The 144179-nt window shown below is 43.8% G+C and overlaps 2 protein-coding genes across 2 annotated transcripts; both read right to left on the reverse strand.

Moving 5' to 3' along the window:
• Positions 1–6253: 6253 nt before the first annotated feature.
• Positions 6254–8413, reverse strand: CER1 (cerberus 1, DAN family BMP antagonist). The gene is made up of 2 exons (XM_081177307.1): positions 7916–8413; positions 6254–6672 (listed from the first exon to the last, which is right to left on the reverse strand). Exons 1-2 carry the CDS (start codon positions 8408–8410, stop codon positions 6379–6381), a joined length of 789 nt encoding a protein of 262 aa, XP_081033433.1. The 5' UTR covers positions 8411–8413; the 3' UTR covers positions 6254–6378.
• Positions 8414–22998: 14585 nt separating this feature from the next.
• FREM1 (FRAS1 related extracellular matrix 1) lies at positions 22999–107473 on the reverse strand. The gene is made up of 37 exons (XM_081176001.1): positions 107288–107473; positions 101156–101625; positions 95596–95690; positions 93163–93464; positions 91956–92152; positions 91130–91453; positions 88225–88333; positions 87012–87143; positions 85013–85357; positions 83615–83757; positions 81650–81846; positions 79881–79971; positions 78838–79005; positions 77699–77907; positions 75347–75440; positions 72775–73027; positions 70765–70959; positions 69211–69396; positions 67256–67452; positions 64708–64933; positions 62253–62397; positions 61196–61337; positions 59545–59740; positions 58412–58676; positions 52784–53198; positions 50706–50907; positions 48183–48327; positions 41252–41381; positions 39155–39227; positions 36817–36966; positions 33726–33955; positions 32287–32334; positions 31233–31388; positions 30383–30511; positions 28857–28972; positions 27615–27700; positions 22999–26055 (listed from the first exon to the last, which is right to left on the reverse strand). The coding sequence occupies exons 2-37, from the start codon at positions 101384–101386 to the stop codon at positions 25856–25858; spliced, it is 6522 nt and encodes a 2173-aa protein (XP_081032127.1). The 5' UTR covers positions 101387–101625; positions 107288–107473; the 3' UTR covers positions 22999–25855.
• Between the last annotated feature and the right edge of the window lie 36706 nt (positions 107474–144179).

Genomic DNA, 144179 nt, shown 5'->3' on the forward strand with positions numbered 1-144179 from the left:
TGCATTCCAAAATTTTATTAATTTCAATTACACTCCAGTCTAAATAGCAATTCCTTATACAACAATTGCAATATTAACGACCTCCATTTGTATTGACGCATTAAATGCTTTATAAACCTACAGGTAAAACAGAATAATAATAATAATAATAATAATAATAATAATAATAATAATAATAATAATAATAATAATAATAATAATTAATAATAATAATAATAGGTGTACCCTGCCCAACTGATTGGGTGTTACTCCACTTATGGTGCAACTCTTCTATGCCCATAGAGAATAGTGCGTATGTTATGTTTGTCACATGCTGCTGCTGAAAACAACCTCTCTGTGGCTCCCTACCTGTGCACTGTCTCACCAGAGTCGTGCATGCCCTGGTTATCTCCCACTTGGACTACTGTAATGCTCAACGTGGGGTTACCTTTGAAGGTGACTCGGAAACTACAACTAATCCAGAATGTCACAGCTAGACTGGCCCTTTCTCATGTACACAGCTCTTAAAAGGTAAAGGGACCCCTGACCATTAAGTTCAGTCGTGACCGACTCTGGGGTTGCGGCGGTCATCTTGCTTTACTGGCCGAGGGAGCTGGTGTACAGCTTCCGGGTCATGTGGCCAGCATGACTAAGCCGCTTCTGGCAAACCAGAGCAGCACACGGAAATGCCATTTACTTTCGCGCCGGAGCGGTACCTATTTATCTACTTGCACTTTTGATGTGCTTTCGAACTCCTAGGTTGGCAGGAGCAGGGACTGAGCAACGGGAGCTCACACTGTCACGGGGATTTGAACCACCGACCTTCTGATCGGCAAGTCCTAGGCTCTGTGGTTTAACCCACAGCACCACCCACGTCCCCCCGCCAGTAGGGTAACAGTGGTTAATTGGAGACTTCCATGTTTAATCACTGCATGCTATGAAAAGGAGGAGAGAAGAGGTTGCAAGAGCAGGCAAAAGGCTTGTTCATATCTTACTGAGTCAATTTATGATCATCTAAACCCCTCAGCCCTCGCGGGGATTTGAACCACCGACCTTCTGATCAGCAAGTCGTAGGCTCTGTGGTTTAACCCACAGCACCATCCGCTTCCCTACACAGCTCTTACGACATGTTAAAATTTGTCCGTTGACAGTTTGCTTCAAGCTTTGAACTGGTTTGAACATGGCATCAAAATCACACTAAGTACTGTACACTTTCAGTCCAACGACTTCTGCCTAATGGAATAACTTTTCAGATATTTACACTTCATATAAAATTAGCATGTAAGAAAAACATTTCTTCACCAAATTCAAGTGAAAGAAGCACACTTCATCAGATCTCTGTTGATTTAGGACACTGGAAAATTTCACTTTTCTTTCTTTCTGGAAAAGCTACAACTTCAGAATGAGTTATGTATTTCAATGGCTGTGGAGAAAAAAAGTTTGTCTCACAAAATGGGAAATATGAAGCTGGCTTTTAAAAATAGTGGAATAGTGCTTTTAAAGGATATGGCAGTCTTCGCTGTTCAAAGCAATAATAATAATAATAATAATAATAATAATAATAATAATAATAATAGTAGTAGTAGTAGTAGTAGTAGTAGTAGTAGTAGTAATAATAATGAGATGCTTCATGCCGAGGCTGTTTGCAGTCTTGTTGAGTCTGGTGGTCTTCAGTACAAAGTAGGAACCAGAAAGGTTAGACAGACTATGAGCATCTCTTTGTGAATGAGAGGATTTAATCTTGTTTTCCACACACTTCCTTGGCACTAGTTACATGAAGTGACAACTTTGTCCTCTCTAATAACCATGCTGCTTGGGGGATGGCAGTGGGGGGGGGTGATGTGGTGTTAATTGTAGGTGCCATGCACCCCAGCATCATAAATGGGGCCTCCAAAGGGGGGGGGGAGCTGAAATACAACAGAATAAAACGTTTATTCTGCTGATTTTAAAAAGGGCTTGAGAAGGGAAAGGACTTGTGACATTGACCCTTGCTGGAGCAAGACTCAGTCCCAGCTGGGTTTACCAGTTGGAGCGCTGAGAAATTCTGCTTCTCCTGGAAGGGAATTAACTTGTCTGGAAGGTTTAATAGGTCTTCCAACCACAGGGCTGGATTTAGGTTTGATGAGGCCCTAAGCTACTGAAGGTAATGCGGCCCTTTATATGTGATACTTTAGGGAGCAAGCTAGCAGGCGGGGCACATTGCTTAAATTACACAACACAAAGCACTGTTGCTGAATCTAAGTTTTATTTTATTTGTTTTTTATCTTATATTTCGGAAATGTACACCCAGTTTTTTTCCTTTAATTTTTTTGGGGGGCCCAAGAGAGTGGGGCCCTAAGCTACAGCTTGTTTAGCTTATACGTAAATCCGGCAATGTCCAACCACAATGAAATTGCAGGCTTATCAGGTCCACAGAAACAGGCCTGTGAAAATCTGGTACAGTATAGGAAGAATACAGACTCTGTATTCTGTAAGTCAACAGACAGGTTGTTTCTTAAAACACATCTGCTGTTTCAGCCCTCCAGAGAAAGCATCCAACTATTATGACTTTTGAGTGCTACAAAGTTAAGTTTGAACTGTGCAGTTCAGCTGCAGAAAGTCTTTCAGCAATGCATTCTGCAATGACCCTTAAAAACCCGCAAAGCAAAGGAGAAAAAAACAAAAACAAAAAACCCTTTCCGTGTTTGGAGAAACAACCTTGTGTCTGATATTCCTAAATATTGTACAGCCATGCAGAACCTTCCTCAGGAGTTCCCTGATGTCTGTGTTATGTTGTTGTTTATAAATTACCACAGGAACCACCAGCTGTCGTCATAAAAATTTTATTGGCACTCTGTAAATATTAAATCAGCATGCTAAAATCATGCCATGTGTAGCGGCAGCTGATGCTCTCTTATGGAGGCAGCCTGCAAAAGAAGGGATGGCACTTTGTTCTATAAACCTCCTACACCAGAAGGATATTTTGCAATGCTAATGCGGGTCTTGGTCCTCCCAATGCATTTAAGGCATGATCTGTAAACCAGAATCTCCACCTTTTTTCCTGCCATGCTTTAATATGCATACCTCCACATGAGCTTTTCACTCCAAACATACGCATTTAGCAAACTTTTCTGATGCTGATGGGGCAGAGACATTTTTCCACTTTTAAATTATATGCATGAAGCAGAAATAACATGGCGTTGGTTTTCCACATCTAGGCAGAGTTGTGCACACCCATCATCTATCCCCCCCAAAAAATTACACTGGACACATGCTTTGGGTTACAATCCTAATCATGTGTATTTGGAACACAGTAGTGGTACCTCAGGTTAAGTACTTAATTCGTTCTGGAGGTCTGTATTTAACCTACAGATAGGTAGCCGTGTTGGTCTGCCATAGTCAAAATAAAAAAATTCCTTCCTGTAGCACCTTAAAGACCAACTAAGTTAGTTCTTGGTATAAGCTTTCGTGTGCATGCACACTTCTGAAGAAGTGTGCATGCACACGAAAGCTTATACCAAGAACTAACTTAGTTGGTCTTTAAGGTGCTACAGGAAGGAATTTTTGTATTTAACCTGAAACTGTTCTTAACCTGAAGCACCACTTTAGCTAATGCGGCCTCCTGCTGCTGCTGCGCCGCCGGAGCAAGATTTCTGTTCTCATCCTGAAGCAAAGTTCTTAACCTGAGGTAATATTTCTGGGTTAGCGGAGTCTGTAACCTGAAATGTATGTAACCTGAAGCGTATGTAACCCGAGGTACCACTGTATAGCAGCAATGAAATAAGTAAGATTTATTTAGGCAGTTGAATAAGAACATTCTGTGGGTAACTCTTATGTTGGGATAAATTTATACATTGAGAGGATGGTTAAATTTTAGTTTGTTTTGTTACCTATATATTCGTGACAAAATACTGGGTTTTGTTCAGAAAATGCACTAATATTACTACTGACATAGTTCATACAATGTTTGCTTTAAAATCTTTATCTTCACAACAATCCTGTAAGGTGGAAATGATGGCAAGGGACACTGGCTTTTCAAAGAATATCATGGAAAGCAAGCTCAAACAACTATGTTCTTCCTTGAATATCTGTAACAACAACTAGAAGGACCTCATGCTAACTTAACCAGTATTTTTCAGTTAAGGTGTTCCACATATTGAGGAACCCTTGTACGCAGAAAATTAGATGTTAAGGATAAGGGTTGAAGTTTGTCTTTTCCCGTGACATACTACCGGTACTTTTCTTGTGCATGGCAGGGTATTCAGTCATATGTGAGACTCACCTGTAACCTAAAATGGTTCGGATGAGACTCAAGTTTGCCATTTTACAGGTGGCGCTGTGGGTTAAACCACAGAGCCTAGGACTTGCTGATCAGAAGGTTGGCGGTTCGAATCCCCATGACGGGGTGAGCTCCCATTGATCGGTCCCTGCTCCTGCCAACCTAGGAGTTCAAAAGCATGTCAAAGTGCAAGTAGATCAATAGGTACCACTCCAGCGGGAAGGTAAATGACGTTTCTGCATGCTGCTCTGGTTCGCCAGAAGCAGCTTAGTCATGCTGGCCCCATGACCCGGAAGCTGTACGCTGGCTCCCTCGGCCAATAAAGTGAGATGAGCGCCGCAACCCCAGAGTCGGTCACGACTGGACCTAATGGTCAGGGGTCCCTTTACTTTTAGAACTATCAAGTGATGAGACATGCAGTGATACATCTGTACATGTGAATATGTCCTAAGGTTTATTAGAGGTTTATTAGAACACTATCCATGGCGCCAACGAGCCACTCATGTTACTAGAGTACACATGAATTTAGATGAATAGTTCCTAGGACTGCAGCCGAAATTATTAACATATATGCATGAAAAGAAGCAATACCATATAGTTACCAACTTCTTCACAAAGCAAGATTGTATATGCTTTGAAGCTATTAACAGGTAAATCTAATAATGGACAAAATGGTCAGTTTTAATATGTTGCTGGTAACAAAAAAGGCCTGAATAATTATATTATTAGTATTCTACTTTTATTAACTTGCAAGCAGTGGATCTTTCAGTGTCAATGGCTAAAATAAAAGTTAAATGACATTGAAAGGGTTTTGTGCTCCTGGGAAGGGCTTCAGAGTTTCAAGGTGTTACAGTTTTCTCCAACTGAACCTCTTCTATCAGCAACCAAAAATAAAGAAAACCCATGCAACACAGTGTTGATTAAACTTTACTGGCATTTTGAAACTGTGCAGGTATTTGTGGTGATTAATCTGATATTCTAAAGCAGAGAAAAAGTGTACTCTAGGGGCTGACAATTAACTTCATTTAAAAAGTCTTAAAGTTAACAGTCTCTGTATAAGATGCACCATTGCAGTAATTGGAAACTGTCCTCCCCCCCCCCCCCCCGCAATTAGGAATAGCTCTGAAAATCCTGTAAAATAAAATAGAACACTATGACAAATTAAAAGCAAAGGGAACTTTGCAGAAACAGTTACCCTGTCTATGTTTCAAATGTGACTACAGTTAACAGTCCCTGGGGTGTGTACAAGACCACTGTCCTCTGGCTCGAATTTGTTTTTTCTTCCTTCCTTTTTTTTTTGGAGCAATATTCCGTTAGCACCTGGGCTCAACTTGCTCTGAATATGGAAGTTGACTCTGAAAATCAGATCCAATTAACACATCCTTGATATAACAGAATACAGTGTTAATTACATGCAGCTGATCATTGCTGGGTTAATTAAACACTCACCCCCAAAAGCTAAGGCACTAATCTAATTAACAATTACTACAGCTGCTGTTTTCCTCTTTATACCTCCTTTCTAAATGGTGCATATTCACAGTTAGGGCCCAATCCGTCAAGTTCTCCATATTGAGAATTCCCTTTGATCCGGATGGGATTTTTTTGGTAATGAAAGGTTAGAAAAACTGAGTTCTGGTTGCTTTATTCAGAGAACTAAGGACATAGGGATAAATGGCTTGACAAGGTATTATTGTCCATGAGTGCTCAGAAAGATTTGCATAGAAAGAATCCCCTTTTTTCAGTTTGATAATTAATTAGGTGGCTCCATCAGTTAAGAGGCAATCCTGAACACATTTCTGCATTGTTGTGCCCAGAGTGCAGCTGAACTAACTGGGTATATGTGCACCTAATAAATAAACAGGGACATAATTTTGGTCAGAAATCACAATTACAGACATGAAAAACTGTGGTGTGCACCTAAAAACAGGTAAAGGGCACCTGTAGTAGTAGCTGATAATAGATCAGCTCAGCTCTTTAATCTCATGTGTGGAGAATCTCTCACTCACTCATTCACTCACACTCTTACACTTGCACAAACTGAATCAGAGGCTTCTTCAAGATGTTGTGTTGGCATTAAACTGAAGTCCTGGCTATTCTCGCCAGTGATAAAAACCTACTAAGAAAAGCTCGTTTTGAAAGGCTCAGTTTTGTTCATACACATTGGCATGCAGATCTGAGTGCAGAAATCCCATTTTGGGATCTGTTCTTTTCTGAACCTCACACTTGCATTCTTCGACAATCATGACGACCTTGATTACAGGAGCAGCGATTGTGCAATTCATCTCCAGACGTTCCGTGGAAAACTTGGTGGGCAAGCAGTGCGAGCAAAAGGTGTAAAGGCGATCTTCAAGACCAGGAACGTGAAAAGAGCTGCACCTGCCAAAGCACAAGTTGTTTTGCACCACCAGATCCTCACAGTTCTCATGTGCAATGCTCTGAAAAAAAGCACACCGCTGTTAAAGCAAGTTCTATGGCACTTCATTAGATAGCATATAAATACAAGAAATAGAATCATATGGAATACTTTTGATATATGAAACCATTATTCAAAACGTATCTCAGTAATCTTTAGATCAACACTCTGCAGTAGGCCAGTAATATTATCTCCATATTACAAATAGGGGAGTGAGAAATAGTGGCTATCCATCTGACTACCAGTGAGTTCACAGCTAAACAGAGATTTGAGTCAGGGCTTGTAAGCACATATCTCAGGCACTCAACTAGTGTGCTACATCAGCTCTATATAAAACCATTATCTTGTATACAGAATTACATTTGTTTTAAAAAATTGTCACTTTTTATATTTGCTGCTACAGTTACTGGGGGGTGGATGGGAATAGGCCCTTTTTCTATTTCAACTGGCATTTTAGGAGAGTTTCTGGTATATATATATATATATATATATATATATATATATATATATAATTTTATCCACTGTACGGTTTTTTATCAGTTTTGTGTACACCGCTTAGAAATGTCAAGATTAAGTGGTATAGAAATAGCTCAGATACATAAAATGAACATAAATTCAAGGCAGATACATTCCTGTGCTCTAAAATCTAGCACTGTATATTGTTTTCTGAAACTTCCATCGTATAAAATGGGAATCATGCACCTGAAGCATTGACATGCTTCCAAATGTTTGTAAATTTTTATAAAAACAAATCTGAAGAAGCGTGCATGCACACGAAAGCTCATACCAATTACAAACTTAGTTGGTCTCTAAGCTGCTACTGGAAGGATATTTTTTATTTTGTTTCGACTACGGCAGACCAACACAGCTACCTACCTGTAACTAGAACAAACAAACAAACTGGCTATTACAACGAAACTTTTTAGCAGCCCAAAGCTATAGGCTGTCTCTGGCACAGACACTTGTAATGTTTTTTGCTTCTATAAGCAAATTTTGCACTGATAAGACCATGGGAAAATCAGCCCTCGCACTTCTGTAAATCTGGGAAACAATGGCCCGCCTCACAGGGTTACTATGGGTGTGTGTGTGTGGGTGTGTGTGTGTGTGTGTCTGAGAGAGAGAGAGAGAGAGAGAGAGAGAGAGAGAGAGAGAGAGAGAACCATTTTGCAGATTAAAATTGCAATGCAAATAATAGCTTCACTGGATGATCCTAAGTATATAGAAGGAGCGTTGGGTTAAGTGCTGATTTTAAGATTTAACTTTACCTGAGAGAATGGGATGGTGCTGCAGGTATCCTGATACATTTCATTTGTCTTGATTGGAAGGACAATCACATCAGACCGTGACTTGGTTTTCAACATGAAAAGGTCCCAGAACTTCTTGGCATCTTTCCTGAAGGGCAGTTCTGCTTCCCTTTTCCTGTGAGGGTGGCAAGAAGCATTTTGTGTTCTCTCTGGAGATGCACTTGCAGAAGAAGTTCTGTTTCCCAAATCTTGAGAGGCATGGCTATCTTTATAGGCCAAAAGAAACCTAGGGACCTCTGGGCCATTTTGCCTCTCGCCCTCCATTTCTGCCAAGAGGGGTGTCCCAAACAAACCAGTATCTGCCAGAGTTCCTTCTTGGCGTCTTAGATATTTCACTAGCATATCTCTGTCTTGAGGCAGGAGGTGTAGAAATCTCCTTTTCTTCTGCAGTACAGCCATTTGCTCTGTTGTTCCAAGCCATGAAAGCAACATCATCTGGAGCAACAACAAAAACATGACCTTTTTAGAAAAATTCTGGCTTGCTTTTCCCTTCCTCACTTTCTTGCAGTTTCAAAAAAGGCTGAAGGCAGACTGCTATATTTATACACAGGGCCTGAAGTTTTAGATTCCAGCTGCTCCAAATTTGGGGGGGGGGACATGAGGAAGAGATAAAAAAAACGGGGACCAAAAAGGTGACACCCATTAACACTCATTAACCCCAGACTCCAGGCCAAGGGCATCTTATCCTTCCTTTTTACTCTTGGAGGATGTGTATTCAAAGTTTGGATCTACCATAAAATGTGTTTTCCCTGCCAGCGAGTGATTTTAAATGTTTGGACTGATTGTTTAGCTGCTGTCTAGGAACTGTGGAAAAGTTCCCACTTGTGTATTAGCTTTTTTCTGCCCTGCTGAATATCTCAGGAGGGCACAAAGGAATGTAGACGCTCAAGACAACAAAAGGAAGGCTGCCACATTCGTAGGTGTAGGTTAAAGCAAGGTTAAATCATCTCTCTGAGCACCATGTGCCTATATTTGTAAAATTCCAATGGCATTTATGGCCAAGCAGACAGCTTTTCTCCCCTTTTTACATCAGGTGCACACACTGTGGTAAATACTGAGGGGAATGCGAGACATTAAATGTGGCATTTAATGCGGCTACGCAGAGAGTGATTTCTATGACTTTATGAAGTGGCTATCATGTTAAAGAGAACTAATAACATTGTAAAAACATATACTGTATGGAGCAGTCCAGTCACTACTGCTAACAAAAAAAAAACCCCACAACAACGAAAAACAAACAAACATGGCCAAAATTATTCCATCCCTGCTTTTTGTTGTAAGTAGAGATAACACCCCCTTTCCCACCTCAGCGCAGTCCCACCTTCAGAATTAGCTATCATGCTTCTGGGCTAGATGATATTCCCACAGCTGGGTATTATATGCAACCCATGTCTGCAAACATTTTGCTATGGGCAGATCCATTAACACATCTAAAACAGTTTCAAACTATTCTGTGTAGACACACATGCATATTGAGATCAGACCCACACCCCAGATAAAAATCCCGATTGTTGTTGCAACTTCCTGGGAGTTAGGATCAAATCTGTCCTCTGGAGTGGAGTGCTCCCCCCCAAAAAAAAATGTTTAGGGGTACTCTTATTTTGATTCAAGAAAATCACCATTTTATAGTTCAAATCGGGGAAAATAAATACAGTAAATGGATAAAAGTACAAAGATTCACAAAATGTTTAGGAGTATGCGTCCCCCCAGAAAAACAACAACACTGGTCTTTAGATATAAACTTTCTAGGTAGCTGTCAGGGAACTGCCATCAGAGCATCAGGTGGTGGAGGGACTCAGGCAGGATGAAAGAGACTCAACTGCTGAAGCAGGGACCAGCAGGGGGAGGAGTGATTCTCTGAGGGAATGTGAGCAGGAGGGAGGGCTCAGGGACGCTTCCAGCGAAAACAGTGGGGAGGTATCTGAGTCTCACATAGGGAGACCCATACCTCGCAGGAAACTGTCACGCCGTGAGTCCAGGAGACGCGTTTCCGTTAAGGAACTTCTTTGCTGGAAACGCTTCCGCAGGCAGCCACTGTCGGACTCTACTAGTGACTAGAGCAGACATGTCTGAGGAGCTCCGTCACACACGGAGGTTTGTGGGGGCGCACAAACTCTGAGGGAGCACGTTTTCACGCACAAGCAGCTAATCAAACCCTTACAGCAGTCCGACAGTCTTTGTACGCTGCCTGTGCAAGAGAAGGCATCATGAGCGAACCAACCGGAACCGGAGGAGCAGGGGCTGGAGCTGGTCCAAGCTTGGAAGATAGATACCGAGCGTTGGAGGTTCAACTGGCCCTGCAGACGGCGAGGCTGGAGGAGAGAAGGGCTCAGGATGCAGACAAGAAGGGGAGAGCCACTCAATTCCCCAGAAAGGTACCAGGATTGGTGCAGAAATTTGGGGGGGACCCCAAGGACTACCATGCTTTTAGGACAGAGATGCAATATGCCCTTAATGTGCAGTTCGATGAGTTCCCTGATGAGGAATCGCGAGTTGCTTTTGTAATTGGGCATCTTGAGAAAGGGGCTAGAGACTGGGTTCGACCCCTAATGGCAACGCACAATGACATACTAAAGGACACAATGAAGTTCTTTCGTGCAATGGATATCATGTTTTCCAGCGATATTGAGGAAGGGGTGGTGCGCAGACAGCTAATGGCTTGTAAGCAGGGGAGTCGATCTGTCCGTGAATATTGGACTGAGTTTACCATGCTGATTCACAGACTGAGTTGGGATTTATCGGCGGCACCCGTTCAAATGCTATTTGAAGAAGGTCTTTCTTCGGGGGTGAAAGACGAGCTGGCACGGAGCCCCAGGGCGGAGTCTATGGATCAGCTGACCAAATCTGCGCTGACCATAGGAGCGCGGCAGGAGGCAAGAGCCTTGGAGAGGCGGGAAGGGAGAGGGGAACGTTGGAAGGAGTTCCGCATTCCAGACATTCCTGAGCCAGCTTTCCCGCCGGCAGAGCCGATGGAAATCGGAACAGCGCGCGCGCGCGCATTTTCAAAAACCAGCGAGGGAGCTAAGAAGGAGGGAAAGGGCCCCCGGAAATGCGATCTCTGCCAACAGCCAGGCCACTTTGCCAGAGTCTGCCCCCAGAGGAAGGAATGGCAAGGGATGGTGGGAGCTGTTGAGGGGGGAGAAGAAGGGGGAGAGGAGCAGGTAAAAGCCAACGCCTGGTTGCCACAATTGGGGCACTGCAGCCAGGCCAAAGAGCAGTGAAAGTGCCCGTGCCAGAAGCTCCTCGACCTGCTCTAGTGATTGAAGTGTCGCTAGAGCTGCAGAATGGGCACCCCCTAAAAATAAAGGCGCTATTGGACTCAGGCAGCTCCTGCAATTTTATGAGCAAGGAGTTTGCTGCTGAACACCAGATACAGACCATCCCTTTAAGCAACCCCCTGCAGGTGACCACGATTGATGGCAGGGAGTTGTTGGGAGGAGGAGTCCGCTTGCAGACTGTCCCAATGATAATGAGGGTGGCAAGGCACACAGAACTGATAGCGTTTAATGTGGCCACCCTGGGAGGCGCTCCCATTATTTTGGGAATGAGCTGGCTAGCTCTACATGATCCGCTGGTTGGCTGGCATCAAAGAGTGGTGTCCTTTGGTTCAGCACATTGCCTAGAACACTGCAAAGGGGAGAAGGGTTCAGTAGGGGCCCAAGCCACCCTAGCAGGGACTGAAGTAATGGGGAAGGTGAAGGTACCACCACAGTATGCAGATCTCAGCGACGTGTTCAGTGAGAAGGAAGCTGACCAACTACCACCTCATAGACCCTTTGATTGTCAGATCAATTTACTCCCTGGAGCACAGCTTCCCGTGGGCAAGTTGTATGCCATGTCAGACAGGGAAATGCAGGAGTTGCGAGGGTTCATTGACAAGAACCTGAAGAGAGGCTTCATCAGAGAGTCCAAAGCAGCAGGGGGGAGCCCAGTGTTCTTTGTGGACAAAAAAAATGCGGACAAGCCGAGACTTGTATGTGATTTTAGGCGGCTGAATGCAGTGACTGAACCGGTGGCGTTCCCTATGCCCAGAATTGATGATATTTTGACCATGGTGAGGAAGGGAAAGATTTTCACAAAGCTGGATCTAAGGGGGGCGTACAACCTGATACGCATAAGGAAAGGGGATGAATGGAAAACCACCATGTTTACCCCTTTGGGGGCGTTTGAATACCTCGTTATGCCATTTGGATTACAAGCAGGCTCCGCGTGTTTTCAATCTTTTATGAACCACGTGCTGGGCCCTTTGCTCTACAAGAATTGCGTTGCCTTTCTAGATGATGTGTTGGTGTATTCTGAGAATGAGGAGCAACATGTGAGAGACGTCAGAGAAGTGTTGAGCAGACTGCAAGCCAACAGGCTGTGGGTCAAACTGGAGAAGTGTCGGTTCCATACCAAGGAGGTGGAATTCCTGGGGTACCGCCTGTCAGACAAGGGATTGGCCATGGATCCCGGCAAGGTACAGGCAGTGCTGGAATGGAAAACACCCAAAACCAAGAAGGATGTGCAGAGGTTCCTAGGGTTTGGAAACTTTTATCGTAAGTTCATCCGCAACTTCGCCCATCTGACGGCGCCCATCACTGACTGTCTCAGCAGTAAGAAGAAGTTTGTATGGACGGCGGAGGCGGAGCGAGCGTTTGAGGAACTGAAAAGGGCCTTCGCCTCTGAAGAACAACTTCTGCATGTGGATTTACGAAAGAAGCTAAGGGTGGAAACAGACGCATCTGACAGAGCCATAGGGGCGGTGCTTCTTCTGCAGCCGGGGAAGGAGGAGTCGGAGTGGCGTCCGTGTGCCTTCTTCTCGCGGAAGCTGAACAAATCCGAGAGGAACTACACGGTGTACGACCGAGAACTGCTTGCTATTCATGAGGCGTTCCGGAGATGGAGGCATCTGCTAGTTGGTGCACAACATAAAGTGCAAGTGTGCACGGACCATAAGAATCTAGAGTACTGGAGAACGGCGCGAGTGCTCAACCAAAGGCAGTTGAGATGGGCCCAAGAGTTCTCCAAATTTAACTTTGAGATTTGTTATGTGCCAGGCCCAGAGAATGTTAGGGCGGACGCTCTCTCACGCAAACCTGAATATTTGGAGGGGGAGGGAGCACCCGAAGAAACCCATATCATTCCAGAGGACCGCTGGGTGTGTGGGGCGACTTTGGTGGGGCAAAGGGAATTGGTAGAGGGTACGGTGCAGGATGCATACGCCCAGGGGAAACTCAGGGATCTCAGAGGGGAGGAAGACAAACCCGGTGGTTTTGAGGAGAGAAATGGGGCATTGTATTATAAGGGAGCGTTATATATACCTGAAGGGGAATTGAGGGAGAAAGTACTCAAGCAGCTGCACGATAGCCCCACAGCAGGGCACTTTGGGCAACACAAAACCATGTGGCTGGTTACCAGGGAATTTTGGTGGCCCAAGGTCAGGGAAGATGTGCGGGAGTATGTGAGAGGGTGTGAACAATGCCAAAGAGCCAAGGGGGAGAGGCAGGCGCCGGCTGGTTTATTAGAACCACTGCCCACACCTGAGAGACCGTGGGAAGCAGTGGCAATAGATTTCATGACTGATCTGCCAAGGTCTAGAGGGAAAACAGCCATCATGGTTGTAGTAGACCTGTTAACTAAAATGGCCCACTTCATAGCCTGCTCACATGCGGTTACAGCAGAAGAAACCGCCAAATTGTTTGTAGAGAATGTGTTTAGGTTGCATGGCGCCCCCTTGAGGGTGGTTTCAGACCGAGGGAAACAATTTACTTCCAGGTTCTGGAGGAAGCTCATGAGCTTACTGCATGTAGAGGTTAATTTCTCGACGGCCCGTCATCCTGAAACCAACGGGCAGGCGGAAAGAGCAAATGGGGTTCTCCAACAATATTTGAGGTGTTATGTTAATGACAGAGAGAATGATTGGGTGGAGAAGCTGGCGTTGGCAGAATTTGCCTACAACAATGCAGAGAACGTGTCCACGGGGATGAGCCCCTTTTTGGCTAATCACGGGTGCCATCCCAGAGCCTTCCCAGGGGGGGAGGGGGAGAACTGGAGCGTTCCAGCTGCAGAACAGTTCGTGGAAGAAATGGAAGCGATCCATCGCCAGCTCCAACTCAACTTAAACAGGGCTAAGGAGGAATATAAGAGGCAAGCAGACAAAAACAGAAGGGAAGGTGAAAGCATCAGGGTGGGGGACCAGGTGTGGCTGTCTACCCAAGGGTTGCCATTCAAAGGAGGTTGTAAGAAATTAAGACCCAAAAGGCTGGGTCCGTTTGAAGTCATACAGCAGGTCAATCCAGTGGCTTTCAGGCTCCGGTTACCGAACCACATGAAGCTGCACCCAGTTTTTCACAGGTCGTTGCTGTCACCGTATAGAGGAGACAGTGAGGGGAGGGTCACTAGGGGACCAGCAATGGAGGAGAAGGAACACAGCTACCATGTAGCGGAGATCCTCGATTCCAGGTGGAAGGGAGATCAAGTAGAGTATTTGGTAATGTGGGAAGGGGAACCGGAGTCGGAAAACACCTGGGTTAGGGCAGAGGATGTCAATGACGAGGTTTTAATAGAGACTTTTCATCAGAGGTTCCCACGTAAACCTCAGCCTGTAGCGAGGTTCCGAAGGGAATACTTTGCCACCACCGACGAGGAAGAGGAGTTGGAGGGGTTCCCAGATTCTGAAGAGGAGGAGGATTCAGCTGGCCAGGACGACGATCGATGGAGAGAATTGTTCGAGACGTCAGAAGATGAGGAAGATTCGTTTCGGGGTTTTAGCCCTTCACCTCCCAGGGGGGAGGAATTGGGAGGGGGTGAGGGGGGCCCTGGAGGGGAAGTGGATGTCAGGGAACTGCCATCAGAGCATCAGGTGGTGGAGGGACTCAGGCAGGATGAAAGAGACTCAACTGCTGAAGCAGGGACCAGCAGGGGGAGGAGTGATTCTCTGAGGGAATGTGAGCAGGAGGGAGGGCTCAGGGACGCTTCCAGCGAAAACAGTGGGGAGGTATCTGAGTCTCACATAGGGAGACCCATACCTCGCAGGAAACTGTCACGCCGTGAGTCCAGGAGACGCGTTTCCGTTAAGGAACTTCTTTGCTGGAAACGCTTCCGCAGGCAGCCACTGTCGGACTCTACTAGTGACTAGAGCAGACATGTCTGAGGAGCTCCGTCACACACGGAGGTTTGTGGGGGCGCACAAACTCTGAGGGAGCACGTTTTCACGCACAAGCAGCTAATCAAACCCTCACAGTAGCCTTAAATCTTCCCGGCAGGAAAGCACAGAAATCTCCCCCCAACCCCCCCCTTTATTGTTAAATTTATACAGTGGAATTTTACTTGGGAGGGTAGTGAATGTGTCTGAAAATAATGGTGTATGCTTTTTGAGAGAGGGAGAGAGCTGTTCGATGACGCTAAGCAAATCACCCTCTGTACTGAGTGGGGATTATACCAGCCTGATTTTCAGATCTATTGTCAGGATTGCTGAGACCATGCGCCTAAGGAACCTTGAAATATAATGTAATAAATAGGTACACATGACAGCACAATATAGCAAACCCATTTACTGTAAAACTGACCTTAGGAGTCAAATGCAATGCTGCTGCCATGTGGTATCTGGCCCAGCTCACAGGTATATTTGATTTATTTATTTGATTAAGTGGTATGTTTTATTATCTATCTATCTATCATCTATCCACTCATCTATTGCATTTCTACCCCATTTTTCCTTCAAGGAGCTCAAGATGGCGCACCTAGTTCTCCTTTTCCTTATTTTACCCTCACCACAACCCTGCAAGGTAGGATAGGCAAAGAGAGAGAGAGACTGCCTCAAGGTTGCCCAGTGAGCTCCACTGCTGAGTGGCAATTTGAACCCTGGTCTCCCAGGCCATAGTCCAACACTCTAAAAGCTACACCACACTGGTAATTTCCGCCCTCCCTTCTCCACAGGTGGGTGGGGTTTGAGGGATCACCTGGGCGGCTGCCTCCCACCAGCTTGGGCTGGCCTTTGACCCACCCTCGGTCAGGGAGGACATTGGCGGCTGGCTGGGGGTGGGGCAAAGGCCAAAGAAAAGAGACTGACCCCTTTCTTCAAGCCTCTTTTGGTTTTCTTCCTTCCAGGATCACCCAGCCACCCACCTTCCCTCAAATTAATAATTTCTTGCCTCCAAATAATTTCATCCTAGGTCAGCCGTCACCAAGTTAATGATACTTTTCCCTACAGACTAATATTTTGCGTTCCAGGTCAGCGGGTGCTGCTGTGGTCGTAAGATGGTTGCTGTATTCAGAACCGGGAAGGAATTTCCTGTGCATTGGCAGGTTTTGCCTTTGCTGTAGCATTTCGTCACAACTTCGGTGGTTTTAGGCCTTGGCAAGGTATCCTTTAGTCTGACATCAAGTTGTGTGTGTGTGTGTGTGTGTGTGTGTGTGTGTGTGTGCGTTCATGCTCCCTCCCATGCAGCGGTGTTTGCAGGGCACGTTAAAGGACAAAAGCCGGGAGTCCCTGGCCCTAGAGCGGCGGCATGTAGGTCAAACTCCCGGGACGAGGTCAGTGGAAGGGCATACTGTGTAAGTTTGTGCTTTACAGTCCTCTCTCACTGGATCTCATCTGCCTGCATATCCTCAGCCAGACGGGCTGAGAGGGTTACCTGCCAAGGCCTATGCCAAGTTTCCCACTTCTGAAGCTCAATAAAGTTGTGGCCAATTTGAACCCATACTCTGGTCTCTTGTCTCATTCTTTGGGGAAAAGGGTAGGCACCACAGACAGGGTTTAGTGCCTGTGCCCGCAAATACAAGTTATGCATGTTGTGAGGAGGGTGCAGGCTCGTTCTTGTGCCTCAGCTATTGTAGATTCTATTTATTACTAAAGAAATCACTTCCATGTAAAGGCGTCCTTAATTCGTGTTGTAGCTTTTGCCGTATAAGTGAGGACTTGCCCGAAAACTACTTTCCTATGCTATTTTAGTTTTCTAGGGTGCAAGATTTAACAAATATTACTAGAGAACTAGCCATATGCTAGTAGTGCCTTTCAAGCATACACTAGAGATTATAAATTGCAGGATTGTGCACATCACCATATACAGTGGTACCTCAGGTTAAGAACTTAATTCGTTCCGGAGGTCCGTTCTTAACCTGAAACTGTTCTTAACCTGAAGCACCACTTTAGCTAATGGAGCCTCCTGCTGCCGCCGTGCAATTTCTGTTCTCATCCTGAAGCAAAGTTCTTAACCTGAGGTACTATTTCTGGATTAGCAGAGTCTGTAACCTGAAGCGTCTGTAACCCGAGGTACCACTGTATTACGTATATTATGCCAAGGTCCTTTACACTCCTCATCGCTTCCTTTTTAATTCCAAAAATAAAAATAAAAACTGAAAGTGTTGTGTCAATCAGCAAAAAAATCACCATGGGCTAAGTTCCAACTAAGTTCGGTTCAGAATAGACCCACTGAAATTAATAGACCTAAATTAGTCATGTCCCTTAATTTCAACAGATCTCATCTAACTATTCACAGATTCATAGAATCTTAGAGTTAGAAGGGAACTTGAGGGTCATCTATCCCAACCCAACATGCAGCTGTCATCCATATGAGGATCAAATATGCGTCACGCCATAAGCAACTGATATCAGGCAATAACTTGTACCTCCTATCTTTTTTTATTTAGAATGGCAATCCCCGGGAGTTTAGGTCTTGATACCTTCCCATATTAATGCAATACATATCATGGGTGTAGACAGGATTTCTTTCGGAGGGGGGGCTTTTGGGGGCGATCACCCAAAAAGTTGTTGAGCTTTTTTGTGAGATCACCATTATAAATCCCCCCCCCAAAAAGAGGACATTATGAGGGGCAGACTTTTGTTGGGGAGGGCAGTCTTATGCTGGGCAGAACCTCAGTTAATTGAGTATTTTTAATGCTTTTCAATATTTTTTGAGGTTTGGGGGGGGGCAGGTGCCCTTCTGTTCCGCCTTGGCTACGCCCATGACACTTATTTAACTCCATATATTTTCAGCTTGATTTACAATGCCATTGGGAGTTGCACTGGGCAAGAACCTCCCAGCTGCTATACACGTAAGACCTGGGATCATAACTGAAGTCTTTATAAATATATACACTACTACAGGGGGCAGATGGCAGAGTGAGCTACTCTTTTGCTTCCTGACTTCGGAAGCTGAGACAACAAAAATGCAAAGAGCAATTAAAGTAACTGATTCTGACATAGTTATTCCCCATCGTTCTAATGGAAACAACAGAGTCCTGTGTCACCATTTTATTATTTAAGTTTTTATTGACTAAAACTCACTTTGACAGATAACTGTAGTGGTGTTGTTCTTGTTAACATTTATATCTCGACTTTTCCAACACTTTGAGGAGCTCAAAGTGTACATATACAGTGGTACCTCAGGTTAAGTACTTAATTCATTCTGGAGGTCCGTTCTTAACCTGAAACTGTTCTTAATCTGAAGCGCCACTTTAGCTAGTGGGGCTTCCTGCTGCTGCCGCGCCGCCGGAGCACGATTTCTGTTCTCATCCTGAAGCAGAGTTCTTAACCTGAAGCACTATTTCAGGGTTAGTGGAGTCTGTAACCTGAAGCGTATGCAACCTGAAGCTTATGTAACTCGAGGTACCACTGTATCCTGCTTTACAGACAGACATGTGGCTGGCACACATTCTCTCTCTCTCTCTCTCTCTCTCTCTCTCTCTCTCTCTCTCTCTGCCTGGCACAGAGAGAGAAAGTTTGTGATGGTTTGCAGAGTTTCTCCCAGCCGCCCCTGACAGACTGTAGCCTGGTTTCCATATCCTGCCTTATTTTGGGTTTGCTTGTCTGAAAGCACTCTCTCCGTGGAATCGGATTGTGGATTGGCAAGAGTGAGCAGGATTGTGGATCGCCTTAGCAGGAAAGCAAAATGAAAGCAAGCCGGGTGCTTCGGAAAACCAAATGGCATCAGGAATACACAGACAGCTGTTTACACAGGGATTACAACTTCAGCGACTGGAAGGAAATGAGTTCGGAGGGTGAATGGGGGGGAAATCAGCTGGATTCAAAAGCATGCTTAGTGTTTGGTTTGGTTTGGTTTGGTTTGGTTTGCAGTGTTATGAGTAACGATAATACATTTTAGTTTGGATTTAAAGTATATTTTAGCCTAGCAGAGTGCCTTGAACTTTTCTTCCATTTTCTTAAAAATGTAAAGGAAATGAACAACTATCTGACTTTTAGAAGACATCTGAAGGTAGCCCTGTTTTTAATGTTTGATGTATTAATATGTTTTATATGTACTGTTGGCCACCCAGAGTCGCTAGGGAAATCCAGCCAGATGGGCAGGGAATAATAATAATAATAATAATAATAATAATAATAATAATAATAATAATAATAATAATAATAATAAATGTGCACTCTTTTAAGTTTATTGCTCAAAACACTGTTGGATGTGAAATAAACAAATATAAAAACTGTTGCCCATAGGCAGCTTCATATATGTAACATAAAGGGGGGGATGTGACTATAGCTTGTATTTTCAAGAAAGACACCAGTTATCAATCTTAAACACATCTAATGTTTGTGTAAGCAGAAGGCAGCTTGTGGAACCAGAGGTGGCAAGTGATCATCTGAAAAAGGAGAATATGTGCTCTACATCCGAGCTTTTTGGGTGGTCTGGAGATACCTTAACCATTTGAGGGCACACCTTACACTCTCATTTTGAAGAACTTACAAATGTCTCTCTGACTCTTTTGAACAGTAGTGCATGTTGGGACTGTCTGCATGTGTGCTCCAAATCTCAATCCTCAAGGAGCATTGGAAAACCCTGACTTGGGGTAACTGTTTGAGTCCTCCAATCTGAAGGGAAAATAAAAGTCTCTCCTTTTCAGATTCTTCTCTTTCTTAACGGACATCGTTTGGGTTACGAGAGCACCAGATTACAAGGTTCTGGCTGCTTTAGAAGCAGTGTCTCTCATCTATAGAAGTGCATGCGTATCATTTTAGGTGCAATCCTGTGTACTTCTCGGAGCCTCACTACACTCAAAAGGAAGTACTTCATAAACTGTGAAATTTGCTCTCACAAGTGGTATTGATGCCCACCCACTGAAGAGCAGGTTTAGAAGCATAAAGATAACAATAGCTACTAGCTACAATGGTTATGTTCAACCTCCCCTGTCAGAGGCACTATCCCTTCAAATACCAGTTGCTGGGGAATCACAGGTGGGCAGCTGTCTACCAGCTCCATCTGGTACGCAGGCTGAGACCCTAGCTACCTGTGGACTGTCTCACCAGAGTGGTGCATGCTCTGGTTATGTCCCACTTGGACTACTGCAATGTGCTCTATGTGGGGCAACCTTTGAAGGTGACCTGGAAACTACAACTAATCCAGAAAGTGGCAGCTAGACTGGTGACTAGGAGCAGCCGCCAAGACCACATAAGACTGGTCCTGAAAGACCTACATTGGCTCCCAGTACGTTTCCGAGCACAATTCAAAGTGTTGGTGCGGACCTTTAAAGCCCCAAACAGCCTCGGCCCAGTATACCTGAAGGAGCATCTCCACCCCCATTGTTCAGCCCAGACACTGAGGTCCAGTTCTGAGGGCCTTCTGGCAGTTCCCTCACTGCAAGAAGCGAGGTTACAGGGAACCAGGCAGAGGGCCTTCTCGGTAGTGGCACCTGCCCTGTGGATGCCCTCCTATCTGATGTCAAGGACTTTTAGAACAGTGTTTCCCAACCTTTTTTGGGCAAAGGCACACTTGTTTCATGAAAAAAATCTCAAGGCACACCACCATTAGAAAATGTTTAAAAAATTAACTCTGTGCCTATATTGACTACCCTATTTTTCGCCCTATAGGACGCACCGGCCCATAGGACGTACCTAGATTTTGGGGGGGAAATAAAGGGGAAAAAATTATTCCCCCCCCCAGACGCAGGGCTGGGGCGGGAGAAGCCCGAGCTTCCCCCGACCCCAGCCCCCAGAATGGGAGCCAGAGTGGCTCCCGGAGCTTGCGGGACTGGGGGTGGGGGAAGCCCGAGCTTCCCCCACCCCCAGCCCCCAGAAAGGGTCCGAGAGCGATGGCAAAGGTGAGCGCACCTTTGCCATTGCTCCCGGAGCTTGCAGGAGCTGGGGGCGGGGGAAGCCGGAGCTTCCCCCGCCCCCAGCCCCCAGAAAGGGTCCGAGAGCGATGGCGAAGGTGAGCGCACCTTTGCCATTGCTCCCGGAGCTTGCAGGAGCTGGGGGCGGGGGAAGCCGGAGCTTCTCCCATCCCCAGCCCGCAGAGCAGGTCGGAGAGCGATGGCGAAGGTGTGCGCACCTTCGCCATCGCTCTCGGGGCTTGGGAGGCTGCGGGCGGGGGAAGCCGGAGCTTCTCCCGTCCCCAGCCCGCAGAGCAGGTCAGAGAGCGATGGCGAAGGTGTGCGCACCTTCGCCATCGCTCTGGGACCTTGCGCGGGCTGGGGGCGGGGGAAGCCGGAGCTTCCCCCCTCCCCAGCCCCCCGAACAGGTCAGAGAGCGATGGCGATGGTGTGCGCACGTTCGCCATCGCTCTTGGGGCTTGGGAGGCTGCGGGCGGGGGAAGCTGGAGCTTCCCCCGACCCCAGCCCCCCGAACGGGTTGGAGAGCGATGGCAAAGGTGCGCGCAGCTTTGGCATCGCTCTGGGAGCTTGCGCGGCTGGGGGGATAGCTTCCTTAAGCCTGGAGAGCAAGAGGGGTCAGTGCGCACCGACCCCTCTCGCTCTCCAGGCTTCAGCGAAAGCCTGCATTCGCGGCGATGGGATGTGGGAGCTCGCTCGCTCGCCGCCCGGCGTGTGCTCGCCGCCGGCGCCCCGCCTCTCGCCGCCCGACTCGCCCGCCTCCCTCCCACGGCACACTAGGCAACGTCTCACGGCACACTAGTGTGCCGCGGAACACCGGTTGGGAAACACTGTTTTAGAAGACATCTGAAGGCAGTGTTTAGGAAAGTTTTTAATGTTTGATGTTTTATTGTTAATATTAATATTCTGTTGGGAGCCACCCAGAGTGGCTGGGGAAACCCAGCCAGATGGGCAGGGAAATAATAATAATAGTAATAATAATAATAGGGTGAGTGCTGGTGTGCTCAGGTTTTGCATGTGAGCTTACCATTAAGGCATCTACTTGGCCACTGTTAAGAACAGAAGGCAAGACTAGATGAACTCTGCCTATGTTCTTCACACAGTGGGAGTCATTTCTGAATAAACCCACAGAGGATTGCATTGTTAAGGGTTGTAGTCCAAAACTTGTATTCCTGCATTCCAGGGGTTGGACTGGATGACCCTTGCGGTCCCTTCCAACTCTAGAATTCTACAATTCTATGAATATGAGAACATGCTCTGGAGAGGAGTAGGAAACAGAGGGCTGAGAACACACCGCTTGCTTCTTCTACACTGCAATGTAGCAGGGGCTTTGCGATGGAAAAGAGAGTGTTAAGGTTCTTCGCATTTGAATTATGGTGCTGGAGGAGACTCTTGAGAGTCCAATGGACTGCAAGAAGATCAAACCTATCCATTCTTAAGGAAATCAGCCCTAAGTGCTCACTGGAAGGACAGATCCTGAAGCTGAGGCTCCACCTCATGAGAAGAGAAGAATCCCTTGAAAAGACCCTGATGTTGGGAAAGATGGAGGGCACAAGGAGAAGGGGACAACAGAGGATGAGATGGTTGGACAGTGTTCTCGAAGCTACCAGCATGGGTTTGACCAAACTGTGGGAGGCAGTGGAAGACAGGAGTGCCTGGCATGCTCTGGTCCATGGGGTCATGAAGAGTCTGACACGACTAAACAACAACAAGGTTCTTAGCACTTTTTCTGCCCTCCTTTTCCCCCTACAACCTCCCCCCCCACTTCCATGCAGCAGCTTTGTCCATTTGACAAGGGGATAATGCATCTGGAAAATCCAGCTGGGGGGTTATGACTGGTAGAGGAAGGATTAAGCACCTTCCCCCATTGCAAATTGTCCACCCCTCTCTCCAGCAGCACATTTGCCAGTGATTGTGTCACCACATAGGTTTAGTGGACTCTGTATCAAAACCGCATTTATAGTACTCTGGAATGTTGAAAGATTATAACTCTATAGCCGACATCCATTTATAAGAGCATTTTTTTTATTAACACTCTAAGTATTACAGTAAATTATGGTACATATTGCATGCTGTGTGTAGGGGTATAAAAGTTGATTAGCACCTTTTATTAAATAAAACCAAACCACAATGTTGATAAACAACATTTTCTTGAGCATTCAGGAAAGAATGTGCACATCTAATAATAACAATTTTTCTTTTCAACGGTCTTAAGAGGAGAAACAATTGTGCACAGAATTTATGATTACATGTAATTTTATGACTCTTATTACATGTTTATTTATGTCAAAATTTAACATGGCATTTTTCGCTTCCATCTGGGAAATTATTCTTGTTTGAGATGTTGTATATTAAAGGCTTGCTTGTATGTTGATGAACTGTGGGTTTGTAGCTTAAAAAAGGAGCCCTGCCCTTCTCTTTTCCCCTGTTCCAGTTCATCAGGCCATTTCTGCATTGCCAGGGTTCCAAAATGGTTCCCTAACACATCACCATTTTATTTCACATCATACAACACGTGGTCGGCTGATGCATGGTAAAATGTCCTTACTACTAAACAAGACGATGTCATCTTTAGGGGTTTGACACATGTCATACCTCTCTTGGGGAGGTGGTGTTTTCTCTGGTTTTGTCCTCCAAATTCAATTAGTGTTTCTTACAGGGGCAATTCCCTTCTCTGCTGCAGTCCACATTACTAACATGGCTCAGAAAGAGGAAAAATAAAGCGTTCGAAGAAACGGGTTTCCCTGGCCCACACTTGAAAACTAAGACTACAGTGGTACCTTGGTTCTTGAACTTAATCCATTCCAGGAGTCTGTTCGGCTCCCCAAACCAAAAACCAAGGTGTGGCTTCTGGTTGGCTGCAGGAGCTTCCTGCATCAGACATTTGGCTTCTGAAAAACGTCGGCAAACCAGAACACTTACTTCCGGGTTTGCGCCGTTCGGGAGCTGATTTGCTCATCAACAAAGCCGTTCAAGAACCAAGGTACCATTGTATGTCCATGCTGGGGCCCGGCAGAGGCAAGAAGAGAAACCACAAGTGAAGGACAGAAAGCAAACGAAGCTTTGGGTTTGCCATTTCACCCAATGCACAGTGAAACTGTGGAAGTTACTCAAGGGAGAGGTAGTGATGATGGTCAGGAACTTGGGATAGCTTTAAAAGAGGATTATGCAGATTTATGGAGGGTAAAGCTATTGATGGCTGCCTTTACTACCACAGAGGGAGGGAGAGCACTTTTGGGAATTACAGATGGGGAGAATGCTGTGCTAACAGGATGTTGGACTAGGTGAGCTATTGCCCTGATCTACCGCAGCTTTTTTATGTTCTTTCTTAGGGCAGCATATCACTGATTATTTTTAAAAAAATACAATTTCTCTAGGAATTCTTTAATGCTGCAATCATCTTGGCTGACAGGTCACACTTATAATGATAGGTAAAAGGTAAAGGACCCCTGGATGGTTAAGTCCAGGCAAAGGCAACTATGGGGTTGGAGCCAGCGTTTGTCCACAGACAGCTTTCCGGGTCATGTGGCCAGCATGACTAAACCACTTCTGGCACAACAGAACACTGTGATGGAAACGAGAAAGCATGGAAACACCGTTTACCTTCCTGCCACAGCAGTACAGTGGTACTTCAGGTTAAGTACTTAATTCGTTCCGGAGGTCCATACTTAACCTGAAACTATTCTTAACCTGAAGCACCACTTTAGCTAATGGGGCCTCCTGCTGTTGCTGCACCGCCGAAGCACGATTTCTGTTCTCATCCTGAAGCAAAGTTCTTCACCTGAAGCACTATTTCTGAGTTAGCGGAGTCTATAACCTGAAGCGTATGTAACCTGAAGCGTATGTAACCCGAGGTACCACTGTACCTATTTATCTACTTGCACTGGTGTGCTTTTGAACTGCTAGGTTGGGCAGGAGCTGGGTCAGAGCAACAGGAGCTCACCCCATTGTGGGGATTCAAACTGCCGACCTTCTGACTGGCAAGCCCAAGAGGCTCAGTGGTTTAGACCACAGCACCACCTGTGTCCCTACTTATAATGATATTGCTGGCTTACCACTGGAGTTCTCTCCATGTGCCACTTTAGTTTCGGTTACTATCATAATGTAAACTTTTAAAATCTCACAGAAGTATTACAGCTTTGGGCGTATTACCATAACATAGCAACACGAAATCGTCATTCGAAAGAGTTCACCATGTTCCCACTTCCATATTCCCTCTCTGTGTGTGAAGGGGAAGTGAAGTAATTTGTGTGAAGAGGAAGGGAAGTAATTTTGATTTCTTTTTTTTTCTTAAAGCTCCAAAATTTCTGCAGCCATTATCATGTATCTTTTATAAACTTTGACCAACAGAATGCTGGCTGTTTCCCTGGGTGTAGCCAAGCGGGGTGGGGGTGGGGAATCAATCAAAATCAATACAAATCTGAGGTCCTGTCTCCCTCCCCAAAATCCTGGCTATGCCCATGGCTGTTTCCCTTTCAAAACCAAACAATTGCAGTGTTGTAAGGGGTAGAGTACCCAGTTCAGGAAAGACAAGGCAAGTAACATATGGCTTAATATAAAAAACCTCAACCTCCACCAACTTCTCTAGCTGTTTCATATTTTATATGTCTTGGAAGAGACTTGGTAGAAAATAACTCTGGGGCAAACAAGGCTTGTTCTTCACTCATACTCGATATACCACAAACCCTGGAAAGAGATCAGTCACAGTGTAACATTTCCCCCTATCAATTTTTAAACCCTTCCTATAAAAACCTATTACAAATAGGTCACCTGACTCCCTACCTTCATGCCCTTTCAGCACCCCTGGCTATAAATAAATATATCTATTTTTATACATGATGAGGTTTGCATCAGCTGTCTTTACAGTTTCCTAGAGCATATATAATTGTGTCCTTTGCCCTTCTTGCAGTTCTTTCTTTGCCATTTCCCCCGCTGCTGTACTAAAACACAGTTCTTTCCTTTCTTTGAAAGATGTGAGGGCTCTTTCCCCCAGTTTGTGAAAGCGGCACGGTCTCCATTATTCCATCTGAATTGGCCTGGATTTCTTCTGTCGTTGAAGCCTGTAACAAATTCAGATGTGCAAGTTGACCATCATATAATTCACAAAGTGTTCAGAACAACTTGACTGGTCTCTCACAAATATTCTTAGGCCGCATACATACCCAGACCCTCCAAGTGTCCCTGTTTTCCAGGGACAGTTCCAGATTTACAAAAACTGTCCTTGTTTCTGAATTGAACCTGGAATGTCTTGCTTTTCCTTAGGTAAAGGTAAAGGGACCCCTGACCATTAGGTCCAGTCGTGACCAACTCTGGGGTTGCTGCGCTCATCTCGCTTTCTTGGCCGAGGGAGCCGGCGTACAGCTTCCGGGTCATGTGGCCAGCATGACTAAGCCGCTTCTGGCGAACCAGAGCAGCGCACGGAAACGCCGTTTACCTTCCCGCCGGAGCGGTACCTATTTATCTACTTGCACTTTGATGTGCTTTCGAACTGCTAGGTTGGCAGGAGCAGGGACCGAGCAACGGGAGCTCACCCCGTCACGGGGATTCGAACCGCCGACCTTCCGATCGGCAAGTCCTAGGCTCTGTGGTTTAACCCACAGTGCCACGCGCTTTTCCTTAGGATGCTGCTATTTTCACTGGAGAAATGTTGGAGGGTAGGCAGTTCTGAGACCTCCCCAAGCTAAGCAAATAAGGACCTATACAACCTTTAGAAGACATCTGAAGGTAGCCCTTTATAAAAACAAGTTAAAAAAAGTATTTAACACTTTATTATGGTTTATATATGTTGGAAGTCACCCAGAGTAGCTGGGGCAACCCAGCAGATGGGTGGGGTATTATTATTATTATTATTATTATTATTATTATTATTATTATTATTATTAAATAGGATGTCCCTATTTTCATCAGAGAAATGTAGAATGGTATGCATACCATACATTTAAAGCACATCCACAGAATCCTGGGAACGGACATTTGTTAAAGGTGATGGGAATTGTAGCTTTGTGGGGGGGATGAATGACAGTTCCCAGGATTCTTGGTGGATGGGTAATCTGAATGTGTTTCAAACGTATGGTGTGCTTGCAAATCCAAAGAATGGGTTATACATTGGGGAAGCTCTAATTTAAAACGTAAAACTAGCAGGGGAAATAGGATAGGAAAAGTTGCTTTAAGTGTAGATTTAGTACCTGTAATAGGGAACTACAACAACTGGCTCCAGCTACTGACCCTTGGCCAGGGCTGTGAAGCCATCTGGTTAAGGCCTGCTCCCCGTTAGATCCTGAGCCATATGAAGCTTTGCCATGAGCTCTTAGGGCAGGAGGGAAAAGCTCCAGAAGAATGAAGCTGGCTGGGAGAAAGGCCAAACCACTGAAGAGCTCCAAGGATGGAGCTAGCGAGCTTGGAAGTTCAGTGCCAGAAACCTGGAAGGCCAGAAATTCACCTTCTACAGAACAGCATCAAAGATAATTTAAGCAGGGAAATGTTTTGAAAGAATGGTATTTGGAAATTACCATCCTAAAGACCAGGAGAGGGGAAAAATGTCAACTTTGTTGCTATATATTTTGAGGGAAATATGGGCCAGAGGCCTAAGAGTAGACAGTCTGTTGTACTGTATACCTACCTATCCAGAAGGGTCTTCTTCCACTGAAGTCCCACAGCCACTGCATGTGTGTTTTAGAAGCCACACTTACTAAACTGCCATGGTACCTAAGCTCAGCAAAGGAGAGAGGGATTTTTAGACTCAGAATCATAGACTTGTAGAGTAGGAAGGGACCCTAAGGATCATCTAATCCAATCCACTGCAATGCAGGAATATTCAGCTGCGCCATATGGGGATCGAACCTGCAACCCTGGCATTATCAGCACCTCGCTATAACCAACTGAGCTATCCAGAAGAAACATCCATTCTGCCGATAAAGGGGTGATGTACGGTTACTATATCTCAATGAGCATATGGATAATGAACGTCAAAACTGAGAGTCACTAAAACCCTTTTTTTTGGAGGGGGGGGGAATATTGGGAAAGCATGCTGAGAAAAGATACATAAAGTGGTACCTCGGTTTTCAGACATCTCAGAAGTCGAACGTTTTGGCTTTCAAATGCCGAAAACCTGGAAGTAACTGCTTCAGTTTTCGAATGCTTTTCAGAAGCCGAATGTGCCATGCGGCTTCCGTGTTGAGTTTTCTGGATGTAAATGCTTCCGGAAATGCCTACTTTGGTTTTCGAACGTTTTGGAAGTCGAACGGTCTTCCGGAATGGATTAGGTTTGAAAACCAAGCTTCCACTGTATTGTGAGACAAGCTGTGATGTACACGTTACAGTGGTACCTTGGGTTAAGAACTTAATTCGTTCTGGAGGTCCAATCTTAACCTGAAACTGTTCTTAACCTGAGGTACCACTTTAGCTAATGGGGCCTCCTGCTGCCACCGCACAATTTCTGTTCTCATCCTGAAGCAAAGTTCTTAACCCGAGGTACTATTTCTGGGTTAGTGGAGTCTATAACCTGAAGCGTCTGTAACCTGAAGTGTCTGTAACCTGAAGCGTCTGTAACCTGAGGTACCACTGTATAAGGTTCTATTTACAATCCAGAGGTACCGTTATCTACATTTTGTTAAACAAAGGGTGTGTGTGTGAAACTATGCTTAAGCTGTAATGGCTTTGATCAAACAAACTGCAAATAGAACTTTGGAATAGGGGTTTAACCACCTACCCTCTACACTGAAATCCCTCGCATCCTCCCTAAAGCTTTGGAAAAACAGATCTAACTTTGGTATTAACTTTTACTGGCAAGAGTATCATTTCTACAGTAACACACTGGATGGGACATTAAACATCAGGGAACACATATATAAGAGCTCCTTACTGTTCCCTGCAATCCCGGGCAGCTACGGTCCACGTGACTTTTGGATCGGTGATCAGGATGTAGCAGCTTCCATCATGATGGGTCCAACCGGGAGGGCAGGTAATCACATTAATACCCTAGAATTAGATGGTCTCATTTCAGTATTATTTCCTTCCGTGTTCCCACCTTTTGAAAGAAGTGTCCTTTGGAAGCTGAGCTAGCTCAGAGAATTCAGAAAATCTGGGCCCTGGCTGCTCCCTCAATGGCATTTGGATATCAGCTGGAGGGTTCAACCTCCTCCAGCTTTTGTCATGACCCCTTCTGTCCTGAACCACTGCTTGCTTTCCCAAGTAACAACAACAGAATCATAGAGTTGAAAGGGACACCAAGGGTCATCTAGTCCAACCCTCTGAAATATATTCTTGAATGCTGCAGCAGTGACCCTAGAGATTAATAATAATAATAATAATAATAATAATAATAATTTATTTTATTTATATCCTGCCCTCCCCAGCCGAAGCTGGGCTCAGAATGGCTAACAACAATAAAAGTAACACAGCATTCTAAAATCAACTCATTCTAAAATCAATTCAAAATCAAATTAATGTCAACCATTGGGCTAGAGTTCTGTGAGGATTACTGAAGGAGGGGGTCAGACTGTGCCTTGGCCAAAGGCCTGGTGGAACAGCTCTGTCTTGCAGGCCCTGCAGAAAGATGTCAAGTCCTGCAGGGCCCTAGTCTCTTGTGACAGAGCGTTCCACCAGATCGGGGGCCACAGCCAAAAAAGCCCTGGCTTTGGTTGAGGCCAGCCTAACCTCCCTGTGGCCCAGGACCTCCAAGAGGTTTTTGTTTGAGGACCGTAAGGTCCTCCGTGGGACATACCAGGAGAGGCGGTCCCATAGGTACGAGGGTCCTAGGCCGTATAGGGCTTTAAAGGTTAAAACCAGCACCTTAAACTTGATCCTGTGCAGCTGGTATATCACCAGGTGAATGTGATCCCATGGCGAGGACCTCGTAAGGAGTCTCACCGCAGCATTCTGCACCCGCTGGAGTTTCTGGGTCAGTCTCAAGGGCAGCCACACGTAGAGTGAGTTACAGTAATTAAGTCTGGAGGTGACCGTTGCATGGGGTAGAGCCATGAAGTTGCCCTCCTTACACTGCTGTCAGGATGGGACTTGGGTGAGGTAGGTGACAGCAAGACTGAGGCTGGGCAAGCATTTATTCACCCAAAGAATCTTGGGAACTGTAGTTTACCCACCACAGACCTACAATTCCCAGGACTATCAACAAACTACAGTTGTCAGGGGTCTTTATGTGGGGTTTGTGTGCTTTGAATGTATGGTGCACCTGCAGCCCTAGTACAACAGAGGGACAAAGGAATCATGACCAAACAGATCCATTAAATCAGTTTATATATATCTGTCTGCTTCTACAATCCTGCTTTGATTTACTGAAAACTGGCTACTTTGAGACAAATTTAAAGTTTGTGTTTTATTTATTTTATTTTCCTTTTTTTGAAAATAAACATTCATCTAGCATATTTCTACCTGGTCTGCATTACTCCACAGAGTCCAGGAATGACCATCACACTGAAACATCTTCTGAGTGATTCCTTCAAAATGCAAGAGACCCTTCAAATCTGGCGTGCATCTGTTTGGAAAGGAAAGGCTCTGGACCTGAAAAAGAAATGGATTTTTGGCAAAAAAGGACAAAACAATCAATTTTTATTTTTATTTTAGTCTCCGTCTCCAGCACTGCAAGGCAGTCTCTTGCATTTCTAATGCTAATGTTCTGCATAGCTTTTTAAAAGCATTGTGCTGGACAGATTTTTGCTAACAGATGTTTGTACAATCTCAAATATGATATCCCTGAATAAATCAATGAAGATTTGTGATTCAGGTCTTTCAGGAACGTCCTTGGAATATTCTCCACAACTTCACTGCATTTACTGTTTTCTTAAGCTGAACAATTTGTTTTCAGAAGATATATACACACCCACCCACCCACCCATATACACACACCATATATATATATATATATATATATATATATATATATATATATATATATATGCAGGTTTTGGTGTCTTCGGGTGTCTTCCCGTGTAAGAGTTGGGGTGTCTAGGCGACGTTTCGACGAGGTCTCACTCGTCATCTTCAGGCTGGTGCTTTCGGCTTCTTGTTACTGGAACAGAGCAGGATCTCAGTGTTTGAGTTCCTATAAATACTGTTGAGGGGGTGTGGTGTATAGCCTCCAACGTTCGTATATATATGTGTGTGTGTGTGTGTGTGTGTGTGTGTGTGTGTGTGTGTGTTTAATGTCATTTTAAATATTCATCTTTTGGGTTTTTAACTTTTTCAGAATACAGTGCATAAACAAACAGGTAATAGAAGATACCGGAATGCTAGAGTCTGCTTGCGGAACTTCCATTTTCTTGAGGGGAGCCATATTTTTCCTCGGCTCTCTTTGGTTAATTACTGACGTGGCTGCCATCTTGTTTTTGTTAGGCAATGGGTTGTCATCCTCCACTCTGAGCACTGCCATTCCATGGTACTTGAGAAAGAATGACCAAACAAACAAACAAACAACAAAAGCAGATGGAGAGAAAGGATAATTCCTCACTAGTCAGCTCCAAAGTTGTATTGGTCACAGAACTAAAAAGAGAGTTTTTAAATACAAGCTGTCTTTAAGGCTCAAATTACACATGACAACAGTTCAATCACATCTTTAAGCTGGGTTTGCCCCAAATCATGTATAAAATGGAGTGAAGGCCCAATTTTAAGAAGAGCATGCAAATGGAGTTGCTAAACTCCTCACCCTGGTGGTCTACCATGACGTCATTTTTCTGTCAACTATATTCACTTCTCACTGGAAGAAAAATCATCTGAAGGAAGGGTTGTTTGGGTATAGGAGCTGGGGAGGGAGAACATACCTGCCCTTCTAATATACAGTGGTACCTCGGGTTACATAGGCTTCAGGTTGCATACGCTTCAGGTTACAGACTCCGCTAACCCAGAAATATTACCTCGGGTTAAGAACTTTGCTTCAGGATGAGAACAGAAATCGGGCTCCGGCGGCGCGGCGGCAGCAGGAGGCCCCATTAGCTAAAGTGGTGCTTCAGGTTAAGAACAGTTTCAGGTTAAGAACGGACCTCTGGGACGAATTAAGTACTTAACCCGAGGTATCACTGTACCATGTTTGCTCTTAAAAGAGCTAAAACTGGGCCTGCACTTCTCACCTCCATCTTGTCTCAGACATGATTAGTGGCAGAGCCTCTTTAAAAACACTACCATCATGTGTCTAGAAGGAAAAAGGGTAAAATGGAATATGACTTTAAAATGGAATATAACTTTAAAAACTCAGTCACTATTGCTAATCAGGTTGTATATACAGGTAAGATATAAAAAAAGAAGGATTAAAGGCGTATGTTGCTGCAAAATCATGTTCTTACTTTAAAAAAGACGCCAGTGTCATTTCTAAAAGTGAAAGAAGGACGAACCTGAAAGAAAAGAAGATCGAATTTTGACAGCATTTCTTAGTAACAAAAGCAAAATATGATTTTTGTACTTTAGTGAAATGGCGGGAGTGGAGGTGACAACCTGAGTGTCATACACACACACACACACACACACACACACACGGGGCTGACTAATAATTCATCTACCAGGTTTAGAACGGCGCACGGGAGCCGATTGAGCAGGCGGTGGGGGTCCATGGGCCGGTTAAACAACCTCCATGGGCCACTTGTGGCCCATGGGCCTTAGGTTGCCAACCTAAACTTTTTTCAAAGAGGACCAGTTTTTATGAAGTGAACGTGCATGAGGGCCGAACAAAGTTGTTGACCTTTTTTTTAGGATTGGAGTTGTTGAGTTGTTGAGATAAACTGACGTGCCAGAGTAGCCCCTGGGCCAAACTTTGGACATGCCTGCTCTAGAGAAATACCTATAGAACAAACGCATCCAGGTTAAGTAAAAGGTTAAGTAAGACATTTGGGTATTAACCAATCTGACCTAGGGAACATTCTAAACTCCAAAAGCAGGGATGGTGATGATGGTGATGATGGTGATTCTTACAATTCCATAACACTTAAACATCTTGTCTCTAATTTGGTTAGTTTTATCTTCTGTTATCACTTGGAGCAATTTCTAATTGCAAAGGCGGGCTTTTAATAATCCCCAAATCTACTATATACTGTAGTTTGGAAAGTGGTTTGTCTGTCTGTCTGGCCCCCATAGGTTTGGATGCCCCTCAATATATAGTTGCCAAACTCAACTTGAGGTTGCCACTTTGAATTAAGGTGACAGACTGAACCTTTCAAAATTCTGCACTGATTTTCACCTCTGATTTCAAAATTTCTTAGAATTCCCATGCAATGCCAGGCAGCTAGTTAAATATGGCAGGGGGGAAATGTGGACCCCAGGTGGCCATTATGTAGACCCCCAAACCCCAGGAAACATCTGCATAGAAAATTTGAAGAGAGCCTTATCTAGAATGGATTTTGCTCACTATCTTCTTTCTTCCCACCACAAGACTTTAAATTTCCTAAAGACATGAAGGTGACACGGCAGGAGCATCATGTCATATGATGTGCATGTCAATTGCACTGACATCTTTGGTTTTTCAGACTTTGCCTTTTTTTAAAAAAAACCCCTACTTCAGCAACATCTGTTTGACCCATAGCAAGACAAAATAAATGGGTACACCAAGGCCAAGAATGTCCCAGTCACAAAACCTTTACTGCTCTTGACTGTCATCTCTGACTGTTGCCAAAAATGAATCATTAAATCACGTCAGATTTTCATGCAGAAGTACACACACACACACACACACACACACACACACAACTTTGGAATAATTGTATCCTCCCACTGTTTGAGAAGCAATCCTTACTATTTTGCCGTTTCCAAGGGCTCTTAGCCGGCTCCTTGCAAGATTCACCAAGTTGAATTCTGGTAATTTGTCCCTTCTCTGCACTACCATCTCTTTGGAAGCGGGCAATGGGATCCCTTCCAAATGAACAGTGCCATGCCTGGAAGATGAAGAGGGGCCTGGAAGCAATGTTCCTTTCATCCATAAGTTGTGAATGTTTTGGCTTGAGGAGTGGAATGAGCTGCACTGACCTGAAAGCAAACAAGATGGCAGATGGTCAGTTCTTTTTATATAAAACAGATAGCTGGTCACATTGATGTGGGCGATGAAACAGCTTGTCATTAGGAGTAAGATGATTTTTCATCTGATGTTGATTTGTTGTTTTTCTTTTCTTAACAAGTCCTTGTTTCTGAACTTTATCTGCCAACTTAAAAGGAATTTTAGAAGTTCTAAGGAAGTTATTTTTAAGCAACAACAACAACAACATCCTTTGTTTCTTAAATTGCATATGCACATAGACCAGAATCAGGTTTCCATGGTGGAGCAAAGGCCACTTATTCTTCTCCCTCTGAGTGTACTTGACGTTGTTGGAGCCAGGCATCTGCAAGGCCACTGTGCACACCAATTGCTCAGGAGTTGCCCTCCCCATTTTATCCTTATAAAACCCTATGAGGTAAGTCAGGCTCAGAGTGTCTGATGTATCCAAGGTCATCCAGTGAGCTCCATGGTCTCAGCAGGAAGTTGAACCAAGATCTCCCAGTACACTGGCTCCCAGTATGTTTTTGAGCACAATTCAATGTCTTGGTGCTGACCTTTAAAGCCCTTTGAAACGGACTTGGCCCTGTATACCTGAAGGAGCGTCTCCACCCCCATTGTTCAGCCCAGACACTGAGGTCCAGCTCTGAGGGCCTTCTGGCGGATCCCTCATTGTGAGGAAGTGAGGCTACAGGAAACCAGGCAGAGGGCCTTCTCAGTAGTGGCACCTACTCTATGGAATGCCCTCCCACCAGATGTCAAAGAGATCAATAATTATATGACATTCCATAGACATCTGAAAGCAGCCCTGTAGAGGGAAGTTTGATGTTTGATGTTTTATTATGCTTTTATATTTGTTAGAAGCCACCCAGAGTGGCAAAGGCAACCCAGTCAGATGGGTGGGGTACAAATAGTAAACAACTTCTTCTTCTTCTTCTTCTTCTTCTTCTTCTTCTTCTTCTTCTTCTTCTTCTTCATCTGCCTTGTCCTGGTGATTTTGGCTCATGGACCAGATCTTCCCCAGCCCTTTCTTAGTCAAAGTACCTTTAAACATGACACCACACTCTCTCTTCAGACTGAACCTGCAATACCTGGGTTTACATATAGTCAAGGCTGCTTTTTAGGGCATAGCATTCACAAGGTGGTATACACAACAAGATAAAAATGCATTAAGACATATTTAAAATAGCTTATCAATAAAGGTATCCACAGAAACTGTTCAGGGTCTCAAAGCTAGCTTTACTGTTAGGAAAGGTGACCTGGAATAACTAGGTTTCTGTGCCTCTCTGTCTGGAGCCTGGCACTTCCTCCCGGCCATAGCCCCTCACCAGCCCTGCCCCATGGTTTTGTCTAGCTGGAATGTGACCTTGAATTCCAGCAATGCCTCCTCCTTGTCAGGGAAGCAGTAGTGTGTGTGTGTGTGTGTGTGTGTGTTGGGGGGGGGGGAACTAGCCTGCTGTACAAAGTTAAAATTTACATTTGTTGTTTCAACTATTTTTGCCCCAACCCTGCTCACCATTGGCATGTGACTCTCAAAATGTTGCTCCAAAGGCAATGTGAAAAGGTTCCTCACCGCTAGCCTACATTCCAGGTACCATTCACAAATATAGTGGTACCTCGGGTTACAGACACTTCAGGTTACAGACACTTCAGGTTACAGACTCCGCTAACCCAGAAATAATACCTTGAGTTAAGAACTTTGCTTCAGGATAAGAACAGAAATCGTGGCACGGCGGCAGCGGGAGGCCCCATTAGCTAAAGTGGTGCTTCAGGTTAAGAACAGTTTCAGGTTAAGAACGTACATCAAGAATGAATAAAGTTCTTAACCCAAGGTACCACAGTAGTTTGGAAGGGGTTTCTACATCTCGGGGAAGAGTATGGCAGATTCCCTCTGCTGTAGACAAATGGTCTTCAGTCAGGCGAGGAGATGGAATGGGCCCGTTATATAGTCTTGTGCACAAAACAATGCCCATGCTTCAGAGTTGTTGAGCTTCAACTAATGTGCCCCTAATCCTGCTAGAGTTGTGGGTACATAACTACAGGTCTGAGTCAGTGGATAGGAATTTGCATTCCCACCCCGCTTAAAATACAGATGGCTCAACACAACCCTGTCCCCACTCTGAAGTGCAAATGGGAACCACAGTGCACATCTTGCATTCAAATGCTTCACATGATGTAGATGCACAATTAGATGCAATACGGGATCACGATTACCAGCCACGCAAAAGAAACTGTTTACAGACACTTGTTTCTGCACATTGGATCTCCCTTGCTCAACCGGAGTGCAAATATTTAAGGATCTTTTTTTAAAAAACAACAACACCATGATGAGTCCCAGCAATTCTTCTTTTAAAAATCAGCCAGTACATTAAGCAAATGTGTTTTTTGATATTAACAATATGGCCTTTTAGAAAGATATGATAGTAATTAGGGACTTCCCCTGAGTACACTGCCTGTCCAAGAAGTGAAAAAGTTCTATAGTTAATAGAAAAGTGTGTGTGTTTGGAGGGGAAGCTTCACTAGTTCCTCAAGAGGGGCTTCTCATGAAAGCAATGCTGCAAGCCAAAAATCAAACTCATCCATTAGGAAAAGCTCTTTTTGAGGGGAGGGGGGAGTGCTGTTTTCCCCTCTTGCTCTCATTGATTCCTTCAAGCTGTGCTTCCTAAGCAGAAGAAGAATAGACATTGCCAAAGGAGGAAAGGTTTGAAACTGTCAAGGCTATTTTCTTTTTTAAATAAAAACACAAAGCATTTTGATCTGAAGGTAAGTGCTAGCAACAACATTTATGTGTTGAAAAATAAGTCGCTTATCAGCCAAGATTGGTCCAGATTTTATTAAGAAGATCAAAACAGAATACCTCCTTTTGAGTCCAAAATTTTCACTGCAGCTTTTGTCCTACTGCCAAGAACAGCATTCACAGGAGAGATGAGAACCACTTCAAAGACCTCATCGTCTTCCTCTAATCCGTCATAGGTAATTGCTATATTCCACATCTTGGTTGACATCCCTACCAGAAGTAAACATTTTAATTACACTTTAATTGCTTTTTCAATCAACCTAGGTGTCGAAGAAATATATTAATTAACATGTCTACAGCTACAACAGACTAGCTTGTATGTACCATTGTGCTCCTGCCCACTGATTGGACTCCTGTGGTTTTTCCAAATAACACTAACTAGAGACCAAATTTGTTCCTGAGCAATGATGATTCCATTCACACAGTAACAAAGATCTGTTTTCTATAGAGTGGGAAATAATAGCAGGCAGTTCAGGGGGAAGGGCCGGATCGTCATGTAAATTTCAAAAAGAAATAAAAAGTGCTCCTCATCTTGAAATCTTAATTACAGAGAATCCACTATTGTTTTGAAATATTGTCATTATCAATCATCCACGACTAGTTCTGTTTTCAGCGTCAAGAACTTTGTTGCAAAGCTGGAGTCTTCATTGCAAATACCACATAATTTGTTGGCATCACACTGTCTATGAACTAAGGTAACTAGTGTGGCATATAGCCGCATCGGAAAATCACACAGGAGGAAGATTGAGATGGGAATCAGAGTTGCCACTAATACTGAGGCAAAACTGGAGGTTTCTGTTAGGTAAAAGGTCCAAGGAGTTTTGATGGAAGCAAACATCTGTCGGAGGATATAACACCATGATCGCCACTGAATTTCGCATCGTGCAAAATTGCAAAGCCAATTCTGAGGTTCTCGCCTGGGCAAAAGATCAGAGAAATTTCAAAGGAAGCAAAAAAAAGTGGGGGGAGGGGAAGAGCCTTGGCGAAAGCGGCAAAACTTCTCACACAACCTTGAAGGAGAAGCTGGCAGACTATAGCTCTAGAAGTTAAAAGCAAAGGACAATGCTTACCACCCTCCTAGACCATTAAACCCTGACTGGGCTCTGCAAAGGTGCCATAGTTTATTGTGAGTGTCTCAGAGCATGGACTGACCACAGGGAAAGACCAAATTCCAGTGCCCATGCTCCAGAAAGGTGCTAAGCTGGCACAGATGTTCTATGTCATGGAGCAGGTTCGTGTGGTGTATCACATATATGTGTTACATCAGCCGTTCAGACAACAATCTTCCCACAAGACTGTTGGCTCCCTTTGTGGGCAGTCACAGAAATGAAAGGAACATACAGGGATCCTGTCTCCTTAAGACAATTTGTACATGCAATGATTTCAGTCTGTGTATAGGGCTGCATCCACACCATGTATTTAAAAGGACATTACTTCCCCCCCCCAAAAAAAATCCTGGGAACTGTAGTTTAAATGTGTGAGTGTGCACAGCCTTGGATGGAACACTTTATATATAAGCTAAGCTGTAATTTTAATTATATTGCCTGCTATCCAACTCTGAATGCTTCCCAGAGTGGCAAGTGGTTAAAAGCAGTCCATTAAAACAACCAATGGTAAAACGTTAAAATGGCAGAACTCTTAACAAGAGAGTTACATGTTAAAACCACGTAAAATCAGCCAGCAAAGAACACACAGACACATATCAATAATGACTTAAACATATGGACAAATGAGAAGATATTGAAAAGTTAAGAAACTCAACGGCAAGAAACATTTTCTTTTTTTGTAAGCAATTTTTATTGAAAAATGTCAGCATAGGTAAAGGTAAAGGGACCGCTGACCATTAGGTCCAGTCGTGGAAGACTTTGCGGTTGCGGCACTCATCTCGATTTATTGGCCGAGGGAGCCAGCGTACAGCTTCCAAGTCATGTGGCCAGCATGACTAAGCCACTTCTGGCGAACCAGAGCAGCGCACGGAAACGCTGTTTACCTTCCCGTTTACCTACTTGCACTTTGATGTGCTTTTGAACAGCTAGGCTGGCAGGAGCAGGGACGAAGCAACAGGAGCTCACCCTGTCACGGGGATTCGAACCGCCAACCTTCTGATTGGAACGCCCTAGACTCTGTGGTTTAACCCACAGCACCTCCGGTGTTCATTTTTTATTGAAAAATGTCAATATAGAATACAATAAAAAGCCAGGAGGCTGGCTCTAATGGCTTGAGGACCCACTTCTTATGGGGCATTGCATCCTCATTAAGACAGGGTGAAACCCACCTCTCACCACAGTACCTCTGATTTGTCTGCACTGAACGTCAGTTTATATCACACTACCTGTTCACCACCACTTTTAATAAATTAATTAATTTTCAAGTTACTGCCCTCTGAGGCAGAGCTTACCTGGATCAAACTGAATAAGTTTAGAAGGAGCCGCAGTAAAATCCTTTCCTGATGAAGCAGTTACTTCATTGATCTAAGGTAGAAAATGGACAGAAAATGCACAGTATGAGGGGCTGAAACAAAGACTTGGCTGGATCCCTAGAACCAAAGCACACACCTAAACGCACTCTCTGGCCAGAGAGAGCCCCTGGCAGAGTTAAAAAAGTCACAAAAACAAGCATCAGTGTAGTGTGGGGATTTAGGCTCTTACACTTTTAATGTCCCATTTATTTTGCTACTGGAGCTTCCGTTTCTACCCTTGAACAAACTACACAGCTTAGTAAGTTTAACAATGCTTTACTTACACAGTTCCAAAATTCAAGTTCATGCATTTATTCATGCAGCAGCAAGTAAACACAGGCAGAAATCTTGGGCTACAAGATGAAATAGCTCTAAGCATGCAGTTGGAGATTGTAGCAAGCAACCTCAGGCATGTCCAATCTCAGTGAGTTCCTTCCAGGTGAGAGGTGTGACCTAGCTGATTCTAGCAATACAGATCTATGGTATTAATTACTTCATGCATTGACTAGCATTACACATGCTATAGTTACAGTATATGAGGCTGCAATATCCCAAAGATTTGTCCAGTTTCTAACTAAGACCAGACCTTATCTCAGAAAGGGGAAACACTTTTCCGAGGAAGGTAAGTATGCCATTATGCTTAATGCCATGGTCTAGCAGAGAAGTCTTTATCAACAAAGCCTCCAGACAAATTCTTAAGTCAATGCAATTTGTCTACAGTGTTTCATTACAGCAAGTTAAAGGTCAGTTCAAACCCACAAAAAATCCTCCCTCTGTGCACCCGAAGAGTAGATGGAGTTTAGAGATTCTAAAAGAGGTTTCAAAACCATGGGCATTTTTCCATTGAGTCATCAAGATGCAAGAAGTGACACATAAAATGCCACATGGAATGGAGAATGGGGCGGGGGCTAGAAGTGGTAAGCAGTTAACACGAGTTGAAATTTCCCCCCTCGTTTTTCATGCATGTTTGTATGTACATTTAATATGCTGCCAGATGAAGCAATCCAAAATGTTGTGACATCCTCTTGCATACAGTAGTATTCAATCAATGACTGTTGTGGGCAATGTATCTCGTCTGTGATACCAATGTGTCAGACCCTCCAAGGGTACCTATTTTCCAGGGACGTCCCTGATTTAGAGAAGCTATCCCAGTTTCTAATTTGATCCCACTTTTCCTTAGGATGTCCCTATTTTCATCGGAGAAATGTTGGAGGGGATGGAGTTATCCAACCCTAGAGTGTCTGCAGGCAATCCTGTATAGGGAAGGTTTTTAAAAAAACGTTTAATATTTTGCTATGTTTTTATATACAGTGGTACCTCTGGTTAAGTACTTAATTCGTTCCAGAGGTCCGTACTTAACTTGAAACTGTTCTTAACCTGAAGCACCACTTTAGCTAATGGGGCCTCCTGCTGCTACCGCACTGCCGGAGCACGATTTCTGTTCTCATCCTGAAGCAAAGTTCTTAACCTGAAGCACTATTTCTGGGTTAGCGGAGTCTGTAACCTGAAGCGTATGTAACCCGAGGTACCACTGTATATTGGAAACTGCCCAGAGTGGCTAGGGCAACCAAATGAAATGTGTGGGGTTTATGGAATGAGACGTCCCTATTTTCATCCTAGAAATGATGGAGGGCATGGAGGTGTGTGTGTGTGTGTGTGTGTGTGCGCATGTGCGCATTACTATTCCCTTAAAACCAGTGGTGTAACTCTCCCATGCTACACAAAAGGTGATTTTTCTTGTGTGTATTTATAAATGCTACCAATCTTTTGAGAGGAGCGTACTAATTCGTTTTGCTTTAATGGCAGGGACCAACATTGAAGTAGGTAGCAGCCAAAAAAACAACCCACCATTAGGCTTAGGGGATAAAACTGCACCCCCAAAGCCTGAGCAGGGTAGTTCTTTCGACACAAGGTAGGTCAGTTGGACTTATTCTGAGAAGACTTGTGTAGGACTGCACTTTGCAAACTAGCACTTTGCAAATCCTTCAACATCCTTAAACTATGCTCTATTTTCAGTTCCTTTTATGACAACGTTACCTTCACTGCAACAAAGGCAGAATCTGTGATGTACCCTGATCGGGTGATCCTCAAAGGCAGCACCTCCACATTTTCGCAAACTTCATATACATCCTGTTCCATTTCAATTTTTGACCATTTCAGTTCCAGTCTATTGGGGGGAAGGGAGAGAAAAAGAAAACACTGTATGCAGGAGAGGGGGAATTTGCAGAGAAAATCCAAAAGAAGTCCCTGATAGTTCAGGATCCAAGGCAGCTGACATTTCTTTCTTGCTGTCTGTGCAAACACACTTTTTCTACCAATGTATGAAGAAGAAGAAGAGTTTGGATTTGATATCCCGCCTTTCACTCCCTTTAAGGAGTCTCAAAGCGGCTAACATTCTCCTTTCCCTTCCTCCCCCACAACAAACACTCTGTGAGGTGAGTGGGGCTGAGAGACTTCAAAGAAGTGTGACTGGCCCAAGGTCACCCAGCAGCTGCATGTGGAGGAGCATGTGTTCAGGAGGAAACTGGTCCTAAGAGAGAAGCAAACAGGACTTAATTTGATAAAAGGCTTACCGGAGCTAAACCTTGGTTGTGCTTTCATGTTAAGGCTCCGTCTTCAAATTGCAATGTGTATTCATGGGAACAGAAATGCCTCCGAGCATGCACAGAACACGCATTCCCCTCACCGTGGAGTAGTGACAGCTGGTTCCCATGTTTTTAGAAGGCATTTAGGGCAAACACACAAACTCGCTGAGCTCTTTGGGCCCCCTGGATAATAATTTGGCTGAGGAATAACCCCCCCCCCAATGTTCAGGGGGCAGAGGAGGCTGAGTGTGGAGCCACAGCTTCCATGGCTGGCTTCTCCTCCTATTGCTGGAGAAAGAGACCCTTGTGCCTCCTGACTTTTAGAAGACATCTGAAAGCAGCCCTGTTTAGTGAAGTTTTTAATGTTTGGTGTTCTATTGTGCTTTTAATATTCTGTTGGGAGCCGCCCAGAGTGGCTGGGGAAACCCAGCCAGATGGACGAGGTATAATAATAATAATAATAATAATAACAACAACAACAACAACAACAACAACAACAACAACAACAACCTCCACTCTGCTGAGACAGGCAAGAGAGCAGCATTGTAAAAGTAGGCAGCAATGTGCCATAGTGAGACTCAAAGGCCTTCCTACTCTCATATGAGAGTGCCACATGCTACCTTTATCTGAAATCCTGAAGGGATACTGCCATCCAGTGTAGACAATACTGACAATACTGACGGACGAGTGGTCTGAATCCAGTTTCCAATCTTTCTACTCCCTGTGCACCAGTAGGCTGCTCAGAATCTATGGCTTCCCATTGATTAAAAAGCTTCTGGGCAGGAACTTCTGTTGGATGAAACCTGAGGCATAAATATAACCTGCACCCTACATATGGAACTGCCTGTAAGATCTCAACAGTTTGGAGCAAAGTCACTATTCCTCGTTTATAGGTTAGCAATATTTTTTTAAAGACTGAATGCAGAGTCATCTAGTGGCCAATTATGGAACGGAAGCGAATTCTTTACACAACACCATTTCCATGTGCCCCCAAAACAAATGCTTGAGTGCTGTTTTTCTAGGAAAAAAGTTACTGGAACTCACCGTGAACACCCCCTGCCTTGTTTTCTTAAAATGGCAATGGTACCCACCTGAGAGGTGCCGGAACTAAGTTCCGGCTGGGAAAAATGCCCTGGTTATATCCACCAAGGTTTCTCCTCCAGAAAGCTTGGTTCAGTTACACTACGAGGCTCTCGGCAGGAAATTGAAGCAACTAAATGCACAAATTGTCATCTCGTCTGTCCTCCCAGTTGAACGACGTGGCCCAGGGAGAGAGGGGAAAATAGTGGAAGTGAACAGCTGGCTTCGCAAATGGTGTAAACAGGAACGGTTTGGATTCTTAGATCACGGACTGCAGTTTCTTGAAGATGGACTTCTGGCAAGTGATGGGCTGCACCTCACAACGGTTGGGAGGAATGTTTTTGCCAAAAATCTCAGAAACCTCATCAGGAGGGCTTTAAACTGACTAATGTGGGGGAGGGAGACAGTGCTCCTGAAGGTAGGAGTCTATCAATTAATGAAGATGATCATCCAAATGTCATAGACCAAATGGAGCAAACAGCACGCGGACCTAGTGGTGGGAGGAAAAAATCCTTAAATAAGAGACACGGGGGAATGATTAATGGACTTCAATGTCTGTACACTAATGCGCAAAGCATGGGAAATAAACAAGATGAGCTTGAGCTCTTGGTACAGCAAACTAAATAGACATAATAGGCATCACTGAAACCTGGTGGGATAAGTCCCACGATTGGAATGTAATAATGGGGGGATACAATCTATTTCAGAGAAACAGACCAGACAAGAAAGGAGGAGGAGTGGCGTTATATGTCAGGGATGTGTATACCTGTGAAGAGATCCAAGATTTAGAACCTCAAAGCCAATGTGAGAGCATTTGGGTCAAAATTAAGGGAGAGAAGAATAACAGAGACCTCATTGTGGGAGTTTACTAGAGATCCCCAAGCCAAACGGAGGACATAGATGATGCCTTCCTGGAACAGATGGCCAAGCATGCAAAAGGAAGGGAGATAGTAGTAATGGGGGACTTCAATTACCCGGATATTTGTTGGACGTCAAACTCAGCCAAGAGCATAAGGTCAAACAGATTCCTCACTGGCCTTGCAGACAACTTCATTGTCCAGAAAGTGGGAGAAGCAACAAGAGGAACAGCCATTTTAGATCTGGTCCTAACCAATGTTGATGACCTGGTTAGTGGGGTAGAAGTGGAAGGATCATTAGGCGCGAGTGATCATGCTCTTCTGAAGTTTACTATACAGCGGAAAGGAGCAGCCAAGCATACTAGGACTCAATTTCTTGACTTTAAGAAAGCCGACTTCCTAAAACTTAGGGAAGTGCTGGGTGAGATCCCATGGACAGCAATACTAAAAGGAAAGGGAGTTCATGATGGCTGGGAGTTTATTAAGAGGGAGATAGTAAAAGCACAACGTCAGGCAATACCAATGAGACGGAAACATGGAAGGTGCCTAAAGAAGCCAGGGTGGCTATCTAAAGAACTTTTAACTGAATTAAGATTAAAAAAGGATGTGTACAAAAAATGGAAAAGGGGGGAAACCACCAAAGAGGAATTCAAACAAATAGCCAGCACGTGTAGACACAAAGTCAGAAAAGCTAAAGCACAGAATGAACTCAGGCTTGCTAGAGAGGTTAAAAGCAACAAAAAAGGCTTTTATGGGTATGTTCGTAGCAAAAGGAAGAACAAAGAAACAGTGGGGTCACTCAGAGGAGAAGATAGTGAAATGCAAACAGGGGACACAGAAAGGGCTGAACTCCTCAATGCCTTCTTTGCCTCAGTCTTCTCCGATAAAGAAAACAATGCCCGACCTGAAGAATTTGGAGCAAATGATTCAGCAAAGGAAACACAGCCCAGAATAACTAAGGAGACAGTACAAGAATATTTGGCTAGTTTAGATGTATTCAAGTCTCCAGGGCCAGATGAACTGCATCCAAGAGTATTAAAAGAACTGGCAGATGTGATCTCAGAACCACTGGCAGTCATCTTCGAGAAATCCTGGAGAACAGGCGAAGTCCCGGCAGACTGGAGGAGGGCAAATGTTGTCCCTATTTTCAAAAAGGGGAAAAGAGAGGACCCAAATAATTACCGCCCAGTCAGTCTGACATCAATAGCAGGGAAGATTCTGGAGCAGATCATTAAGCAAACAGTCTGTGAGCACCTAGAAAGGAATGCTGTGATCACCAATAGTCAGCATGGATTTCTGAAAAATAAGTCATGTCAGACTAACCTGATCTCATTTTTTGACAGAATTACAAGCCTGGTAGATGAAGGGAACTCAGTGGATATAGCCTACCTTGATTTCAGTAAGGCATTTGACAAGGTGCCCCATGATATTCTTGTAAATAAGCTGGTAAAATGCGGTCTTGACTCTGCTACCACTCAGTGGATTTGTAACTGGCTGACTGACCGAACCCAAAGGGTGCTCATCAATGGTTCCTCTTCATCCTGGAGAAGAGTGACTAGTGGGGTGCCACAGGGTTCTGTCTTGGGCCCGGTCTTATTTAACATCTTTATCAACGACTTGGATGATGGACTCAAGGGCATCCTGATCAAATTTGCAGATGACACCAAACTGGGAGGGGTGGCTAACACCCCAGAGGACAGGATCACACTTCAAAACGACCTTGACAGATTAGAGAACTGGGCAAAAACAAACAAAATGAATTTTAACAGGGAGAAATGTAAAGTATTGCACTTGGGCAAAAAAAATGAGAGGCACAAATACAAGATGGGTGACACCTGGCTTGAGAGCAGTACATGTGAAAAGGATCTAGGAGTCTTGGTTGACCACAAACTTGACATGAGCCAACAGTGTGACGCGGCAGCTAAAAAAGCCAATGCAATTCTGGGCTGCATCAATAGGAGTATAGCATCTAGATCAAGGGAAGTAATAGTGCCACTGTATTCTGCTCTGGTCAGACCACACCTGGAGTACTGTGTCCAGTTCTGGGCACCACAATTCAAGAAGGACACTGACAAACTGGAACGTGTCCAGAGGAGGGCAACCAAAATGGTCAAAGGCCTGGAAACGATGCCTTATGAGGAACGGCTAAGGGAGCTGGGCATGTTTAGCCTGGAGAAGAGGAGGTTAAGGGGTGATATGATAGCCATGTTCAAATATATAAAAGGATGTCACATAGAGGAGGGAGAAAGGTTGTTTTCTGCTGCTCCAGAGAAGCGGACACGGAGCAATGGATCCAAACTACAAGAAAGAAGATTCCACCTAAACATTAGGAAGAACTTCCTGACAGTAAGAGCTGTTCGACAGTGGAATTTGCTGCCAAGGAGTGTGGTGGAGTCTCCTACTTTGGAGGTCTTTAAGCAGAGGCTTGACAACCATATGTCAGGAGTGCTCTGATGGTGTTTCCTGCTTGGCAGGGGGTTGGACTCGATGGCCCTGGTGGTCTCTTCCAACTCTATGATTCTATGATTCTATGATTCTATGATTCTATGATCTAAATTTAGTATCTAAAAGATATGATCTGATTTAAAACCCTTCCAAGTAAAAGAAAAAGAAAAAAAGAACAGCAAACAGAAAAAAAGAAAAAAAGTTGTGCACACAAAACAGAACTGATTGTCCAATTTTTGTTTGCTTGAGTGGAAGTATATCAGATTTTAAAAATAGGAAGAAGGAGGCTCCCCACCATCTGAGTCTAATACTTACCATAGTATCGGTGCAGCGTAAACCAATGAGAGTAAACAGTATTTATAGAAATGCACCCAAGCAGCCCAAGAGGTTGTAAAGTTGTCTCTACTTAAAATAAAGCACAAGAACAAAGAGATGTGCAGCATGCTTAACTCTGAGCCAGTATGGATGTTGCATTGATCTTCTTGGAAGAATGAAAATTGGGGACATTTAAACAAGCAAGCGTCCCCCAGATGTGGCGCTAATGCAACTCAAAATGTCCTAGGACCCGCAGGATTCTTTCTTAGATTCATGCTGTCTTACGCACCCACTCAAATTACTTGTGCTGCAATTGGATTTGTACGGCTACCTTCTATATTTGCCACCACTGTCATAAACAGAGCATTTGCAGGCAGCTGTTAGTTAAACATTATTAGAGGGAAGAAAGAATTTGGAGGGATATTTATACCCTTTTGTTATGTGAAGTTTTTAAAAAACTCACTGAAAATTATTCCATATATTTGGGACATGTTACCAACCCAGATCTAGAGTGACCTCTAGCTGCAGAAAGCTGCATCTAGATGCAATTTTCGCATGCACAACTTAGCAACAGAATGTGCTTAATTTGCAGTCAAACTTCCCATCTTACAAGCACATATATAACTAATAATTGCCATCATTAGTATTATTTCTGTCATATTTCACAGCAGGCAAATAGCTTGCCAGCCTTTCTCTGCTACCGTGAGGACTGTGTGTCTTGTCAACAAGTACTGCCTTAGTAAGAAAAGAGGATAAACCTTCCTAAATCTGAATGCTTGCATATACACTGTGAAAATGAGAAAAAAAGAAAGAAAACATGATGGATTGGTGTTATGCCACAATCCATTGCATATTTGTGCAAACTGAAAATATCACTGTATACTTAAGTACAGGCTCTTTTCACAAATGTGAAATGTTAAGGCTAAAGACTGCTTTCCAGAAGTGAAATTGTCTGATTCTGAAATCCTTCTCTTTAATCTCAGAAGTTTGGATGATTCAGGAAAGATGGTTTGCGACTGGCCAATGATATTCTTCTCATCATCCCTTCAAAGTTTCAGGATCAATCTCCAGTAATGAAAACAGATTCCAAGATTGAAGGTGTAAGGCCATGTTAGATAATGCCAAATACTTTTCTAATTTTGAGAAAAACTAAATACATAAAGCTGACAGATTTTCTTGAACAAGTATGTAAACTCTGATAACAAGAGTTCAAAAGTATTTCAAAAGTCTTCATCCTACTTCAACAGTAAAATGTCACATTTACCTATTTTCTGCCATTTATAGTCACATAAATGTTTTCTCTGACAACTTTTACCGCAACACGCCAACTACTCCTAGCCTGGCATCCTCACAAAGCTGTTTGTAAGGATAAGAGGTTAATGTATGTGGAACACTTTGAATGTCGTAAAAGTCCTAAGTATAATGTACATAATCACTAAGAGCCAACATAGCACCAACTCCACAGACAATTCTCTTTCTCTATTTTTTTAAAGGCCTACAATTATTTTTTCTAACTCCTTCCTTCTAGATCCTGTAAATAATCCTGCTGCTCAAACCTGTGACCCAGCAAAAGGTTTCTGCTTCAAAACCTTCAGCAACTGACCTGACTTAAGGGAGGAAACAAACAACCAACCAACAAATGCTATGAGCAATGCAAGTGTTTGGAGAATGAAAGCTCTAACTTACATCTGAGGCATTGCAGAGTTTCCTTCAGGATCGGTAACTTGAAACTCCAGGTCTTCTGAATTCCCCTCCCAGTAACGGTCAATGACATAAAGTATGGTTTTGCTCTTTAAATCCTTCTGACTGAATTCATGCTGAATAAATCCACCTGAGAAAATGAATGAAGAAATGTGACGTCAATCCACTATACCCAACAAACCAATACAGTGGTACCTCAGGTTACGTACGCTTCAGGTTACATACGCTTCATGTTACAGACTCCGCTAACCCAGAAATATTACCTTGGGTTAAGAACTTTGCTTCAGGATGAGAACAGAAATTGTGCTCCGGCAGCACGGCGGCAGCAGGAGGCCCCATTAGCTAAAGTGGTGTTTCAGGTTAAGAACAGTTTCAGGTTAAGAATGGACCTCTGGAATGAATTAAGTACTTAACCCAAGGTACCACTGTATAACTTGCCATATTAAGGGGCCCTGAGGAACTGGAGGTGACTCTCACTGTATCAAGTACTGAGGCATATCTTCAGCTAATCTTCAGTTGAGCTGGGTCTGGGTGCTTTACTATTATTCCCTTTGCCCAAGGATGGCCCCAGCCATCTTGGTGCCTGAGATACCCTGAGCAAACAGTGCTCCTGCCACTCCCAAGTCAAGGGGCATGGTACTTAAAGACGTTCAAATTATTTTGGCTGTTGTAATATGAGTGCTCAGCAGTTGCGAACTAGCAGCTCATTGTTTACATCATGTGATTCTTGTGATGTGACTGAGCGTGAGACAGGATGTTCTTCGTTCTTCTCAAGGTTGTGTTCTCAGTGTAACTTGAGACCTTCCTGTTGTTGTTGCAAAGGGGGAGTCAGTGAGATGCTCAGAGGTTTCTGAGAGAGCAGACATGCTTTGTGCAAGCTTGTGTACAGTGTACAGTCCAGGAATAAAAGTAGAATGATTTAGACTACTTTCAGACTGTTTTACTTTCTTCTGCTGACATGCAAGGGGAAAGGGAGTGTGCATCTCTCAAGAGTGAGGTGTCGCTTGTCACTTAACTCAGATCTCCCTGGTCTGACCGAAGACCAGCCAGGGGCAGATCACCGGCAACAGGCCCCAGTGCCTGGGAAGAGGAGTCTGCCTTTCCCGAGGGGGCCGGTTTCCAACTTTGGCACCTGAGGCAGAACCACACCATCTGCTCCCTGGCAACAACCCCGCTACAACAACAATAAATTTAATAATTGACCATTTCCTGCTCCTTCATTATATCCCAGTCTTAGGCAAACACCTCACTCTGTCTAATGGTAGGCCTGGCCCTGTCACAGCACCTAAAGTCGTCAGATGCATCTAACACATACAATTCCATAAGCCTACAACAACAATAAATTTAATAATTGACCATTTCCTGCTCCTTCATTATATCCCAGTCTTAGGCAAACATCTCACTCTGTCTAATGGTAGGCCTGGCCCTGTCACAGCACCTAAAGTCGTCAGATGCATCTAACACATACAATTCCATAAGCCTTCATAGTATTTTCCCCCTAACACTTGCACCTTATGGTCAAGGGTGACATTGGGGGAGGGGCGAGGGCCCCTCAAAATTTTCAAGGAGGGGTTTAGGCCCTTCAATATTCTGCGGTGATGTGCACACACTGGGCATGCATGGTGTGCGATGTGCTGACGTCACTTGTGCATGCTGCATGGCATGCTCACATCACACGTGCAAGCCATGTGGCTTGCAAGCAACACGGCACCATAGAATCATAGAATCATAGAGTTGGAAGAGACCACATGTTGCATGGCAAGCCAGTGCTCTTCAGGTGTTATGAAAATTGGTGAGTTACCACATGATGTGTGTGTGTGTGTGTGTGTGTGTGTGTGTGTGTGTGTGTGTGTGAATGTGCTAGCTCTGCTCCTGTTTTTGTCGCCTTCCATGAGTTGGAAGACAACCGTCTTGCCACAGAGAGTGTCAGGGCTCCATGCGCAATTGAGAGCCCTGATTTTTACAGGGTCCCACAACATGCAGGGAGCCTCCACAAATACAAGAGGCTCCTTGCTGCTGGTAGTTGCACTACAACTTGCGAAAGGCAACAAAAATGTCGAGAGGCTGTGTGTGAAGCTAACACACTTGCCACGGCGGCCTTTTCGTCATGTAGTAACTTTTTTGTAACATCTAAAGAGGTATTTTGGTTTTTTTTTAAGTTCCACACTACTTTGATTAAAAAGCCAACATACACTGCAAGTGTGGTTTCTGCTTTTAAGAAGGAATCGTATTAATTTCTGAGTCCCGCTCTGAGTTCATAGAATACAACTGGGTCATACAGCAAAATGAAATAACTAGGTTATGAAAAGAATCAATGACTCCCACAAACTTGGGTCTTACACACTTTTCTGCAGCGGTCTATTTCAGTCTGCTTTTCTGACACTTTCTCCTGAAATAACGTTTCCAGGAAAATTCTTCTGTAACAAGTCTACTTAGAAGGATCAATTGCAGTACTACCCAACACAATGTATCTTGTGAACTACATGGAAAGGGGAAATGACACTATACCTGTTGTTACATTTTGCAAGTAGCCGTACCGAGGTCCTCGCAAAATCTTGAAAATTATTTGTTCATCATCTCCATCACAATCTGATGCCTTCAGGGCCCGGGAAGTAATGTAAATACCAAAGTTGCCATTTTTCAGAAGTTCTACATCTGAAGCAGCACGAAGGTGGACAATTTCTGGTGCTGCTTTGGCTGGGCTGTCCACCTAAAGCAAAAATTAATGCTCACTATTACTGATCAAAGGTTAGATATGGAAGGAAGGAAGGAAGGAAGGAAGGAAGGAAGGAAGGAGCAACACACTCCCTTACCCTTGCCCTATTATAGCCAAGGCTCTACTTTTTGACGCCATACATGTCATCAAAACAGGGGTCTTAAACCCAAATCAGTTTGATGAATTAGCCTATATAAGTCCTAGAACACTGAAACTTGAGATACATGCAAATTACTACAACTTTGTGTATGTATGTGTCAGGGAACTGACATCAGAGCGAGAGGCGAAGGGAGGGCTCCCAGATTCTGCAGGCGAAGGACCCAGCACCAGGGGGAGAAGCAGCTCGGTACAGGGGGAAGGAAATCAGCGCAACACCCGGGATATGGGGGAGGCGGAGGGAGAGCTCCGGGATTCTTCTCTGGACATCAGTGAGGAGAGCACAGGTCCTCCACTACCCACGCCCTCCCTGCGCAGAAGACTCCCGCGCAGTCAGAGAAGGAGGCGTTTGGGAGTCAGACAGCTTCTATGCTGGAAGAGGTTTAAGAAACGCCCACAGACAGATTCTGCTAGCGACTGAGACAGCCGCGCGGAGATGGGCTGTGCAGTCAGAACGGTTTAACCAAGGCAATTAAGCCTAGAGAGGTGGCAGTTTACGCACGAGTAACTCATACCCATTACAGCATGTTTATGATGAAAAGCCCCCTTCATGCAAGAATCATGTGAAGGGGCATAGAAAGAGCCTATGTCTCTAGCCCCATGCCCCAATTCATGTGGCTTCTCAGTTCCTCCCCCAACATCCATATGTTACCATGGGGAAAAGCGATGTGCCATTTCTTCACACATTCTCGAAGCCTGTATGACTATGAGCTTGGATGCCTCAAGTTTACACACACAGGCTTTTCATGTTAAACATCCATGCCTAATGTGTGGGCATTGGGAAATGATCAGAGACAGAAGCACAGTCCCTCAACCACTATCTACAGTTGATGCCCTTTTATGCAATTCACACATGAAGGGGGCTAAAGAAGACAGGAAAAATCAAGGCAACATAAAACATTTCATTTGGCATACAAGCAGTTCAAGACATCCTCATTGATAAAGAAGTAGGAATGTTCCCAATACAAAATAGTAAAAATACAAAGGGAAAACAAGAGAAAGAGAGAAGAGAGAAAGAGAACAAACAGGCCAAAGTTAAAAGGATGAAAGAAGGAGGAAAAACAGAGAAGGGAAAAACAGAGATGTACTTGCACATCTCTATCTGCCAATTGTATGTATATGGGTGGGGGAAAGAAGTCATTTGCCTTGGACTGAGGACACAAACAGGAAGGGGACAGTTGGAGGAGGGGAGTCCCTACATGAAAGGCAGGGTAGAAAGGGTCTCCCAGGGTGAGACTGGGAGATGATGTAGGCTCCCAGGTAGGAGATGGGAGAATCTACCTCTCTGTATGTGGATAAATGACAGGATATATATGATGTAATATGGTAAAGGGCCTTACAGGTATTTTCTTCCCTCTTCCTCTTTCTTTCTTTCTTTCTTTCTTTCTTTCTCGCTCTCTTTTTAAAAAAATATTCTCGTTCTGTAGACTAGTTTGATTCTTATTGTATTTTATCTCAAAAATTGTCAATACCAATATTTTAACAAATTAATAAAGAAGTATGGAAATGGAATAGCTAACCGTCAAAACTTGGGACATTAAGCTTACTTCTTTATTCTACAGAACGTATCTATCACCATTCCGTAGTGCTTCTGGGGTGGTTTTTTTTAAAAAAATAACAGAATAAAATACAGCACGATAGAATCCTAAAACCTGCATCAAAATGAAGCTAAAGACAATAGTGTGTGTGCATGTGTGTGTGTGCAGGAACTTGCCTGGATGCTGAACGCCAAGGGCTCTAGTTGCACCTTGTTATTTACTATGAAGCCTTCATTCACTCCATCTGTTGCCACAAATGTAAATCTGTCAATCCGAGAATCCCCTCCTCCATGTCTATAAGCAATGTTCAGATTGTCCACATCTTGTTGGCTGAAGCTTTGCTGCCATAGGCCAGACATTCTGTTGAAGAGCTGGCCGTACTGTGGGAGCTGTGCTAGGAGAAAGGAGAGGTTTTGCGGATCTGTGTCTGGGTCCGAGAGCTGAAGAATGTCTGGAGAAAGGAACGCAATGCCACCTTCGAGTAAGGTCAAGCCTTTGTTCTTGGCCACTGTGGGTAAGGCTTGGTCCACTGTCTCCAGGATGATCTCAAACTCTCCGTGTTTTGTCCTTAGTCCATTGCTGATGATGAATCTGGCAAAAAGAGGCAAGTGTTCCTGTTTCACCATCTACTGAAATGAAATATAACAGACACCTTTACTAAAGGGTTTGCCTCTCGGTTACTCTGAGAACATATCAAGACCCCCAGTCTCTGAAAGAATGACACTCATGAGTGGCAGACACAAAGTCTGTGAACTTAAGAGACAGCATTCAAATGATTTATGATCAAACCAACTGCATAAATGGACTGTAAGTTGTGGGAATGGTTATGAGGATGCAGATACGTCATTGCACCCATGTTTCAGTATTCTGTTATGTTTCTTTTCAGTGACCCCAAATTGCCGTGGAAGTGTTTGTTTACTTTAAGGATCGGCATGCCACTTTTATGGTGTTCAACTCTTGTTTCAAAATGTTAAAGCATTACTGATAAACGAACACAGCTATGAGCTGCCCAAGGGAGGAGGCCAGCAGCAATGGCCATGGAAAGAATATGGAGAGGCAGCCGCTGCTGCCACCGCTGCCAATCGGGAAAAGCGGCGGCTCATCCTCCACCCCAAGCTCAGCAGAGATGGCACTGGAGGGGGAAATAGGGACATTCCGGGATCAAAGCGGAAGCCAATATGGCTTTTGTAATTCTGGGACTGTCCCTGGAAAATGGAGACACTTGGAGGGTATGCAATTGCACATGATCTACTAGAAATATAATTCAGGTAGGTAGCCATGTTGGTCTGATGCAGTCGAGATATATATATATATACACACACACACACACACACACACAGTAGCACCTTGGAGACCAACAAAGTTTGTTCTTGGTATAAGCTTTTGTGTGCATGCACACTTCTTGGTGTATCTGAAGAAGTGTGCATTCACACAAAAGCTTATACCAGGGGTCAGCAAACTTTTTCAGCAGGGGGCCGGTCCACTGTCCCTCAGACCTTGTGGAGGGCCGGACTATATTTTGAAAAAAATATTGAACAAATTCCTATGCCCCACAAATAACCCAGAGATGCATTTTAAATAAAAGCCCACATTCTACTCATGTAAAAACATGCTGATTCCTGGACCATCTGTGAGCCAGATTTAGAAGGCAATTGGGCCAGATCCGGCCCCTGGGCCTTAGTTTGCCTACCCATGGCTTAAACTAAGAACAAACTTAGTTGGTTTCTAAGGTGCTATTGGACATTTTTTTATATATATTTAGAAATAGAATGTTGATTTAAAGTCTGCTACCGTTGTCAGCCAAGTTTCCTCTCTCCAATGAACTATTATTTTGTATAAAAATGAAAGCTGCCTGGCAGCAGGCCTTCAAGGTCACAGCAGGCAGGGGTCTTCCTCAGCTCTTCTATGTGAGTGCCTTTGAGACAGGAACAACTCTTAATTGGGGTGTGCATTGAGCCACAGGCATTTTGTTCATATATACAAACCAATGAATATTTGAAACACTTATTTCACCTTAGCCCTAGGTCAAAGGTCAGAGCTAGAACTCTTGAGGTCCGAAAAGCCTTGATACCATTGGGGTTGTGTGGCTGATTCTTGATGTAGAGTTTGTGACCTCTTGGCCCAAGAAACTGCTGATATTCAAGTTACTACCCTGAAAACTTCCACTGATGATTCAGAGGTGACAAATGTGTGCAGGCATTATGCCATCAAACGGATGGGGAAAAGAGCAGGCAGGCTCGATGCTTTATAAGAGTAAGAAATATATTTACTGAAGGTAAATATGTTCCCACCTGAGAAAAACTGCAGCAGCTGTCTGAACTGACCTAATGTTTGTTCCAGCAGTAAAACGGATGTCCTGTCATCAGTTTAGTTATATCACAGCTTCAGCTGGAATGAAAGCAATGATGTGGATGTAGTCATACCTTGGTTCGCAAATGGCTTAGTTGTTGAACAAATCGGCTCCCGAATGCCAAAAATCCAGAAGTAAGTGTTCCGGCTTTCAAACGTTTTTCAGAAGCTGAACATCCGACTCAGCTTCCACTTGCGTGCAGGAAGTTCCTGCAGCCAATTGGAAGCCACACCTTGGTTTTTGAATGCTTTAGGAGTCGAACAAATTAAGTTCGAGAACCAATGTACCACTATAAGGGCATTTTGTACCACTATAAGGGCATTTTGTGAATTCTGAGGGTGAAGAGGGAAGATGATACTCAAGCAGCGGACCAAATTGTTAAGCAACTTTCCTACCATCAACAAAAATTACTTCCACCCACTGTTCTTGTAAGCAGAGGGATGAACCGTGCTTTCTCCTGAAAGGTTTTCCTGACTGAAGATGCACTTTCCTATTCTCTACAAACAAATGGAAGTTTGTCCACTCAATTGAATGGAATGAATAAAAAAGGAGCTGACACCAGGATAAAATACTTCAGAACATGTTGCCCTAAAGGACTGCGGTGGCAATTTGCCACAGAATACACCCCTAAGCAGTCTGGAGACCTTGGAGTTCTGCTGCCCCAAAGAATTGCCATATGGCCTATATAGTGCTAGTGCATGATGCAAAAATATTAATACTAAAGATTTATTAGGTTCTTGCTTTAGAAAGGCCCACAGATTTATTCATCCCAAACCCGAGTAAGGTAAAGGACTTAGCAAGCAGTTCAGCACATGAGGATAGATTATCTGTGGTCCAACTTTCAAAGGCAGGCTAGTAATTGCCATGCAAATGGCGTGCATTCCTAGGTCCCCCCAGACAATGAGGTTGTTTGTTTCAAGGAAACACCATGCCCCTTTCTTCCAGCGTGTTGTTTATTCCATGTTTAGTTCTGTTCCATGTTTCCCTCAGGAATGGGAAGCAGCCAACATTCTCATCACTCTGATGAATTTTTTTTTGGGGGGGATAACTCTCGAGCTTAGTTAGGAGGCTGAGTCACGTGACTTGATTTCACCATTACCAAGGTTTTCAGGCTTTCTCTAGTTCATGGCAATAGAGCTGGCTGCAGGACTTACCATCTGTCATGGCATTTAAAATATAAAAATGGAATCAGGAGATAGTGCCAGCTTATTACAAAACTGATCCACCGTGTCAAAATGGAGGACATTAGCATGTTCTTTTAGCATCCTGCTGCCAGCGTCTGATGTCAGATTGCTAATCACTTGAAGTCATCTGTCCAAAACAAGCACTGCCAAATCCTTCTTCCAGGCCAGCAGCATCAAACAATGCTGTGAGGTTTACGATGAAATAAAGTGCCTTAACGGACGGTAAAAATCTGATCATTTAAACCCTCATTTAATTAAATGTCACCAGCCCTTGGTGTTTTATTTTTTAATAATCTGCCACAGTATTTATATCTCAATACATAACCAACTGCTTGGCCAAATTTGAACAGCCAGGAACATCATTTTACAGTGATTGAAACAGACACGTATATCTTCATTTCATTAAAATACCTCGTCAAAGTGTGTCTGGTCTGGGCATAACACTCTGGGCATGTCTAGAAGCAATGTCACACAAATTTCACTATAGGTATGTATAAACACACACACATAGTTTGAATGGTAGCTACATCTATGCATCTATGCATATGAACATGAATATGTACCATCTTAGTTAAACTGGAACAAAAACAGTGGTGTGAATCCAGAATCTGGCTTTTCCCCAGTTTACTAATTAATTAAAAAAAGCAAAATCCCAGATGAGGACAGCAAACCGACACAGAACTGCCAATAGATACAAATTTCTTTCATTAATCAATGTCTCTGCTTTTTAACAGCCTAATCAATGAGTTTAAGTAAAGAATTTCAAATTGTTAAAATACCTCATTGCACTATAATAAATTAAAATATCTCTCCAAACCACACAAAAAATAATCTTAAATGTGCTGCCTGAATCAAGATACGGGAATAAGTAGTTTGCAAGGCAGTGGGTGACATTCAACTAAGTTTTACTCGGAGCAGATACATAAAAACAAACGGGTCTAACTTACTCATGTCTTTAATTTAATTGGTCTACTATCAATAAAACCTAGTTGAATACCACCCAGAATGTTGCCCTGAGCATGCACACTAACTTTATTTGCAAAGTCTTGATGTTCAAGGAGATCCAGCCTTATGTTACATTCTGAATTTTTCTTTCTTTCTTTTTTAAAATAATTTTTATTAAATTTTCCATTTTAACAATCCAATCAAATCACATTAAATATTCCAAATTATACAAATACATATCATATAGTTCAAATTTTCTGCCAAATTATAAATTTTTATTGGGACTTCCCATGCTTCAAGTTCAGGGGGGCTCTGATCATCTTATATCTCTACTGCCTACATTCTGAATTTTTCTTCCAGCTTTAAAACTGAGTGCAGAAACTGAGTGGTGCAGCTAGGTAAAACTTCATTTACTTACAGGCAATAATGCTGATGCCCTAGAAAGCGTTCATGGGAGACCTATGAGAATAATAAACAACCTAGAAAGCAGGTTCCAAATGAGCTCGCTTATACCATATTTTTAATGTGTGCTTTTAGGAGACAACTAAAATGTTAGCACACAACCCGTTTATGTATATACCACGTTCCCATTAGGGACAACTCCTTAGACCACAAAGACATTGGTAACTATTTCCCATGCGGTGCAGGGAACTGTTCAAGTGCTATTCTTATTTTACATGAGGAGTGGGAAACTGGTGGCCCTTCAGACTACAGCTCCCCTCATCCCTGACCCCTGGCCACATTGGTTGAGACTGATGGGAATTGGTGTCAAAAAACATATTGTCAGAGTCATGGCCGGCAAAGAGGAATCTGCAGAGGGGGAGGAAGAGGCAGAGGAAAACAGGAACTCGATTCTTTCACACAACGAAAGTGAGATAAGCCCCCCTCCAGAGGAGGAGGAATTGGCTGCAGCTGAATCTCCAAGAAGTAGGAGGCGGAGCAAGTGATTAGAACAAAGGAAGACCAGCAGGAAGCGGGGCGGGCCTGGCGTATATCTGGCCTTGGGAAGGGCTGGAAGCCAGTCGAGTCAACTGACGCCGACAGTGAGCAATGAGTTGTGGGAAGCTTGGATTGCTGTAAGCCTGTTATTGCTATTAAACCTCAACTTGTAAAACTGCCAGCGTTTCGTGTCTTGTGTGAGAGAAGTGCTAACATGGCACATATGGAAGGCCAGAAGTTCTTCAACCCAACATGGATCTCTTTGCATGAAGATGTCATGCCCAAAAGGAGAATGCTGTACCAGCTCCTGCCATGCATTGACTGTTCCTACTTCCAATCTTGATGCTACTTTTATTAAGAAAAGCAATAGATTTTTCACTGCTTACCTGAAGGTATCCCTTGGAGAAGCTGCCTTGCTATGGTGGACATAGCAGACAGCCTGGCCTGCCACATCCATTTGGCTGAAACTTGTAATGGCAACTCCAGGATAGGTGACATACTCAAGTTGTCCATACTGAGGTGGGGAGGTTATCACATAGAGGATCTCCTCCGGCTTCTCAGTGCCATCGACTGCAAGGAGGACATCAGTCATCAAGTAGCCTCTGTCACCCTTCATCACAGTGAGGGGCTTTGTGAAAACTGCAATGTTTCCTATAGGACACATGGAACATAAATATTAATGATATCTTTTGGTTTGGATTCCTACTAGGCTTCTGCTGGTGGGAGTGCTCCTTGAATGAAATTCCATTCACAAGATGTTCCCATGAGCAGAAAAGGAAGAATGTGACTTATATTGATTAATCTTCCCTGTTGAAATGTATTCTGAAGGGTTGGGCCCCCCCTTGAATTCCGATGGAAATAGAAACAGGAGCATAAATTGCGGGTGTTCATTTATTTGCCCCATGACCAGAATGGAAATCAATCCACTGAATATGAAAGTTATTTGCTGATATCAATATATAATTGATAACTCCCCACCCCAAAATGCAGTGTGTTTCCTGTGCATTGAAATGAATGGTGTAAACTAATAATTAATTACAGTATGTAAAATTCTGCTACCGTAGACAATGAGATGAATAATGTAGTTTTTGTTAGAAGCTGAACTGCAGCAGAACAGAAACAGTACTGTTCATGAAGAACACGGGTTGGAAGGGAAATTGATTTCTTCTTACAACCTTGTTTGTAATAAGTGTAAAGTTTGTACAAACTCCTTGTGATGAGCTCTACAGGATTAGATCACTGTGAATGTGTGAAGCTACCAAGGACCTGCTTGGAGCTAAATTCATACATACCCAGTGCCATTTTTCTGGAAAAAGAGGTGCTGGAATTCAGCGTGAACGCCACTCTTGTTCTCTTATAATAGCAATGGCACTTATCTGAGATCTGCCGGAATTGAGTTATGGCTGAAAAAAAGCCCTGCACATACCCACATAGAAGATCAAGTATGAGCTGCTCCTTAGAAAAAAAAAAATACTAGGAGGAATCTTGCCTTACATGCGAAGATTAGATATAGATTTACCTTTTTCCAAGTCCTTGATGGTAATAGGGAAAAACACCTCTGGTGATCTATTGTCTCCATCCCACAGATGAAACACAAAACTGTCCTGCTCCTTTGAGCCAATTGTTCCGGTGTGTATGTATCTCACAGAGTTCATGTCTATGTCATTCTGGGTGCACTTCATCCCATTTTGGAGTGTTTCCCAGTCATGGCCTACCTAAACAAAACAAAACAAAAAACCCTATCACTAAACAAAAGAAATACCATTTTAGTGATCAACTGTGTGTAATGCTAGTGACGAGACCTTATAAGCCAGGGGTCAGGGACCAACAACACCTTGGCCTAATTTCATGCAAATGACAAGGAAGAAAAACAAAGGCGAAGGGGTGGGTGTCCTGTCCACATTTGACTGTGGCCCTGCTCACTTTTGGCTCTAACCCTGCCTAGCATTGATTCCAGCCCCACCCAGTGCCACATTGCCCTTGAGAGGAAGCAGGATAAAAGACTTTCTGCCCCAGTTTATAAGGCATAGCTCAGGAGTAGCCAACTTGGTTGGCTAGACTACAATTCCCATCAGCCAGCACGGCCAGTGTTCAAGGATGATGGAAGTTGCAGTCCACAATATCTGGAGTGCCCCTTACTGGCTATCCCTACTGCAGAAAGGTAAAAAAAGGTAAATGACCCCTGGACAGTTAAGTCCAGTCAAAGGCAACTATGGGGTTGCGGCGCTCATCTCGCTTTCAGGCCAAGGTAGCCTGCGTTTGTCCACAGACAGCTTTCCAGTCATGTGGCCAGCATGACTAAACTGCTTCTGTTGCAGCGGGACACTGTGGCAGAAACCAGAGCACACGGAAACGCCGTTTACCTTCCCGCCACAGCGGTACCTATTTATCTACTTGCACTGGCGTGCTTTCGAACTGCTAGGTAGGCAGGAGCTGGGACAGAGCAAAGGGAGCTCACCCCATTGCAGGGATTCGAAATGTCAACCTTCTGATCAGCAAGCCCAAGAGGTTCAGTAGTTTAGACCATAGCGCCACCCACCACATAGCCACTGTAGCCTATGGCAATTATATAGTTCAAAAAGCAGGGGTACATATTCGGCTCCTGCCAACCTAGCAGTTCAAAAGCACATCAAAGTGCAAGTAGATAAATAGGTACCGCTCCGGAGGGAAGGTAAACAGCATTTCCGTGCACTGCTCTGGTTCGCCAGAAATAGCTTAGTCATGCTGGCCACATGACCCGGAAGCTGTCTGCGGACAAATGCTGGCTCCCTCGGCCTGTAAAGGGAGATGAGCGCCACAACCCCAGAGTCGTCCACGACTGGACTTAACGGTCAGGGGTCCCTTTACCTTTACATATTTGGCACACACAGAATTAAAAAGAACAAGAGCCCCGGTGCACGTTCTTCACACTTCCTATGATCAACATCCTTTGAAACAACTCTGCTGGCAGAAGTTCCACTGATGTGAACAGAACATCCACTACTGGATTGTTCCAAGGATCAGAGTGGAAATTATCTTAGGCACTGCAATGTGTTTCAAGCCATGAGAGACTATTAAGAAACAGGAGGATTACACTGATTCCTATTCTAACCCAATAAGTCTGGGTTCTTCCTTTCCCCTCTCCCCCAAGCAATACTTTGTTTGGTTTTTGTAGAAATACAAAAACTGACCTTGAGCTGAAGATGTCCATTTTCTGGGACACTCTCAAATAAATAATAAATTTCTTCCCTTGGGGTGTCTTTATCTTCAGCTGACAGAACAGCACTAGAAATAATTTGGGCTTCACCCATAGTCACCTCTATCTTACCCTTCCTGCAACAAACAAACAAAGGATCCATCATGTTATTTGTTGAAAAGGCGGATAATTACAGAAATAATGAGAGGAAGAATCACTCAGAGAACACACACACCCCACACAGATTTCAAGCAAGCAAGGCATCCTTCTGTTAATACAGATGAAGAATTAGGTCTTCAAATACAGTACTGAGATCCTAAATTATGGCTCAGTTCATACAATGGCATGAGGAGTTAGGGATAGAGGAGAAATCCAATTGCATTTGAAGGTGAACCTACATAATTTGCCCTTGACAGAGCAATACACAAACTGAAACACAGTCACCTTTCTAAATTTACACTTCCCTGGTCACGTGATGTGTAAAAATAATAATGCATACACAGTGGCAAAGTATGCTTGAAATGCATATATTGAGGTTGCTTTGCAAAAAGTTATATATTAGGCAAAAATGCCTATATTGGGAGATGTTTGCACTAAAATGGAAAATACACAAATTTGCCTGGAAATGTGGAGAACTCAATTTTAAATGAGAAACTGATTTAAACTGAAATGGTCAGAGTAACCCAGGTAGAAAACTACAGCGGAGAAAAGGTCTGAGCCAAAGTTTGGAATGACCACCAGAGGGTGCAAACATTGTAAACTCGTTGCCTTTGATTTGTATACAATATATGTATATGTGTGCGTTATTTTGTGCATACAAGCTGTGTATCTCTGTTTGTAGGTACCTCGGATTCAGATTTGGCTACATTGCTCTCTCTGATCATAACCGAATGTCCTTCACCAAGGATTGTTTTTGTGGAGCGCTGTTGGCATTAGTCTGTGGTTATTTACAAGAGATGAGCTCTATTAATCACTAATTTGCTGTTGTGATCACTGCTGAATCACTTTGTCAGAACACATGCACCAAATTGGAACATGAACATGTGGCTTACTTGCTCAGCACTGGTTTCTCATCATTAACTGGAATGACCTCTACCGAAATGGTTTTTGACACTTTATGTTTCCCATCTGATAGCTGGATTGAAAAGCCATCCGCTAGGCTGTCGGAGTCATCATGCATATACATCAGCCTCATTCCTGGAAGGTGGGATGAAGGGGACAGTAACAAGAGAGAGGGAGAGGGGAGAAGGAGAGGGGGGAGAAAAATTAATCGGTTTCCCTCAAAATCTCTTTCACATCATTTCCCACTGTTTCCATCCTGCTCCCCGCCCCCCACAAGTCTGCTGGTCACAGCCAGCTTGCTTCAACTAGCATGGGACAAGCCTTGAATACAGCAGCTGTTCATTAATCCATCAGCACACCATTGACTCAAAAACACATATCATGGCCTGCTTGACTAATAATGCTCCTTTGAAAACAATCTGCTTTTTTAGAGAGAGAGAGAGAGAGAGAAGAATGTGTCTGTTTTGTCATTCATCCATCCCTGTGAAATTTAAAAAAGGTTCACCTTCCCTTTTGAGCACAATTAGAAACCATATTTCAACTACTCCAGTGTGATTTGATAAAAATGTTGGGAGGTGCCCCACTGTGGCTCTTCCCAGTTAGCCAATGCAGTATGGGAAGAAACCAAAGGGGTTCCCACACACCCAAAGGACTGTGGTGTAAACCACTGAGCCTTTTGGGCTTCCCGATCCAAAGTTCAAATCTGCATAACAGGGTGAGCACCCATTGCTCTGTCCCAGCTCCTGCCAACCTAGCAGTTCGACAGCACACCAGTGCAAGTAGATAAATAGGTATTGCTGTGGCAGGAAGGTAAATGGCGTTTCCATGCGCTCTGGCTTCTGTCACAGTGTCCCATTGCTCCAGAAGCGGTTAAGTCATGCTGGCCACATGACCCAGAAAAGCTGTCTGTGGACAAACGCCAGCTCCCTTGGCCTGAAAGCGAGATGAGCGCTGCAACCCCATAGTTGCCTTTGACTGGAATTTACCATCCAGGGGCCCTTTACCTTTTTTTTCCCTTTAACCTTAATTTGGAGGAAGCTTCATTGAACTCAGTGGACCTGACTTTAGAACACAAGTTGTGAAGCTCTGGCACACAAACCTTTCTGAAGATGCAATGACTTGGGCTGGAGATTGGGGAGGGGGGCTGACATTGTGCGTGATGCATGGACGACAGATGTGATGCCATCGTGTGACAGCTTGGCCTCCGTGGCTGGTGGCTCGTCTGCCTTCTGCTCCTCCTGCCACCATCATGGGCTGGGGGCTGCTTCCCCTCTGTGTTAAAAGGAGGAGGAAGAGGATCCATCGTGTCCCTGGCATCACACACAACGGTGTTGCATCTGGGCATCACGTCCGACTTCGTGATGTCACATCCAACGCCCAGATGAACATTGCGACAGCTCAGCTAACAAATGTTGGGGGGCTCAAAGGGGTCCAGCCTCTAGAGGTCTGTGCCCTGCCTCCCTTTCTGGCTCTTGTGACTCCCCAGCATAGTCTCTGCCCGCTTTCACCATGCCAAGCATTATTTTATAAATCAGGCTCTGCTTTATAAAGAAATGTTGAAGCTTTGTTGATTGATGGTTTCGTTGAGCAGTCTTGGTCTTTTGACAACTCCTCTTCTCACAACCAAAAGCAGAGGGCCTTCCTCTGCACAGCCAACTCAGGCTGCATCTAGCAATTCTTTCATATTATTACAATGCCTTCAGCCACCTATTTTCCAAACTAACTCCCAGTATCTGTAGCCTTGCAAGAAAAGTCCTCCAGCTCCCTTGATGCGTTTGGTTGCAGAAAGACCTGAATGCCATTCACAGTGTAGTTTTATGCATGTCTGCTGAAATGTGAGACTCACTGAGTTTGAGGGCCATATTCCCACCGAATTTACTGTATTTTACTCTGAGTAAACATACGATTGAATTGTTTTATCTTAAACAGATTTGTAGCCTGATCCTATCAAGCATCCTTTATTCAGTCAAAGAAAAGAAAAAAACCCTAGCAAATTATGGTTAGGGGTCCCTTTACCTTTATTCCCATGCAAATATGCATAGTACTGTAGTTTAAATATGATTTTCTCAGAGAGAGGCTGTGTACACATCGCCAACTTAAAATACAGCTTTTCCTCAATCCGGTTCAAAGCTGGTTTGGAGACAAATGTATCAAAACACAGCATTTCAAAAAATAAAATATTTTTTAAAAAACAAAACACAACATTTCATAAGAAATGACAGTATAAATAGGAAATGTATTAACTATATGTACAGGAAAAGTACAGGGCTAACATGTGTACATCACTTCCCAAACAGTGGGAGTACACTGGGTGCAGGGTAGATGTGTACACAACCATAGATATATAAAAGACAACCTTTGAATCAGGTGCAGAAATAAAACATGAATATTTTTTATGATCCCACCATCTGGCTGTAAGGACAAACAGGCTGGGAGAGCATTTACCATTTTTCAAAAGCTCCATGGAAAACCCATGCACAGGAAGTTCGTGGTGCTGGTGACCGTCGGTCACATGTTTATAGCGGATGATGTCATTGCCATGATTCCCATTAACAAGGAGGCCATGCTGGGGTTGGCGGAGGACAGTAAAGATCAGGGGATCTTGAGGTATGTCCAGATCAACAGCACTGATTACAGATGGATCCAGTTCCTTCATCTGGCCCTCCTGCACCTGAATGGTCAAAGGAAGGCAAGTCAGAAATCTTTTGCAGAACGAGGGAATAATAAGACACAGAATTTGTAAGCCTGCTGATGCTCATCTAGTCTGTTCCAATAAGCCATCATTAAATCTTGCTGGTCCACTTGATCTTAGGTTAAGGTGTATCTCAAAGCATGCATCTCAAAGGTCCCAGGCTCAATCCCTATCTTCTCCATGTAAGGCTGGGAGAGACCTCTGTCTGAAACTATGGAGAGTGGCTACCATTCATTGCAGACAATTATTGGATGAATTGTTGGAGGAAATGTGGAGTGATGGGAACGTACCGTCATATGTGGTGGGATTGTCCGTTCGTTAATGAATTCTGGAAACAGACTGGTATAGAAATATCAGGAATTGTGGGTAGGAAGGTGGAAATATCTAAATTAATGGTTCTTATTAGCCTGAGTAGCACCGAGTTAGAAACAAAAGAGGAATGTAAATGGGTAAAATTGATGGTAATTGCAGCCAGACAGGTTATAGCGAGTAATTGGAAAAACGCAGAAGAGCTAGGGGTGAACCAATGGAGGAAAAGACTGAAAAATATTATAATCTTAGAATATCTGTGAAGATACATAAAATGAAAGGGTTTAAGGTCAGTGAGAAGGAGGAGGATTGGTTTGAGAAGATATTGAATTATTTGGGTAGGTTTGAATACTTTGGGGCAATTAAAATGTTAAAAGTTAAATAAACCTTGTGGAGGGAGGAGTGTTAATGTATATAGAATTGTACATATGGTTGATTTGAATATGTTATTATTGATTATGTATACCCAATGTATCAGCCCCCTGGGGGGTTTCACTGTTTGTGTTTTGGTTGTTGGTAATATATATATATATATATATATATATATATATATATATATATATATATATATATATATATACCATTCATTGTAGACAATAGTGAAATAGTCTGCCTGGACATATGTTCCTTAACTCTACTGCCCAGCTCCAACCACCATTCCTCTAAAAATGCTGTGCAAACAAATGCAAATAAATGGTGGAACTATAAGGCAGTAAAAGGATTTTGGGAAATGAAATATAATGAGTTGAAAAGAATGTTTAAAATAACCTTTGTTAAAAAGCCTGAAGCCTTCCTTTCAGGAATTCTAGGTGCTGAAATCCCAAAGGAGCAGAAAAGGCTATTTATGTATGCGACCATGGCTGTGTGGATGTTATTGGCCCAGAGATAGAAAGAAGATAAAGTTTCTACCAGAGCAGAATGGCAGATGAAGTTAATGGACTATGCTGAAATGGCTAAAAAGACTGGAAGAGTCAGAAGGAAGACCAATATTTTAATAAGGAATGGGGAAAATGTATAACTTATCTTAAAGACCATTGTAAACAGTTAAAAATCATTAGTAGGATTGGAATAACACTTGTAGTTTAAGGGTGAATTCTGGACATAATGGAAGAGGTAAAGTGTTTGGATTATTATAAAAGATGTGGGAGGAATTGATTAATAATAGGACTCACAAAGGGGAGGATGAAAGTCCAAGAGATTCCTTGAAAACTTGTTTTTATTATTTATGTTTGTTATATTTCTCTAAAATTGTAAGTTGAAAAACCAAATAAATAAATTTATTTTTTTAAAAAAACAAATGCAAATAAAAAACATGTGAGCCAAGGGATAGGAGATTGGGCAGCAAAAGAAAATGGGGCAAAGAGGTAGAAAGAGCATCCAGGTGATGTTTAGGGACCAGGACAGGTAGCAAGGAGCAGAAGAGCTAAGTGATGGATAGCGACTATGAAGAATAGGGAAGCTGAGTCTTGAACCAGAATAAATCCAGAGCAAGCTTGGAGAAAACTGTGACCCTCCAGGTGTTGTTGGGCTACAACTTCCATTAGCGATGCTATCTGGGGCTGAGGGAAGTTGGAGGCTTCCCATGCCTGGCGTAGAGGATAGAGAGGCAGATGTGGGTTGATGAGGGCTGCAAGGAAACCAGAAACTCAAAGTGAAACATCTTGAATCATGCATAGTGCACTGGTTTACTTGGGGTTGACTGGATACCCAGGCATAAAAGATGGTGTTCCCAGAGGATGGTCTGAAGGCACATGAGGCCGCCACCTTGCCAAAGCTAAGCAGCTCTTGATCTGATCAGTGCCCAAAACAGCTGATCTCCTGGGAATCACATGATGGGCTTCATGATGGATAAAAGGCAGGATATAAATGCAAGGAAATAAATAAATGGAATATGCTGAAAGAGTTGTGAGGGGAGGAAGCGAAAGTAAAGACCAGCTATGTTCTCTTTGAGAAAGGAACAACCAGAGGAACACACTATATTTCAATCCTTACTGTAATATTCCTTGCTTCAAATTCTGGCACTTCATCATTCATTGGGTTGATCAATACATAAAACGGTGTCTCCATTGAACGATGCTTTCCATCAGTGACATAAACCATAAACTGGTCTGCAGTTGGTTCTATTCTCCTGTGCCTGCTCTGGACATAGTTTATGTGCAGACCCTTTATGTTTTTCAGCTGAAATGAGGCTAGATGAAATAAATGCAAGTTAATATTGGATATGCATCTTCTCCTGTCCTCTTTGAAATAACCTTGCCATTCCCTAACATGTACACTTGTTCGGGTTACAGGTGTTTGTAGAAAAGAGGAGAGATATGCTCTAAAATGCTTCTGTGGATGATATTTACACAAAATGTGTTCCGAGACCTAAGGTGGAGCAAACCCCTCAAAACTTTGGGACAGTTTTAACATCCAGTGGCTGTGGGAAACCAACTAGAAGGGGCTCTCAATTCAGAGGTCCCCAGATTTTGTTTTTGTTTTACCCCACTATTCAGCAGTACTGTAGTCCCAAACTCGCCAACAAAGCCTCACAAAGCAGTTTACATGAAAACAACAACCATAAATTAAAACTGCATAATAGGAAAGCAAAGGCAACTTATAATGAAAAAAAGCATTTGAAAAGGCAAGTTGAAACTTGCTTCAACATTGAGGATGGGGTGGAATCCACCAACATACTTTAAGGCAGCGGATGGATTAAGAGACCCAGGAGATGCTGTGTGGCCAGAGAGTAATGTTGGTGGCTGCCTCACTGAGACTCATTCAAATTCAAAAACTCCCCAGCAAGAGTTTTTTTCACTATTCCAGGCAAGGTTGGTTCCAAGTTTAATAGACGATGCTCAATATAAAGCCTTCTGATGCTCCCCCATCGCACCATGCAGGGCCGCATATAGGTTTGATGAGGCCCTAAGCTACTGAAGGTAATGGGGCCCTTTATATGTCCAGCTGTCCTTTGCCAACAATAAATTGTCCCTGATTTTTGTGTTGAATATATGCTATATGACAATTTATGGACCTAATAGGTATCTAAAGCCATTTGTGCGTGTTGCCATTCAACCAGTCCATGCAGAAGGTAGGCACCCTATATATAGAAATGAGCAAACCAGTGATATTTTAGGGAGCAGGCTAGCAGACGGGGCCCATGACTTACATCATAGGAGTCTACACAACACAAAACACTGTTGCTGTATGTAGGTTTTATTTTATTTGCTTTTTATCTTATATTTTGGAAATGTACATCCAGGTTTTTTTTTCCTTTATTTTTTTGCCCCCCCCCCCCCAAGAGAGTGGGGCCCTAAGCTGTAGCTTGTTTAGCTTATACCTATATCCGGCACTGGCACCATATATTTCTGGCAAGTACAGAAATGAGGGACAGACGTACCGATGAAGGCAGACAATGGCAAAGGAGGGTTAACTTGTAATACTCTGTAATTACCCACATTGTCCTGAAGAGACTTAGCATCACTCTCTTCATCACAATGGCATCCACCTGGCATTCATTGGAAAACCAGAAGAGGTGGGGGCTTAAGGCAGCAGCATTGCAGTGGTGGAGTGGCTCAGCTGGTAGAACATAAGACCCGTAATCTTAGAGCTGTGGGTTCGAGCCCCACTTTGGGCAAAAGATTCCTGCATTGCAGGGGTGTGGACTAGATCAGTGTTCCCCAAACTCGAGTGTCTGTTTTTTGGGACTACAATTCCCATCATCCCTACGTAGCAGGGCCAGTGGTCAGGAATGATGGAAACTGTAGTCCAAAAACAGCTGGAGACCCAAGATTGGGAAACACTGGACTAGATTATCCTAGTGGTCCCTTCCAACTCTACAATTCTTTTGATTCTTCACTGGTAATGGCCCCTGCGTACACTTGACCACAGGAAGGCAAAATGGACTGAAGGTGTTGGCAATGTGGCTAGATTTAAATACAAGTTGCCTTTCCCTGTAGCACACATACCTATGCTTATTCCCACATTGCTTTTCTCAAAGCCAGGGGAAGGCAATATATTCTCTATGTACCCAAATTGGGGAGGAGAAGCTAAAACAAGCTGCAAGTCATCTGCTTTCGTGTCAGGATCAGCGGCAGACAAGTGGTTAATTGTAATGGCGGCCGAGGTGCCCTCGTCCACAACAAACATGGCACCTGCAAACAAATGATACAGTGATAAGTACTAGTCACAGGTAGGTAGCTGTGTAGGTCTGCTGTAGCCGAAACAAAATAAATAAATTCCTTCCAGTAGCACCTTTGAGACCAACTAAGTTTGTTATTGGTATGAGCTTTCGTGTGCATGCACACTTCTTCAGTGATAAGCACGTTGTTACTTAAGGAGCCGGAATTGCAAAGCTAAAGAAATGTCTCAGATAACTGGTGGTGAAAGCCATCGTTCATCTGCTTGATAGCAATGTTTTCCAGTCGTGCCGTACCAATGACTCTTCATCCTCACCAATTGAATGAGGAGGGAGAAAGGGAGGGGGAACCACACTTGCAAAACAATTCTGCTGATAAGCTATTCAGTATGGTTTATGCAGTGCTCAAGATCGGTTGTTACCTCTGTTTGTCACAGCATTAATTGCCTGAGAGCTGTTATGAATTGCTCATAATGAACCATTTTTCATGCATCAGTGCTTAATTTCCCTGCTGGGACAATCCTTCATTTCCAGAACATTGCTTAGGTGATAGACTGCAAATCACAAAGTTACTCATACATACCTCATTGAAAAGTAGTGGACATGCACACATTACTGGCAAAAGAGCTGCCTTTCGTATAACGCCACTCAGTTATTAAAAAATAAACAACTATTGAAATTGTCACAGAGAATTGATGCAGTGTCTGGTCTAGGCATGTAGGACTCATTTAGGTTATGTGATTTTTCCCCCATGGAAATCCCTTACTTCAACATTTTTAAGCTAAGCATGCACGGAACAACTGTCTCAAACCGTCTTAAAAGAAAGAAAGAGATGGAAAGACGATTCTGTACCAACCAAGGAGGAGTGGCAGATTAAATTAATGGACTATGCTGAAATGGTAAAACTTACTGGAGCAATAAGAAACCAAGAAGAAAAAAACTTTATTAAAGAATGGGGGAAATTTGTGGAATATTTGAAAAGTAATTGTATACATTTAAGTTCATTGGCAGGATTAATTTAAAACCAAGCAGTTAAAATTAATGTTAAAGGAAAAGTAGGGAATAATTAATAATTGGAATAATGAGGAAAATGCATTGTGAAGAATTAAAAAATATAAGAAATCACAAAGTGGTGGGGTAAATATACATATGTCTATTGGGAAAATATTGGATTTGTATGTTTGTAAAAAAGTTTTAAAAACTGAAAAACAATTTTTTTATATAAAAAAAATCTTTGTACAGTGGCTTGAAAACCTTAAGTGCTTTGTAAATAAATTAGCATAGACAGTTCAGCATTGTTCTAACATGTCCTGAATTATAATCTTAAATTCTCAACAAGCCAGCTGGGCATACAAAAAATAAAATAAATGTAAAGATGTTTTACCAGTAACAATGGACGGTGGTTGGTTGTCTATAGGAAATATTGTGATGTTAATATCATATACTGGAAAAGATTTATGAAGCGGAACAGGAGGAAAAGGAGATTCATCATAACAACACTCATTTGTTGGTCCAATTTCATCATCCGAGACAACAAAGGTAAGGATATCTAATAAAGGGGTCAAGCCAATCTCTCCACCTGGGGAAAACAAAGAAAGAAACAACAAGAGATAAAACAGGATATTTTTGCAATGCAAGAAACATTTGTTTAAAATGCCGAGGTGCAAAATATTTTCAGCAATAGTCATGAAGAAGAAACGAGAAGAATGGGAGGAATTTCTAAAATTACTCAATTATGGTAACTTATTCCTTCCAACGATGATGGCTAAACTGTGGTGCTCCAGATTTTGTTGGACTCCACCTCCCATCCACCATGATCAACACAGCCAACGGTCAGGAAGATGGAAGTTGTAGACCAGAAAGCCACTTCCGAGCTGGAGAGGAGGTGGGGTTGCGGGCCCCACGCCCTCCCCACGTGCGCGGGGGCTGACTCACAGCCCCCGCGAGACTAGGGGAATCCTCAGACGCATCATCTCCCTGGCCAGCCAATCGGCTGGCTAGGGAAGCGTGGCCCGGGCTATTTAGGGCCAGCGCAGCTGAGGATTTCCCTCTCTTCTTCGCTCCAGCTGCTCACATTGGTAAGGGTATTGTTATGCAGATGAGAAGGGGGGAAGGAAGCGCCATCACCTTCCCCCAAATCGAAGGGTAGTCCGGTAAAGGATTTCGGGGGGCGTTGCCCTGTCCGAAGCCTGTGGAGGTGTGGGCCTAAGGCACGCCCCCGAGCGGTGACCCCGGGGAGCTCCTAGTTGATGTACATCAGCAGGACTCCCCATACTGGCGGTTAACCCTGATTCAAGCAATCAGGCTGAAGCTGGTTAGTCGATAGGACCAATACCTAAGCCAATACCACTCAATTCCTGCAATCAATAAAGTTGTGGCCTTTTTTCACCCATTAACCTTAAACACTGTGTCTTGTGTCTTATTTTCCAAGGAGGGAGGCGGGTACTCGCCATACTAACAACTGGAAAGCCACAGGTTCCCCATCCTTGTCTTGTAAGGAACAATAACAAAGACATCCACATGGTTGTATAGACATCTTTTCTGTATCATACAAATAAGATTAAAAGACTACCCCCAGGAAAAAATGTTAATCTAATGATCTAGAAATCAATACATATGTCTATCACTTAAGAGATAAGCCATATATAGGAATTATTAATGTTAAAGCAATTCTATGTTCATGTTTCTGTATTTTCCCCAATAACCATTTGGGAAACAATTGGCAAGGATTATGAAGTCCCATTGCTTAAAATTGGTATGTTCCAATCTCTTTTGCAGAAATAAATGAAACTGATAAGTGCTTCCAGTTGGCTTGGCTATGGCCAGTATGTTTTTATTTCCAAGATATGAACCAAAAGATTTTAATTTCCAAGGAACATCCATTATTATTCAATAAGGGTTGGATCCAGAGATCAACATGAAGAAGTGGGCAGGTGGAAGCTGATTTCTCTCTCTCCCTGCAAACTGCCCCCAGTAGCTCCCTGAAAAGTCTCTGCAAAATTACATACCATAATAACAAACAAAAACAATACCCCCCCACACAATGGAGCCCCCTTCATCCCCAAGATAGGGTTGCAACCACTTATAATGGAATTTCATGTAACAGGAACAAAGACTTGGCCTGGATAAAGGTTACGATACATCCAGAATTTTCCAGATAGAGCCGGTATTTGGCCTTCGTAAACAGCGTATGGGTGGAAATTGGTAAAAAATGTCTGGGAAAATCTGGACGTTTGTGCAGCCCATGTCGGAAGTATAGATTTTGGTGAATTTCATTTAAAAATAGCTCAAAAACTTTTTTTGAGATTTTGCAAAGAAAGCTCAACTACATTGGCCAAACTTTTTGAAATATGGCAACCCTATGATATATGATCAGAGCATTGCTCACACTTACTTGTATGTTCGTATTCCACTGCTCCAGAAACAACATCTACTTGTGGAAAGCGATCCACCACAATCCCATCTTTCTTCACAACCCCATATTTAGGATTTCGAGCAAGCATGAACATCAGCTGCATGTCTTCACTATCTTCATCAGTAGCATAAAGGTTCTCCGAGGTGATGGCCACTGCCTGTCCCTCTGGGCATTCGATGGAGGGAATGAGGTCAGCATTCATGACAGGAGGTTCATCATTTACTGGATTCACCTGGAAAAAATATGCTTGAGAGCAAAACTGTGCTGGCCATTCATTTCTGTGTGTAAGCATGGTTGCAAAGACGGGAAGCTATGACAGGATGAAGGGAATGTTTTATTTACAACAAAGAGTAAATGCTGGTAGATTTGGGTTCAGTTAAGCAGAACACCTGCTACTGACACTGCTGTTGAAAATAGGGATGTCCTATTCCATTATTATTATTATTATTATTATTATTATTATTATTATTATTAATGCCTAGCCTATCTGGCTGAGTTTCTCCAGCCACTCTGAGCGGCTCACAATACATATAAATACATTGTAAAATGTCAAACATTAAAAACTTTCCAATACTAAGGAATAGAAATTTAGGAAAAAAGGACAGATTAACAAAAAGCAGGTAAAGAAAACATTACAGTTATAGGCAACTGTTGTGCCTACAAATTGTGAAAGCCCATGTATTCACTTACAGATAGGCTATCCTAAGGCAGATCTTCGCATTTCATGGTAGGAAATTTGGATTTGTCAATGTTTCTAAATATAGGTGTCTCATCTCCACGTGTGCAAACATGAAAGGGAGCACTGACATAATATATTAAGAAAAGAAAAGTAGCTTTGGAATGACAGATATTGAACAGTGGGGGAAGGAGATGTTTAACCTTTTCCCAGCCCATATATTAACTCAAAATCCCACCTCCTAACCAAAGGGTTATGGGGGGAGGGGAGAGAGAGAGAGAATTCTGGAAAGTACAATTTTGAGCAAGGAAATGATGGGCCAGGAAAGGGTTAAGCACCCCTCCTTCTACTACTTGTCTTGAAAATGAATTACTTCCCAAGCTTATTTTTATGGCATCCATATTCCATCGCATGCATTTGGATAAAGGTAAAGGGACCCCTGACCATTAGGTCCAGTCGTGACCGACTCTGGGGTTGCGGTGCTCATCTCGCTTTATTGGCCGAGGGCGTACAGCTTCTGGGTCATGTGGCCAGCATGACTAAGCTGCTTCTGGTGAACCAGAGTAGCGCACGGAACAGCCATTTACCTTCCTGCCGGAGCGGTACCTATTTATCTACTTACACTTTTGATGTACTTTTGAACTGCTAGGTTGGCAGGAGCAGGGACCAAGCAACGGGAGCTCACCCAGTGGCAGGGATTCGAACCGCCGACCTTCTGATTGGCAAGTCCTAGGCTCTCTGGTTTAACCCACAGCGCCACCCATGTCCTATGCGTTTGGATCTAACCCCATAAATGTACACTTAAAAAAAATATAAATTTTGATGCAGCTATTAAAAAAATGGTGCAGGTTTTTTTTTTTTTTTTGCTGTCTAATGCAGAGAAGAACATATCTTTCATAATATCTGAATTTCTTGCTGAGGCTCTACAGATCCATGCTACATTTTAAAGGAGGTATGGGAAATGATGTATCCTTTAAAGGTTAAGGACTATAAATGCAGATCACTACTATTATTATATTATTATTATTTCTTATGTGTATATTGGCTATTTGCTAAAACGCAATAAACTGATTGACTGACTTGATGCAGCACCTGTTTGTCTCACTGAGGGTCCAGAACTGTAGAAACATAACCCTCTGCGAACACCCCTAGTGTACTGATATCTTCCTAATTTTTAAAATAATGGGCTTTATACAACTCCACGTAAACCTACTGAAATGGATGGACCCAGTGCTTTTTTTCTAGAAAAATAGGTGCCGGTATTCACCATGAAGTTGTTACAGTAAGTGTCACATTTTAAAAAATAAATTAAAAAAAGAAGTGCCGGTACTACGTACCCTTCAGTAACCCCCCCCAAACAACAACAAAAACAAAACAACAAGAACAATGCACCGAATGGACCTAAGTTAATCACACCCATTAATCTCCATCTGGCTACTCAGAGTATGAGCAACACTGACTAAAACATCCCAATGTCTCCAACCTGATTTTTGACTTTTAATAAACTAGGGAGTTTTAGCGAACGATGGTAGGGCCAAATATATACAAAACACGGCACAGCATTTATTTGCAAGTGGTTTCAAGTCCTTTAAGGATGAAACATTCATACGTAAAAATAAAGCATCTCTCTTTTGCTGATGCACTGCATTTTTCAGCATTTAATTCTGAGTGGATTCATCCCTGACAGTACAGGAAAAACTGAAAGGTGCAGGTATCTCTTACAATAATACCCATCAAACACATATAACATAATCCTCAAAAGTGCAGAAGAATCCTTATCTCGTCCAAGACGTCCCAGTTTCTAAAATAACCACAAAGCCCCCTGAAAATTGTCATCTTCCAGAGAACTAATATTCTGATGAATCTCACACTGACCTGAACTTGCAGAATGAACTCAAAGGAATTGATACCGTCTGTAGCTGCAAGCGGGATACGGTCCAGCAGAACCTCAGAACCGTCGTGAAGATACCTGCAGGGATAAGATTCTGAACTCATTTCAAATGTTTGCATTGTTACGACTGCTGCCATCAGCACCACACACCTATTACAATGTGCAATATATAGGAATTCACAGTCCTTGCCCAGAGATCTAACAATCTACGTTAGTAGTTAAAGATAGAGGTGAAAGGCAAAGAAAGGGGATGGGGCATCAAAACTTAGGAAGGAACATAGGAAAATGCATTATACTGAGGCAGAACATTGGTTCACCTAGTTCAGCACTGTTTACATTGAGTGGCAGCAGTTCTTCGGGGTTTCGGACACCCCTAGCCCCAACTGGAGAGGCCAAAGATGGAACCTGAGACCTTCTGCATGCAAACCACTGAACTATGGCCTCCCTTGAGTTCAGGTGGACTTCCGAGCGCCTGAAGCCACTGCCTGTAGGAGAAGCTGGGATACCAAGCAGTTGTTTTGTCTGCCAACCCTTGCCAGGCCAGAACCTGAGGCAAGCTTGCCTTTTGCCCAGTGGCTGAAAAACATCGCTGCTCCTTTCGGCAAGGAGTCTTTTGATTCACAATAAAACCTAGTGCCGATTGACTGGAATAGATGGGATTGGCATTTGTGTGCTTGATCATCCAATTTCTTACTACTTTATCGTTCTGCAAAATAAATTAGGGTATTCATTTATTTCAATTTCTATACCGCTTTATATTTTTAATAAAAATCTCAAAACGGTGTACAGCATATTAAATCAATATAAGAATAAAACAATAGCCGGGTGATGTTCCTCCGGCCTTCAGTAAGGCTGGTGAGTCTGGCCAGGTGGAAAGGGCCTTGTGGGGAGCAGCCTTCGCACTCACAGCTGGGTGATGTGTTTATTTGCATATTTATAACCTGCCCTTTCATTTAAAAAAAGCAATAAAAAAAATCAAGTGCAATATACAACGTATAAAAATAAAATCAGCAAAAAGCATCCACAAAACCATAAATAATATTATTTCCAGTACTCTCTTCAGGGTATCAGACAGGGCCCTTTCCCTGTCATACCTGAAGAAGCCAGAGGTTGACGTTATGGTCCTCCTTTCTCTTCCTCCTTCACTGGAGTAGATAGTAGTGGTACTGATACCACCACAGGGATTAATTTAACGCTACACTGGGCATGCTTCACTTACTTACTTACAAGGCTTACTTACTGCCCGTTGTGTAACAACAGCAGTAACTATAAAGCTTCCCTCCCTCATTAAATTAGGTGGCTGAAAAAAGAATCCAGGAATGGGTATGAAATAATTTTTGAGTTTGGTTTTGGTACTGCTGACAGATTTAACAGCTGAGTGTTCTCAGAGAATGTCACCCCACTAGGCCAGTATTTTTTGTGAGTGGTGGCAGACCTTAGGTTTGTAATAATGAAGTACAGTGGTACCTCGGGTTACAGACGCTTCAGGTTACAGGCACTTCAGGTTACAGACGCTGCTAACCCAAAAATAGTACCTCGGGTTACGAACTTTGCTTCAGGATGAGAACAGAAATCATGCTTCGGCGGTGCGGTGGCAGCGGGAGGCCCCATTAGCTAAAGTGGTACCTCAGGTTAAGAACAGTTTGAGGTTAAGAACGGACCTCCAGAACGAATTAAGTTCTTAACCAGCAGTACCACTGTACTTCTTCATGTAGCACATAGCTAAACTCACTCTTATCAGAGGCAGTGATGCCCACCAACTTGGATCGCGTTGAAAAAAGGATTAGACCTATTCATGAAGGAAGAGGCTACTGGCCACAAGGTCCGAGTTCCACTTGCATTGTCAGAAGCAGCATGCTTCTGAACATCAGTTGCTGGGAATAAGTTGTTGGGGAAGATCTTTTTATGTAAACAAAACAAAACAAAATAGGTCCCACAAGCCTGAAGTCTGCCCTCTCCTGCTTTTCAGTGGAGCGGAAAAGGCCCTGTCTCAAAAAACAAACACAACCAACCAACCAACCAAAACAAGCATATCAGAGACGATGCTCTGTACCAGCCTTCACTGGCATTCTAGCTTTGTAGCTGCAGGGGTGTGTGTGTGTGTGTGTGTGTGTGTGTGTGTGTGTGTATGTGTGTGTGTGTGTGAGAGAGAGAGAGAGAGAGAGAGAGAGATTCCAACCTTTGATCCTCAATCTACAGGTCAATTGCTGGAGTTCATCTAAACATACATTACAGTCATTTGTTTCGGCTCTCAGTACTGTTTTGATTCATGGGCTGAATTAGCAGAATCTACATCAAGAACAGAGGAGGCATATATATATTCAGCGCCTTCTAACCTGACTTTGGACAGGTGCAGGTCTTCACAGGTGAGCCAGTCCCCCTGATTCATAGGAATCCCAGCCAGCTCAACAGCTCCGTGAAGAGGTGGCCTTAGCAGATGGATGCGGATGTTCTCCTGTTTGGTGTCCACATCTGAAATCAAAATGTGGCCCTCTGTAATGGTACATGACCCCCCTTCTTCTACTTTCAAGTTGTTTGTGAACACCTGAACAGAAGGAAAGAGAGAAAAGTTCCAGTCTTCCTCTCAGAAGATGCTTTTGTTGATCCTTTTACCTTGAGGTAATCTTTTTTTACCACATCATTTTGCACAGCTGAAAAAGGGGAGATGATCTACCTACAGTATTTGCAGGACGGTCACAGTGCAAGCTTTATACAATTGTAATTAAGCCAGGAATACGATTTTAGAAAAAGAAAGAAACTAGGGTAACCAACGACACACACAAACACACATATATTGGTTGTGTTTTGTGAAATTTGCCCCTGTTTGGCTACATTTAGAGTTAGTGAGATCCCAGAAATTTAAAGAAATATTATACAGTAGTATGATGAACTTGTGAGCAGAATTTGAGCTATGGGCAATAGAAGTAATTCGAGTATATTATTGTGGTTATGATTTGATAGATAGAAGATCAGGTGTGGCAGAAGGAGAGAAACAACAACTCCATGGAAAAAGAGGTGGGAAGTTGGAAAAATAAGAGAAAAGACAAAACTGTGTTTTGACTGCATATGTTAAAAATGTTGAAACAATAAAATATATATATTTTTATAAAGGAGGGAGTAAGCACTCCCATTACAGCCCACCAGTATTTCCATGCAAATGATACAATCTGCCCTGTATTCACATTAATGAAAAGCCACAAGCTTGGGAAACACATGTTTGTCCAAATAATGTGTGGTTTCTATTCTGAGACAGCAGGATGGAAAGCAAAACTTATCCTTCTTAAATGTGTTTAGGGAAGACATGATCTAATGCTAAAAATATTATACTTTGATTTCATCATTCAAGAGCTGAAACAACAAAAAGGAAAAAAATTCACAAGCCCAAACAACAGCTTCTTCTTTTTTAGCTAAGTTCAACCCTGAACAATGTCGAATATCTAATTTTCTCTTGTTCCTGTTAGCATTACAGTCATACCTCTGGAGCTTGATTGTCTACTGGGACAATGGTAATGTTAAAACAGATCCCCTGCAAAGTGTTGCCATGTCGATTGCTGACTGAAAATGTGAAATGGATATACTGAGGCTCAGGGCCGATATCTTGCAACGGCGGCATGTAAGCAACTTTCATGTGGTTTATAGCATGCTAGGAGCAAAAAAACAAACAAAATGTAAGGGATATATTCACCCCCCAATTCCCAAATCTAAACTTGCATTACTATTCACGGCATAGTATACCTTGCATTCAATACAGTAGGGTTGGAGAACCTACAACTTCCATCAGCCCCAGCCACTTGGCCAAAGGATGATGGGAATTGTAGTTTAACAACATCTACAGGGCCACAGTGTGCTACTCCTGGTAAACATAAAGGGTATAGTAATAAACTTCACTGGTTTTCTAATCATCATATACTTGCAGGTATATGGCGGTACAGTGGTACCTCGGGTTACATACCCTTCAGGTTACATATGCTTCAGGTTACATACGCTTCAGGTTCCAGACTCCTCTAACCCAGAAATAATGCTTCAGGTTAAGAACTTTGCTTCAGGATGAGAACAGAATTGTGCTCCAGTGGCGCAGTGGCAGCAGGAGGCCCCATTAGCTAAAGTGGTGCTTCAGGTTAAGCACAGTTTCAGGTTAAGTACGGACCTCCAGAACGAATTAAGTACTTAACCCGAGGTACCACTGTATACAAACTTAATAAATAATAATAATAATAATAATAATAATAATAATAATTACAGTAAGATCCCATATACAGTCGTACCTTGGAAGTCAAACGGAATCCAAATCATCAGAAAACCAAACTGCAGCTTCTGATTGGCTATAGGAAGCTCCTGCAGCCAATCAGAAGCTGCAGATGTTCGGGTTCCAAAAGAAGGTTCATAAACTGGAACAATTACTTCTGATTTTGTGGCGTTTGGAAGCCAAAACGTCCAAGTTCCAGGGGTTTCGACAACCAAGGTACAACTGTATGAAGTGAGGCTACTGGGTGACAGGTTTTAACCTTGATAACTAACCTGTGTGAATGATATCAGTGACGGAGTAGCAGGATCCTTAATCAGTTTAGGAATGCTGTCAACCATAAACAGTTTCCCAGCGTCCATGTGGCTGCACAGAAAGGTATTGTCATAATAGAGAACACATATGCAGAATCATATAACTTTTTAAATAGCAAAAGAAGATACAAATGTACATCCCAAAACTAATTTCCCTCACCAGAAATAGTCGCCCTCTCCCCATTAGGATTATATATTTTTACTCCGACCCACCCCACCCCCCCAATTATTTCCTGTATCATAAAGGGATGGACTTTTGCTTAGAAACACTGAAAAGGGGACTAATTCTTCTCAGTTGTGAAAAGGTCACCCTGAAATGCAAAGTTGGAATCACGGTATTACTACTCATAAATATTAGCACTTAAAAAACACAGAAAAACTTTATGGAACTCTTTTGAACTTTTACAGCTGTCTGAAACTTCCTAAAACTGTTTTGAACTTTCTAGAAGAATCCAAATATTGGTCTATATGGAAAGCTTTGTGGGCAAACAACTAAACTTAACTTTTAATATTTGTTTCAGTGGCAATATACAATGTCACACAAGAACCTCCGTTTATTCTAAGCAATAAGAAGTTATGCACAGTGTTTGAAATATTGTACAAGCATTAGAAAATTTGCAAGCTCTAATTTTCCTGTATTATAATACATGCTATGCATGTTATATAATACATTATAGAGTTGAATATACAAAAATTGATTTATTGATTTCGGGGTGACCTTTTTTCAAAGATTTGAAAATGACAATTCATTCCTTTTTTTAGGCAAAAATTCATCTAACTAAGCTACAGGAACATGAAAGAAGTTATAACCCTACTCCCCATCTCTACTGTTTCAGATAATTTTACAATGGATTGGGAAATCAAAGCAAGCAAAATATGAAATGCAATTAGGATGTGTATGCATGTAGCTTATTGCCTTTTAACCTTAATTTCCTGTCATTTCATCCATCTATCAGTGCTATGTGAAGCCACACGGTCAAAACCTTGAATGGTGAACTGATTGTAGGGTTCATGCTTTGCGGTCTATATCCAGTTGTTTGGACTGTGCTTGCAGCTTCAAAAAAGATCTGAGCAGTCGAATAGGAGACATCAATTCTCAGAACCTAGGGCTGCCATACGTTTGGGATTTCCCTGATTTCCTTGGATTCGTACGTCAGAAATAGCATCTGAAAATTGGTACAAATGTCCAGGAAAACCCAGGCTTATGCAAATCCATGTCAGAAGGCGTAAAAAATATTGGGGGGGGGGGGTTGCAGAAAAAGCTCAACAACTTTAGCCCAAAAAACAACTCAACAACTTTTGTGTCCAAATTTTTTTAAAAAATTGCAACCCTACAGAACTGCACTTTCACATCTTCTCTCAAAGCAGATTTGAAATTTGGGAGGCAGTGTTTTGCTTTCTGCTGGCTCATTATCTTCTGACCGCTGCTGTGCTTCACCATATAAGTTTGTGTGCATTAACAGTTTTACATCTGTTCATAAATTAAGGATGGAAAATGACAGTGGTAGCTAGCAAGGCCGAGACTGGCACCATGTGGGCAATGAAGAAGAAGGGGAAATAGGCTTTGGTCAGACTCCTTTGAAAACATTCTTAACTCCCCTATCCGAGGAACACAAATACAAATGCTAATTACTAATCAGAATTTTGCTAGGTCATCCCCAGCTCTGCCATGCAACATTTTGAAAATGTACCCTTTTCTTATGAGAAGTAACCATTCACACAAGCCTTACTGATGTACAGAAGAGAAGAATGGGGGAGAAGTTATAATATAGATGATCTCCCTTTCCTGTGCTTCTCTGTCGATATAACTGAGATGTTTCTTTGTTAGATGGGCGATCTCAGTTTCCTTGACAGTTAGATGGCGGCTCGTCCCTGAAATTTCTTTGGGAAGTTGATCATCTGAAGGAATTATGTGCACTCTGACTTCCTAGTGTAAGGATTAAGAAAACCATTATATAGTGGTGGTGGTCAGGACACCCAGGTCATTGGAAATATTGCAGCAAAAAGGCCATGGTGTTTAGATAGCGTTAGACAATAAGCATTTAGCATCTGCTGGAAGAACTGACAAGACAGGAAAAGATGCTAAAATATTCTTCAAGTGTCCTGTGATTCAATAGATTTCTGTTAAAATCACTATTTGAAAACTTTACAATGTATTTTTTCATGAGATCTTAAACTTGGGTTCTTGAACTGCCCATGACTGTTGTTTTTAAAGATGTGTACATACAAGTTCAATTTGTTGAAACCCAGACAGACAGAACAGACAGAAAGACAGATATTACAAATAAATCCCAGCATTTTCTGTTATCCAGATTGTGTCTAATTATTCAACATTGTCACGGGCTGCCTCTGGTCTCAGCTCACAAAAGACCAACGCCAAGCTCTTCTTATATACAAGGATGTTTATTGCAGTTCATTATTGGTTCCACAACCGAGGCGTGCAGCCCCGAGTGTCTAACGTCAGACATTTGAAGTCCCCTCTGACTCGGTCCCGCCCCTGCACCAACTTATGAGGCTTGTGCTAGACCACCGCTTCCTGTCTTTCCTTTTCCGCAGGGTCTTTCTGCCCCCCTGGGTTCCTTCCCTCCTGCTCTCTCCCAAAGCGGATTCCTGAGATGCCTGTTCCCCCCTCCTTCGTGCTTTGGGGCTGGGCTCCTCCTCCGGGCTTTCTCCATTTCCGCGCGCCTCCACATTTGAACTTGGCGCGCGCTCGCTACCCCTGACCTTCCTTTTGACACTGACACTACTCCCTGTACTACTCTCCCCCTCTTCCGGCAGGACGTTCTCCCCAGATCTCCTTCCCCTGTCTCTTTCCTGCTCCGCTCCGTGTGTCACACTGGGAACCCCCCTCTCTTCCCTTCGTTCCTGCTGGGAAGCCGGCCCCGATCTCCCACTCCCGCTCGGGGTTTCCCTGCTGCTTCCCTGCTCCTGGCAGGTCCCCCCTGTGACCCCCCTTGTCCTGACTAGGGGCGCCCCCTCCTGAGAATCCTCCGATTCACTTGAGAGACTCATGGAAGATCTCAAGTCATTGTCATCCTCTTCCTCACTGTCCTGGGATTCTTCCTCGTCGCTCTCCGTCTCCTCCCTCACCTGTGCCTCTGTCTCTGAACCCCTGACAAACATATTAAGGAAATTTCAGGTTTTCTGTTTGCCTGCTATGCAATCCCTTCCCTGAACATTGATACATAGCCTTGAAATTTGTGAAGCACTTTAGTAATATAATGGGCTGAATCCTTCTGGTTTAAGGAAAAGTAGACTATTACATTTTACAGTATACTCCTATGTATGTTTAAAAGGTAAAGGGACCCCTGACCATTAGGTCCAGTCGTGGACGACTCTGGGGTTGCGGCGCTCATCTCGCTTTATTGGCCAAGGGAGCCGGCGTACAGTTTCCAGGTCATGTGGCGAACCAGAGCAGCGCACGGAAACGCCATTTACCTTCCCGCCGGAGCGGTAATTATTAATCTACTTGCACTTTGGCGTGCTTTCGAACTGCTAGGTGGGCAGGACCTATGTATGTTTACTTGGGAGTAAATCCCACAGTGAGCATGTTTAGCAGTGGAGTCCACAAAAAAACTATGCTGCCAACATTAAGTGAAAAGCATAAAAAGTCAACAATAAAATGACATTTATAAAACACAGGTGTCATTGTGTTCTCCCTCGTGGCCTTGCAATATATCCCCCAAATGACATACCTGAGTTTCTGAAAGATTGGGAGGATCATTACAGTCACACAGAACAAATTCAATAGAATCTTCAAATATTTCTCCTCCTAAGTGATGGTAGTAAATGATCCCATTGAATAGATCTTTCTGAAGAAATTTAGTGACAGGATAACCTGGTGAATCACAAAAGAAAATACATTTTAGACCTATAAGAATTAGGGCCTTGTATTTAACGCCATAATGGTGCTCCTGTGAAGGCTTTGTGGTTTTTCTAAAATAAAAAACCCAAGTATTTTACTGATACCTCCACTATGGAGGAGAATATGACCCTTTATAATAAAAATAATAATGGTGAAACTCTCTGCCACAGGCCTCAGTTATCTTCCATTTAGCATGTCTGACATTATCTTCTCCCTTAAAGCTGCCAGGGATCTTTGGACCATGAAAATATCCTTGGCTGCCCAAGTCCTTTTTAATGAAAAGCAAATAAAGAAATTTCTCCCGAGAAATAAACATTTATGAGGAAATGTTTTACCAACCAAACTCAAAGCAACCCATTAGCAGTCTATCAACTTTCTTGGGCATGACCGAGGTGTACACATTGGTTTTCTTCATTGGCTAGGGATTATTAGACAAAGGACTATAGTGTCTAGCTTGCCTAAATGCAAAATAGAGGGGAATTGTGAGAAACTAGCCTATTGTAAAAAGGTAACAGTTACATTTGCTGCACTGCCTCCCACTGGCATGAATGCTGCCCGGAACGGAATGAGTTTCTTAAGCCTGAAAAGGCTCTCAACCCCTGGACTCACAGCTGTATTTAGCATATGCGCCGTCGGAGCGCAAAGATCTGCCCAGCGCCCCCAAATTAACTTTTATTGAGCTTTTATGGGGAGGAGGGAAGCCCAAAGTTGAGTTGTTGACCGTTTTTAGGGGGGGCAACTCAAAGTTGTTGAGCTTTTTTTTTTGGGGGGGGTAACAGACCGATGGAGGAGGGGGCTTTTGATTTTCACTGCCACCAATTGAGAGGGACTGGTTGGCACCCCCCAGAATTTGGTGCCCAGGTGCCCCACGCCCCTTGCACCCCTGGGTAAAGACGATCCTACCTGGACTAGAGTCTCATCTTAAACAAATTCATTATGCTGGGTGCCCCCAAATTTATGGGCATTGCCATTAAATGGTGTGTGCGCACCACATCTTGGGATTGATTATGCAGGGTGGGGCTTACCTTGCATAATCAAACCAAAGCCGAAACTCACAGCCTGTTTACTAAGGCCTGGAAAACAGTTGAAATCTCAAGTGTTAAAGAGGGATATGGGAATATATCTGAAAGCAAGACATAGACATGGACATAACACACACACACACACACACACACAAATAAGCAGAAAGAAAGATGTTCTCCCCCCTTCAGCTTGTCTAACATTTTACCAATTAGGTCTGGTCCAGGTTTCTTCATGATTTCTCCTGCCTGTGATGCTTTGGTTATATTGAAGAGTATGTAGTCATCGCTAGAGTCCATGTCGGAGGCTTGAAGCATTGAGCCTTGGATCAGAATTGTCTGTCCTTCATGCACTTCTATTTCAACATTACTGATGAGAAATGGAGGGCTGTCATCTTTAGGCAGAATGTTGATTGGAAATTTGTGGCGACTGCTGTGTCGGTTATCAAAGATCCTGAAGACAATATAGTCCTTTGTGGAATCACTGTCATCGTGATGGTAACGGACAAGACCATCCTTAAGGTCTGAGACTGTGAACATGAATCCCTTTCCTCCTGTCAGACAACAGCAGGAACATGATTCATAATGGGTGTATGCTTTTAAAAAAGGTAATACTACTTTAGAAGGTGTGAAGCTTATGAACAGAAATGATTAAGTTTATAAGAGGTAGAAATTGGAGGGCCAAGACCAGGAAATCATAAAAGATTTCAGCCCCGTACAAATTCACTCACTGGGTCACCATTGGTGATCACCCCTCCTCATGAATTGCAGAAAACAATCTTGTTACATAGAAGAGAAGCTTCCAGACTAGCCAGGCCAAAGAATAACCACCATTAAATGAATATGATTCCTTCACTACAAACATCAGAACTGGCTTACTGGATCAATGCTGGTTCACTGAGTGACAGACACAACATCGTTTTTCTCTGGAATGTTAGTGAAGCAAACAAGAACATATTGCAACAGAATCCAAACTACCGTATGTTGTGAATGCAACAACATATAGGCTTCCATGTCACTAGAGCACATTATCTGGAAGACTTAATGAGTTACCCACAGTTAAAATTGCAGAATAATAATTTTGCAACATGTGGCAATTAAAATGCACCAAACAATTTTCCAAATTTTTTTATACAAATAACATGGGGTGCAATTTGACATTCTATCCCTTTTTTTGGTGTGCTTTTAAAAAATGTACATGAAAAATGTGCATTTAAATTAGATGTTTGTTCCCTAAAATACATGGTTTGTTTTTGGGTTTTGTTTTACACTTTTCAATGCATTCCCCACCACCTGAAATGGAGGGATGATCACCAATGGTGACCCAGTGAGTGAATTTTTAGTTTTTGTTTTATGTTGTTGTTGTTCTTGTTGTTTTTAAAAAACTGCATTGGAAAATTCATAAACACACATAATCAGAATGACAGCTGCATTCCAATCTGCATATAAATATGGGACCTGCAAATTAGGTTTCTTTGCTTTGAAATGCAGACCAAACACATTTCTCCTCTATACCTAGTATCAAGCAGAGGGTTGTGACCAATGTTAGTCATACTCAGAGTGCACCCATTGATTTGCACAATTAACTTAGGACTGTTAATTTCAATGGGTCTATTCTGAGTAGTACTTAGTTGGATACAACTCAGTCTTTTCCATCACTGGCTAGCTAATTTTTTAAAACTGAGATACCAGGGACTGCGCTTGGAACCTTCTGCATGCAAAAATATGTTCTCTACCACCAAGCTATAGTTCTCTTGCTAACCTTTAGGGTCCAAAGGTTTAAGAAATACACAGATGTGTCTTTAGTAACTTCATGTGGAGCCAGTACTAGACTTACGGCTGTGCAGAAGTCATACAAAGGCATTTCTCAGAAACCATGCCTCACCAGGGTGCTGTATAGTTCTCACAAATGCTGTCTTGTCTAGGGTTGCGATACACCTGGAATTTCCTGGACATATCCAGAATAGTGCAGTCGGCAGAAATTGGTGTCTGGACAGAAATCGGTCAAATGTCCAGAAGAAGCTCAACAACTTTTCAGTCTGAATTTTCACTGTTTGAAAAATATGGCAACCCTAGTCTTGTCATGAGCCCACTAGTGGCTTCCTCCTCAAATCCTCATTGTCATGGCAGCTGAAAAGGTGAATTGTTGCATGAACTGCACTGACCAATAATAACATCTGTATACAGACATCAGGGAGGACACAATACCTCTTAGAGTGAGCTGTCCATGCTGTAGACCATCAACAGTAACTATGCGAACACCATTGATGTCATCATTGTCTACAATCTGAAACTGCTCCCAAGTTATAGGGCGAGACTGTCCTTCCAGGAGATCAAGACCTAGAACAGAAACCCTGAAGCTGTAATTTATTCAGAACAGTAAAATAAGTGCAACCTAGCACTAATGGTGAATTCCTTTCTATAACAGATGCCAACCAATTGCATGGGGCCTTTGAGTAAACCATATTCAAACAACCATATGGTTTACTCAAAGATCCCATGCAAGTAGTTGGCATCTGTTATAGAAAGGAATTAATTTCATCTGTATAGAGCTCTGGAGGTTAACTCTTTGAAGCCTCATTTAGCACTGATCCCTTCAAGAAACTTCACTGGGGACAATGGCAGACCCTCCAATAGTCCCTATTTTCCAGGGAAAGCCCCAGATTTACAGAAGCCATCCTGGTTTCTGATTTGATCCCGAAATGTCCCACTTTTCCACAGGACGTCCCTATTCTCACCAGAGAAATGTTGGACAGTTTGGAGTTATCTGAACCCCGAGCCATCTGAAGGCAGCCCTGTATAGGGAAGCTTTTTAATGTTTAATGTTTTATTGTGTTTTTATGTATGTTGGAAGCTGCCTAGAGTGGCTGGAGCAACCCAGTTAGATGGATGAGATGATAATAATGATAATAATAATAATAATAATAATAATAATAATAATAATAATGGTGTGCAATGGCTTTCAGATCACATGCTCATTTTGATTCAACAAGGGACACATGATGCAGATATGAGTTGACATCATGAACCTCCCCTAGGTCTTCCTAGGAGGCAGCACAAAACTAGTGTCACACTGAGCCTGGTTAGCTCAGTTGATTAGAGTGTGGTGCTAATAACCCCAAGGTTGCAGGTTTGATCCCCGTAGCTGCATGTTCCTGCATTGCGGGGGTTTGGACTAGATTATCCTCAGGGTCCCTTCCAACTCTACAATTCTACAAGTCAACGAGTCTATGACATAAACAAACTCAGGGACATAAACAAACTGCAGCTACCTTTCCCCACAAAATAGCATATTCCTATGCAGCTTCTCATTTAAGAAGGCTAAAGAACCTACGGAAAGAATATTGGTTTGTTGCATTTGACCTGTGCAGCCACATCCTGTCTTTTAAAGAAAACTATGAAGCATAATATGAATTCTCACCAGTATTCCATGACACCCGAGGTGCATTTGTGTGTGCCGTTCTAACAGAGATATGGATAGTAATTGGTGAACTTCTTTCAAAGTACAAATCATGAACTTCAAACTCCACCTGTTACACAAAAATGGAAACAGCATTTTCTAAAGATTACCTGGGAAGATGAAACAGCAGCTGACAGGTAAGAGACTATTGCAGAGTGGAGAATCTGTGGCCCTACAAATGTTTCTGGGCTGTTGCTACTGCCATCCCTGACCATTGGAGATGCTGTCTGGGTTAATGGGATTTGGTGTCTAACAACATCTGGAGGGCCAATTGTTTACCAACCTCTGAACTAGAGAAATCTTGAAAGATTTTGAGCTCAAAATAACATAGGAAAACAACCACAGAGAGGTGTAGAGTGCTAAATGGAACCAGAATGTTTAAAAGACCATATGTTTCCCTCCATAATCTCCCATATCCCCCCCTTTTTAAAAAAATGCTGTTCCCTGTAGTCAGTTTGTACACTTTAATTCTTAAAAAAATGTTTTACACATGAGACATTCATTTTAACTTCCACAAGAGGGAGCACTAATTATACTTCCATGGTATTTTTGCAACTGAAAATGAAAAGGGATTCTTTAAAAGAATAGAAATCACCCCCCTTTTAACCATTTTTTTGAAAGAAAAAAAACCAAACCAGAAATAATTAAGGTAATAGATAAAAATAGGCTAAATAGCAGCTTATGGAACACATTTTCACTAAGGAAAGGGCACTGATGTCTCTGTTCCAACCAAACTCACTGCCATTGCTATCTGCTAAAATTTAAAGAGATGACAAGATCCAGTCATAGGTGACATTTATCTTTTCTGTTTAAGCTCTCATAAGCATTTATGTATCTCAAATACTTGTAATTCTTTTCTAATGTTATTAAAATGTATAAGTTCTCCCATCTTATCGCCTCTCAGCATCAACCATTCCTCACACAGCATGCACAACAGAACATGGCAGATTCCCTGAAAGGATTAAAGGACGGAATTGGATGAAAAACATTGGTAATAATAATCATAATTATCATAAAGCAACTATATAACTTTCAAATGCTGTGATCCAAATTTTTAGTAACTTGGGAATTTATAAGGAAAGTGGGTTTCATGTTTATTAAGGGGCAAATAGCCCTCATGATTCTGACAAATTAATCTAGGCAGTTGAACAAACTTTAATGACACACAGAGATGGTTCACATGTGCATGCAGGTCACCAGATTCCTCATGATTTTATAACTTAACATTTAATGACCTGTAATACAATGTGTGAAATCACTCTTTTGAAAAGTGCTGTGATGTAACCAGAGAATGGGTCAAAAGTCCAGAGTCCCACTGAACAGGAGCCCCTGTTCTGAAATGAAGTAACACACATTGCAGTCTATAGAGAGGGGATTTAACAAGGCTATTAATTCCAGAGTCCAAAATTACCTAACTGCCACCACCATGACTGGAAGTCACTGATCTGTTTCTGGGCAATGATACTCAGCATGGTACTCCTCCTGCTGCAAGGTAGGTTAGGCTAAGACAGCCTTTCTCAGCCTTGGATCCCTAGATAATGTTGGACAAAAACTCCCATGATTCCTAGCCAGCATATAACGAATGATCAGGGATGATGGGAGTTGTAGTTCAAGAACATCTGGGAAATCCTGGGTTAAGAAAGGCTGGGCTAAGAGATGGCAACTGGCTGAAGGTCACCCAGTGACCCACGCAGCTGAGAGGGGATTCGAACCCCATTCTCCCAAGTCATAGTCCAACACTCCAGTCATTGTGACACATGAAGGGGGGGGGAGCTCCCCTTGCTCTGTCCCAGCTCCTGCCAACCTAGCAGTCTGAAAGCACGCCAGTGCAAGTAGATAAATAGGTACCACTGTGGCAGGAAGGTGAACTGCGTTTCTGTGCACTCTGGTTTCCGCCACAGTGTCCCATTGCACCAGAAGCAGTTTAATTATGCTGGCCATATGACCTGGAAAGCTGTCTATGGACAAACGCCAGCTCCCTTGGCCTGAAAGCGAGATGAGTGCTGCAACCCCATAGTCACCTTTGACTGGACTTAAGTGTCCAGGGGTCCTTTACTTTTATCTTTACCTACACAGCAATGAAATTCCCAAGTACCCTATTCGACAACAGAAGTGGAAAGAGAAAGGATTGCCAACGAAGGAGGAACGGCTTGTGAAAATGATGGAACGTAATGACATAAAGAGGACATGATGACAAAGTTTTTAAGGAGTAATGGAGACCACTGATAATCACCAATGTATGAAGTTGCAGGCAGGATTTGATATACAGTCAAACCTTGGTTGTCAAACACATCTGTTCCGGAAGCCCTTTCAGCTTCCAAAAAGTTCGACAACCAAGGCACAGCTTCCGATTGGCTGCAAGAGCTTCCTGCACTTAAGCGGAAGCCGCGTCAGATGTTTGCCTTCCGAAAACATTAAAAAACCAGAGCATTTACTTTCAGGTTTTCGGCATTCGGGAGCCGAAACATTCCAAAGCAGAGGTGTTTGGAAACTGAGGTTTGACTGTTTAAGCCAGGCATAGGTGAACTCAGCCCTCCAGATGTTTTGGGACTACAACTCCCATCATTCCTAGCTAACAAAACCAGTGGTCCGGGATGATGGGAATTGTAGTCTCAAAACATCTGGAGGGCCAAGTTTGCCTATGCCTGGTATAAGCAATGGATTACTGAAATATTTGATGGTAGCGGGATTTAGATAATAAAAGTATGTGTATTATAAAACAGCTAATAAAAAGGAATAAACAAACAAACATCAGGACAGTAGGAGTGGAAAGCCATCAAGAAACCGTATATTTTTTTAAAAAAAGTCTTTCTTGATAAATGCTTTGAAATCTTGTGAGAGACTTCATTAAAATCGCTTTGGTTACCTCATAATTTCTCCTCTCTGTGTGGCTGCTGTTTGGTGGCTGATAAGCAATAAGCATATCATTGAGGCTGTTCCACGTGAAGGATGAGATGGGCCTCGTGTGGTCTTGCAGATGAGTGATGTAGCCTTCCCGGGGTGGTTTGGTGATGTTGAAGATGAGCAGGGATTTGGCTGTTTCACTGTCTTCAGCATCCAGTATGGTTGTTGACAACAGGCTCAGAATGAACTGGTCTGCTTCTAGGATTTGCATAGCCATGAAGGCAGCTTGGGGTGGCTGGTTAGGAAACGCACCTCCAATGTGAACGGGAAGCCAAGCATGCTCAGACTGCGGAAGAAGAAGCAGGTGACAAAGTAAGCATCTAATTATGGCTGAATGTTCTTCTGGCAGCCTAACCCAGTGGTGCCATCCAGGTGTTTTGGACTGCAATTCCCATAAGTCCCAGCCGGCATGTCTGAGGCTGGTGGGACTTGTAGTCCAAAACATCTGGAGGACACCAGGTTGGCAAAGGCTGGCTTCACCTAAGCCTGCATCTGTCTATGCCAAAGTTCCTTCCTATAAGGCCAGGGGTCAGCAACCTTTTTCAGCCATGGGCCAGTCCACCGTCCCTCAGACCATGTGGTGGGCCGGACTATATTTTGAAAAAAATATATGAAGAAATTCCTATGCCCCACAAATAACCCAGAGATGCATTTTAAATAAAAGGACATATTCTACTCATGTAAGAACACGCTGATTCCCAGACTGTCTGTGGGCCGGATTGAGAAGGCGATTGGGCCACATCTGGCCCCTGGGCCTTAGGTTGCCTACCCCTGTATAAGGCCTTTACCTTGTAGATGGTCTTGCTTCTGCTGTCTGTGAGATCCAGCCTGATGGGAATGTAATCAATGTTGGGCGAAGGAGGGTCCAAATGCTGGTACCTTAGGCCCATCAGGAGAAAATCTTCACAGCTCACTTTAACATTCTGTATGGTCTTCAGGCCCGAAACACAGCTCCCAGATGGACACTTTTCACCTCTCCTATGTCCTAATGGCCCAAAGGAAATCACAGTGGGTTTTTTTCTCTCTCAACAGAAACATGGACAGAAGATGCAAATCAGACACCAGAAGCTAGGAACAGTTCACCACTGAAACACCTATGGGAAGGAATGAGGGGGCTATGAAATGTTCTGTGAATAATTTTAATAGCCAGCTCCAGTTCTATGTTCTCTGTGAATCAGGTGGAGTATCTCTCTGTTCATAGAATTCACTCCCAGAGAAGCCCACCAAGGACACTTGCCTGACGTCCACTCTTATTATTTTTAGGCACCATGTTAAGGCATATCATTCTATTGGCCATGGTACAACAATAAGTAACCAAACAAACCCCTGTGTTGCAAAGAAAACGTCAGCAATGTCTACGCAACATGATGACCATGTACATATGCAATAGACAATCTTTTAGAGAATTCCTTCAAACCATAACAAGTCCAAAATGAAATCTTTAGTCTCAAAGTCCCTGAAAATCTTTAAATGAAGCGAGGTACCAGACTTTGTACGATAGAAGACAAGCTGTGAAGCTTTGTGTATTCAGCAAATATGATGTCCAACACTGAACAGTGATTCCGGATATTGACTACTGTTTCGTAGAATTCTTCATCAGTGTGGTGGGAGGATATAGAATTGTTTCATAAACCCATCTTATTTCGAATGAATGTATGTAAATGAAAATATAAAATGCTGTGGAGCTGTGCTCATGTAACAATGTACATGGTCATTGTGTTGCATAGACATTGCTGACATCATTTATTGGGCAGAGGCAGCAGCTTACAAGGGCGATTGGGGGAACTAATGTTGTATGCATGACGTCAGGACGTCGGTTGGAAGGAGCTGGGGCAGAGCCAAACACAGTGGCCATTCAGCTTTAATGGCTGGTGGCTCCTCCTCCCATGATGTTCCATGATATGTGGAGGCAAGTTGGCGCCCCTGTACAACCTCATCACTGAATGAAGATATTTGTGATGATATAACAGGTGCAGAGAAACAAAGTGTACATACCGGTTGTGGGAGGGAAACTATGAGGCTGATCTCCACGAGGTGGTTCTTCTTCTTCTGATCCTCTGACAAGTTGCCCATGGGCTGGTAGGAAAGTTTCTACAGAAATCAGGCTTATGGTACAATCCAAGTTTATTTTCCTGTTGTAGTCTAAAGTAATTACGTTCTTGTTAATTACATTGGACAGGCCATGAAAGCCAGCAACCTGTAGGGCACTTGAGCTCATCTTGATAATATTACAATCTGGTTCAAGTAACTTTACAAGGAAGGGAACCATTTCGGTAAATGTCTCAGTTTCTGTAAATCTGCAAAGGGCAAGCAAAAAGTCAATCAAATTTTAGCAAGCAAAAGAGTTGGGCACATTTTGGAATCTACAACATTTGGTATATTTTAATTGGAACCTGTTTGTGGGTTTCCCAAAGGCTTGTCTACTGTGATAATACAATGCTGGGCTATATGGGCCTTTGGCCTGATCCAGCAGCTTCCTCTCATGTGCTTACAAAATTCAGAAAACCTATTTATGCATTGAGGGGGCTGAACTCTCATGAAGTTCTGTCTCAAACTTCAAGAGTTATCCCTCTAGTTATGCCAGCTTATTAATTCATCAGGTAAAACGGTAAAGGTAAAGGACCCCTGTACGGCTAAGCCCAGTCAAAGGCGACTATGAGGTTGCAGCCCTCATCTCGCTCTCAGGCCGAGGGAGCCAGCGTTTGTCCACAGACAGCTTTCCGGGTCATGTGGCCAGCAGGACTAAACCGCTTCTGGCGCAATGGAACACCATGACGGAAACCAGAGAGCACGGAAACGCCATTTACCTTCCCGCTGCAGCGGTACCTATTTATCTACTTGCACTGGTATGCTTTTGAATTGCTAGGTTGGCAGGAGCTGGGACAGAGCAACGGGAGCTCACCCCGTTGTGGGGATTCGAACTGCCGACCTTCTGATCAGGAAGCCCAAGAGGTTCAGTGGTTTAGACTATAGCGCCCCCCACGTCCCTAAGTGCATGGTTCCAATTGTATGGTTAGGCAAACCTATTATTTCATTTACTCAACAACATCCTACAACAGAAATGCAACCTTGAAACCTGGAAAGTATAAGCAATACCATATGAGCCAGTTAGCTCTTCTTCTTCTTCAGTGAGCCAGTACTTTTCTCCTCACTGGCTTAATCATTTATTTAGATATTTATATGCCACAGAATCGTGGCAACAAAATGGCACTCACAGAGGTGGACAAACACCACAATGCCCAGCCCTTCTGCTGCTGGAGAGGTTTTAAAGAGAGGCTCTTTTTGTTTTTGAGTAGGAAGGCCTTCAACAACCCTGAAATCCTGATTTAGCTCTGTTTGTGTTGTGAATCTAACCCTCTGGGGCGGGTTCATGACCTACTATCTTGAGATATCCCATTACTGGAGCCATAATTCTTCCCTGCTGACAGTAGCAACAGGCACAATCAGTGTTAAGTAAATTATCCATAATTTTATTTATGGGCCAAGGAATAGGATGAACGTACATAATTTGTTTAATGCATTTGGTTTTGCAACCAATGGACACCTTGGATTTTTTATTTTCTTCTTTTTTGCACTTACTTTATTTATTATTAATGTTGCAATACATTTATGAAATCTTTACATATTTATACATATACATTATATCCATAAATTCACATTTTCACATTTCATTATGTACCAACATTTATCCATTTCTTATTTCTTGCCCTGTGTCTTCCCTCCACCCGTGCGTGACTTCCTTGTTATTATTATGTAACTTTATTATTGAGATTGTAATTTTGTATCTTAATAATTAAACATTCAATCTTCTATATCTGCTTAGCTTAGCTTAGCTTAATTTAACTTAACTGTGAAATCAGTATATACATATCAATAAATTCTTGTTGGAGCAACTTTTGGTTATGTATTCTTCTACACATTTCCATTCCTGTTTGAGATTTTGATTAGATTGCATTCTAATTGTTGCTGTCATTTTTGCTAATTCAATTATTTCAAAAAAATTATTTTCCCAATCTTTCAATGCTGGTACTTCTTCTGATTTCTTTCTCTTTTTTTGCAATCAATAACCTTGTGGCAGCTGTTGCATATAAAAAGATTATCTTTATGTCTTTTGGGATGTCATTTGTTATAATTCCTAAAAGGAATGTTTCCGGTTTCTTACCAATTGTTGTTTTAAACATTTTTTTCAGTTCCTCATGTATATTTTCCCCAAATTTCTTAATTTTATTACATCCCCACCATACATGATATAAGGTATCAGAGGGATCCTAAATCATGGATTTTTTATTTTCTTTGTGATGCGATATAAAAGAAAACTCAGAAGAGATAATTCACTTAGCATTACCTTTTAATATTAGGTGAATGGTAGAAACATGCTTGTTCTTTCCTAAGAAACACCCCCTGAGACATCACCCCAGTGCTGCTTACCTGTATAACCTCAGCATGACTAAGTCTTCATTGAGAATTGGGCATCCGTTGTGAGTGTACTTGACTTCATTGGGAAGAAAATGGCAATTGAACACCTGTTGAAAAATGGGCTTTGTTTAAAGAGGAGGCAGCATATTTCAGACGTTTTCCCTTTGGCTCATTTTGGTTTGTCTCGAAAAAACGTTTTGCAATGCAAAAGTGATTTACATAATTACCCTGTGGTGTGTGTGTGTGTGTGTGTGTGTGTGTGAGTAACAAGAAGCCGAAAGCACCAGCCTGAAGATGACGAGTGAGACCTCGTCGAAACGTCGCCTAGACACCCCAACTCTTACACGGGAAGACACCCGAAGACACCAAAACCTACATATATATATATATATATATATATATATATATATATATATATATATATATAATGGGTAGATAGCTTAACAATGTTTCTGGGACTGTGGGGAATTAATACAGTTATAAGCCGCCACAATCTTTGAGCAATCAGAGACTCCTGGGGTTCCAAGAGCTTTACCCAGGGCTCAGTTTTCTTGGAATGAAGGACAATAGAGACTGTGGTGTCTTTAGCATATCTGGTTTTATTTACACATATATACAACCACTTGAGAATTTGGTATAGTGGTTATAGAGTCAGACTAGGACCTGGGAGACCAGGGTTCAAATCCCTACTTGCTTACTGAGTAAACTGGGGCCGGTCACTGACTCTCAGCCTAACTTAAGTCACAGGATTGTTGTGAGAATTAAATGAGGAGGGGGAGAACCAAGCATACCACCTTGTGCCCCTGGGAGAAAAAGGTGGGATATAAATGCAGCAATCAAACAAACATATCTTCAGAAGATATGCTTGTCTCCCTTATATTTTATGTAAAGCGGCCTTCAGTGCTTTGTGATCATATCATGATCCTGTACACTGCAGCATTCTTAAGATAGACTTCCGAGTCTTCCTAATACACAGACGTATAATATGTATAAATAGAGTATAATAAGGAAGGACAGATCCTGAAGCTGAGGCTCCAGTACTCCAATACATGAGAAGACAAGACTCCCTAGAAAAGACCCCGATGTTGGGAAAGATTGAGGGCACAAGGAGAAGGGGACAACAGAGGACGAGGTGGTTGGATAGTGTTCTCGAAGCTACTAACATTAGTTTGACCAAACTGCAGGAGGCAGTGGAAGACAGGAGTGCCTGGCATGCTCTGGTCCATGGGGTCATGAAGTGTAGGACACGACTAAACGACTAAACAACAATAACATCATCATCATCATAAACAGTGACATGGATCCAGTTATTTGCATTTAGTTCCCATTTAACTCAATGGGATTTAAGTTGAAGTTGGCAAGAACTAAAATTCAACCAACTTAGTCTGGAGGATCAAGCCAACTGGGACTATGGAGCCCCAAATTGTATATCGGATATCCAGCCACACATTGCTGCTGCTGTCTGACTCTCAGAGCATTTTTATGCAAGTTCCCACTCACTGCAAATGATTTGGACTACAGACAGACTCTACTTTTTAAGATGCTGTCAAGGTTTGTCATTGCTTTTCTCCCAAGAAGCAGGCGTCTTTTAATTTCGTGGCTGCTGTCACCATCTGCAGTGATCATGGAGCCCAAGAAAGTAAAATCTCTCGGTGCCTCCATTTCTTCACCTTGACAGCATCTTAAAAAGTAAAGACATCACCTTGCCAACAAAGGTCCGTATAGTAAAACCTATGGTTTTCCCAGTAGTGATGTATGGAAGTGAAAGCTGGACCATAAAGAAGGCTGATCGCCAAAGAATTGATGCTTTTGAATTATGGTGCTGGAGGAGACTCTTGAGAGTCCCATGGACTGCAAGAAGATCAAACCTATCCATTCTTAAGGAATTCAGCCCTGAGTGCTCACTGGAAGGACAGATTGTGAAGCTGAGGCTCCAATACTTTGGCCACCTCATGAGAAGAGAAGACTCCCTAGAAAAGGCCCTGATGTTGGGAAAGATAGAGGGCACAAGGAGAAGGGGACGACAGAGGACGAGATGGTTGGATAGTGTTCTCAAAGCTACCAGCATGAATTTGACCAAACTGCGGGAGGCAGTGGAAGATAAAAGTGCCTGGCGTGCTCTGGTCCATAGGGTCACGAAGAGTTGGACACGACTAAACAACTAAACAACAACATAGACAGACTGCTTTGGCCAGAATGCTCATTCACATTACGCTTGCCTTGCTTTCACTATATTTCCCCCTGTATCCAAAAATTGTCCAACACATTTTATGTAACTGAGTTAAATAATAATAATAACCCGCCACACATACACACAGGGTGGCAAAGACATAATAAGCTAAACAATTTGTCACCATTAAATTATTCCCCCATATCTGTCACCTGGCAGGGCCAGCATCACCTAGCCTAATGGTAAAGGCAGCCTCGCCTGCATTGACATTGGGCAGTACATTCCCACCGACCCCACACAGGACACAAGGAAACACATCTGAGCCCCTCTCACCAATTTCGTCTCACAAATGCAGCCAACCCAGGAGAGAAACCAGATGCTCCTCTTAGTCAATGCAGGTTTACATTTCTTCGAAGAGTTGATTTAAAACAAAGCCAATTTAAGCCCCACATGTGGAAATGACATCAGGTGCTCACTGAAAGAGCGCTAGGAAGTCAGAGAAGCAAATTAAGGCTCACGTCTCCAAATGCTCTTAGCCCTGAGAATTCAGCTTCCTTCTAATGGAAGACGAGAGCTGCAACATGGTACAGGCAGTGCTATCCATCAGAGAACTATGGCCATAATAGTCATAAATTGTGTTTTTCCAGAAGACATCATTAGTTCCTCCACTTAATTGATAACGAGGGAGATAAATAATGAAAGCTTTTTTCCTCAACATGACTCTTGCCGTAGACAGACAATGATTATAAAATAGACACAATCTGCTTTGTTAAAAGGAAACAGCTGTTTTATGCTTCCTAATATGTTTTTCTTTCATATGAACAGGCAGCCATAATTGTCTATAAATTTAACAAGTAAAACAAAGGAGAGCTAAATCTTTTCCTAATTACTGTCTGGCTTTGCTTTTATTTCCACTTCAACTACTTTTCAATTACAATTTGTAATTAAATTGTCACACATTCCTAGCACATTACTCACTTTAACGACAGCAAAGGAAATAATAGGACAGGTTCTTGCATAATGCAGTGTTTGCTGGTCAAAAGCACAATCTCTTTAGCAAAACAAGGGCAAGTTCTGCCATGGGGGGGGGGGCGCTGGCAGTTAAGAGTTGCCAACTGACCAGAGCATGTTCTGCTTCTATGCTATTAGCATCAGCTCAAAATGAACCAAAGGCATGGCGATCAGCATTATTACCTGATGATAACTGCATACTGCTATTAGGCATAGGTAAAGGTAAAGGGACCCCTGACCGTTAAGTCCAGCCACGGACGACTCTGGGGTTGTGGCACTCATCTCACTTTACTGGCCAAGGAAGCCAGCGTTTGTCCGCAGACAGCTTCCCGGTCATGTGGCCAGCTTGACTAAGCTGCTTCTGGCGAACCAGAGCAGCGCACGGAAACACTGTTCACCTTCCAGCCAGAGTGGTACCTAATTATCTACTTGTACTTTGACATGCTTTTGAACTGCTAGGTTGGCAGGAGAAGGGACCAAGCAACAGGAGCTCACCCCGTTGTGGGGATTTGAACCGCTGACCTCCTGATCGGCAAGCCCAAGAGGCTCTGTGGTTTAGACCACAGCGCCACCCATGTCCCGCTATTAGTCATAGGGATATGCAAAAAACAAACAAACAAACCCCACAACCCTATGTCTAGAAGGATAGCAGACGTTACAGATATACTATGTGTCATTGTTCCAAAATCCCTTGCTAATTTCCAGTGTCATATTTGTTTCTTCATCATGGCAGCTTTATTCACAGTAAAGCATCTCCACACAATGCTTCATCTTAACAAATGAAGAATACAAGTCCTACTGGAGCAAAAAAGAAAAAAGAGTTCTACTTAGACCAGCTTCCTCTTCTCCACAATGGGACAAACAAAGTTTACACCTAGTTTGCTGTTTGGTTGCAAACTTCTTAGGGTTAGTTTGCAGAAATTAATTTCTTTTAAATGTATGTGGGTAGCCATGCCCACTTTGGGCCACACCCACCACTGGCATACACTCCTAGGCTTGCCATATGTCTGGAAAATTCTGGACATGTACTGAAATTGGATAAAAAAGTGTGCAACTGGTTGGTGCACGAGCAGTATTCATTGAAGCAAAGTGACCAGAACAATGTTGATTGATAATTGGTCACATTTTTATGGGCTGCTTACTACATAAGAGTGAAACTTCATAATGCTATAGCCAGAAGAATATAAAAAGAGCCCAGAGGAGTCAGAACAAAGGTCCATCTAGCTCTGGATCAGGTTCCCACAGTAGCCCCCAGGAAGCTCATGAGCAAGGCATTCAGGCAGCAGCACCCACCTTGAACAAGGCATTCAGGCAGCAGACCCCCCCCCCCCAGCCACTGATATTCCAAAGCCAAACTAGGCATATGGGATTTGCATGACTGCATAGGTTGCATACACACCATATGTTTAAACTACATGCCTTTCCCCAAAGAATCTTGGGAACTGTAGTTTGTTGAAAGTGCTGAACCTTGGGTTTTCTTTGTGTGTGAACTACAGTTCTTAGGATTCTTTGGGGGGGGGAGCTATTTACTTTAACTGTTTGGTGTTCACATAGTCCTCAAATCAAACATTTCCTCACCCAGCAGCAGGAGGAGCCGAGTATAATTTTGTGCACCTGACACGTTTTTGTTTCCAATACCAGGGTGGCGGAAGAAAACACACATGATCACTGCTCTCAGTGCCAGCCACACTGCTCTCAAAGCATCCCATTCTATTTTGTATTAGTAACCAGATCGAGAAAACGTTGCTTTCTCCACACAGGTTCCCATAAGTAAACCCAGATGGGACAAAAGTAGAAGAAAGGTGATATGGGAAATATGTCTGATGTGGAAAGAAGGCATAAAAAACCCTTTGTATGTTTACCATCTGTTGATGGTAATTCTTGGGAACTGAACAAGTCCCATGGTATGCTGTGCATTCACATTTTAGTCACACCATTACTACATGGGGAGCAATTAAAAGGAACCCTTGCTTGTGGTTAAGAGCTGTACAGCGCTGGGCTTTGCCCTGGGGGTCTTATCTAAAATGTACATGAACAGCTGACTTACCTCCTGGTGGCTTTTAATAATAGTTTTTTTAAAAACCAAAGCAAGCACAAATTAGAAGCGTTTGAGGGCAAAGTGCTGTTTCATTCAGCAGCAGTGGAGAAAAATTAGAGGTAAGTCTGCTTTGCCCATCGATATATAGGTGGGGCTGTATGCAGTTGCTTCAGTTTGGGAAAAGATGTCTCAAAAGCTTTTAACTAACAAACAAGCTTCACTCACAATGGAAGCCAATGCTATGTTTGAGAATGGCCATTCCGCCGTTCCAAAGTCCAGTTACTTCCAATAAGTCGTCCCTTTTCCTCCTCTTCCCAGCTCCCCAAATTGCCATGCCATGATATTTCACATACCTGTGGGGTTAGTTTCCCAACCCTCTGCGTCATCGGCTCGTTCATCACAACTTCCACTTTGCAAGCATCCTTCTCTCGGGGAATGGAAAACTGCAGGTTCTCTTGCAACAGGAAGATGGACTGGCCCTTCATCACTTTTGCCCCACGGTTGACGTTGACAAAGGAGGAGTGGATGCTTCTCAGATTAAGTGCAAAGACCAAAAGGAGCCAGCTGTTCCCCAAAGCCTTCATAGTGTAGTTAGCAAAGGAGAAAACTCTTTAGGGAAAGGGGGTTGTTTTCTTAGTCCTTCCTGGGAAGCTTCACCAGCTGATCATGGGCATCAGGCTACAGTGTCCTCCATGTGCTTTATCAAGAATATTTCCTGCATAATGGAATCTGGACACGGAACCCTTTCAAAGAATCCTCAGGTAAATAAATTCATGGATCAATCCCAACATTTAGAACAACGGACATGGTTTTTCCCCAAAATCTAGGGGATAGGGGGAAGAGAGAGAGAGAGACAGACAGACAGACAGACAGAGAATGACAGTAATGAAAAGGAAGGTGCTATGCATTGCATCTGTTGCTACAAGTGAACATCATCCCTTGACATCCCACATAATCATATTTCATTTCAGACAACAAATGAGCTATGTTGATGGGAGACAGGCAGCTGAAGAGTTTTATCCAGGCTGCTACAACTCCCCATCTACACCCCCATGCTCAGACCAAGGTTACCAGGCTGCAGCAATTCAGGTATCTTGTGTAAAGGGGGGGGGAGGTGCCGTACTCACCATGAAGTTGTTACACACTTTTAACATTTGAAAAAAAAGGTGCTGGTACTTTAGTACCCCCAGAAAAAAAGCATTGGTCTTGTGCATGTTACACAAAGCTGGGAAGGCCTGAGATATTTTGGGCAATTTTCAACCAAAATGTCCCCAAAGTACAATGATTGCTGCTTGCAGTTTGGGACTTGAACCCTCTCCTGCCACCAAATCTGCTCCAGAGGGTTGGGGGAAACCCAAGAACAGATTGAGGGGATGGCTTTTTTGTGGTGGTGGTAATGTTCTATTGCACTGATGTTGGTGCCTGAGGTAGAAAAATCCAAATCACAGGGTATAATATAATTAACAAACAAAACAAAACAAAACCAAAAACCAGGCATTTGGGTGCCATTTAATGTTACCCTGATATTTTCTGCTTGAGGCAGAATAGAATGCCTATGAATAGAGCCAGACCTGATTATGGATCGGAGATCAATAGTCATAATCATAATCAACAACTCAGACTTCCTCATTATACAGTTCTGTCACCAGCTTCCACTGGGAGATATGGAAGCTTTTTCCAAATCTGGATCTCATGCATTTATCAGATAGTCCTGGGGAAAGCTTTTCCACCCATATCAGTGTTCACCCATGAAGTTCTACAGACCCTCCAAGTGTCCCTATTTTCCAGGGACAGCCCCTGATTTACAGAAGCCATCCCACTATCTGATTTGATCTTAGAATGTCCTGCTTTTGCTTAGGACGTCACTAATTTCATCAGAGAATGTTGGAGGGTAGGCAGTTAAGCAACCCCCTAACCAAGGAGATGAGTAACTATACAACCTTTAGAAGACATCTGACGGCAGTCTTGAATAGGGCAGGTTTTTTTATATTTCATGTTTTATTAGGTTTTTATACCGTATATGTTGGAAGCTACCCAGAGTGGCTGGGGCAGCCCAGTCAGATGGGTGGGATGTAAACAATAATGTTGTTGTTGTTGTTGTTGTTGTTGTTGTTGTTGTTGTTGTTGTTGTTGTTGTTGTTATATAGGACATCCTTATTTTCATTGGAGAAGTGTTGGAGGGTATGAGCACATAGGGAAATTCACAATGGTATACCATAAATTAAGTTGTACGTTGGGTTGCCATATGTCCTCTTTTTCCAGGACACGCCCTCTTTTCAATGGGTAGAGTTCTCATAGCAATCAAAAGCAGCAGTCAGCAAATGTGTCCCCTTTTTTTGCTCTTCAAATTATGGCAATCCTAAGAGGGGAATGAGGAATTCAACTGACTGTCGCTTAACGGTTGACCCATGCTCCTCTTTATAACACACAGTTCTGTGCAGATCAGCAGAGAACTTAAGAATAGCTCTACTGAAGCTGATGGGAGCTGTAGCCCCAAACAGCTAAAGGACACAAGATTGGTGAAGTCTGGTTTAGTCTATGGCAGTGCCCTGCAGACACTTTCCCATGAATTCCATCATACCACCCACTCAGCAGACAGATGAAGCAGATCCTTTTTGAAAGGCATGGAGTGTCTTTAATTATACAATAATAGTAATCAAGCAAATGTGCTTTGATCCCACACTCTAAGTTTTATATGCAGTTAAAACAAATACCACCCCCCCATCAAGACTATAGTCCACAGAGCATCTTATTTAATCATAGGCTGGCAGCTAAGCCCTGCATAAGTTTTGTTTCATTTCTTAAGTGAGGTAAAGGTAAAGGATCCCTGGATGGTTAAGTCCAGTCAAAGGCAACTATGGGGTTGCAGTGCTCATCTCGCTTTCAGGCTGAGGGAACCAGCGTTTGTCCACAGACAGCCTTCCAGGTCATGTGGCCAGCAGAACTAAACCGCTTTTGGTGCAACGGGGCACTATGACAGAAGCCAGAGTGCGCAGAAACGCCGTTTACCTTTCTGCCACAGTGGTACCTATTTATCTACTTGCACTGGTGTGTTTTCAAACTGCTAGGTAGGCAGGAGCTGGGACAGAGCAACGGGAGCTCATCTTGTTGTGTGGATTCGAACCACCAATCTTCTGATCGGCCAGCCTAAGAGGCTCAGTGGTTTTGACCACAGCGCTACCTGTATCCCTTTCTTAAGTTGTCATATACAAATCCTGCCTGTAGTAATTAAAAGTGAGCAGATTTACTTATTAATTAAGGGGGAGATTGTGTTTTCTTATTCCCCCAATAAAAAGAAACCAAGAACCTGCACGCTCTGCTTCTTTCGATAAGTTCACAGTGGGGGGTTGAGTGGCTTAGAGGAAATGCATGCTGTGCCCATAACTGGTCTTCACAATTCTGGAGGACTGTGAGTAAGGCAGAAGGCTGCACCCAAAGCCACGCCACAGGTGTTCCACTCATGCAATGGTTTTCCCCCTCCTCTCCTCTCACTGTGCCCTCCCCAAATCTGCTCCAGAAGGTCCCTCAACCCTTTAGGGCAGGTTTTGAGGATAGGGGGCTACAGGGGAGAGGAGATGAGCAGGGAAGTTGTGCAAGCGCAAGTGGGACATTTAATACAATCAAGAGTCTCAGTATTCTGGCCAGAGCCATCCTAAACTGGCGAGGAATGGCGCTTCCCATCCCCAGTTCAATCTTTAAGAAAAAAACCCTTCCATTTCCCCTTCTGTTGACACCAACGTGACTTACATACTTTTTCACTCTTTGGGGCTGTGTTTGTGTGTGTGCCAGGGAAATAAAGGAGATCTAAGATGTCCCCCATCACCCCCTGAGACACACATACCTGACCCACCCTGTTTCTGGGTCCACAACCCTTAGAGCATAACCATTCATAAAGCAGTAGAATTTTCCACAGCCATAGCCTCTGCCTATGGCTCTCCGTCTCTGCCAACAAAGAAAGTGATCTATCATATCCTCTATGCCCTCAGCCACGGTCCCAGGAAGTCTCTTTACTCTATTGTCTTCCCTGTGTCTCACTGTATATTGCAATATCCGTGGGGCAGGAACCTGACCCCTTTCCTCTGTAAAAGACCATGTGCATTGATGGCGCTATATAAAATACCAGTACTGGTAGTATAATGAAATGGGAGATTAGACTGTATGTGAATGATGCTGACCTGCTGCTAAAAAACTTTCCTCTATTTATTTATTTTTTACCATGTCCCTAACTATAGGACTCTCTCTCTCTGAAGATTATTCGTAAACTCTTTAGCAGGCCATGTTGTGCCTGCTTTCTATACACTCAACAATTCTGAAAGAGCACTGATAGCCTTAACTTGCCTGCGGTGACTTCATGTACTCAGGCAGTTAAAGTTTATCTGAAAATCAAAGGAAACAAAGCATCCGTTTACCTTCACAGCCAGCTTTTATGGAACACTTTGAAAGGCGGCCACAAGCATTACAACAAGAGCAGGCTAACTAAGATTCTTTGTTAGGAAGTGTTTTTTTAAATCCTCTTAAATGTTGCCTATTCAGGCTTTTTACTTAGCTGAACAATGGGCTGCTAGATCCTTTGCGAAGGCTTATGTTGCCATTTGTGAACAAGGTACTGTACTTCTACCATCAGGTTGGGCTTAGAAGAGTTAACTACAGTAAGCACTAGAGGCAGTGGCATAGCATGGTTTGCTGGCACCGGGGAGGCCGGGCACGGAGGGTGAACAGAGCCCGCACTGCCAGCTCAGCCCTCACTGCTGATGCTGTTGGAGCGACCCCAGCCCCAAGTCACTTTGAGATGCCAGCGTCACAAAGCGACTCAGGTCTGGCAAGGGGGCATGAGAAGGACACAACAGTCATGCGCCCTTCAGAGGGCAAAGCTGGGATTGAAGGGCACATGGCTGTTGCATCGTTCTCATGCTGCCAGGTGATCATTCAGAGCAGTTCCCAGACTTGCAAAGTGGTGTGGGGCTGGCAGGGTGACGTGAGCAGCCCCCCCCCCCGAAAAATGTGCCCATGACCATTGCCCCAACAGCACCCCCACACACACACACTATGCCCGACTGGCAGCAGGGAGCTAGATGGGGAGGGGAGGAGGACACAGAATTGTCATTGTGAAGGTTGCACTAAAAATCAAGGAAGGTAGTGGTAAAGAATGCCCAAGAATGTTTTGTTCATTTATTCATTAATGCAGGGCATTCATAATTTCCAACCCTGCCCCCCCATCTAAAATAAAGGCACATGATGAGCACATTTTGCTGAAGCTAAGCAGATCAACAGTGCCTGGATGGATCACTATACAGAGCTACCTTCAGATGTCTTCTAAAGGTTGTATAGTTACTTATCTCCTTCGCTCAGGGGTCAGATAACTCCATACCCTCCAACATTTCTCTGATGAAAACAGGGATGTCCTAAGGAAAAGTGGGACATTCCAAGATCAAATCAGAAACCGGGATGGCTTTTGTAAATCTGGAATGGTCCCTGGAAAGTAGAGACAATTGGAGGGTCTGCTGTCCTAAGTGGGTTTACTCAACAGTTAATCAACAGAGCTTACTCCTTAATTATTGAGTTTAGGATTGTAGTCTAAATCCTGTTTAAAACTCTATGAGACATTAAGCAGCCTGTTATGCTGGACTGTAGCTCATACTTTGCTTTAATAATGAAGGACAAGCTCCTTCATTAGATATTTCATAGAATTATAGATTTGCAGAGTTGGAAGGGACCCCATGGGTCATCTAGCTCAGCCCCTGAAATGCTAAGGCAAGTTGGCAGCTTAGAATACATTTCATGTCATCTTATGTAAATTTAACACAGCCCCTTTGAAAAGTCCTTTTGCAGCGCAAAAATCTTCTGACGCTGAGGAGGGAGGAAAGGGAGTGTTTTTCACTAGGTTTTATCATTAGGTACACATAACCCCGTCCCCTTGGGGCATGCTAAACTGTTCAGGAAGTTAAACTGTTGCCAGTAAATATGTTGTGGTACCCATATATATATATATATTTGAAATTCTGCTAAAGGGAAACACAGTGTTGTCTGATACAGTGCTGCTTGAGAGGGTTGGATATGGGTTCCACTGCATTTCTCAGTCTCACCCACCCGTTTATGGAATGCCTGAGAGAAAGAAGCAAGGGTATTTCTTCTTCCAGGTTTCTGGGGATTCTATATAGAAACCATTTGGAACGTAGGCAGCAGAAGATCTGACTACGCGCCTCGTTGTGAAGAGAGAGTGGGTGCAAGTGATAAATTTGATTTCTCGGTGATCTTGTTAGAACTTAAAATGCTCACCCGTGAGAATGGTACCTCATCCTAAACAAGTATTATATTCTTCAACTATTTCACTTAGGAAAGCCTCTTTGGCAAACACAGCACTGCGAGCCTCGCAATATTCACAAGAACACACCATGCATTATCTTGCAAACATGAAATCCGTACCGATTCATTTATATGTGCAGCTATCAGATAGGAAAGAGGGAGGAAGAGGCAATAGTACTTACAGGTAGCAGTAGTCCTTGAAGAACTCCAGCTCAAGAAGACAGCACAGCCTGGGAAGGATAAGGAGTCACTGACCCAATAATCTCTGGTTTAGAGGACTTGCAGAATGAGAGAGAGGGAAAGGAAGAGGGAGAGGGAGAAATCCAAGGAGGTGGGGTGGAGGAGCTGAAATTCCAGTCTTTCTGGTCAGCTTGCTTGTATCCTCCCCCCCCCCCGCCCTGTACTAAACATCCACATTAAAAAGGACTTTCAGCGATAGCTGGCTGCAAGACAGCTGCTGGCTTGAAACCTTCCAGAATACAAAAGCTCCAGTGCTCTCTACGATAAGGACATTCTAAAGATGCCTTCAAGTGTTTACACTGAGCTATTATTTTTTTGGCAGAGAGCCCTAGAACTTCCCATTTTCTTCCTTGCTAGTTGACTGCACTGAAACTGCCTCTCTCCACACAAACACACGCCAAAGACACACACACACCCACACCCACACCCACACAAAGAGGCTATGCTGTTCACTCACAACCACCACCTCCCTGCTACTTTTGTACCCCTTGCATCAGTCTGTCACCCATCTTTCTGAGGCCATCGTGAGATTCGCCAGCAAATTTCAAAGTACTGAGGAGAATGTCCTGGTTGCCACTTGGCAACTCAGCCATGCTGAGTGATCCCTAAAAGGCTGGCCGCAAAGTACCCACAACGTTTCTTATAAAAACCTTGTGATTAATATCATGGTTGCAGATGGCTTGAACTTTCAGATGTGAATCTGAAAGGACATCAGGCCAAGATACTTTTTTTTACAGGAAAGGCCTCAGAATCAAACTCTAAATGGAATAGCAGCGTGAAAAAGTTGAGAGGACAGTCTCTTATAATCCCACTGCAAGTGTAAACAGAGAATATATCGCATTCTGAAGACAGACATCTTACCTCTGGGCTTTGTTAAGGAGGCACTGACTGGACTTGAGATGCCTGGCTTTCCATATTGCCTCACACACAAAACCAAAAGAAACGCTTTAAAGAAAACGGCTCATTAGAGCAAAGCAGATGTTCTTATTTTTCATTAGGAAAGGTATAGGAATACAGGAGGTTGCCTTATATGGAGGTCAGTCCATTGGTTCATTTAGCTCAGTATTGCACATGGGCAGCAAGGATTCAGCTAGTCATACCTCGGGTTACAGACGCTTCAGGTTGTGTGCTTTCGGGTTGCGCACCACGCCGAACCCAGAAGTACCGGAATGGGTTACTTCCAGGTTTCGGTGTTCACGCATGCGCAGAAGTGCTAAATCACGCTTTGCACATGCTCAGAAGCGCCGAATTGCAACCCACACGTGCGCAGACACAGCGCTGCGGGTTGCGAATACTGCGGGTTGCGAACGTGCCTCCCACATGGATCACGTTCGCAACCCAAGCGTCCACTGTACAGCTGCAAATATAACGTTTTAATCGCATTATACAAATGTGACACTAGATGGTAATGGTGAGCTAATGGCAAATTCAATGTTATTTTTAAAACTTTTTTAAAAGTGTTTTCACAGCGTTTTTAAAAATATTTGCAGATACATGCCTTCCTCATAACTATGTAATGCACGCCCTGCAGCATTCCTCATAGGGACATTTCTCACACCCTAAAACTGGCCCTTCTTGACCCATCATTTTTTGTCCCCCACCCTCTATCACCCTGAGAAGACTCCTTAATCCCTATTATACAGTGGAAAAACGGATGTCAGACGCCTCTGCTGTCGTATGTTTTGGTTCCTGGATGCCGAAAACCCGGAAGTAACTGCTTCGGTTTTTGAACGATTTTTGGAAGCTGAACATGCTACGTTGCTTCTGTTTTGAGTTTCCCCGTTGCATTGAGGCTTCCACTTTCAGTTTTCGAACATTTTGGAAGTCGAACGGTCTTGCAGAACAGATTACGTTCGGAAACCAAGGTTCCGCTGTATTTTGTTTTCTTTAGCAGATTTACAAAAAGAAAAACACACACCAACAAATAAATTTTAGAGAGGGGCAAGATTAGACGCGGACACACGAAACATTTAATTCCTTAAAAGCACCAAGACTCATTGAGCTCCATTGAGCTCCCCATTTCTTCATGCCCAGGGAGGTCCTGCCCTCTGCCAGCCCCTCACAGCTGGCACATCACACTGGGCTGGGCCCTCAGGGCTGCAGTCTCTCTTCCTCCTGGCCTGCTCTCCAGCAGCTACTACAAGCTGCCCAAGGCAGGAGGCTGGCAGCAACGGCCATGGAGAGGCAACGGGATGCTCCCTCAGTCCTGCAGCTACCACCATTGCTTGGGACAAGTGCTGGCTCCTCCTCCTTGCCGATTTCAGTGGCGGCAAACTGGCAGGGAAAATTGGGACATTCTGGATCAAATCAGAAGCCAGGACAGCATTTATAGTTCTGAGACTGTCCCTGGAAAATTGGGGTGCTCGGAAGGCCTGTGTATACAACCTGAAGCTTGCCCCCACAACCAAATATCATTCATGTGAGAGGTATGGAAGCTGATACCAAATGGACTGTAAAAGTGGCAGAACTGGAAACAAAAGGGGACCTCTGGTGGAAATATTGTACTAAAATTCATTTGTAGATGCAATGCACTTGGTCCTTGAGTTGCCTTTATGGACACTGGCTATTGTTAGAGCAGTGTTCTGAGTGCAGGCATATAACTTATCCTAAGCAAGCTGAAAGAAAAGAAGCAACTGACAGCACAATCCTACCTGCGTTTACTCAGAGGTAAGTCCCTCTGTATACAAGACCTACTCCCTAGTAAACATGTTTAGATGGTATCCCGAAGAAGGGACCATGTAAATGAGACTTTCAGCAAATGTACAAGTTCAGCCAAATCACATGGCAGAATTCTTCTTGGATCATATACCACTTCAGATTGCATATTTTGAATGCTCCTATATGGGGGAGGGAAACCTTACATGTAGAAAAAAAGCTCTTTAAATGTACCAGAGTACTGCTAATAAATCTCCAAAGTTTAAGTCTGTGTTAATGTGTACATACCTGCTTGTCAAGGCAGGGATAACATCTCAGATTTTAGAAATAGACCTGATATTTATTGTCAGGGGTTCAGGAGCAGAGGCAAGGGCAAGGGAGGAAACAGAGAGCGAGGGGGAGGAGGCAGAAGAAAAGATGAGTGATGACGACGACCCGAGATCTCCGAGTCTTTCCAGTGAATCAGAAGATTCACAGAAAGGAGCACCAGTGGCCAGGGCAAGGGGGGAGCCTAGGGGCACACCCCAGGAAGATAGAGCCAGAGGGGACTCAGAGGAGAGCAGTTGGAAATCGGGACCAGCGTCACAGCCAGAGAGCAGGGAAGAGGAAGAGCGCCAGAGATCAAGCGCTGGCAGCTCGCAACAGGGGGGAGGGCACGAGTCAGGAGTGGCCACACCTCCATCAGGGAGCGAAGAAACGGTCAGACGGAAAGTGGAAGGTTGGGCGCGCGCGCCAAGTTCAAATGCACAGGAAAGTGACGCAGTAGGCAGCCAGGAAAGGGAGCCAGGTCCTAAAGCCCGGCGCAAGGAGACAGGGAGTTCCGGGGGGTCGGCGTCAGAAGAATCCCGGAAGGAAGAGACCCCGGGGGGCAGAGGGACCCAGAGGAGAACAGTCAGGCGGAAAAGGTGGAGCAGGGCTAGGATATTAAGTTGGTGCACAAGGGGCGGAGACTCAGACGGAGCTTCGCCGATCTAGCCATTAGACGTAGAGTTGCACGCAGCAGCTTGAGAATGGAAACTGTAACTCAATAAAGACTTTTACTTAATGACCGCTGGCTAGCGTGATCCTCTGTGAGCTAGGATCTAAGCAGCTCTGACAGTAAGCTCCGTCTCCAAATTGTGGGCATCTACAGCCTCGAGGAGAGGAGAGAAGCAGGTGCCTACTAGCTAGCTCACAAACGGCAGACAACATGATGGCTGAGCAGCAGATAGAGGAACTCAGAAAAGCAGTGTCACAACTGAATGCCGAGGCTCTCGCATCCAGGAAGAGAGAGGAGGTGGCAGCTGCCGCCTGCAGGGATCTCCAGGTCAGGTTGGACATGCTTACGAAGCAAGGGCAACTGACACCCAAACAGGAGGGAATTGGGTTGGCAAGACGAACAGGCGGTCTGGTCTCTCACTTCGATGGGAACCTGCAGCAGTACCCCAACTTTAGAGCAGATGTAATGTGCGCACTGGAACTGCTGAAAAAAGACTTTAGAGATGAGCAAGAGAAAGTGGGGTTCATCATGTCCCATTTGCATGGGGAAGCTAAAGCATGGCTGCGCAATTTGTGGAGGGATAAGGATCCGGCGCTCCAAAATGCGGATGCCTTTATTAAAGCGATGGATGGGTATTTTTTATCAAGCATTGACGTGGATCTTGCTCGGCAGCAGATACACGGACTGAAACAAGGGAGGGCCAGCGTAAGGCAGTATCATGCCCGCTTTTTCGCTTTGGTCAGTGCTCTGGAATGGGACAGGGAGTCGGTTCCTGTAAGAGACCTGTTTTGGGAGGGATTGCACGGCTCTGTTAAAGATGAAATTGCGAGGGGGGAGAGACCCCGGACCACGCAGGAGATCGTTCAGAGGGCACTAGCCGTGGGGGTGCGGCTGGAAGAACGTCCGTGGAGCAGGGACGAAGGGCGTGGAGGGCGCGAACCAGCCAGGGGCTCCTCCTTCCTTCCCAGAGAAGCAGCGCGTGCGCAATCCACGCCTCCGCCAGGAGGAGGGGTGGAACCTATGGAGGTTGGAAGTGCAAGGGCTCAGTCAGCAGCCAGAGCCCTAGCACCGACAACAGTGAAAGCGAAGCCTCCTAGAGGGAACAGGAAGTGTTACATCTGCGAGGATCCAGGGCATATGGCGAAAGAGTGTCCCCGGAGGCTCCACAAGCACACTGCAGCCTCAGCAATGGTAACTGCAGCAACGCAACAAGGAGGACCACAGCAGGGAAACGACGATGTCTGGCTGGAGGAAGAGGCACTGGGGCCCAGCCAGACGTATCAGTGAAGAAGTCCCCGGAGATTTCACAGCCCATGGACCCCCTCCCGCCCAAACCAGTAGTGAGGCTCACCGCATCGCTCCAGCTGCCCAATGGAATCACCATGGACGTGCCGCTCACCATTGACTCGGGAAGCAATGCGGACTTTATAGGGCAGGACTTTGTAGACCGGCACGCTATACAGTTGCTGCCGGCCACGCTGCCCCTGCAGGTGGTCACGGTGGATGGCAGAGAGCTGCTAGGGGGGCAAGTGGTGAAGCAGACGCCACCAATGATGATGCGCCTTGGGAATCACAGGGAAATCATCAGCTTCAACATCACTCAACTATCGGACACGCCCATTGTATTGGGCATGAGTTGGCTGGACAAGCACAGCCCAACGCTGGCTTGGTACCAGAGGCAGCTGACCTTCGGCTCTTCCTTTTGTGCTGAACACTGCATCGTGCCCCGGCAGGAAGGAGAGGAAGAGGAGTCACAGCTGCTGCTAGGCACGCTGCAAGCGATTCCCCACAAGTACGCAGAATTTTTGGAGGTTTTCTGCGAGAAGGAGGCAGACAGGCTACCCCCCCACAGACCATATGACTGCAAAATTGACCTGCTGCCGGGGGCGGCGCTGCCTAAAGGGAAGCTGTATTCCATGTCTGAGGACGAACTGCAGGAACTCAAAGAGTTCATAGATCATAATTTGGAGCGCGGTTTCATCCGGGAGTCCAAGGCAGCGGGGGGCAGTCCTGTATTCTTTGTTAAGAAGCGGGACACGCCCCAAAAAAGACTGGTGGTGGATCTTAAACAGTGTGACCAAGCCATCGGACTTCCCCATGCCCCGAATCGACGACCTCCTCGCAAAGGTACGGAAGGGCAGCGTGTTCACCAAGTTAGACCTGCGAGGGGCATACAACCTCATTCGCATGCGGGAAGGAGATGAGTGGAAGACAGCCATGTTCACGCCTCTGGGCACCTACGAATATAGAGTTATGCCTTTTGGATTGCAAAATGGCTCCCACGTTTTTCAAGCGTTCATGCATCACGTGTTGGCGGGGCTCCTCTACAAGACGTGCGTCTGTTTCTTAGATGACATCCTGATCTTTTCGGAATCGCAGCAGGAGCATGACAGACACGTCAAAGAAGTGCTAAGCAGGCTACAGCAGCATAGGCTCTACGCCAAGCTGGAGAAGTGCCAATTCGACGTGACGGAGGTGGATTTTCTGGGCTACAAGTTGTCTGACAAGGGGCTCGCCATGGACAGCGCCAAGGTTCGAGCGGTGTTGGACTGGAAGAGCCCACGCAACTGGAAGGAGGTCCAACGGTTTGTCGGCTTCGCGAACTTCTATCGCAAGGCTTTTATCAAAGGCTTCGCTATGCAGACAGCGGCCATCACGGACACGCTTAGCTCCAAGAAAAAGAAGTTCATCTGGACAGAGCAGGCGGAGCAGTCCTTTCAGGCACTCAAGCGTCTCTTCGCGTCGGAAGAGCAGCTGCTGCATGTCGACCCCAGCAGGCCGATGAGGGTGGAGACAGACGCCTCGGACAGAGCCGTGGGAGCAGTCCTGCTGCAGAAAGACCCGCAGGGGGTTTGGAGGCCGGGAGCGTTTTACTCAAGGAAGCTCAGCAAGTCCGAACAGAACTACACCATCTGGGACAGGGAGTTGCTGGCCATTCATGCAGCATTCAAAGCATGGAGGCACTTCCTGATCGGCGCCAAGCACACGGTGCAGGTCTGCACGGACCACAAGAATCTGGAGCACTGGCGCACGGCACAGTTCCTGAACCAAAGGCAGATACGTTGGGCTGAGTTCTTTGCGAACTTCAACTTCCGAATAGAGTATGTCCCGGGGGACACCAACATCATGGCAGACGCTCTCTCTCGTAAGCCACAATATCTGGAGGACGCCAAGCCAGCGGCCGCCATGCACATCTTCGCACCAACAGTGTGGGCGTGCGCTGCGGCAACAGTGGACCTGGAGGCGGTGCGACGAGCGTTGCAGGATGACTCCTTCGCGCAAGCAAAGATGGCAGAGGTGCACAGGGGCACGGCAGCGACCGACGAGTTCCAGCTGAGAGATGGATTGCTCATTCGTAAAGGGGCCATCTACGTGCCGGGAGACGAACTTCGCGCCAAGGTACTGCAGCAGCTGCACGACGCGCCCACTGCCGGGCACTTTGGCAAGGAGAAGACGGTGGAATTAGTCGCCAGGGACTTCTGGTGGCCCGGAATGAGAGGGGAGGTCGCGGACTACGTGGCGAGGTGTGACACCTGCCAGAGGGCCAAACCGGTGCACAAACCGCCGGCCGGACTGTTGGAACCGCTGCAAACTCCGGTCGAACCATGGGAGAGAGTGGCCCTGGACTTTGTCACGGATCTGCCCAGCTCGAGGGGCAAGACGGCCGTGCTGGTGGTGGTGGACTTGTTCTCCAAGATGGCACATTTCATTCCGTGTGCCAAGGTGGCCACGGCGGAGCAAACCGCCAAACTGTTCATAGACCACGTGTTCAAGGTTCACGGTCTGCCACGGTCTATTCTGTCCGACCGGGGGCGACAGTTCATCTCGAATTTCTGGCAGAAGTTGATGGGCTTCCTGAACGTCAAGATCAACCTGGCGTCGGCGAGACACCCGCAGACCAACGGGCAGGCGGAGCGGGTCAATGCCATCATGCAGCAGTACCTGAGATGTTATGCGAATCAACAGCCTGCGACGTGGGTGGATTACCTGCCGCTCGCCGAGTTTGCCTACAACAACACGAAGCACGTGTCCACGGGGGTCACGCCGTTCTTCGCCAACAACGGGAGGCACCCCAGAACCTTCCCGGGACTGGAAAGGATGGGGGAGGGGGAGCCGCAGACAGCAGATGCGTTCGCGTCGGAGTTGCAGGAGGTCCACGATCAGCTACGGCGGCATCTGGAGCTGGCCAAACATGCATACAAGGTGCAAGCGGACAAACACAGAAGGGTTGGCGAAGAGATCCATGTGGGAGACTGGGTCTGGTTAGCAGCCCACGCAGTGCCGGCCAGGTCGTTGGCCAAGAAGAAGCTGGGGCATAAGCAACTGGGGCCCTACCAAGTCGAAGAGCAGGTCAACCCGGTGGCTTTCAGGCTGGCGCTTCCGGAAGGTTCCAGAATGCATCCGGTGTTCCACAAGGCACCGCACAGGTTTCAGGAACCCGGAACGGCACCGAGTCCGCTCAGAGAAGGAACCGGGCACGCGGGAGTGGCACAGGAGGAACGCATCAACGAAGTCACGGAGATTTTGGACTCCAGATGGGGGGAAGAAGGGGTAGAATACCTTCTCGCCAAGGAGGGCACCCCGGCCAGTGCGAACAGCTGGGTGCCGGGCTACGCCTTGGACGAACCTCTGCTCAAAGACGAGTTTCATGCCCTCTTCCCGCATAGACCAATGCCAGCAGACTTTTTCGACGACTGGCTTTTCACGCCCACGCTTTCTGCCAGCACGTTCCGGGGGTTCGACTCGGACGAGGACCCGATACGAGACGCCCGTTCCCCGGAGGGGTCACCCTCGGGATCTGCCTCAGAACCCTCGTATTGGTGGGACGATAGACCTGAGGAGCAGTGGCGCAGGAAGTGGCTGGAAGGTCCAGGACGAGCAACGCCGCCAGGAGGAAGTGAGGGAGAGACGGACATGGACGTTTTCGGGGACGACCCTGGTTTCGAGCACGGCGGCACAGAGATGGAAGCGGAGGTGACCGTCGTCGACGAGAGCAGGGAGGAAGAACCGGAAGACTTCAGATGGAGGCCCGCCACGGGAAGCGAACTGTATCCGACGTTCGTCCCTCTGACACAGCAGCACCCAGTTCCCGCACCGGAAGGAGGGGAGGGGGGAACGGGGGGCTTCGAGGGGGGGATGGATGTCAGGGGTTCAGGAGCAGAGGCAAGGGCAAGGGAGGAAACAGAGAGCGAGGGGGAGGAGGCAGAAGAAAAGATGAGTGATGACGACGACCCGAGATCTCCGAGTCTTTCCAGTGAATCAGAAGATTCACAGAAAGGAGCACCAGTGGCCAGGGCAAGGAGGGAGCCTAGGGGGACACCCCAGGAAGATAGAGCCAGAGGGGACTCAGAGGAGAGCAGTTGGAAATCGGGACCAGCGTCACAGCCAGAGAGCAGGGAAGAGGAAGAGCGCCAGAGATCAAGCGCTGGCAGCTCGCAACAGGGGGGAGGGCACGAGTCAGGAGTGGCCACACCTCCATCGGGGAGCGAAGAAACGGTCAGACGGAAAGTGGAAGGTTGGGCGCGCGCGCCAAGTTCAAATGCACAGGAAAGTGACGCAGTAGGCAGCCAGGAAAGGGAGCCAGGTCCTAAAGCCCGGCGCAAGGAGACAGGGAGTTCCGGGGGGTCGGCGTCAGAAGAATCCCGGAAGGAAGAGACCCCGGGGGGCAGAGGGACCCAGAGGAGAACAGTCAGGCGGAAAAGGTGGAGCAGGGCTAGGATATTAAGTTGGTGCACAAGGGGCGGAGACTCAGACGGAGCTTCGCCGATCTAGCCATTAGACGTAGAGTTGCACGCAGCAGCTTGAGAATGGAAACTGTAACTCAATAAAGACTTTTACTTAATGACCGCTGGCTAGCGTGATCCTCTGTGAGCTAGGATCTAAGCAGCTCTGACATTTATGAAAATCAATACATTATTTCTGCATGCTACATGCTCTCTTCCTGTTTTACTGCTGCATTTTGTGGACTAGCTTTCTCATCAGAGCTGCGAAAACGTTTTAACGTGTTAAATCTGCCGGACATAATCAACATTCACATATATCCTGTAACTAAATCCTTTTGATGGGTGGTCTCCCTCTCTATTATTCATCCCCATGCTTGGGATCTGGGTTATGTCTGTTTAACAATAAGCATGTGTGCTGTCAAAAAGCCCCACGTATTGTATTTTCTAGTTAGAAGATCACTTTTAGGCAGTAGCAACAGTGACACATCTTGCCAGGTCCAATATTCATAAGTGCAGGAAGTTTACTTATTGCTCCCAGTCGTACTGAAGTTAGTTGTGATCGTGTCCCACTGTAAGCTACGAAACTTGAAGTTGTGATTAACTAATGGCTTAAATGGAACTTAAATATACTGTATACATACATATATGCAGTCTTGAAAATTGCTATTCAGAATAACTGACATCAAGAGTTCAAGAGTTCAACTATGGAGTAAATCTTGTAGATAAGACTGTGTACATAAAGGACTCAGATTGATGAGACACCCGGGTATGGTCCTAATTGCATTGGGACATTCACTGCACCTTATAGTTCCTTTCTATCTATATGGAGTTCTGTTTGTTTTGATTAGATTCTATACTCTATATTCCTTCATTGTTGGATACTTAAATGGAACTTAGACATGGGTGTTCATGTCCTCAATATCCCACAAATCATATGCCAACTTATTAATTCATCAGGTAAAAAGGTAAAGGCAAAGGACCCCTGTATGGCTAAGCCCAGTCAAAGGTGACTATGGGGTTGCAGCCCTCATCTTGTTTTCAGGCCAAGGGAGACAGTGTTTGTCCACAGACAGTTGTCCGGGTCATGTGGCCAGCATGACTAAAGCGCTTCTGGAGCAACGGGACACCATGACAGAAACCAGAGCACACAGAAATGCCGTTTACCTTCCTGCAGTAGCGGTACCTATTTATCTACTTGCACTGGTGTGATTTCGAACTGCTAGAACTGCTAGGTTGGCAGGAGCTGGGACAGAGCTAGGGGAGCTCACCCCATCACAGAGATTCCAACTGCCGACCTTCCGATCAACAAGCCCAAGAGGCTACAACTCCCATCATCCCTAGCTAGCAGGAGCAGCAGTCAGAGATTATGGAGATTGTAGTCCAAAAACAGCTGGAGAATCAAGTTTGGGAAATATTGAGTTGGAGTGATTTATATTGAGAGTCCATAGAATGCATAAGAAGCACCCCTACTGTTGTTCTAGGAGTCAAAAAGAAGTAACCCCGCTTCTGTTTAATGAAGACCCCCTAGAAGGGGAAACACATCCTCTCTTTTTGCTTTTGAATGAATGAAATCTTTATTTGCATCAGCCACCAGCCATATCAATAAAACAAGCAAAATGCAGTATACAGAGGATAAAGGTAAAAAGTCAATTATGTAAAACACATTTTGGGGGTTTGGCTCAATAGTCAAATAATGGATCTTATTCTAATTGCCCTGGCTAAAAACCTTGCAACCTTTACTGTCACCTGCTCATCTTGATCTGCCCAGAGAAAGGCCACTGTAACAGTGGCTGGGCGACCCGGAATGGACAATGATAGAGGGGTGATAACCTCACTCCTCAAATCTTTATATAGAGTGCAAGCCAGGAGGACATGAGCCACCAATTCTCTTTTTGCTGTTTGGTTGCAAACACCTGTGAAACTTCCGTTTGGGTATGATTTCAATCCTAATTTTAAATTTCTGTGTGGAAAAAAAGAGAGTTTGGTGTTTAAATAATTTTAATTTTGCATCTATTTCAGATCATAGTCAAGTAAATCTGAATCTCTGCAGCTGGTGGTGAGACTGGGGGAGGGCGCTAAAGGATTCCTGGAAACTGTTATCTTAATGTGGCCTGGTTGAAAGGTTTTCATCTTTCTTTGGTTAGCAGATAAGGATCCTGGGAAGACCTATTCTTGCTCCTCACAAATAACAGTGACGCTTTGGTAAGAAGGAACACCAAATGATAGCAGTACGTCAACGCACCACTGATGATTCTTCCTCGATAAGAATCGAAAACATTCCTTTCAAAGGCTTAATGTTACGGAGACCCAAAAACATTTTAAAGGCTCTGTTTCAAATACCTAGCCTTGGGGGAGTTATTTTCAGCTTCAGTGACAAAACAATTGACCTCTTAATTCATGGTCCGTGACTGCCCTGTTTTCTGAGAAAAGAAAAAGCATGTAGCTGTGACCTAAAGTGAAGTTTTAACAAGCGTGTACTTCCATTAGGAAGACAGAAAGGCATGCTTTTCTTCTTTGGGGAAGAAAGGAAGGAGGTTTTTGCTAGGAAAGGCTGCTAATAGCTTATTATCTGATGCCAGCCAACTCCCAAGCACAAAATTCAAAGTAGCTTCATTTTAGAACAATAGATTGCAACCCCTATGCCATTGCTGTTAAATAACAGTAGGTTTTTCCTGCTTAATTTTGGTAATTTTCCATATATGCTATTTGTTTTTTCTTGCGTTTCATGTATTTGTGATTTACTGTTATTTTATGTGATGCTGCGTGTTAGTGATTTTTGTGATTTTTGAAATTCAAAATAGGCAAAAAGCAAAATGGAGTAAAAGAGAAAGAAAGAGATCACCTTGAATGTAGCCAAACCTGTTCATCACTGGGACCTAGAAAAGACCCTAACTCTTGTGACAGCTTCAACAATTTATGCATCAGGGCAGGGTTTGTTTTTTCAGCCTCAAAAAATATTAATGCCATTTTCAAACCAAAATGTACTTTTGCATACTCTTCAACATTTCCCCAATGAAAATAGGGATGTCGCATTCCATAATGATAATTTTTCTATTTATACCCCACAAAACTTATTAGTTTGCCCCAACCACTCTGGGCAATGTCCAGTATGTATAAAAACATAATAAATCATTAAACAACATTTGGTCTCTCAGTGAGTGGGGAGCTAGGACAAAAGGCAAACATGAGCAAAGCATGCATACTCCATTTTTCTCTCTGTCACCCCTTTCCCCTATTTGCATGCCACCCACATGAAAATAGGCTCAATGACGGCTGCAGATACTCATTGGCGCCCCCTGTCTTAAAAGGAAGCCCACCAGTGAACAGGAAGAAGCTAGTACAGTGGTGCCCCGCAAGACGAATGCCTCGCAAGACGAAAAACTCGCGTTGCTTTGCTAGACGAATTTCCCTATGGGCTTGCTTCGCAAGACGAAAATGTCTTGCACTTTTTTTTTAAAGCTGCTTGAAGAGGCGCAGTTGCGACGGACCGTGCTTCGCAAGACGAAAAACATCGCAAGACGAAAAGACTCGCGGAATGAATTCTTTTCGTCTTGCGAGGCACCACTGTAACAGGGGAAGAAACTGTTTTAGAGGAAAGGGGCAAGGAGAAAACTACTAACCAAAAAGCCAGTGGCACAGAGAATTTGAACCTTTTTCATGATAGAACTTACTTCTGGTTTTTAGTAAATAGGTAGTAGTAAATATGGCGAATGACATTGTTGGATTTTTAAAGAGGAAATACAGTACTCCATTAGCTGTGTGACCCGATGCATGGCTACTTAGAGGTAATCTGAACTGAGTTTAATGAGACCTTCTCCTGAATAAGGTTATATAGGATTCCAATCCAAGTGCCAAATGGAGCCACCATTTTAATTCTGCTTGCAGCTGATCGAGGAAAAGCAATGGCCCAGCACTCTTAAAGAAGCACATTGTCAAAGCAACGAAAAACTCACCACACTGTAAGCAGGAGCCTTTATATTTCAGTTCCTCTGCCTGCCCTTTTGGCATATACATGTGATAATATTTATTACGTGACAAATACAGAGAACGATCCCCACATCCGAAGTGTGTGCAGAAAACACAGTTTCATTTAATTCAAGTCAGGGAGGCTAAGCCACATGGCAAAGCAGCGTGAAGGCATTTCGTATATACATTTTGTTAAATAAATTTAATAAAATGCACAGCGAAGAGGCATAATTTTCCAAGAGAATCCAGGGAATAGGTAATGAAAATGTTTCTGGGCACTTTTTCAGCCATTAAGGAAATAGCATCACGGCCCTAAAGGAATCACACAACTATTTGCATGATTTGCAAGCAATGAGATTTTGCTGATTAATTGCTCCTGATTTTATTCCTGCTATATTTTATATAGGGAGAGTGGGAGAGTGGCCAAAACAAGCACACAAACCAAATGAAAGGAAGATTGATGAGAAATAGTGAAGCTGATTATTAAAATATTTACAACTTGGCTGAAGCCAGCTGTTCTGTTATGGTTGATTCTTCAGCAAAGACCAGCTGAGTAAAATATTGTGTGTCTTTGAGTGTGTGTGTGAGAGAGAGAGAGTGAGTGAGTGGGTGAGTGTACTATCAGCCTGCAGAATCTACTTCTACACACTGAAACTGCCACATTTTTTTTGCTGAACAGCTAATCACAATGGGCAACACCCAGTGATGTTCTCTCACTTGCACAACAACCCACTTGCACAGCAAGACTTCTGATTTTATTTCTTCCTCCCTCCAGCACCCCCCTCAAAAATCAGATGTTGGTCCCAGCAGACACCTGCTCATACTGTGTTGGATCTCAACCAATGTACCTGGATGACATATTCTCCAACATTTCTCTGATGAAAATAGGGTCGTCCTGTTCCATAATAATTCCATTCTGCGTGGCTTCCAACATATATAAAACATAATGAAACATTAAGCATTTAAAAGCTTCCCCATACAGGACTGTCCTCAGATGTCTTCTAAAGGTTGTTTAGTTACTTATCTCCTTCGCTCGGGGGTCAGATAACTCCATACCCTCCAACATTTCTCTGATGAAAACAGGGATGTCCTAAGGAAAAGCGGGACATTCTGGGATCAAATCAGAAACTGGGACGGCTTCTGTAAATCTGGGACTGTTCCTGAAAAATAGGGGGGACACTTGGAGGGTCTGGGATGACATGTTTTAAAAAGATGGCGGTTATGAATGCACCACTAATAATTGAATGGCTGATCATATTTGTGTGATTAAAAAACAAAAAAGCAATGCATTTACTACTTTACTATGGCCCATGATAAACTTGGATGGGACCGTTTAAATAGACACATTTAAGCTCTAAATCCCTCACTGCTCATGTTATTTATTTATGTATGTATTTATTTTCCTATTTGCATCCTAGAAGGCCCTGAAGGTAGTTGGTAAGTTGCAACAATAATATGGTGACTAAAACCAAATATTAACAATTTGTTAAAAACAAAACAAACAATCTAATGCAATTCACATTGACAGAGGCCAGGCCAGAGACCAGTGAAGTTTTCAGCACTGAAACACAATGCCAGGATATGTATGTGATCCCCCCCCACCCGCTCCTGTTGGTTTTCAAGGAAAGAGGGAAGAAAAAACAGACATTAGGTTTAATATATCCATCTTTTAAAAATTACTTTGAGCCTGATTCAGCCATAATTAAGCAGATTGACCTTGCAATTCTAGACACATTAATCAAAAGTAATCCCTACTGTTTCCAGTGGGCTTGTTTTCAGGCTGTGTACACGTTATTGACTTAAAATGCAACTAGGTGGTTCTTTTGTCTCAGTTCAGGCGCAACCTGGGACCTGTGCAAACCCCTATCGTTCACTGCCTTGATGCAGCCCTACATGATGTGAGATATAGGGTTGTACGCAGGCTTCAAACAGGGCCCAAACCAAATCAAGCTAATTTGGGGGATGGGTTGAGGCAGCCCTGGATCACTGTGAGTCAGGCATCCCAGGGCTGTGAGGGTATGTCATCAGGGAGGAAAAAGGAGAAACTGTGAGAATTATAGAGTTGGAAGGGGCCATGAGAGTCATCTAGTCCAACCCCTTGAAATGCTGGAATCTTTCACCCAATGTGAGGCTCAAACCTGTAGCTTGGCACTATAGCTTGGCATTATTTGACACAGAACATAAAAGTCATTGTGAAAGTGGCACAGGATTGTGTAAGTCTGTAGTGTTGTAGGTATAGACTGTCTTGCTTGGAACACTATAGAATATACATGACCGGACTTCCGGGTTGGCGCCATCGCCGAATGGCGGACTCCCTCCGAGCTCCGGAGGGAGTCTGCTCGGCAGGGGCTGGGTCCTACCGCGCCGGCGACGCGGGGACCCTCAAAAACCACGGGCACGGAGCCCGTGGACATGGGGACTCGGCTGGTACCGTTAGTGCCCTCCCGACTCGTGAAGGAGCCTTTTTAAAGGCTACGGATCGGGTGCCGGGGAGCGGCGTGGTGCTGTGAGTCTATCGCTTCCCCTGCCGAGCGCAGCCGCATGCCATTCGTCGGAGAGCGCTGGCTTCTTCCATTGGAAATCCGGACATTTAACAACAACCCGTGAGTAATTGGGTAACCGGGTATAAAAGGAGAAAAAAAAGGAATTTTTTTTTTGGATTCGGCACGAGCGGGGGGGATCTAAAAAGGAAGTCAGTCCCCCCCCCGATTGTAAACACGCTAAAACAAGGACTGGGAAACCAAGATCGATTCAGAAGTTTATTGCTGACAAAAATGATCAATTCCACGATGGGATATTATAAGAATTGTGCTGGAGGAGAAAAGTCGAGGGCGAGAGGGAAAAGGCAACCCCCCCCTGGGAACCGGGGCGATTCGGAGAACCTGGTGGAGAGAGACGGAGAATTTGACAGCTGTCAAAGTAGCTGTCAAATCTTGAGAACATAAAGAGGATTTTGTTACAAGTATTTTGCTGGTTAATTTTGTTACAATTGGACATAAATATGGATACAAAATGTCGGGGGAAAAAAAGAAACAACAACTTGACTTTTGGATTAGAGGACACAAAGTTGCTGCAACCCCCCTAGAGGGGTTTCGGGACATTACAAGTGGCGTATGTGGAAAACTACTCCGGGATGTGCACAGGTCTTATCTCCTGGGAAAGCAGCAAAACTGAAATATTATTTTGTCTACAGAGGTGTTCACAATACAATAGAATTTTTCTATAGAAGCAAGGAAAGAACTGGACGTATGTTTTTGTTCCTGAATAACAAACCTCTGTAGAGATACTAGATTTCGGAATAAGAATGGTTTTGCAGCTGAACAAGACAGAAACCTGAGAAAGTAAGAAACAAAAGAGCAAAGGACCAACTACGTCACGGAAAGAACAATGGGAGGAGCAACAAGGACCAAGGAAAATTAAAGGCCTCTACCAGACTGGATTTTTGAAGTTAAACATCATCAAAATAAGCAAATTTAAATAAAACCGGCAAGATGGACTGAGAAAAATTTGGCTGTGGACTTGAGACCTCCAGGCCAACAACATACAGACTGATGGACATGGGGAATCCAAACCGGGGAAGGGAGGGGGAATTTTAGAATCCAAAGGCTATGTAACCAACTTTTTGAATCTTCTTCTATCTTTTATCTTCTATCTTTCTATATAACTTTGGTATTTTGATTTAACATGTTTTGGGGAAAAAAAGGGGGAATTCGTGGAAGGAAACGGGGTAGATCTTGGGGGAATTTTTTTTTCTTTTTTCTATTTTGTTAAGGATATTGTAATTTAAATTGGCTAATAGGTACAACATATTAGGTTTGAATTGGGAATGAGAGCTTGTGGAACTAACTTAGGGAAAGGGGAATACAGTCGGGAGGGGGAGGAGGGAGTCCCAGAAAGAAGGTTATGAAAATAAGGGTTTAAAGTGGGTCTTTTTATTTCTTTCTTTTCTTCATCTTTTCTATCCTTTCTATTCTGTTATTATTGGAAATTTTAATAAATATGATTAATAAAAAAAAAAAAAATAGAATATACATGACCGTAGGTGGCATTCATCTGCTACGTAATTGTTTTTCCATATGTGCTCTTCCTGACCATTTTGTGCCTGGATGATATGTATTGTGTTCCCTTTTTGTAAAATTCGAAACATGCAAACACTTAGCAGTGGAAGCCACTGCGCAGCCTGTGCTGACCCCAGTCAAAGAGATGATGGACAATACATTGACACTCAGCATAGGCAAACCCCTATAGGCCCCTGTTCCCTAAATCCCATGGAAGATGTGAGGAGAGCAAAAAGCTGCAAAAAGCCCCTACCAGCCTTTTGTTTTGAAGAGTTGCAAAGACAGAAATGTAGTTTGCTTAGAAGTTCCTTTTGGGGATGGAAGGAGATTCCCCAGGCAATTGGCTGCCAGCTTTGTGTTCTAAAGGGCTGAGCCTTTTAACAGCTTGTGGATAATTAACAGGACTTCTTAACAACATATATTTAACAAAAACAATGTGGCTATAAAGTTCCATTGCCCGAAGGCCTTGCCAACTGGGAGAGAACTAGTGTTATTGCTTTATAGGACTAAAAGAAAAAAAATGTAATAGCAGGCCTGTTTCGGGGAACAAGGAAATTGTATTCTCCAGCACAGAAGAAAGACTAAGGATCTATATAATATTGTAGAATCTAGTGCCAATGTTAAATGTTCAATTTTAACACCTTGGTCCAACATGAGGGTGCTGAGCGTGTATTTCTTTGAGCTGAACAGTCAGGGAGATTCAGAGTTTTTGCAATAACGCAAGGCCAACTAAAAGGGGAACAAAGAGGGGTGGCCGAATCGAGACCTCCTTCCCTGCCCCCCCTCCAGCATTCAATAGATGTTAGGCAGCTTTGTAGAGCGACAGTAACTGAAACTTATTCTTGAATCAAGGCACTTGGTCTGGAGAGATGTACACAGAAAACATCTTCAGATATGTGGCTGTGTACATACCATACTTTTAAAGCACACACCCCACCCCAAGAATCCTGGGAGCTGTAATTTGTGAAGTGTGCTGGGATATGTAGCTCTGTGAGGGGTAAACGACAGCTCCCAGAATTCTTTTGGGTCATGTGCTTTAGATGTATGGTGTGTCTACAGCCTAAGTTTCCTCCCATTGAATCAAGGCTTTATTGTGTTCTTCCGTGCACATTGGAGGTGTCTCTGTGTGTGATGTTTGTGTATGTTATATGCAGGAGTGTTGCAAAGTCACAGCCAATCTTTGGCCACATTGGCACGCAGGGTTGGACAATGCTTGCGTGACCAGGCGGCAACAGCCCCAGCCCCCAGACATCACAAGAAAGAAAGAAAGACTCTGACAACATGTTATGGTATTAAAATTAGGCCACAACTTTATTAACTTCCAAATGTAGGAAGACCTTGGCTTAGGCCTTGGGCGTGTATCCCTCCCAGTCCCCCAGCCAGGGGAACTGGGGCGCATCAGGGTAAATGGGATATGGGGGTGCTCTGCGAGACGTAATTGTAGCAGGCAGCCAAGCCCATATCCCTACACGCAGGGTAGTTCACTAACAACCATTCAGTGTATGGCCAGTGACACCCATATATTTAACCCCTTTAAGAGAGGGACCCTGGAATCACCGCCACAGGGGGGGGGGGTGAATCACTCCTATATAGGGAAGAAAAGACTAAAGGATTCCACCCAAGGCCATAAACTGCCAAAGTTGTGATGAATTGCTACGGGGAAGACAAAACCTGCCAATGCAGGAAAATTTCTTCCTGTTCCTTCAACAGCAACCAGTCAAAGACTGTAGTAGCGCCTGCTAAACAGGAAGAAAAAGTTAACCTGCAAACAAGAAACATTAAACAAAGGGAGGGTAGGGAGGGTGAATCTCCAGAGCCAACTGCCTGGCTGTTGTCAGCTCCACCCCCTATTTATAAATGGGGCTGGCCCCACCTCCCAGCAAGAAATTTGATCACTGAGGCTGGGTGTGAGTCTCCAAAATTAACACTGAGAGGCAAGCCAGCCCGTTTGCCAGTAAGCTTCCTGGGAACTGTAGCACCATGCGCGATCCCACAAAGGGCACCCAAAATGTAAAGTGTGAGCACTCATTTCCAAGGACAGTCCCAGATTCACAGAAGCTGTCCCAGTTTCTGATTTGATCCTGGAATGTCTTGCTGTTTCTTAGGATGTTCCTATTTTCATCGGAGAAATGTTGGAGGATATGGAGTTATCCACCCCCTGAGTCATCTGAAGGCAACCCTGTATAAGGAAGTTTTTTTTTTTTTAAATGTTTACTGTTTTATTATGTTTTTATATATGTTGGGAGCCTTCCAGAATGGCTGGGGCAACCTAGTCAGATGGGCAGAGTATAAATAATACAATTATTATTATGGAATAGGACATGCGTATTTTCATTGGGGAAATGCTGGAGAGTATGGTCCTTAGGGGAAACCAACAAGAACCCTACACACACTTTAACTGCTTATTTATGGGCAGAAATTCAACAGGAGCAGCTTTCCCTTGCAGGCATATGTAAAGCTGCACCTGTCCAAATTTTTATCCACAAGGCTTTTAAAAGACACAGAATCTCTGCCAGGAAAGAAGGTGGCACCACTATTCCTATGAGATTTATGCTATATTTGATTATTGCAGTTAAACAGGCCAAAAGAGTGATGTGGTTCAGTTAAAGAAAAAAATAAACTACAGTAGAATCTCGGGTTCCAGCGGGGATCCATTCTGGAGACCCTGTTGCAACCTGAAAATGATGCACATTGGAGTGCCACATCTGCGCGTGCATGAAGCACGATTTAGCACTTCTGCACATGTGCGAGCGGTGAAACCGGAAGTAACCCGTTCCAGTACTTCCGGGTTTGCCACAGACGTTCGCCGAAGCAGACGCCAGCGGAGGCGGACGCAGAACGAGGTTTGACTGTTCCTTTATGTATTTACAAAGGACTTCAAAACGTTAGGAAAGACCTTTCATTTCTTTACGACTTTTCAGGACAATCCTGAAATTGTAAAGTGTCTCTGCAACTTTATAACACTCTCCCAAAGCCAGAGTGGCTCCTTGGTGCTTGGGAGGTATTCTGAAGTTTCCAGTCTAACAAAGCAGCTTAAATCGACCATAAGCCTCTAAAAAGATTAATTTCCAGGGATTCTCATACCCTGGTGCCTCGCCAAGAGTTTATTAAGACGACAATTTAATTAGAGAAGATTGAAGGACTCTCCTGAGATTTAAAGTCAGAAAAGCCTACCTCCAGACAACCAGGAAGCACTTTCAGAACTCCCCAAGTCCTACTTGTTCATTTGCACAAAAGTGAACCAATCCAGATCACATCAATGTAGTTTTTACAAGTTTAGATCACCTTCATTGCCTCACACCAGGGATCCCTTCCCCAGACTCAAAAGGGAGTGATTATTTTTGCCCACAACCTAATGTTATTAACACAGTTAGCGCAATCCTACCTTTAGGTTTAAAAGATGCAGCGGACTGTATCTGTTAAAGGCAGCAGAGGGGACCCAAGAGTACGGCTTCAATAGGAAGTTCTTATCTCTTATAGAGAGAGAGTGAGTTTTTATTTGGTTTTACATATTCGTTCACAGAAATAGTATTCTTGCAAATATTAATTTTTTCCCACAAGATTCTTTTGAATCCTAGTACTCCCCTCCTCCCCTCTGTGGGTTCTTTAAGTAACTTTTTCAACTGCATATTGTAAGTCCATCTAGTTTACAATCCTCCATTATATCCAAAGTCTATGCATCATTGCAAGAGTTATTTAAGGCTTGCCAAAGAGTTTAAGTGTTTCCAGTGGTCTTTTAAATACAATCTATATTTGTCCCATTATCTGCTGAAGTTTTTATCCTGCTGGTTTCTGATTTTCCCGGTTAATCTTGCCATCTCTGCATAATCCAATAATTTCATCTCCCGGTCTGCCCTTGGAGGTACCTTATCATCTTTCCAGCTCTCGGCAAGCAGTATCCTTGCAACAGTAGGAAGTTCTTCTGTGCAGCCCTCACTGAAAGAGCGCAACCAGTTTGCTTTTTTGCATCAGGAATCAAAATCTCTTTAGTTTTTTTATTTCTTTCCCTTTTCTCTCCCATCACTTCCCACTCTCTCTCTTGTCTTTTCTTCTTCTTTCTGACTTCGTTCTTCTTTAGACTAAGTAGCTGCTTTATCTTAGTATATCACAAAAATGATACTTTTTGTATAGTTACTAATAAGTAGCAATAAATAAATAAGTAAATAAAAAAAGGAATCAACATCTCTTGGGCTTGTAATTAGTCATCCTGTAAGTTCAATGAGCTAGTGCTCTTCAGATGAAGAGTGGTAGGTAAATTTAATCAATATTGACAACAACAACAACAACAACAACAACAACAACAACAACAACAACAACGTCTAACTTTGGGCACAGAATCAGAAAGGGAACTAACAGCCGACCCACACTGACATAAGCTCATCAAGTCCTTTCTAACTTTACATTTCTATGAAATTAAGTGGCTGGTCAGTGGATCATTCATGAAATAAGAGATCAGACTAAATGTATCTTCGTTCTTTTCATCTCTTCCATTTATACCCCAGTATTCTTACCCCAGGGAACCTATAGTGAAGTATGTGGTGCCCATCTAGGCACTTACCAGACTTAGGCGTACTTCACTTCAGCAAGGTGATGGTTTCAAGTGCTGTTTGGGACTGGACAGAGGAGGAGTGGTGGTAGAGACAGTAGAGTATTGGCACGCAGCAAGTGGAGGTGCTTTATAACAAGAAGAAGAAGAAGGAGAAGGAGAAGGAGAAGGAGAAGGAGAAGGAGAAGGAGAAGAAGGAGTAGTTGATTGGGTAATCTGGGCAGCTTACAACTCTGGTGTCTGTTCATACAATTTTGTGGACCTCCATTATACATTGAAATGAAAGTTAACTATAAAGAAGTTACGTACAGTTTCATAGCTAGAAATGTGTCTGTTCATGTACATATTATGTGTACCTCCAAATTGGAGATTCTATTTACTAGGGAGGGAGTCCCACTGAAATATGCATTATTTACTTTTGAGCAGACATACTTTAAACTGCGGGTGAGGGGTTATTGTTTTGGTATGTTACTATGCATTTTTTGGTTTTTATAATGTAAACAGCTCTGTGATCTTTGGGTGAAGGCAGTATAGAATTATTATTATTATTATTATTATTATTATTATTATTATTATTAGCTTATATACTGCTTTCTTTTGAGGTAAAAATGGTGCTGGTACTCACCATGAAGTCGTTACAGTAAGCGACACACTTTTAACATGGGGGGAGGTGCCAGTATTGCATACCCCTGAGTATCCCCACAAAAACACTGATAATAATAACACATAGGATCACACTGTTCATGTTCAAAGCTTGTGCCAATATAAGTTAACCCTTCCCCCCTCCCCCGACTTGGCAAACCCACCCATGGAATTCACTGAAGTATTCATTGTTCAAGCCAGTAACTTTATTAATTCTGCCTGATCTAGACAACAACAAAACCCCTATTAAGAGTCTAGCCAAAGACTGTAGTTTGATCCTTTTAAGTCATGGACTCAAGTCAGGTATGTAATTACATGGAAGAGAATTACACAGACGGTATCAAAGACTCCTTACGTGTGGCTATGGATATGATCTTGGCTCACAACCTTTTTTCGAGCATACTGGGTTTCACTGCTTCTAGGTCCTTGTTATTCCACTAATTACTTTTTGAGCCTGTGAGAAGGAGGGAGGAAACGCTTTTAATACAGTGACAGTAAACAAGATTGAAAAGCCTGATCAAATGTTGACTGTTTGGTGCAGCCATTGCTTGGACCATGGAAACTGGGAAATTAATGGGTGATAAGTCCACTAACAGGGGACGCGGGTGGCACTGTGGTCTAAACCACTGAGTTTAGGTCAGCGGTTTGAATCCCCGTGATGGGGTGAGCTCCTGTTGCTCGGTCCCAGCTCCTGCCAATCTAGCAGTTTGAAAGCACATCAAAGTGCAAGTAGATAAATAGGTACCGCTCTGGCGGGAAGGTAAATGGCGTTTCCGTGTGCTGCTCTGGTTCACCAGAAGTGGCTTAGTCATGCTGGCCACATGATCTGGAAGCTGTACCTTGGCTCCCTTGGCCAGTAAAGCGAGATGAGCTCCGCAACCCCAGAGTCAACTGTGACTGGAACTAACGATCAGGGGTCCCTTTACCTTTACTTTAACCCCACTAACAATTTTGAGCCACAGTAGGGAATGGCTCAGATGAGCAGGGCTGGCCCAATACATTTTGCCGCTTGAAGCAAATGACAAGATGGTTTCCTCATTCCACTCAACATAGTCTTTATATACTGGTATGATTTGCTATGGCTGGGTGCCAAGCTGTAGCATATCTAGGGCTCTGTCATAATAATGTGGACAGAGCAGTCATTAATGTGAGTGGGTGGAAGGGATGAGTTGCTGCTGTGTCTTTTATTTTTTTTAAAAAACCTCCCATTGAAGCCAATGGAAAAGAAATTTTCCATTGTAAAAAAAAGGTAAAGGTAAAGGACACCTGGGCAGTTAAGTCCAGTCAAAGGTGACTATGAGGTTGCGGCACTCATCTCACTTTTCAGACTGAGGGAGCCAGCGTTTGCCCACAGACAGCTCTCCACGTCATGTGGCCAGCATGACTAAACCATTTCTGGCCCAACGGGACACCATGACGGAAACCAGAGTGCACAGAAATGTTGTTTACCTTCCTGCTGCAGTGGTACCTATTTATCTACTTGCGCTGGTGTGCTTTCGAACTGCTAGGTTGGCAGGAGGTGGGACAGAGCAATGGGAGTTCACCCCATTGCAGGGATTCGAACTGCCTACCTTCCGATCGGCAAGTCCAAGAGGCTCAGTGGTTTAGACCACGGCGCCACTCCTCTCATTCTGTACATGGCTTATCATTATTATTATTTAGTAAATCACCTGAAGACCACAGGGTAGTTCACAACATGACTCAGCATGACTCAACCCTATTTTGGTTGTTCCACTGTTATGTGCGAACATGCACATGTCATTCAGAAACGGTACTCCTGGTTGCAATCAAGTAGTCCAGTAAAGGTTTTAAATGTTTATTCGAGCTCTAATTTTCTTCATAGGTCTCACTTCACTACTTCAAAAATATCTAGAAAGTATCTGAAAAGAAATAATAGTGTTTCTAAGACTGGAAATATGGAGGTGGTCGAGGACGTTGTAGGAGTCAGCTGGTTTTCTAATCCCATTTTGTGACAGATGGTTACAATCAACCTCACCCTGATAAGCACAAACAGAAACACAAGTTTACATTCTTAGCATCCTCTGGATAATATCGCACGGAACCATTAGTAAATTGCATCTACAAAACAGTGCATTTGAGATGTTTTCAAAGGGATTCTTGATTCGTTCAGTTCCTTCTGTTAAGATATGGGTGCAACTGACCACAGTTAAATGGTAGACACATCACTTAATCATGGAATCATAGAATTGTAGCATAGCTGTCAACTTTTCCCTTTTCTTGCGAGGAATCCTATTCGGAATAAGGGAATTTCCCTTTAAAAAAGGGAAACGTTGACAGCTGTGATTGTAAAGTTGGAAGGGACCCCAAGGGACATCTAGTCCAACTCTCTTGTAATGCAGGAATCCCATTTGCTTCCACACACATTTGATAATTTTTCAAATTCTTATGGCTAGATTTTCAAATTGATCTTTAAACCTTTTTCTAGACCTCATTATTTGTAAACTGTTTTCACTGGTGTGGTTGTCACATTAATGCCAATATATAATGTGGTGTTAATCGTATTTTTTTATTTTGCTTGTTTTTGTTTGGTAGGGCCAAACATAGCTGGCAAGGACCCTGGAGAGATCTCAGTCACAAAGAGTTGTTGCCTCAGCTACATGCTAAGGCCACCTGAAGGTTGACTAACTAGACACCTCCTTTTAGCCTCATCCCCACTTTAGGAGCCATCTGTTCATTAAATGGGCGATTGGCGTATGCTATTATGGCTGGCTTCTGGGGCATGGATGGCATTGGAGAGATGTCATCTACGCTAGAGGATTTGGGCTAGACCACATCCTCTGGATGGCTCCACTGTGTGTGTGCCTGACAAAGAGAGAGAGAGATGCCTCATCTCTTTCCAAGTCTTTCTCTGAGTCTAATTGAGGATCACTGCCAGATAATGTGCCAAATTCTGATCCTTTCACTGAGCTTCCCTCATCTCCCAACACATCCATTTTCGAAAGGTGATTCTCTGCTGAGAGTCACTTGTGTGCTGTGATATTTGCTTTCACAAACACTCCTTTTCTTTAAAAAGAATCCTTTATTTGTAGTCAAAAAGCCTTGTTGTTGTTTAGTCATGTCCGACTCTTCGTGACCCCATGGACCAGAGCATGCCAGGTCTTCCTCTGTCTTCCACTGCCTCCCGCAGTTTGGTCAAACTCATGTTCGTAGCTTTGAGAACACTGTCCAACCATCTCGTCCTCTGCCGTCCCCTTCTCCTTGTGCCCTCAATCTTTCCCAACATCAGGGTCTTTTCCAGGGAGTCTTCTATCCTCATGAGGTGGCCAAAGTATTGGAGCCTCAGCTTCAGGATCTGTCCTTCCAGTGAGCACTCAGAGCTGATTTCCTTAAGAATGGAGAGGTTTGATCTTTTTGCAGTCCATGGGACTCTCAAGAGTCTCCTCCAGCACCATAATTTAAACGCATCAATTCTTCGGCAATCAGCCTTCTTTATGGTCCAACTCTCACTTCCATACACCACTACTGGGAAAACAACACCAATTCCATTACAACACAGCCCATCAGTTTCATAATACGAAGGTGGGTGGAGAACAATGATTTCCTGAGTAGCAAGGCAGTGTCTGCTTATCGTCGCAGGAGTTCAGTCCATAGAGTGTGGATGGTGACATCCTCCAAGCATCTCATCTATTATTTCACTGAATAAAAGCATATCATTGAGCGGCAAAATAGTAATCTCCATATTCCCCCCCCCACACCCATGTTCAGGGGTCGGATAACTCCATACCCTCCAACATTTCTCCGATGAAAATAGGGACTTCCCAAGGAAAAGCGGGACATTCTGGGATCAAAGCAGAAAGTGGGACGGCTTCTGTAAATCCAGGGCTGCCCCTGGAAAACAGGGACACTTGGAGGATTTGTATTCCGTATAAATTCCATATTTTTAGGTGTAAAAGAGGATGTGTTTTGCTTTAATTTTTTAGTCAAATATTGGGTTTCGTCTTATACATGGGTGGTGGGTTTCAGGTTCGGGCTTGGGCTCTGGTCCTATTTCTTAATTTTGGATTAAAAAAAAAAATAGGGGTTGTCTTATACAGTGGTACATCGGTTTAAGAATAGCCCTGTTTACGAACTGTTTGGTATACGAGTTCTGCAAAACCAGAAGTAGTGTCCCAGTTTGCAAACTTTACCTCGGTCTATGAATGGAATCCGAATGGTGGAAGGGCACCAGTGGTGGGAGGCCTCATTAGGGAAAGAGCGCCTCAGTTTAAGAACAACTTTGGTTTAAGAATGGACTTCCAGAACGGATTAAGTTTGTAGACCAAGGTACCATTGTACACGGAAAAATACGGTACTTACCAAAATAATATTGTAATTATACATTATATTTTGTCCCCAGAAGCAGCACAGACCACATACACAAATTCATGCATCAGCATTTTGAAGGATTTCACCCTCCTTAATAACTTATCTACAAGTTCTGTTCTATACAAGGAGTCCCAAGAGAGCCAAAACATGAACTATAGGAGGCGTATCAGGTTTATATCACTTCCCACAGTTTATCTTACCAAGCAGGAAGGCAATTTGTCCTGTGTCACTAAGCACATTCATAACATCATACTGATAAGGTAGTCTTGGGGGCCTTGATTTATCCCCTGAGAAGCGAAACAAGAATTGCCAGCTTGACTGTGTCCCTTCCATAGAGCCATCTGTAACTGATAAAGCCAGCTCCCCAAAGGAGTTTCAGAAAGGAGGTGGGCAGAAGATGAAAGCCAAAGCAGATTTACATGCAGCAGCCAAGCACAGTTAACCCACAAAGCTCTCCCCCAGGCCTTCTGGCAATTGTTTTTGATTTGGTAATCTGTCTTAAAGACCAGAGGAAAAACATGTAACTCTAGTTGCATAAATAACTCTGAGGGTGTGCAGCAGGAAGGAGAAAAAGCAAGCCTCGGGCATGTTCTGTATGGCAAAAAAAGTTTAAAAGGGGGGAATGTGTCCTATGAAGCAACTCAAAACAACACAGATAAAATGCTCAGAGCAAATGCAATAGGTTTAGATGCTGAATCTGTATCGGGCACTTACAGTAGGTTGGCACTGATCTGGAGTAATTTTCCCCCTGTGGTGTTCATAGGGTAAACTTGCTATTTTGTGAAAACAACTCCATGAAGCTACTTTCTGAATCTCTCTCAGGAAGTGAAAACAGCAAAGAACTTGTGGACCTTAAAGACATTTACGATGGCATAAGCATGGGACAGCCAACGTGGTGTGTTCCGAATATTGCGGACTACAACTCCCATCAGCCTCAGCCAGCATAACATATAGTCAGAGACGATGGGAGTTGTAATCCGAAGTTTTCATGGACTAATTTAACTAGAGTGCACTTTAGCAGATGCATGAAATAGTAGCCTGGTTGGCAGGCAGATATTTCTGTCACAGTCTGATAATCGTGTTGCAGTCTGTAATTCTTGTGTTTCATTTCTTCTCCGATCTCTGGGTCACAGCAGTGGATAGAGTGTTGGACTGGGACCTGGGAGATCAGGGTTTGAATCCTCACTTGGTCAGTGGACGACCTTGGGTCCGTCATTCATTCTCAGGATCTGTCACCGGGTTGTTGTGAGGATAAAATGGGGAGGAGGAGAACCATGTGTGTTACCTTGCTCATAAGTAACCCAACTTCCACCTCTCTCTGTGTGCGCGCACACACATACACACATGCATGTACCTCTGAGAGTCTCTGCTTCCTTTGGACAATTTCTAAGGGGAAGGACAGGGAAAACAATAAATACTGACTTCGCTATTTTCACTCTCTTAGCTCCAATTTAATAAGGTAACGGCAAATGTGTGTGGATGTCTATCCTGTGGACATGTGAAAACAATTAAAAGTATCCAGTGCATTAAACTGGCTAGCTTTACTAACTTTTTAAAGTGTAGTGCCAAAATGTAATCTCAGACTATGAGTAATGGGGCTGCTCCTGAAGAACATTTTGAAGAGAGCCCCCCACCCCACCCTGGCCCAAAAAACATTGATTTTCAGTTGGTAGAATTGTGCTGTAGGCTTCACAGCTGCAGCTGTACTGTAAACCTAGAACTGAAATTTAAATTTCATTCAGAATCCAACATTTGAGGCTTCCATGCCACTAATTTATTTGCTGAAATCAAAGGGACCCAGAGTCTCTTTGGTATGCCTAGTGACCCTCCTTACTATGCAAATGTCCAAATAAGAGTAACTCTGAAGAATAAATTAAGATATAGCCCCAGCTAGCACGGCAAGAGATTATAGGAGTTGTGCTCCAACCACATCGGGAGGGCTGCAGGTTACTTGTCTCTAATTTAGCCAAATATAAACTCTCAAGTTCCAACCATACTGTATATTTAAATAGGAAATGTTTCTGGATTTGTTTAATTCTCCCACTGGAATAAATAGGACTAAGGCTGCAAAAATGCCTCTGCAGGAGCAAATCTCACTGCATTCAGTGGAATTTAGCTGAGTAGACATGCTTAGGGTTACATGTTAAATACCTAACTTTTGGCTGGATTGTGGTTGTGCATTTTCAGATACATAATGGCGATTGTCACCATTGATCTATTATCAAGACCACCACATTGTGCATAGATCTCAGCTGTACTGAAGGCCTCTCACCTGAAACACTACTGAAATAAGATCAGGCTATATAGAGCATTTGTTGGAAAAATAGCCTGGATGTTACAATTTAATATATCGGGGGTTGGGGAGAGAGAGAGAATATTCCCGCAGCATACATGTCACACAACATTAGGCAAAATTGTTAAGCACCGTATCAACACACTCTTTAATGAAAGAAAAACATTCTTGTGAATTTTTCAACATTGTGGGAGAAAGGAGTAGAAAGTTATCTTCAAGATGGGATGCCAATGTGACAGTCATGGATGGAAGACAAATCAGAAGGCAGCTGCAGCCCTGGGCTCAACTCCCCAAGGGGCTTTCAGTTGTTCAAAGACGCACCATATGCAAGGCTCTGTAAGTTCCATAACTTGAGTGCCATGCAACATTCAATAAATTACGCACAGACACACAAACTATCCTTGGAATAAGACTATTCTTTGTCAGTTAGCAGTAGTGTAAATCTAGACTGAAGCCGACTGAGGCTAAGTAAGAGGATCTGACCCAGAAGGGACTTTAATGTTTTCATCTGCCAAGATTAAATCATGCAAGGAGCACTTAAATTTCAGTTTCCTGGGTTTGACAGCGCAGAAAAACTGTGATTGAACAAACCAGGCAGGAATGCTACATGTGACTCAGGCTACTATCTCCCTTGAACACTGAGATTTTGAGATGAAATTGAATGCCCAAAGCACGTAGTAGGGTTGGGCGATATCTAGTTTTCAACTTCTTGAGATATCACCAGCTAAACATCACAATATACTGATATATCACAATGTCTGAAATCAGGATGGAGGCACTGGCTGGCTTCATGTTTCCCCCCATATTTTAATTTTTGCATAGCACACACATGAATATACAGTGGTGCCCCGCAAGACGAACGCCTCGCAAGATGAAAAACTCGCAAGACGAAAGGTTTTTTCGTTTTCGAGTTGCTTCGCAAGACGAATTTCCCTATGGACTTGCTTCGCAAAACAAAGCTTGCCCCCGCACCCTGGACCTCTTTTGAAGCAAGGGGCGGCGGGGAGAAGATCGCTTCTCCCCGTTGCCAGCCCCGCAATCTCCGGGGACAGAGGGGAAGGCGCGCGCGTGCCTTCCCCTCTGTCCCCGGACACCTTTTGAACCAAGGGGCGGCAACGGGGAGAAGCGATTCTCCCCGCTGCCCCTTCCCTTGCTTTAAAACAGTTCTGGGGACAGAGGGGAAGGCCCGCGGCGCTTCCCCTCTGTCCCCGGACGGTCTCCATAGGAACGCATTGATTGATTTTCAATGCATTCCTATGGGAAACCGTGCTTCACAAGACGAAAAACTCGCAAGAAGAAAAAAACTTGCGGAACGAATTAATTTCGTCTTGCGAGGCACCACTGTATTGAATTCGCAATATATTGCCAGGTCAAAAATAAGGATAAGGACTTGAAACTGGTTTTGGACGATATATTGCCTAGCCCTAACACACTTCATGATTTGTGACATATTGCCAGGTCAAAAATTAGGAAACCATTAGCACAAGATGGACTTCAAACCGGTTTTGGATTATATATTGATGTATTGCCCAGTCCTAGTACACAGGACCCAAAGCCCCTTCATTTCTCTGTCATGCCCCCGACACAGTAAGAAAACTGCACCAGCCCTGGAGTTCAGAACCAATGGGAGGAAAACAGGGAGTGGGAGAGAGGGAAGACAAACATGAGCACACTGGAATAATCTGAATAAAACCTGTCCCTTCCCCACAACTTCCCCCCTGGCTGGGGCAAGCCTTAAATCCAGTCCACTAAACTGTGGCTCCTACACAGATTCAGTGACGGTATAGGCTTGTTCCCACATACACAGGTAAAAGCTGTCTTGCGTTTATGTGAAAGTGGTTGATTTGTACAACTCAGCTACTGTGTACATAGGCGCACAGACCATACGCCTGCTAATGTTATATGGAAAAAACTGCAGGAGTGAGTATACAGAATAGGGTTGCCATGAGTCCTCTTTTTCCCAGACACGTCCTCTTTTTTTAGGGGTAGAATTTGGGACAAATTGCATTTATTTGCTTTGAATGATACATTGATTGAAAACTGCTTTGAAAACTCTGACTATACTTTCTGGTATGAGACATAGACATAACTGGTGGCTGAAGACTTGCTTTCCTCTTCTCTTTTCCCTCCCCCCTCAGCAATATATCATAACTCCTATAGCCTACATATAGCAGGCGTATTTAAAATGAGAGTTGTCATAGCGTCTTCTTTTTTGCTCTTCAAAATACAGGATAGTACATGCTGCTAGGAGGTGGCAAGAGGATATGACTGTTACTTTCCTGTTGTGTTGAGGCAACCAGTTGGCAGTAGCAGGCAATTGTGATAAACAAGATGGTGGACCAGGCAGTCTGAACATGCAGGATACTTCTTGTGTTCTTGTGGGAGAATGCTATTCTATGCATCATTTTACATTATCCTTAAACACATTTGAATACATCAGTTGGCTCTGAAAGACCAGATTTTTCCGGCTGGCGTGCACATTCTATGTGCCATATGGAAGAATTAATAAGCTAAAACATCACAAGAAATTACCGACATTTTGACTGGCCTTAGGGGGCTTTTTACTGGCAATAAAACTGGTTCGGTCCCAATGGAATTTCAAAGTGTTTCAGACCGGAGCATTAAGAGATCTTGATTGCAGCCTTGTCAAAACCACTGGAGACAGAAAGAAGCCTGCTTGGTGGTCTATATTACAAGCTCATTTCCAGATGCATCAAAAACTTGCTGTGCTGACTTTCTGGGAGAGGACAATGAAGTCAGATCTACTGAATCCTAAACTCATAAAGGCAGCTCTAGCTCTCTTAACCAATCCCCAAACCTATTGCTCATCCTGACTCGGCACTCCCTGATTCCTCCTATGCTGAGGCACCAACAGACATGTTTAGAAGCTGTATGAGTACAAGATGGTAGACCAGGACTTAAACAGGGTAGTTCCCAGGTTGGATCCTTTCACTCTAAACAAGTTTCTGAATAATTTTGGCTTTCTCCACTGAGTGATGCTACCAGCAAGGGCCTGGGCCTAGAGATAAGCACTCAGTTGTGTGCTGTAATCATCAGGGCCAAATGTCTAGAAGAAGAAGAAGAAGAGTTTGGATTTGATATCCCGCCTTTCACTCCCCTTCAGGAGTCTCAAAGCGGCTAACAATCTCCTTTCCCTTCCTCCCCCACAACAAACACTCTGTGAGGTGAGTGGGGCTGAGAGACTTCAAAGAAGTGTGACTGGCCCAAGGTCAACCAGCAGCTGCATGTGGAGGAGCGGAGACGCGAACCCGGTTACCCAGATTACGTGACTACCGCTCTTAACCACTACACCACACTGGCTCTACCATTCCTTGAAGCAGTTCTGAGTCAGATAGTGCTCGGATCGTCATACAACTCACACAGAAACTCACTACTTGCTCAAACTACTCATCTGCCTACCTGCCTAGAAATTAGCTTCAGTGGTACCTTGGCACTCAAATGGCTTGGCTCCCGAACAAATTGGCCCCTGAAAGCAGCAAACCTGGAAGTGAGTGTTCCGATTTGCAAACGTTTTTCGGAAGCCGAACATCCGATGCCGTTTCTGCTTGAGTGCAGGAAGCCGCGCCTTGGTTTTCAAATGGTTTCAGGAGTCGAATGGACTCAGGGAATGGATTACGTTCGAGAACCAAGGTTCCACTGTGCTGCCTTTGGGAAACAGTGTAAGAGATCAGACTTACTACTGCTCCCGATTCCCTTGATCCAGTGATGCCTACTGTTGCCCAGAGCAAAATGCATGGACATTTGAAGTATCAGCCGTCCTCCTCAGCAGTTTTGTTTTTTTCATACACACAAAACAAAGTTGTAATGTCATCAGTAATAATACAGAAAATACCATCCAGCTCTTTTTTAAAAAAATGAAGAAAACTGAGGTAGGGGTGGAAATGGGAGGCAAATTTCAAATTCTGTTAAATTTCAAATTCCCTCCCTCAACCAGCTGTTAGGGAGGAGGACAAAAGCAAGAGGGTGGATCTACATGCGGGGGGGGGGGATACGTTATAAATAAGTCATAAATCAAATCGTTATACAGTCAAACCTCGGTGGTCGACGTAATCCATTCTGGAAGACCTTTCGACTTCTGAAACATTTAGCAACCGAAAACTGAAAGCGGAAGCCTCAATACAATAGGGAAACTCAAAACAGAAGCCACGTAGCACGTTTGGCTTCCAAAAATTGTTCAAAAACCGGAGCAGTGAGTGCTGGGTTTTTGGTGTTCTGGAGCCGAAACGTTGCGTGTCGAGGTCCCCAGGGCCACCCCAATAACTCACACATCACACAGAATTTTTTGTTTAAGATTTTTGGCATAATTTTGGCCACAACTTTATTAAAATACAAATTTGTGAGTGGTCGCTTAGGCATGGGTTGCGACTATCTGCCCCCCCAGTGGGGGACAGACTGACATTCCGCACGATACGAAAGTCAGAATAGGGGAATACACTTGGGGGTAGCAACGGAGCAGGGAACCTGCCCTCACCCCAAATGCAACCAGGAGCTCATTGCTATGGCCTGAGCCCCCTTGACAGAGTGGACAAGCAATAGTTAGCCCCCAATTCCTTTAACAGAATCCCTTGCAGCAGCAGCATTGGAGGGGGCAGGCACAGCCAATCCATGCCCCTCAACCAACCAAACCATAAACCAATGCCTAACCGCAACCTTACAAGTTGTGACGATTTGCTACGCAGTAGGCAAAAACCAAATGGCCCCAGCCAATCAGCCAGATGGGCAAAATTCCTAATTCTAGGGAGGGGGGACGGGCAATCCGATGCACGGGCGAAAAGAGGAAGCCCTAGCCTCGTGCAAGGAGTTTTAGCATTTCTGGCTGTCAATCAACAAATGGCAACATTAACTTCTTCCCAACAACAAGGGAAGCGCCAATCGCATCAGTGGCCAACGATCAATTAGCCCTCCCCCAACTTTGGAGTGTCCTGGCGGCCCCCACCGCAACACGTGCTCTCCATGAAGGAGAACACGCTTTCCAGAACTGAGGCATTCAGGAAGCGTGGTTTGACTGTAACAAAAGAAAGAAAACCTCTGTGTAAAACCACATAGAAAAGGTTTGTTCTCTACAGCGTCATCTGGTGTTGCATGTTTATAACACATTAAAACGCTGTTTTTTGACTAATGTAGCTGAGACGAGAGTTGAAGTGTACGTGAGCTAGACTAGAAGCAGGTAAAAAATGGAGATGCAGAGTGATGCTTGATTTCTGTTTGGATCCAAGGCTTTGGCTATGGGAGAAGCAAGACCTTATTGGGGTGTTAATGTTGTGAACTCCTCCATCAGGCTGTATATAGGTATAAATAAATCATATATCCTAAAGTCTCTGCTGTGCCTCATTCTGAGGAAACTGAACCCTGAGTGAGTGTCAGGAACCCCTGAAATCTCACACTGTTTGGAGACTGGGGTGGCGTGCAACAATATGTACCTCAGGTACCAAAGGTGTGTCTTCAGCATGTGATCAGCCATGCCTGGTGGTGGTGGTGAAAGGCTTAGGGGCTGTGGATAATAAAAATAACATGTGGTGAGAAACCTGTTTAGTGTTTCTAACCAGAGAACACATCATCAAAAATGGAAACAGACACCCTCCACCCAAGATATTGAGGATTATTTCTCATAGTGCCTGGGAAGAACCATACAAAAAATGGGACAAAGATCCAGTTGCCAATCAATAAATGAGAAACAGGGACAGAGGCTGCCTATACGACTTAGTAATCAAGTTGTCATTGTTCATTTCTGCACATTTGAGCTTTTCTTGCTTGGGTGCCAAACCAAAGCACACTGAAGAAAACAGCTCAGAGTTTGCAGGACCTGTTCATTATTTTTCCCACTGAGGTTTTGAGTTGTGAAACAAACAAAAGAAAAGAAAAAGAAAAAGAGGATGCCTTTAAATATTGGACACTTGGCAAGAAAACCTCTTGGTTTACAGAAAGTAAGACTCATCTCTCTCTTTCTCACAGAACTAGAATTCCACCCCCACCAAAGAATGTGCTCAAAGCTGTGAATAAGATCTGCCAGAGGGGCCTTTTGTCTTAAGTGAAATAAATTTAAAATTAGGCCCAGCAGCTGCAGCAGCTGTTTCAGCAGCCTGGCTTCCTCATGCTCAGCACTCACCATTCTTTTTCTGTTTTCACAGAATCACAAAGCAGGAGGGAATCAAAACAGAGAATCTAGTCCAATTCCTAGCTTAAATAGATTTCCTAAACCTTGTGAGGCAATTAGGGAGTGCACAATTTGTTTCTCATGCATTGGTCACAGGCACTCCAGTCTACTTGCTACCCTGATAGCACTTTGGAAGATGATGATGAACTCACATTGTAAAACTCTCTGGCCTTTTAGAGGTATTACTATTTGCACATTACTGGAGGTGAATCAGGGGCGCCGTGCAAACTCTTACTGGTCCTTGAGTAATTCCGGCAAAGCAAACCAAAGAGTCCAAAGAACACTACAGCTATAGGCCTGTGCATTTGGTATGCAAACATGGGAGACTGCGATTGAAAAGGAACTTCTGAATGTTGTCTTACAAAGGCTAAAATGTGTTTGGGCCATGGAAAACGAGCGAAGTGCCAACTAAAGAAGATTGGCAACTTAAATTGATGGAATATGCATAGCTTGTGGACCTAGCATATACAGTATAAGATAAGAGAACAAGAAGAACATATGCTTAAAGAAGATTGTTCATTCAATATATGGAGGAAATAGTGTTTACAGTCATACCTCAGGTTACAGACGCTTCAGGTTGCGTTTTTTTGGGTTACGGACCCGCTAAAACCCAGAAGTACAGGAACGGGTTACTTTCGGTTTCAGGGGTCACACATGCGCAGAAGCGCCAAATTGCAATCCGCGCGTGTGCAGACGTGCCGCGGCGGGTTGCAAACACTGTGGGTTGCCAACGTGCATCCTGCACGGGTCACGTTGGCAACCCGAGCATCCACTGTACTTGAAAACATCGGCAGCATTAAGATAAATTCAACAGTGTAAATAAGTTTTGATGGCTGTAATAATGGAATACTGAATGGTTTAGTTTATAGAAAATATGCTGTGCAAAATGAACTATGTAAGGAGAGGAAGAGAAGTCATTGATATTTCAAGGTTGTTTAAGTGAATATTCTGAAATATAAAACAGAAATTTGATTTAAAAAAACAAACTCAAATGTGTTTGGGCTATGTGTTTTGAGACAGGTCACCCCATACTTAAAATAGACAATGCTTACCTCTTGACGATGGAGCTTTCAGCTGTCAGGCTAGCATCGTTGATAGCTTCATTCTCTATATCACAGATGGGGAACCTATACCCCACCAGAGGTTGCTGTGCTCCCATTCCCCTCATTCCTTACCAATGGCTATACTGGTTGGGGCTGATGGCACTATGATCTATTCTCCTGCATCCTCCAAGCTAATCACAGCCATTATTTCTTTGTGCGATTAGACTTCTCTATTCCCTTCGTTGTTACAGCTTTCATGAGAATTCTTCCCATTTTGTCAGTACCATTTTTGAGCTGTGTCCCAAATTAAGCACTGTTCTCCAAACACCCAGCCATTGGCTGTGGCAGCTTGAAGAATATACTATTCCTTCTCAAACCTGGGCAGTGTACATACAGTAAGGAACGTTGGCACTCAATATTTTCATGCC

Source organism: Podarcis bocagei, assembly GCF_964188305.1.
Source record: "Podarcis bocagei genome assembly, chromosome: 17".
Classification (NCBI taxonomy): Eukaryota; Metazoa; Chordata; class Lepidosauria; order Squamata; family Lacertidae; genus Podarcis; species Podarcis bocagei.

Bases quoted from the DNA above. Each gene is read 5' to 3' on its own strand.
- CER1 (XM_081177307.1), bottom strand. From the start codon at position 8,410: ATGTTTTTGTTGTTGCTCCAGATGATGTTGCTTTCATGGCTTGGAACA. The intron at 6,673-7,915 runs GTAAAGTTAAAT...GCTTTTTTTCAG, and splicing joins GCACCATCCCATTCTCTCAG to AGCATTGCACATGAGAACTG.
- FREM1 (XM_081176001.1), bottom strand. From the start codon at position 101,386: ATGAAGGCTTTGGGGAACAGCTGGCTCCTTTTGGTCTTTGCACTTAAT. The intron at 70,960-72,774 runs GTAAGTGTGAGC...TGTTTTCCCCAG, and splicing joins AGTGGAATACGAACATACAA to GTGGAGAGATTGGCTTGACC. The intron at 53,199-58,411 runs GTAAGCAGTGAA...TCTTTTTGCCAG, and splicing joins TCTCCAAGGGATACCTTCAG to ATTCATCATCAGCAATGGAC.